Below are 138,788 nucleotides of genomic sequence, written 5' to 3' on the forward strand. Positions count from 1 at the left end.
TAATTAACGCTGGAATTCGTACAAGCACGTGTCACACACACGCCCAATCCTTCACTCGAGCGCGTGCGGCGCATGCGCCTTGCGCTGCACGCGGGCACGTGCACCACACACGCCTGCCACTGATGCGGGCGTGTGGCTGCACGCGCCTGCCCTTCGCGTGGACGTGTGGTTGCACGCGCTTGTTCACTGATTTTGTCGTCTCCGCCGTGCCTTCCGCCGTTCCGCCACCTGATTCTCCTTCCAACAGCCCACCATAGATTAAAATAAATTGTGGGTTTTCTGATACCACGCCGGCACGACCACATAGGTCCAAGAATCGGTAAAAAAACGGCCAAGAAATTGCCCCGAATCAAGCAAAATTCTGCCAAAACGCAAACTCTAACTACCACGACTTTCGCCGCGTAATTCACGTCCGGCGATAACCGTAATGCCAAATTAACTTAGGGCTTTTGTTTCCCATGACGATGCGACTTGTGACTCATTCATATAAATCAAACATTCAATAGAAAATCACCAGTTCTTAAACCATGCTCTGATACTACATGTAAATTCAAACAGTTCTATGCAGATCAAACCCTAATATTTGCACAAAACATAATTGCCCATGATCTTAGAACAAGATAATTTTCATAATATCATAAGAGACGAGAAACATACCTTGATCCATGATGATTCATTGTGAAGAAATCAATTGTAGATGAGAAATCTTTAAAGAAATAGGTTTCTCTCTCTTGACCTCTTTTCACTTTCTGACGTTCTTGATAGAAAAGAAACCGTCGTTCTGTTCTAGGATTGAGAGAGGATCAGTTTCTAATTGGGTCTTTTATAGTCACACCATCCATCAGGGTGTACAGTAATTAGAATACACCTCTCTATTGACCAATAGGAATTTAATACATAATAATTGTTAAACTTAAACCACATATGGGCCAGACCCTTAATCACGTGGGCCATAATAAAATTCAACAGTTGTTGGACGAGCAAAGCCTTTGGCCATGGGCGAGGCTAGAATTGGACGAGCAACAATGGAGCCAACCGCGAGCGATGACGGATGACTTTATTGCTCGTAGTCGTCACCATCGTCGATGGATGGACAAACTCCAATCATGGCTCATTGTCGTCAGTGGATGGACGAGCAAAGCTTCAACTAGATCTGGACGAGCAACAATGAAGTTGACCGCGAATGATGATGGAGGTGTAGCTTGGGTCGACCACAAGCAACCCCAAAAGGGGTGCAGATGGTGGCTGGAGGGTGGTATACTGTGATGGAGGAGGACCGATCGCAAGCAACGTCGGAAGGGGTGGAGATGGTGGCCGGAGAGGTGGTGCACTGTAAAAGAGGAAGATAAGAAGATAAAAATAAAAAAAAAATTATTTTTAGGGAAAATTTCAATTAAGGACCCCAAGTGGGGTCAAATTCTCAAAAAAGGGCCCAAAGTGAATATTGTGTCAAATAAGGCCCTGAAGTGCTCAATCAGTCTCAAATAAGGACCCGAAGTGCCCAAAAAGTCTCAAATAAGGACCTGGGGTCCCCGTTCGGCAAAATACCTGCCGGCCGGCTAGTTTAATTTTTTTTATTTTTTTCTGTTTTTCCTTTTCTATTTTTTTTCTTTTCCTTTTCCTTTTTTTTTTCTTTTCTTCCTCCGCCGGCCATAGCTGGAGCCGGCGGAGGTCGCCGGCGTCGGGCGAGGCCGCCCTCGCCTGGGCTGGGCAAGGTCGCCCTCGCCGGCCTCGGGCGAGGCCGCCCTCGCCGGCATCGGGCGAGGGCCCGCCTCGCTTTGGGGCCGGGCGAGGTCGGCCGGCCTCGCCCGGTTGCGGGCGAGGTCGAGCCTCGCCGGATCCGGCGAGGCTCGGCCCCGCCGGCCGCCGGGCGAGGCGGGCGAGGTTCGACCTCGCCTGATCCGGCGAGGCCGAGCCCTCTCTCTCTCCAGCCTCGAAGTTCGTCCGGTCAAAGCCGTGGGAGGAGAAGCCGTGGGAGGAGGAGCAGGGCCTCCTCCAAGGACCCAGGGCCTGCATCGCCGCCTTGAGCAGAATCGAGAGGAAGCGACTCCAGACGATCTTCGACTTTGCTTCGACCGGACGAACTTCGGTGTCGGGCAAGGCCGAGCCCTCGCGGATCCGGCGAGGCTCGACCTCGCCTCAGCCTGGCTAGGCCGGCCTCGCGCCGCAGGCACCGGCAAGGCCGCGAGGTCGAGCCTCGCCCCGGATCGGCGGGCGAGGCTCGACCTCGGCCGTAGAACCGACGAGGCTGGCCGGCCTCGCCCGGCCTAGGCGAGGGTGGGCGGCCCTCGCCCGACGCCGGCGAGGGCGGCCTCGCCTCGAGGCCGGCGACCTCTCAGGCCCCGGCTATGGCCGGCGGAGGAAGAAAAGAAAAAAAAAGGAAAAGGAAAAGAAAAAAAAACAGAAAAGGAAAAACAGAAAAAAAAAAATTTTAAAAATTAAAAAGTTATTGTTCTGGTGCCGGAACAGTAACTTTCTCGCCAGCCGGCAGGTATTTTGGCCGGACGGGGACCCCAGGTCCTTATTTGAGACTTTTTGGGCACTTCGAGTCCTTATTTGAGACTAATTGAGCATTTCAGGGCCTTATTTGACACAATGTTCACTTTGGGCCCTTTTTCGAGAATTTGACCCCACTTGGGATCCTTAATTGAAATTTTCCCTTATTTTTATTTTACCTCAGCCGACATCTATAAACCTATTATTGACAATGAGTAAAATATCCGGGCCACGTCAGCGATTGACAGGGCGTTTTGCAACTACCGCTAAATATTTCCTCCGTTCACACCATAAAGTCTTTGTCATGCCACGTGTCAAACTTTCTTTTTTTATTTGACTTCTTCTCTTTCCTCACTTTCTCCCAAGTCCCGCTTTGTCTGGACTCGCTCTTTGTCACTCTCTCTCTCTCTCTCCTATTAATCCCTTCCGTGTCACGAGCTCTCTCTCAACAAGCTTCGACACCTTATGGTCATGGAGGGAATCCAGCTCCCTAGCATTGTCATCGTTGGCAACCGGTCGTCCAACAAGTCAAGCGTCCTTCGAGTCCCTCGCTGGCATCAATCGGCCGTGGGATAGGGCATTTGCACGTGAATCCATCTATTCACGCGACTCCAAGACAACCGATACGCCGATCGCCCCGGAGCTCTACCTCGAGATCAACGGCACCGCATCTCCCAGGCCATTACTGCCACCACCAATGAGATCGCGGTGACTGGGCGTGGACTTTTCGATCCAGCTAAATACGCAGCTCTCCCATAGCGAACTGGCAATAACTCAGTGAGGCAATCTTGGCCATCACGGATTCGATGGCGGGGAGTCATCGAATCACGTGATGGTGTGAGCGAGATGTTGAAGTACTCCCTCATCGGGGTGTCCATCCCATTGACGGAGACCGTCCAAGCTTTGACCCAGAAGATGGAGCAAGTCAGGTCAAGGCTCTCGGTGAGCACGGTGAGACTAAAGGAGGTAACGGAGTTGGAAAAGAAGAGGAAGGTGTCGTCCGATATGGTAGAGGAGGCGCCGGTGAGGGAGCGCATCAAGAGCCGGGGGATGGAACCACCAGTCAAGGTTGGGGACAAGGATGCGGTGGATGGCATTGCAGACGCGGAATTGAAAGGAGGGTGCAGACCATCGTTCCTTTCACGGGCTCATGCTTCTCTAGATACTGAAGAAGAAAATGAAGATTTTCTACTGACATTTGCTTTGGGTTCAGTACAGAGAGAAGAGGGAGAGTTCTAACAATCAATGATGTGGGGGCTTGGATGAGGGTGAGAAGAGAGATAAACGTTAAAAGACAAAAAGAAAAGAAAGATGAAATCACACATAGACTTTAATGACAGTAGATTTTAATGATGAGAACCTAGCTGTGAGCGAATTTGAGAACTCCATGGAAGTAGATGATTTTTTGTGGGACAAAAAATATTCGAAATGGATTTGAATTTAAATTTAAAGTTCGAGATTTCATAAGTTAGTAGGCCCTTTTCAATGCATGACATCTATTGTCATGCACATGGCATTTGGTGAAACACCAGTCAAGTCATGTGGCTTGATTTGAACAACTTACATATTTTGATTCGAGTCTTACAGGTTTGTGACCTGAACCGAACCGAAACCGTAATTTTAACCGGATTTTTTTAAGTCACTCTCCGAACCGGACGATACCCGACTCGAAACTTTCTGTTAGGGTCGATCTTTTTCGACAGCCCTAACTAGGACTATATGAATATGTCCAGTGATCTATCCGCTATTAATCATTGCAAATCCTCTACGTTTTCATCGATCGAACTCCCTACACTACTGTCTAGCTGAGCAACTTCCATTGGTGCAGCCTAAAGGAATCATGCGAAACCTTCGAACGAGTATTACTATTACCAACTCAATTTCCAAATTAATGGGAAGACGAAAGCGATTAAGCCCAGTGGGCCATGATTATAGAGCCGTCAATTGGGCCACAACTCGACTCAGCCCACGACACCCTCAGAACTAATCAAATCCTTAAAGCAATCTGGTTCAGATTCCGCTGATTCTTCTTCATGATGCATCGAATCGAAAACACTGAGCCGAACAGATGGACAGAAATAGATGCACTACATGCATTGTTCTGATTGCACAGTAAGTATCTAAAGGGAAAATCACAGCGGATGGATGAAATCGATTCCAGGCACAATGCAAATCCATATGCATACGAGTTCACGAGTTTTTTTTTTTTTTTTTGGTCGAAACGAGTTCACGAGCTCACGAGCTAATAATACGATGTAGTAGTAATAGGTCGATTCAAAATCAGATTCTACGGTGGGAAAACACAGTCCTGAAATCATCAATTTCAGGCCACAGATCCACCGTTACCAGGAATCGAGTCCGCCATCATCCTCTTGAACTCCTCGAAGTTGACGTTCCCATCGCCGTCCTTGTCCACCGACTGGATCATCCTGGCGCAGTCCTCGCGGGAGCACCGGGCGTTGAGCCGGTTGAGCACCAGGTGGAGCTCTTCCGCGGAGATCAGGCCGTCCCTGTCCCGGTCGTACAGGTCGAAGGCGTCGCGGATCTCGGCCTCGGCGGAGGAGGAGGAGGAGCAGGACCGGCAGAAGGCGGCGAACTCGGCGGGGCTGATAAAGCCGTCCTTGTCGGAGTCGATGTCCTCCATGGCGCGGCGGATGTCGGCGGGCGAGGAGGCGGAGCCGGTGGCGGAGAGGACGCCGGAGAGCTCGGCGGGGGAGATCTTGCCGTCGCCGTCGCCGTCGAACTGGTCGAAGACCTTCTGGAGCTCGCGCTCGCCGGCGTCCTTGAGGCTGAGGTTGGGAGGCTTGGACGCCATGGTGGCCGGAGAGGAGCTTCGACTGATGCGGAAGGAGATGAAGAAGAAGAAGAAGAAGATATGGAGATGGAGGAGACGTATCGAAGACGAGGGAGAGAAATCGCTGCCATTTAAAGTAATTGGAGTGAACATCAATTCAAGTCGAAGCTTCCTCTTTTGAAAGTGACACCTGTCGACTAGTCACGTGGTACACGTGGAGTGATCCTCACGCGGATACTCACGCGGTGGATGAATATCAATTCGCACCGCTCGAACAACCGCCCCACGCGTTCCCCGAAGATCGTATACCGGATGTCTTTAAAATTCATCACGAGAGTGCAATTGAGTCATTAAACTTTTTAAAATGTGCAATCGAATTTTAAAATTTATCAAATTGATGCAATCAAGTCATACCGTTTTACTCCCAACTAATTTGGCTAAAGAGAACTGTTGAAGAGACTTATTTTTCTTATTTTCACTATCACCAGGGGCTCGCCTACGATCAACAAGGGTTGCCGGTCACTGGCCCAGGCCTAGCTACTCCCGTCAGCCATCACCCCACCATCGTTGGTCCTTTTCAGCAGACAATGGGGTGGCAGCTAGGAGTGTCCAAAAAGCCCACGCCGGCCTGGCCCGACCCAGCCCTAAAATTTGGGTTATTTTGGGGTTGGGTATTATCTATTTTGGATAGGATTTTTAGGTATGGGTATTACTAAGTTTGGATAGGGTTGGGCCCGACCCATTGACACCACAAAACCACCCATGGGCCACAGTCCACACATCTGCCTCTCTCTCCTCAACTTAGAAAAATCACACTTTCTCTCTATTCTCTTTCTCTCTGTTCTGTATCTCCTTCTTCTACGACATGATCTAGGGCTTCGGGATGCTCTTCTCCTTCGCATTCTCCTCTTGAATTCGTGGCGAGATCCGCTTCCCCCCCCCCCCCCTCCTCCTTCCTCCGGCGCATCCCGATTTGATCCGATTCGATTCGATTAGGGCTTCGATTTCCTTTCATCCGCTCCTCCCAATGGGACCGAAAAGTCAGCGCCTTTGCTCGCCCGCTCCCTCACCGTTCCTCCGATCGGGCCTCGGCTCCGGTGTCCTTGCGATCGTCGATTGAATCCTCCGGTTGTGGATTTCCCTTTTGGTGTGGGTGGTGTTGTTCTTCAGGGGAGAAAGCGGAGACCTTTTTCTATTTTGGGACATCTCTTTTCGTCGATTGGGACGGTTCTTTGCCCGATTTAGGCTCTGCCTTTTGCTTTTGCGTTTTGATTTGATTCGTCTCGGATGGTGAGTTCGGAGGGATTGAGGGAGTCGTCACCCCCCGTGCCGGCGATGGCGATGGAGGTGAGGCAATTCGGGGTTACGAAGCCGATTTCGGTGTTGGGGCCCAACGAAGCCGATGTTCAGAGAAGCATGGAGTTGGAGAAGGATGAAAAAACTGGAAATGTCGTAATTGAGTGACGAACCTGAAACCCGACCCGACATAACCCGACCTGACCCGGACCTTGGGGTATATGCTGAACAGGGTCTTGGGCCGGGTCTGGGCGGGCCGAGCGCAACCCTATTGATTTTGGGTCAGGTAGGGTATCATGAAAGCCCGATCCGACCCGACCCATTGACACCTCTAGTGGCAGCGAGGGCTTGGTTTTTCCTTTTTTAAAATTTAAATTCAGCTTATTTTTAATTAAAATTTGGTTTAAAAAAATCAGATTTGAACCAAACGACGTAGTTTTATCCTTATATTTAATGTTTTAGCCATGTTAGTGACACGAACGAGAGAAAATAAAAAAAATATATCGACATTTTTTATTGGCCAAGTTGAATGGAGTTAACAGAAGGATATGATTATTGCAATTTGACAAGTTTTAGAACTTGATTACACTTTTTGAAAGTTTTAGGATTTAATAATACTTTCGTGACAAGTTTTAGGACTTCCAATGCATTTATTCCAATATTAAAATTGCAGTTAAAATGACCTGTATAATATTTTGTAAAATTGATACAAATGATTTATGAACTTTGGTCTAACATAAATGTTATCCCTTGATTATTTAATTTTTCTGATGTGCTCTTTGATATATTAGTATACGTTCAATTTAATCCCTTAATAATATAAAAATATCCAATGTCATCCTTCCGTTAAATTAAGTTAACGAAATCTATTGATGTGGCTTTCAATCTGTTAAGGTTGAACAGTGAACAAAAAAAGTAAGTTACACGTGTATTATCCGCGTAAGATATTCATCTAAAGCTAGAATATTATAATTTACATTATCAAATAACAATGGACATATGAATGCCTTAATTTAAGTCATCATATAATGTTTAATTTGTCGTTTGAGCAAATGGTAGGATCATATTGAATATTTATCACTATTTTAGGGACCATATTGAACAAATTAAAAGTCTATAAACCACATTACATATTGGGCTAAAGTTTAAGGACCATTTGTATCATTTTCTCTAATATTTTCTCATTAGCTAGACCTAAAATCTGTGAATCATGAAACCTTTGAGACACGTCAACAATGTTTTTTGCAATGAAGAAAGTTTGGTTATCCTTTGAGTACCATAAATTCCAAAACTGAACGCGGAAATCGGGGTAAATGAATGAGGACAGATACAACTAAAATTAAGGAGAAGGTTCTCCGCTTACACCCAATGGTCAAAAACTAGAGTACAAAAGAAATGGAGGCGATATTGAAAATTTCACCAGCTTTGCTATTCTCAGTGACAGCCATCGAACACAAGGCTTGGTGCATCGGCATGATCGGCGCATGAGCATTTAGGCAAAGGCCACTGCGTGCTGTGCACTGCATGGGCAGCCTGGGACGAGCAGCTAGCTCCGAGGAGAACTGCTGGGGGACCCTACCACATGAAAAGGGTGTTGAGACTCATTTCATAGTCCACACTCCGCAGTTCCAGTAATGCCATAGTGCAACTGTGTATGCTGCGGTATTAAAACCACGCCTCAGGATCATTATATGGAAGTACTCAAGTACCTGAGATCGTCAAGCCCACCTCTTTCCAGCACTATGATGTGGCTAGATTCAACGTACACAAAATTGAGCAACTCAAATTCTTTTGATCACCATTTGAGTAGCTGAGCAAAAACGATTTGCAATGTGTCACCTGCATTGCCACACACGGAACAAAAGTCCCTTTGCTGCCTGTGTTTACTCTTGCTTCGAAATGGAGCATTTTAACATTGACTGGCTTCTTGTTCTGTTTTCCCTTCCGATGTATTGGTGGAATTTTGTGTTCCTGGAGAAAATAGTCAAATTTGTGTGAGATGATCCACAGTCAAGCATGACTTCACTGGTAACAGAAGCACGTTTACTGGTTCCTGGAAGCACCTCAAGGATCAAGCTCGGCAGAATCAGAGATATCTGATGTCGGCTCCATCACATGTGCAGCTTGATAGAGCATCAACCCCAGTAATGCTTAAGTTAGTCAACATTCTGTAATTAACTTGGGGGTGTGACTACCATAGATTTATAAGAATGAGGACAAAATGACAAATAATAGCACATACAAGTGCTAGAGAAGAACCGGATAATTGCTCGAGGAAGGTTAGCGGATCGATGACAGCAGCAGAGCCCGAACCCCAGGAAGTTGAGGAAGCAGCTGGAGTTGCATAGTGCAAAACTTCGTTCACAAGATAGGCAGCACAGAAGCCAATGGAGTCAAAGAAGTCAGGTTCCTTTGCTGAATCTTCTATTATGCCAAAAGCAAAGGTCATCAGCCGATAATATCATCATTTCTTTTTTATTTCATGTAACCACAGCGGCCTAGCAGCCACAATTCTGGTCATAGAACCGATATCTTTTTACACCATCTCTCTCGCATTAGATGCATCACGTGCTTCAGTGACACTACCACAGGTAAGTACTGGGAATAGATGAGATCCAGTAACGTGCTTACGCCAAACCAGCAAACCTTTTTTAATGCTTTCTTGATAACATCATGAGTATTTAAACCTTTCTTCCCTGATCAACTCAGGCAGACTCCCTTCAGATTGTGATGTTGAATCCTCAGAGTAAGAATGCACTTTCACACTGCTATGTAATTTGTCAAGAGTCCTCCACGTAACAGAATCAGGAGCTAGACCATTCTTCTTCATTTCACCGAGAATTTGATAAGCTTCTCTTTTCAATCCTAATTTACAGGCTTTATCAATCAGAATGTTGTAGCAAAAAATATTCGGAGAAACCCCAGAGTCTACCAGTTCATAAAGAAAATGACAAGCCCCGTCCAGATCACCTGATGCACAAATTCCTTTGAGTAGGGCTGCATACACATAGTTGTCATGCATTTTGGACGGCCAGATAACATCATCCCATAACCTCTTAGCTTTTTCTACTTGATTACAATTACATAGACCATCAATTATAATAGAATAGGTCGTGCAATTTGCAGCAACATTGTGATTTTTCATGCTAGTAAGTATATCTTCTGCTTCCTTTACTTTACTAAGTTTGAACAATCCACGAAGAACTGCATTGTATGTCACAACAGAAGGTTTAGAGTTTTCTGCAAGAAAAGCATGACGTAATAAGTCTAAAGCTTCCTGGGATTTTCCAACATCCAGCAGACCAGAAATAACTGTGGTGAATGTCACAGCATCTGGAGCACAGAATTTACCCGTAATCATATCATGCACAATTTTTAGAGCATCTTCCACTCTCCCAGTCTTGCAAAACCCATGAATGACCGTGTTGAGGCTTATAACGTCAGGCTGACAATTACTTTGAAGCATTGAAACAAGCACATTTAAGAGCTCGGTTGGGTTATTCACGAGACAAAGAGCTCTCAGATAAATGTTATAGACTCTTGTCGTTTGCACACCTTCCTTATTCAGCATAACCCGCAGGACTTCCCGTGCCTTGGGAAGGTCAGATTCCTGGCAAAGAGCTTCGATTAGAACCTTGTAAGTATACTCAGAGGGTAAGTAACCAAACTCAATCCCTTCCTTTAACAGCTGGTAAGCTCTCATGCAAGCACCCAGCTTGCTAAGCCCATGAACGATAGAATTGTATGATGCTAAATTCAGTGAGAACCCTCGCTTCATCATTATATAGATGATCCTTGAAGCTCCATGATGCCTTCCGACTTTACAAAGAGAATCTATCATCTGCCCATACGCATGCTCCTCAGCGACAGCTTTCAGGCCTTGAGGCATACTCTCCGCAATCTGAAACACTTCTTCGAAAAACCCTTCTCTGCACAAAGAATCAATAAGATCCGCAAAAGCAGCGTTGCTCACAAACAAGTCCTCTTCGCATTTCATAACCTCCCAGAGCCTGAGAATCAATTCCCTCGCCCTCTCCCCATCTCGCCGTCGAAGAAAACCACCGACCAACGCACTATATGTCAAAGAATTGGGCCTAATGCCTTCTTCAACCATTTCATCAAACAGCTTCTGTGCAGCCCTCACATCGCCCACCTTACAATACCCATTGATCAAAGTGGTGTACGAAACGCAGCTCGGACGATGCCCCCAGCTCTTCATATCCAGAAACACCCTATGCCCGTAACCGGGTCTCGAAATACAGCACCACTGATCAATCAAGCGGTTAAAATTAGTTAAGGAACACACGTACCCGGGCTTGGCATCAGCCAAACACCTTATGACCCGCGACGTGCCACGCGGGTCACGAGAATCGAGCAACCTAGCGACGATCGTGTTGCAGGTACGCTCGTCCGGGACGACGTAACCGGACGAGACGAAGGAGACGAGCCGACGGCGGGCCTCCACGAACCGGCTCGCGTCGCAGAGGGCGTGAATCACGCTGCCGAGGTTGAGAGAGTCGGGTCGGTAGCCGCGGAGGCGGAGGCGGTCGAGGAGGCGGAGGGCCTCGTCGACGTTCCGGTGGCGGGTGCAGAGGTCGTGTATCTTCTTGGTCCAGAACGGCCGGCTCGATACGCACACTCGGTCGAGCTCGTGTTCTAGGGACGTAGGTTCGTGTGGCGGCGGCGGTGGTGGTGGACGAGAGGATTGGAGGCGATGGTGTGGCGAGGGCGGTGCTAAGAAGAGCGAAGGAAGAGCGAACCTGGAGAGGGACAGTAGATTCCTGGGTGATGCGAACATCGTAGGAGTTTCAGTCGCATGATTCGCTTGAAGCGGAGACTGTGAAGAACAGGGCGCGGTGTCGGGATATTACGAAGATGATGGTCGTTACTGAAAATTTCGCGTGATGCCGCGGGAAATATTTCATCACAAATACACTTTTCAAATGATAAATTATGTTAGGCTCCATTTGTTTTGCATAAAATATTTTTCAAAAAAATATATTTTTTATTTTTCAGCATTTAATTCGTTTAAGAAAATAAGTCAATAAAAAATATTTTTCTAGTCATCAAAAACCTATACTTATATTTAGAAAAATAATTTCCTTTTCAATCGAAAACTCTACTTGGGCACAATATTGTATTTTTTATAGAGATAACTTTTAATGGTCAACTCGCAAGAAAAGCGACTGTTTATGAAATTTTCAGTGCAATATGACTCGACTTTGATTAAAATATAGAGATTTTAGCTGAGAGTGGGGAAGTTGCCTAAGTAGAGATCAACTAATAGCAAAAGGGCCGCGCTTTTCCCATTCCTCCTATGGCTTAAACACTCCATTTTTTGTTGTTTTGACCATCTTATCTCTTGTGGGGCCCATCATTTATGGTAAAATTTTATATGATCCTTTTTTGATTATTTGCTCAATTGTTTTTATTTTGTTTCTTCTTATTTTTTATATGGGTTTCACTTTTCTTCTTCTTCTTTTATTTACGCCTTCCACTCCGCTCTCTGTTCTCTCTTCACGCTTTCCACGCCTCCCCCTCCTCCTCCTTCTTCTTCCACAAACCTGTCGTCCTTTGTTTATTACCTATGATGCCAAACCCATTGTCCTATACACTTTCGCCGGCACCGGCATGGGTCTCATTGGTGATCTCCCCAACAAGTTCCTTTTCTCCGCACGCAAGCTCTTCTTGCACCATGGAAGGTAATATTGAGAAGCACCGCCTCTGTCTCTTTCCCCTTTGTTTTTTTAATATATTTTTGTCTCTTCTTGCACATGTGAGAGTGTAGAGAAAGAAAAGGTGTGTAGGCATAAAAGTCAAGGGCAATAAGTGAGTTGTGTTCTTTTAGATGATATGAAGCCAGATTCAAATTAGTGGTTTGATTTGATTGCAGTTTTCAATGTTGTGTTCAGAGTGTTGAAATAAAAATTATGCTTTCATAGATTAATATCGTGGAACATAGCGCTACAATGTTGCGTTTGTTCTTTCATTTGTGTTGCAGCTGTTGCTTTTAGCCCTAGATTATAGTTGTGTGCAGAATTGAACTTGATTTCTCAACAACCATTTCGAAATCGCGCATTTGTTGGGATTCATCGTTTATACTTGTTTAACCCATTGTTTTACTCACTCATACATTGTTGGTAATTAAATATTGTGTTATAATGAGTAGGTGTAGATAGTTTGCCATTATAATACTAAGAAAAGAGTTTCTATTTTAATTGGGCATCCACTTGATTCTCTATAGATAATATTAGAGAGGACCCAAATTGCTTGAATGCATCTATTGATGATGAAAATGCGAACGGAGAAGAGCAATCTATCATATTAACAAGTTCATTTGAAACTTTATCCGGTAATTTTCTAACTCGAGAAGATCTTTTGAGAAGTATGCGAAGCCATCTTCTTACTCAAGGTTATGTCATCTCTATTAAAAGGTCAAAGAGAGACAAATATGTTCTTCTTAGGTGTGACAGGGGAGGTAGTTATCGTGATCGACATAATATTTATGTTGCGAAACAAAGACGAAAGACTGGATACCGTTTGATTAATTGTCCTTTTGACGTCCGTGGCTATAAAAAGAAGAATGGATCATGGTCACTCAAAATAGTGAATACATCACATAATCATGATCCTTCAAGTGATATGTCAGGACATCCAACTTGTCGTCGATTCTCTAAAGTTGAAGCTCTACGTGTAAAAGATATGTCTAAGGCCGGTATACCTCCTCGCCAAATTCTTGACTTCCTCGAGACAAAGTAATCCCAATGTTCAAGCTATTGCTATAACTATTTATAACATGAAAGCGAAATTCTGCCGTGAATATCTGAATGGTCGCACTATGGTTCAAGCTTTAATGGATGAGCTTAGTACAGGTGGATTCATCTACAATTTTAAACATGATGCTGAGGGTCACTTGACGCATTTATTTTTCTCACATCCTATTTCCGTTGCACTAACGAAGAGTTTCTCAAGTGTCTTTGTAATGGACTGTACTTACAAGACTAATAGATACAAAATGCATTTGTTGGATATTATTGGAGTTTCCTGCTTTAATACATCTTTCTACTCATGCTTTGTCATTTTGAGAAAGGAGGAAGAGGAAGATTATGTTTGGGCTTTGACAATGTTTAGCAACATATTGGGTGTTGATTGTCAACCCTAAGCTATTGTCACTGATAGGGAGTTGGCATTGATGAATGCAGTTTGAATCGTTTTTCCTAGAAGTGTGAATTTGTTGTGTGTTTGGCACATTGAGAAAAATATTGTGGCAAAATGTAAACCTCAGTTCCAAGAAGGAACACATTGGGATTCTTTTATGTCTAATTGGTCCAAGGTTTTGAACTCCAAGACTGAAGCAGAATATGATGAAAATATTCGGCAATTTGAATATAGTTGTAAGGAAAAGCCATCAGTTGTTAACTACATAAAAAATACATGGCTTCCTTTCAAAGAGCTTTTTGTGACAACTTGGATAGACTTGCACAAGCATTTTGGAAACCAGGTTACTTCAAGAGCTGAAGGGGCACATTCGACTTTGAAAGCATATCTACAAGTTTCAACAGGGGATTTAGTTGAGGTGAAAAAGAAGATATGCCTTGCAGTTGAGAATCAATTTCAAGAAATCAAAAGCAAATTGTCAAGCGAAAGGTAAGAGTTCCTCATCATCTTCATATTCCTCTTTACAGGAACTTGATTGCTTGTGTGTCAGTATTTGCTTTAGACAAGCTTTTACAAGCAAAATGAGATTTCTAAAAGTAGGGTTGAACTACCTACTTGTACCTAGGGGTGAGCAACTTGGACCGCCCAAACCAGGACCGGACCGGACCGAACCGACGGGTTTGGTCCGGTTCTCGGGACTATTGGTCCGGTTCCCGATTCATAAAAGCAGAACCGCTTTTCGGGCGGTCCAGTTCGCGGTTCCAAGGGGGAACCGGACCGGACCGGACCGACTATTTAATATATATTTTTATTAATTTTTTCTTTAAAAAAATTAATAAAATATGAACTAAACTCTAAGTGAACTTCATTATCATAAATTCATTGATAAAAATTAGTAAAATGTGAATTAAACCCTAAGTGAACTTCATTGACAAAAATTAGTAAAATGTGAACCAAACCTTAAGTGTTTAACCAAAAAAAAAACTAAACTCTAAGTGACCGGTTCCATTGGATCGGATTGGCGGTCCAGTCCGGTTCCCGGTCCTAGAACCAACCGGTCCGGTACGCGGTTCCCAACATTGGGAACCGGTTCTCTAGGTCCGGTTCCCGGTTCCACCTTGGAACCGGACCGGACTGGGAACCGATCACCCCTACTTGTACCGAGCATTTTGTGCAATCCATGGGACATCCATGTGTGCATGAGATAAGATTTAGGTTTTCTGATGGTTTACCTCTTGATATAATTAATCTGCAATGGAGGCTTGATACAAGGTCCTTTTTGGACGGTGATATTACTCAAAATTATGAAGAAGATTCATTCAAGCAACTACTTCATGAGTTGGAAAGGAAGTATCAAGAATGGCCGCTTTCCAAAAAGGAAATTGTTCGAAAGCAAATTGAGCATTTTATTCGAGCAAGTGATACTATCTTATATGAGCCCCAAATTACATCTCATAAAGGTTGTTCTTCTAGTTCAAAAACTAAAGAAGAAGCAACTTTTACAAAACATGATCCTTCGGCATTTGAGATTATTGAAAAGGGGAAGAGCTGTGATACTTGCAAAGGTTATGGTCATAATAGTCGGACATATAAATCGAAAGGCGAAGATCTCGGATCAAACACACATTCGAGAACCATTGGAATTCATGGTGACGAAATATAGGCACAGTGAATTTTCTTGAGGGGAGCCAAGCAGCTGAATGGACAATATTTTTTGTTAAGTTGCTTACGCAACTTGTTACTTTTCTTTATTTGTTTTATGGAAATTTTGATGTATTTAGAATTGATATTTTGGTGTGAGATTTTGCTCTCTTTTGGTGCTTTTTCTAGTGACTTGCAGAAAGCTTTCGACTTATCTTTGCATTTGAATGTTTTGTAAGAAAAAAGTTATGACTTTGGGTTTTCATATCTAGGTTGATTACATTAAAACCTCATTGTTAACTATGACAATGAGACCGACAAAAAATACCGTTCTTCAGGTTTCGGCTACAAGCATCTTTAGATTTTCGAAGATGGAACGAACACCAAATCATGACTAGTATCTAGATAAAGGAGAAAATCAAGAAATATGAGAGACAAAAGCTCTCAAGAACATGCACTATATAGATGACAAATTGAATCAGTTTGTTGGAGCCTTCGCATATATATTAGATATGTTTGTCAACGACCATGAATTTGGCTGTTAATAGCTATAAAAGGAGCACGGGTTTTCTTTATCAGTAACGGGGAAAACTGCGTTAGAGAAAACAACAAAAAAACCCAAAAGAAACATGATTTTCAATTCTAATATGAACTAGGCGATCAATTGCAAATACATTTGATGGTAACAAGCTACAAAACTCCCTTCAAGTTTACAGAGCAAACTGTGAGGCAAAAGAGATTTGTAGGAAAAAGAAGAACAAGAAGGAATGGGAGGCGTAGAAAGCACGCAAGAGAGAATGGAGAGAGAGGTGTGGGAGGCGTAAAAAGAAAGAAAAAGAAAAGTGGGACCCCTATGGAAAAAAAAGAGAAACAAAATAAATAGAGTTGACCAAACAATAAAAAAAGGATTATGTAAAATTGTACCAAAATTAGTGGGCCCCACAAAGGATAGGATGGTCAAAACAACAAAAAAGGGAGTGTCTTAGCCATAGGGAGAGTGGAAAAAACGCGGCCCGTAGCGAAATAAGTAAAGAAGCATGTAAAAGCAACCCTCAAAGTATTGATCGTAAATGGCAAGAGAGTTTGCATGGAAATCCCAATGCTGGTTCTGGATCCTCAACATCTAGGATCAAGGATTCAGCACTCGAGCTCGGGTCCATTAGGACCAGGCCGGTGACCTTGGTGCTAGTGCCCGAACCCTCGGCGCTTGCTCCTGTGTCCATCGAGGCCAAGCTCGAGACCCAGGTGCCCATGCCCTGATCCCTAAACATCTTGATCGATGTCCATCGAACTCGGACCCAAGACTTTAGGGCCCGTACCCGGTTCTTCGGCTATCTATGCGCAAGTTACTAGCGCACGAATAGGTTATGTCTGTTTAGGAGAATCAAATCAGATTTTCTATACTAAACGACGTAAAATATATTCTAATTCATTTTCAAGTCTCAGCTAAATATCGGAAAAAATATTATTATTTTCCTGGAAAATGACTTTCTGAAAAATATTTTCCAGAAATGTCACATTTTTCGTGAAATATATGGTCAAAGTCTAATTATGATTTCTTGATATCTTTTTGTCGTAGGAATTATTTTTTCTTGATTTTTTTTTTGGTCAAATATTTTTTCTTGATTGAAAAATGCCTTTATTGATGTCTTAAGCTATTAATGCTGCCAAGCCAACGTACATCCTCTCACACCATCGTGGTGATTAGACCGATTAAAAATGGACACGTCGAAACAATGGTCAACCGTTTTTTTTTTCTTGCCTGCATACAATGTGATAAATTAATTGTGTGAGGATCAGCTAAGTAAAACTTACGGGTAGACCAAAATATGATATCGAAAGCTCTCTTATTTGTTGCTCAAAATTTATTTCCAATGCAATGACTAGATTCAAGAAGACGAAATGATACATTTGTAGATTTTATTTAGCGTCGGTGTGGCGAAGCCTATTAGATGGACAGGTGTCGCGATGTCACTGAGGGAAACACCAAGTGGGGGATTCACAACCGGGGAAGAGGCAAGATCTATGTCCGATCACATAAGAATTTTATTCTCCGAAAGCCCGAAAGGGTCTGTTGCAATGGATCATGCTGGTTTCCAAAGTTTCCACAGAGCCGAAACGTGCAGAAGCTTGGACCATTTCCAGCGCTTTACCATGCAGCAATCAGCAAGTTACTCTCTTGAAGCCGAATTGATCCAGACACCAACCGGTGAGCTCTTTCCATTTCCAAGCCCATCGCAGTCCAGTCCACGTCACATTTCGGTCTTACACTCAATCTGTTTGGTCGGGCTTTACCGACACTGCTGTTGCAAAAGAAAATCGGGAGCCCAACGTTGTTTTGGGCTCGGTTGCTTCTTCTGATGGAGTGAGCAAACAGGAGGAGAATCGACAGTGCACGAAACAAGCACGCACCCACACGCTGCAGAAACAGTCCCCGTTCGCATATGCACTTGGGACATTCATGTGGACACATCTGCTTTAACAGAGATAGAGAGAGGAAGAGAGAGAGAGAGAGAGAGAGAGAGAGGGAGAGAGAGGGAGGAGTCTATCATGTTGTCCATGCAATGGCCGACCCGACATCTGATAGTGGGGGGACACGAAGGAAAACGTCAGAGACACACACACTCTCTCTTTCTATCTCTCTCTAGAATTGGAGAGTGTGAAATGCTGGAGTTAGCATCAGTGGTGATAAAAGACGACACCGACGTGTGTCGTGGTCTTGGTCGTCTTCCCTTTTCTCCATATTGTGCCGATTTGCTTGGCGTGATGTATCCATCCTACGTACTTTCACTTTCCACCCCACGCCACCCCACCCCTCCCTTTTTCCTCTTTTTCTCTTCTTCTTTTTTTTGGAGAAAAAAATAAATATTTTGCTCCCCCCAGACAAGTGCGTGCATAGCTCATGTTAATAACATTCACATTGCATTGGACAGTATCATTATTGCTCATCAAACCGTTCGTTACGTACGATGTTCATCAAGCTGTTTTCTTTCCCCAAAATATTTTGGCTCCTCGCAATTTCGACTTGCCCGAATTTACACGTATCCTTTTGCATTTTAATTAGAGCATATGCCGTCGGTGTAAAAGAAGATTTACGCGGGCGGTACTCTGCGCCATTGATCGAATCGATTGATTAGAGAAACTGTGGCTATACTCCTTGAATCAGGGCTGATTTAGCGTTGTTTCGATGCTTTTGAAAGTCAAGTGGGGATGATGCTTTTGCTCCCTCATTTCAATACAAGCAATGCTTGTAACGTGACATGGAGAGGGTAGGCATTTGCAAAGGTAGTTGAATATTACCTAGCAAGGCAAGAAGATGTTAATTGGCTTGACCTTTTGCCGGGTTAACTTTGACAATGGCTCAACTTTATGCCCAGGAATATAATAGCAAGGGTAAGCGAAAGTCAATCGTTTGTCTCCAGAAAAATTAAGGCAATTTGGCTTTTTGATCAGGTGGGTCTCACATAAGATCCGGAAGATTTGGCCATTGCGAGTGAAAAAAATGAGTTAGGTTTATATCGTCTCCTCCAAGAGCAAAAGCGGGGAATAATTGTCTAAAAAGGCTTAAACATATTGTGTGGTGGCCAATACAGTCACAAAGTTTTCAATTATGTTAATTCAGTTCTAAACATTTTGACGATTTGTGAATTTAGTCATAAATCTTTAAAAAAATTTACCAATTCAGTTCTAAACCTATTATTGAATAACTGGCCGGACTACATTGACAAATCGCCAAATGGTTTAGGATTAAATTGGCAAATCGTAAAAAGTTTCAGGACTGAATTAACGCGATTGGAAACTTTATGACTGAATTGTTGAATCGTCAAAAAGTTTAGGACTAAATTGGCACACCTCTCCCTACAATGAAGCCCCACGTGGTTTAAGCATTCGCCTTTGCCAAGGGCGGGGCGGGGCTCGGCTCGTGTAGCGGTGATGGCACAGCTCCCATCACTGAGCGAAGGGTCGGGTCGGGTGGTACCTTGCGACCATCACACGAGAGGGTCAACTGATGCTGTGGGGAATCTTCAAAAGCCCCGAGAGGCACGGGGGCGTCGCAGCACCAGTGCTAGAGAAGCTTCAGATTCTTCCGCCACGGCAATGGAGAAGCATCTTGACCTTTATCACCTCTCTCTCTCTCTCCCAATCCCATCGCCTCACGCAACGCAATCAATCATTTTTTTTGGCTATCTCCACGCTCCCCTCCCTCCCTCGGTCAAGCCTGATCTCCGAAGCCAACGGGCAGCCGTGATTTTCTCAGCATCGATCGATCGATGGCGACATTTCCATTTCCATTTTCTGCTTTTCTTTTTTTTTCGTGTTGGTGTGTGTGTGCGTGCGTGTGTGTGTGTGCGTGTGTGTGGGCGTTGAAGAGTCGCGGTCCGAAGTTGTAACGATCCGGAGATCACATCGACGCGCGCTGTTATGCTGCCCTTCTTGTCAATTGTCCCGAATCATTCCGCAAGTTCGTTAGGGATCTATATATGAACTTTTGGGAGACATAATAATCGAACTCGGATATTTTTATCATGAATTCGGTCACCTCATATCGTATCACGTACGCCGGGCTCTGTTTCTTGACGGTCTGAGTAATTCCGCGAAATTATTTCCCATGATGGTGTCTGAACACGTGTCAACGGTTTAAGTCCGTGTGTTCCCCTATGATGTTTCACCTCGTCTTTCCCATCCGTTCGATGCGATTAGGGGTAAAATAATTCTCGGCATGGCATAATGATAATGCCCGAGATTGACGAAAATTCACTGAAGAGAATTCGAACCCGACATGACACGATTAATTCGAAAACCGACGCTTGACTTGGCCCATTTTCTCACACCTCTAATGAAGAACGTGTTGTCATGATTGTTGATAAAGGCACGGAGACGGCACAACACAGTGGTCAAGTCACAAATGAGATTGCATTTATATTATGCCTTTCAACGTACAACTTGTAGCTCATAAGTGATGGAGGAGGGCGTTTTAGAAATGCTCTCGAATTATCCGTTGTGATCCCGTGCCTTGATAAATTTACAGGAGAACGGTTTCCTAAGGAATGGAATGGCGATAATCAGTTTGATATAATCTATTATTTTTGTTTATGCAGAGTATTATAATTAGGTCTATGAGGCATTAATACTGCTCACATCCAAAGTCAAGTATGGTATGATCACTGGTGCCCCGTCAGACTGCACCCTATCGAAAGTATATGCTTTTGTAATGCGGCGGAACTCCGATCTTCATCAATTTACGTCAGGACCTAGAGATAGCTTTGATAGTTTGATGAGTGCACGTCACCGAAACGACTCAAAACTTTAAAATGCGATTGTTCACCGAAAACATCATCCGATGATAACACACGTAAGCCATTGCTAGCAGCGCACGTTACGTGGATGTCTTGTCCTGAAACAAGACAGGAACCAGTATTAGGGGCGTGCATTGGTCCAGGCCCAATCGAGGAACAGGACTGGACGAGACCGAACCAGCTGGTTCTGAGTGATTCCTGCGAGAGTCGGTCTAGTTTTCGGTTCATTGGGAGGAACCGAACCGAAGCGTACAGACTAGACCAGCTCAGGACATAATACTTTTTTATTCGGCAAGGGCAAAAAGTATAATAACATCGCCGGTTACCGGTTCTAAGGTGGATAGGGTCGGTTCCTGATTCCACAGACTGGATACCAACCATGTCCGGCTCGATTCCCAGTTCCTAAGTGCCCACCGACCCACCCTGGAAGTTGAAACCAATCACCCTATGCGGTGTTATAAAAATTGACAACATGAACTAAGGATGGATAACCAAAGCCAAGATTCACAAGGCATGACCTTTACCCTCTTCAATCTTCAAGGCAAAGTTGAGAAAAAGAAGAATAGAAATCAAGGTGTGGTGATACTTGTTGAAATATCCCGCATTGCTTTAACTATAGGGTTTCTATGCTTTTTATATACATGCGATCTCTCTTCACATATCAGTTTAAGTTTTTGGATTAAACTTTTTGATATGGTATCGGAGTTAGGTATTTTCTAATAAAGTTACTTATAATATTTGTAACAATAGCAAGCACGCTGACCTTATCTTTGCAGGTGATGATAATTAATTGAGAAATCTAATAGCATAATGCATTATCTCTTATATCGGGTGGATCCTAGTGATTCCAATCTCACTTAAGGGTCGGTCCGCCATTCAGTCCATACGGAAAAGATGAGAGACAGCGAGAGAGAAAGTTGGAGTGGAATCGAATCGAGTCGCGAAATAAACGCCCTGCGGATCATTATAAAAGAGTAAGGACAACCTAAAGAAAGAGGAGAAGCTTAGGATTGTGACTAATGCCTCCAAGATATTCGATATATGTCCACATCAAATCAAGCCCCTCCCGTCTTCCAATTGGAGGGACCCCTCTTTCTCTCTCTATCTTGCATTATCAAGAGACATTCTAAAAAGTTGCCTTTGCCCTAGCTTTCTAAAGTAGCACCTTAATGTAGACATTGGGTGACCCATATCTTCTCCAATCCCCCACAAACATGTACATGTAAGCTAATGTCTTTTTTTTTTTTTTTTAACCGCCGGGGGTTTACCCCAGTGGCCACCCTTCTCACTTGAGAAGGGGGAGGTGGGGAGTTCGAATCCCCACCTTCGCAGGGGGTAGGGGTGGGGCCGCGTAGTTTAAGATGTGGGTTTCGACGCCCACGCCCTGCAAGAGGTGGGGCGCAAGTCTGAATGTGTATCGCGAGTGAGAGATAGAGTAGGACCGACCAAAAAAAAAAAAAAAAAAGCTAATGTCTTTTTAATTGAATGCACGACTCCTTGTTCTCCAATAGTTAATGCTCGTTTCTCATCACATGAAAAGTGCTTTCCTTATTGAATGGAGAATCCACGATGCATTTCATGTCAATGCTCGCTATTGATAATTCAAATGACTATAATATCTTTCTACTTCATGGGCAAGTGGAACAAACGTATAATTTACTTTTTGTATTCGAATTCACCTCCCGTGTGGGGGTGATTGGCAAGCGTGGTGCCCGAGAGGTTTATATTCGTTTGATTTTCACTCTATTGACATCTTTTCACTTTATGAATAAAAAAATAATAGCAACCTCGTCTTACTTTCTCTTGAGTGTCTCGGGGTTATCCAACACGAGCGACGTGAAAATTTCACATAGTGGCGATCGATCCGGTCCATATTTGCCATAATTAAGGATATCTTCTAAAAGATCAATCCTTAAGCCTAGAGGGTCAATGGATTGTAATACAAAAGCAAAAGGGCCTAGAAAGAATCACTCACCCTTATCCTTCCAATTAGCCTAAATGCCACTTCAAATTTACATTCAAATTCACCTTGTACGGGGTAATTGGTGAGGGTGGAGCCCGAGATAATTACTTTCACTTGATTTTCACTCTATTGACCGTCGTCTCACTTTCCAAGCAAGAGAATAAAGTGATTTTTTGCCAAATACTTTATCCAAAGTGTCCTACGATAAATGAGTGGTGATAACCAAAACTTACAATAATCACTATTACCACAGTTCATTGCATCACAATTATGGAAATATGTTCTTGAGGTCTCCAATAGATTAAAGGGTCAAAAGGGTGTAATCCAAAAAGATTAAAAGAAAGGGCCTAGAAAAAGAATCATTCATGCTTATCCTCCTTTGGCCTTGATGGGTAACCAAATTAAGCAAAAGTGAATGAGAAAAGAGAGGGAAAAGTCTCACTACTCCTGCAGTAATTATCCAAGTGTAAAAACATGAGGAGCATCATCATCACATTGCCCACCTTTTTTAACTCAATTTTCGCCCAACTTTTTTTTTAATCTTTTCTAATTCCCCTTTTTTGTCTGCATAAATTCATACAAAATGGAAAATCAAGGAAAAATTACAGTGATCTAAGAGATCATCAACCCACCTTTTCTTTCAGCCTACCTTTGACTACCAAGATCATGATTATACAACTTCCCTCCCTTTTTTAACAACATTTCAACATTAAGCATCCTATCTTCCCCCTTCTGCCTACTAAACCCTGAGTTTGCCATATCCTCCATGAACCCAACATGGCCACAACATCGAACTTCCCCATGGACGGTCACCATCCCAACCATGTCCAGTCTGCTCCAACTTCATATGCCCAGCAAAATGTAGTAGACGAGTGTTATGGGCAAAGCAATTAACATCCCGAATATGACCCTGAAATTTTGGAGACATAAGCCAAAACAGTAGTAAATCAAAGTTAGAACTCAGAATAGATTATTAAAGAAGAAAGTTTATTGTTTAAATTAAAGAGGCTATGATGAATTGAGTACTTACGCTGTGCTGAGAATGTCTGGGTGCACGCTGTACTCCTTGGCAAAGACGAAGGGGACAATCCCTTGTGGAAGAGCCGACTGTAATAATTTTTTCAAAGCAGTAAAAAAAAATTGTTAATTATTGCCCAAGATTTTTTTAATTTTTTTTTTGGGGTTTTGCTTTTTCAGTCATAATTTTGAAAAAGCTGCTAGTGGGACTAGGAATAATTATGACAGACGTGACTTTTTTTTTTAATGCTGGCAAGGTAGACGTGACTCGTTGCTTTTATAATTTCTCGAAAAACCCTTTTTTTATTTTCTCCCAGGCAATATTTTGGGAGAGAAAAGAAAAGAAAGATACCCCTTTTGTTTGGTTTTGCTTGTCAATTTCCTATGTCCAGCGAGAACTTTGCTATTGGCAGAAAACCATTAATTTAAGCAAGCCCTCTCCAACAAGAAAACCTCAAATGCAAGCTGCGGATGATGGGGTCGAGCTCTGCTACTTGAATGAGAAAACACCAAATATGGCAGACAAGAAAAAGGCAAAAAACTATTAAAAAAGCTTATCTGCAACTAAAGCTTCAATTTTTAGGGTGGCAATGTAGTTTTTGGAGCTTTCCCATCTAGCTAGCTCAATAAGCAAGCAAAAACAATAATGAAGAACAGCTAAAAGCAGCAGTTTTGGAGCTTATACCCAGTGAAGTAGGATTGGTAGTGTCAGAAGGAAGCAGACGAGAGAGAGAGAGAGAGAGAGTACTTGGACAATGGCAACGTGCAAGAGGACTCCTTTGAGGCCAACAGCGATGGAGGCAGCAGCCATGACAGCTGGTCCTGTGAGGAATCTCACGGCCATCGCAAAAGTTGCTACAGAATTCCCACATGCTATTATCCTCGGTTGCAATGCCATGAACAGCCCTACAAATTTAAATCAAATTACCGAAAGTAAGATCAGAACTTCATGACACTACACTCACACCTTTCATCATCACCACCTCCACCATCTTATATATATTAAAAAAAAAAAAGATCACACCACCTTTCTATTCGTTACACACCCACTTTTAGTATTTGTGCATACATCATGCAACATCAAGGTGTGTATAAGCCTAGTCCCATAGTCAATCTCGATTTGAATGTTGTTTGTTCTTGATTGATCAAGAAAAAAACCATCCTTATAGCCCATTCAAGCCTCGACCCTAATTGAGCGGTCAGGTATTTTCTCATTCGGACGTACGTTTTACTTAAATAGATAATTGAGATGATCATAAATTAAGCGGTTTATCAATTGCAAAATTGACACGGATAGCTGAATATGTCAAATTGGAATTAAGTCTACCTTGTCAACTAGAGTTCAAGAATTGTATTAGATTCACTTGATTTGAGAAGGATTGTCCACCTAAGCAAGATCTAAACATGGCTAAAGTAAAGTACGATGTGTTTTGTGCTGAGTGTGTGTCTAGTGAGTAAAGATACCAACAGCATTTGGTCAATGATCTCAGTGCACGCGCTTGTTTTTACTTTATTCAAATAATTTAATAGTGAGGTAATGCTAACAAAGTGAAATAAAAAGAAAAGAAGAGAAAAGAAAGCTGTTAAGAGAGAATTTATGTGGCAAGTACAAGTACTAAGTGTGGCGTGAGATACATATATATATATATACTGACCAAGACTGAACATGGCCATGCCAAGTCCTGCATCTGACAGTATTGAGATGGACTTTGCTATAATTGCAGGCATCACCAGATTCCACCTGAAAGTAAATGAAACCCCATTTAATGCAGGTCTTAGAATTTAGAACCTCAAAAAAAAAAAAAAGGACAGCAAGCAACAAAATGACCCGAAAGGAAACAGAAAAAGAAATGTGTTATCGAAGTGAAGAAGAGAGAAAATGAAATGACCTGAATGAGACCAAGGACCAAGTGAGGCCAATCAAGCTTGAGTATGTGTTGGGGTTCCTAATGAGCTTCCTCCACACCATGATCAGGATGAGCCTGGTCATTACACTGCTTGGAGGCATTGCCTTGGGCTTCCCGTCATCCACCTTCTCAGCCTCCTGGGTCATGTTCTCTCTGTTGCCGAAGCTGAACTCGTTCCTCTCCATGTAGTCTTCTTGATTCTCTCTCTGATTCTCCACTGCATAATTCACAAAGACACAGGAACTGTTTGTCAAGATGCACCGAAGAAAGAAAAAAAGTTTCTAAACTTAGGTAATGAAACTTTCGCTTACCTTTACCAGGAGAAACAGCCAGCCTCACGTCCTTTGATTCATTAGCTGCAAACTGATCATGGTTGTTATTTCCAAAAACGTCAGAAACTGGGGAAGCACTCGAGCTCCAGACAAACATGTGCAAATCCTTCCCACCATCTTCACCCTTTTGAGCCTGGCCATTAGGCTTCTTCACATTATTAGCGCCGCCGCCACCGCCGCCGCTTTTAGGCGAGAACATTCCCGGGTTTGGGGCTGGGTAGTGAGCACCGCCACCCTGGCCATGATAGTGGAACCTCGGTTTGTTCCCACCCTCTTCCTCGTAATTTGATGGCCTTGGCGTGGGACCACGCGATGCCGAGAGCCCGTAAACGTCGGCCGAGCCAAAGTTGGAGCTCCGTTGGCCGGCCATCATGGAATAGAAGTCAGTGTGGTTGAAGCTGGACCCTCTCGGGGTGGGGTTCCTCGAGGACTGGAGCGAGTAAATCTCTGCATTGGTCAGGTTCGATGGCCTAGGGGTGGTCGAGGACAGGCCTTGTGACCTCCTGGAGAAGACGTCTGACCTTGAAGCATTGGACCTCCTCACTGTCACATGGAGCTTCCCGTCTTCCTTGACCTCGGCCTCCGTCTCCAAGGGCTGTCTTCCATCCAACGACATGATATCGGAGTCGACATGGATCGATACTATCGACCCTGCCGTGTCCGGGAACTGCTCGGAGATGAGCATCCTTGCACCTCGGTACTCGAACATGAAGAGCATCAAAGTGTACCAGATGATGCACTGAAGCACCACAATCTGGACCATGAGGCTCCCCGAGAAGTCCCCATACATGCCCTTGAGCAAAGGAATGCCCATAACCAGCGTGTTAGGCAGAGTCGACAGAGAGAACAGCGTGATAGTCCACTCCAACGAGCCTCTCTTGCTCACCTTAGCCCACACGAAGAGGACCACCAAGACGATGACTTTCTGCAGCGTGTCAGCTGCTATGAACTTGAAGTTCATGGTGTAAGGGTCGTTGGTTGAGATGAAGTGGAAGGAGAGGAGAGGGACCGCGAACAAGGCCACGAACCGGTTGATCCCGGAGCACTGGTCCGGCGTGAAGATCTTCCACCACTTGACCGAGCCATAGGCCAGGATCATGGCCACGTAGAGTGGAACCATGGAGGTCATCACGTGGTAAAAGTCGGTTGGCGTGATCATCTCTGCTGCTCCTCAGTTAGCACCCTGAGTTTGGCTGAGAGATCGATGGAGGGGTCTGCAAAATGGGTTTGGAGAAGAAGAGCTGAAGAGGGAGGAGGAGGAGGAGGAGGAGACGTTGGTGGTGGTGGTGGTGGTAGTGATGATGAGGAGTGACTTGAAAAGTGGGAGAGAGCATGTGTTTTGGTTCTTGAGCTTTGGGAGTAATAAGGCAGAGAATAGTGCAGAGTCTCTACCCCTTTTTATTTCTTTTTCTTTACCCTAATTTTTTTTTTTTTGGGTTGCACTATACTATAAAGCTTTGAGAGTTGCAAAGCAAGCTTGCACTTGCAGACCCCAAAGCATGGCTTCAGAGTTTGCTTATTTATTTATTTTTTTCCGTTTCCGTTTTTTATTTTCCTATTTGTTTTGAGCTTTGTTTGGATTCGAGGTAAAAAGGGGATTTCTATTTAAATAATGCTAGGAATATGAGATTGATTTACGAATTTAATTTGCACCAAGTAACCTGATAAGTTTTAATAGGGTGTTAAATTAATTCATCATTCTAAATGTCCACTTACAATGGGCACGCAATTTGATATATCAACTTCGTAGATCAATTTTAAAATAAATGCTAGCATAGCCAAAGTGGACTAGCTCTGCCGGTAAGGTTCGAACGGGCAATCCTTTTTTGTGAGTGATCTGTAAATTCACTATAAGACCATTTAGGCATGTGTAACAAAAACAAATAGCTAACATCAATCTTTGTATAATTTTTTTTAAAAAAAAGTTTCCATTTTTTTTTTGCTGTCAATGGACCAATTGGCAGCAAAAGGTTTAGAGAGAAAAGATTTGATTGAGAAGAGAATATTGCGGATGGATTCACTCACCATGCATAAAGTACAAAAGGGACCATTTCCTTTTCTGTTCTACGGTTTTTTTCTGAACGGTGAATGGCTCAGTTCATTACTTTTTCTCTGGCCAGTCGAAACCGTCACTCCTTGTGAGGAAATTTGCCCAATTTTTAAAGTCTAATTTTTTTTTTATTTAACCTGTGGAAGAATTAGTTGAAGAGATGAAAATAGTCAGGCAACGCATTTAACAGCTCTGGTAAATTTGTCATGACAATCTGTCAAATAATCATATAAATTGGACATAGATGCAGACATGGTATGTATGACCAAACAATAAGTTATGCCTTTTCTAAAGAAATACATCCATCTCTCTCCAATATCCTTTCTCATGAGTACTGTAATTTCATCTAAGAGTTCCTCGCCTATTCATGGTGCTTTTGGAGTGCAAGGACACATTTTGGAATTGGAGCTTGAAAAGTGCAATAAAAGCAACCTTTCAGAGTGAAAAAACTAAAACAAAAGTTGACGCGAAAGCCGAAAGAATAGGGCAAGTAAATTTATAACCCTAATATAATTAAAAGAAGTGAGGGTACGGAGGTGAAAATTATGCGTTGCCTGGGGATAATCACGGTTACTAAAAAGAACGACCATAGAAATTAAGGTATAAGCTCAAGATTTCGGGCAAACATTTGAAATGGACTACTTGACATGTCTCGTTGAACTCACGAAACTTCATTTGGTTTTGGACACTTGGTGTGTCTTCAATTGTCCGATCTGAGCATGTCTCTCGAAAAAAACAAGATGATTACAAAGCCGGTGGGAATGACATAAGGGAACAATGAATTGGCGACATCGGTCGAGCATTGCTCCATACAACTACGTAAGTCGGAGACTTAGAGTCATCGACTGCAATGGTCTAAATGGATGCGAATGCATACATCACGGTGCATGTAACAATGTCACCTACACGTCATTTTACCTTATATGATCTTATATCTCTATCAAGGTAGGCGTATAAAGCATGGTGGACATCGACCAAACGCTGAGGAGGAGCCGTGGGATATGCTTAGCGGCCTTAATAGTGGACTAATTGCCTCAATAGTGGACTAATTGCCTCAATTAGGGAACACTGCCTAAAAGGCCTATTGCCCCTCATTTGATTCAAGCCTAGGCGAATGATGTCAATGGCTGACCTCCATGCCTTCAAGAAAACCCCACCTCCTAGTTCACGGCTTTCAATTCCACGAACCCAATTCAGATTCTTTAATCAAAATTTCAATTTTTTGAACCCCACCCATCTACAACAATGGCAATACAAAACTGGACATATATTAGTCCCCAAGCGATTATTTTAGAATTAAACCCTAAAATCTGGTCTTGGGTAATCCTTAGTTTTCCCTTGTAGTGCTTAATAAAGGTTCATTATGTATCATATATATATATAGTGCAATTTGCACTAAATCTTGAGTTCAGATATAAAGTGGTGGAGGTACGGAGCACTAGCTACGTAGCTCTCTTTTTCCGTGAATAATTGAGCCTGCCCTAGCTTGTTTAGCAACCTAATTAAGGGGTCTTAATCAACACCAGACAGGGCAAATATTCTCAATCGATAATGTTTATTTGTCCCACGAAAAAAGTCTGAAACAACTTGCTTTGTTTTTTGGCTAAAGCCCTACTTTCGCTCCGCAGTACATGCTGACTCGTTTCTCTCTTCTCGCGCGCGCGCCTGCCATGGTGGGCAAAAGATAATCACCTTTGCCCAACCCTCAAACACACGAGCATCATGAGGTTTGTCAACGAAATCGGGCTAAACAATGATTTGGCTTAATTAAGCTCGGTCTCGTCATGATTATCTTCGATAATCAAATATCTTAGGATTGTCTCTTCTGCCCAAAGGATCGAGCGGAGCGAGACCGAGAAGAACTAAAGGTGTTGGAATGATGTTATTTGTGCTGATAATGTCGTTCATCATTAAAGCTCTTCATGAGGATTTACTATTCGTGCACGCAAATTGTTTTTCTTTCGATGCACACGAACACGACGCGCAAGTATTTCACGATCAAGAAAGGTGTAAATTCCGATGTTAATAAAGTCCTAAATTCCCATTTTTCATACTTCGAAAATACCATATATCTTATCCGGATTAAGTGAGAAACTCACCAACCAATTCATCGAAATCAAGCAAAAGCTATTGAGTTTTTCAGATACATAAAATATTTCTCCTTCTCTCAAATTGACCAAACCGAGGGGTGGGGGAGGGGGGACGAAACGAAAGTTCCTTCCATCTTCCCCTAGGGCGAGCCTCAAGAGTAGGGCACGCACGCTTTCTGAAATATTGAAAAGAAAAAAAGGAGCTGACATGTCGAGATATGATTGGCTCAAACCTTGGAAGAAGGGGAAACTATACAGCATGTAAGTATATATAATACATATTCCTTGAAGTCATAAAAACCACAAGAAAGCGTGCATTAAAGTTAATGATAATATAGGGTGGCGAGGAATGAAGGCGAAAGGAGACAAAGATTGGCGTGTCAGGTTCACGAACCCTCTTGGAATTCGAAACCCTAGACACCATAACCTCCCCTCCCTCTCTTCTTGTTTTACTTTGCACAGATTGCAAGAAGGGGTTTTGCGTTCTTCGAAGAGCGTGAAGGGCCGTGAACTTGGTTTCGGTTTTAATTTTTCCTGGGGTTCCTGGCTCTTTGTTTACCTTATCTCTTTTGCCAAACCCCACCAAACCCCAATCCTTATTTGTGAGTTCCATGGCTTGGGATTTCTATAAAGGTTTCTCTTTGGCATGTTGCTTCGAGGCTCTTCTGTTTATGAAAAGGGGGTGGCACATTCCCCTAATCCATTCTTGATTTTCAAATGAGATTTGAGTGTTTAGAATATACGCATTCATTCGTTAGTATAAACTGAGATATTTCCATCAAATTAGAGCAAGATCTTTTGGCCAGTTGATGTTCACACCCTAAATGACTATAACAACCCTATAATAAAGCCGAAATGCGACATATTATCACGAGTTTCGGGGTAATAATGCACACTAAAAGTAGAAAGATATTCATTAAATACAATACGGATTTGAATTTTTTTTATTCTTATTGAGAAAAATTGAACTTTTGAGGCACACGCCATGTGGGTGCATGATCACATGTGGATCAACGTATGGAGAGAAAAGATTTATTTTTTTCAAGGAATCGAGTATTTATCTAATTGAGTGGATGCGTAGTAGGTTGTTATTAAAGATGTGTGAATTGGATGGTTGCTAGATAAAGAAAGACGATAGTCTTAACATTTTGATGCATGGGTAATTTTGGAAGATGAAAAGTGAGGCAATGAGCGCTTTGGCTCGATAATATAGATATAGCCGTTCCGTCCACAAATTAGTTTCGCTACAAGCGGGTACACTAAATCACCACTACTCTACTACTTCCACTCCCACATTCCAAAAATTGCATGTCTCTCCTCCTCTAATTTTCCATCCATACAACAACAAATAATTGTGTAGATGTTTACTTTACTACTTCCACAATCCAAAGTATCAAGGGAAAATGACATAAAATGGTCCCTAAACTTTGACTCTATATGCAACGCGATCCCTAAACTTTTAAATAGTTTAATATGATTCCTGGACTTTTGGTACGTGTTCAATTTAGTCCCTGAATTGTATGAAAATGTTTAATAGTGTCTCTTGAATTAATGAAAGGATAAGATTGAACATTTTCACATAATTCATGAATTAAATTGAACATGTATCAAAAGTTCACGCATCACATTGAACAAATTAAAAGTTCAGGACATTTCATATTGAGACAAAATTCAGAGATCATCCGTGTTATTATCCCAGGTACAGAAGTAGTTCTAGTTGTAAAACTAATTTAAAGAGGGCTATTTCATACAAAAGTACATAAAGATAATCGCGCGCGTAGCGCATGCGCGAAAGCTAAAATAAACAAAGCCTAATGCGATACGAGAATTCATGTAACAAACCCTACTTCGTTAGGGGAAAAGGGTCTTTTGTTGTTGTCGAAGCACGAGGGCGATGTGATTGCGGGCTCAGAGTAGCGCTAATATTTTATTCTTCGCACGTGCTGTTGTTTTTTCATTCGGGCCATGCACAAGTGCTACTGTTGAAAGGCAGACTTTCTTGATAGTAAAAGCGAAGAAGACAAAGGCATGTAGAGAGTTCTCCCTTTTTTCCTTTGTCCAAAAGCTACGGCGATTTTCAGTGGCTTTTCCACGTAACCAGTTTAGGCTCGTAAAGCTTTAAGAGTAAACGGTCGCGTAAGCAGCGGCGACTTTAGAGGATGATTTTGGACAGCAAATCCGATGATCGGGTGGTGATGAGAGCAATGAATCGAGGGTGTGAGAGATGGAGCGTCCTTGATGAGAGATAGAAGCGAGTAATTGCGAATTTGTGACAGGAGAGAGGGAGAGAGATGAGTCATTTGATCGGCACCCGAGATTCAATGTCCAACATGTGATCACAAGACTAGATGGAATGCCGCAAGAACACAAACATTGCTGACAGGGAATCGCATGAAATATCGATCTCCTTGACGTCGGGGCTGGGATTGCGAAAAGGGCTGCAACAGTTAATAGCTTAACACCAGTACAAGGAAAGGGGTGCTAACCTGGCCATAAATGTTCAAAGCTTGACCCTTGGATAACACAGAAAAGCAGAACCTAATGGCAACTCTTTCTTGTGTGGCGAATGACAGAAAGACGGACGACGGTATATGGCCGGAGAAGAGAAAGGTGTTCAAACTCTCGTTCCTGCTATTATCCAGATACAGGTAACAAATTCAAGTACATACAAGGCTGACCTTTTTTGGCCTTTCTATGAGTTCCCGCGAAACAATCCATCATAGAGATCCAATTACAAGAGGACGCCAAGCGGTCGAATGCTTGAACCTTACCTCGAAATAGTATGTCCCTCTAAAATCTCTCTATAGGCCCTTGGCGCCGGGCAGGTCGATCCACTGCAACTGGATTTCCACCTCTCCGCATTCGACATTTTTTAGTCTGAGGCACATGTCCTGGATGATCCTCCCTTCGCTCCATACGATGCAGCTCTCCTCAGAGAGGCAGTTCTTCCTACACGGCTGTACCCTGGATATTATGGTGCCGCTCGGGAGACCTTGCAGGTCCATCCTCAGGGCATCTATGAATGCTTTAATGCCAAACTCCGCATCCCCCATTTTGTCGTCCTTGCTGAATGTGTCGTGATCGTAAACCGTCTGAAAAATCAAGCAAAAAATGAGAGATGGATTAGGCCATAACCAATATTGACTCCAATATGTCCTGCGGACCACTTTTGTGCAGCTTAACCTGTTGTTCGACTTTTGTCAACTTTCAAATCGAGGAAAAGAGTAAGGATCTTTAAGAACTGCAATAGGGGTCAGGGAGGTTACAGATTTTTTATAGCATTGCATGATTATTTGACCACAAGGTATTGTTCTTACGGCATTTCATGCGAACCTGTCTAGTAGCTACTCATCATTAAGGCATTTATAAGAAGAGCACAGCAAATGCCAAATACTCAATCATAGAAAAAGAAAGAGGCAAGGATGTATCAACAGTTATGCTGTCCGATGAGGTTCTTTTAGTGGCATCTACAAGTTTCTTGATGTCGCATGTTTCAATTTGTTGGAACATATTGGTTCTAAGTTCTACCTCTTAAGAGCGCCGTGCAGACTAAACTGATCATCTAATGAAGATTAATGTGGATTCTTTCATCATACGTCTTCACTCTTGTCAACATTATATAACAAGATGGAGAAGCATGCGTAACAAAAGATGCAGATGGCCGGGCTTCTGCGCTCGTGCCCCTGGAGTATTCAAATAAGAAAAATTGCAGATGAGTTTGTCCATAGCTGTTTGCAAGTGTCCTTATATCGTGTCAAAAACTGGACCACATCGAGTCTCATGTGAATAAGAGCAACAAATCGGAAAAGCAAAAGGCAAATTGACTACTCGATCTGTTCCCAGCCACATTTCATTTGCAATTAAAAGTTTAAACAACCACTAGTTCATATCTTTTAAACAATAAATCAACAACATATACAAGTCATCAAAACCGTTGGCATGAGTCTTTCAACTTCAGACCGCACAATTTCATTGGAAATTCTGAGAAAACCGGTCTGGTCTCGTGTAATGTAATTTGGAGCCACTAGCCATGAGTCTTACCAGTTTGACAGGAATATCAGGATCTGAAACAGAGAGAGTAAGATCTTCATTCCACTCTGGATTAATATCCTTCTTGATTACACGAGTTTTCAGTTTCTGCATGGAAACATTTTTCCTCAGACGAATATGTAAAGGGCATCGATAACAAAAGAACGAATGCATTCAGACAATATGAAGCGTACTACTCAAATCACAAGCCTTCTGCTTCACATTCGGGCCATACATTCCCATACGAATTCTCGTCTTTCTTAACCTATAACACTGAACAAAATTACTTTCTGACGTGTTAATTTACGACAAGTCAACGAGGATACTACCTCATTCACACGAACATAATTGGCATGCAATGGAATGCAATTCAAAATGCGAAATTAAGAGAAGAGAAGGGAGAAAATTAACGGTAACAGCACCTGTTTACCCATCTTGATGACAATGTAGGGGTCGCTGGTGCGAACATCTCGGACGGCGAGATTAATACCCCGCCGGACGCGGATCCTGAGAAGACCCAGCAAGGTCTCCATGAGAGATGTTCCTGAGGAAGGTGGTGTTGTTGGGGACGACGACATTCTCTCTCTCTCCCCTTCCCTTCCTTACATACTTCCCAAGGATCTCCCTACAAAAGGGCGCTGAACAAGATTGATCTTTTTTTATGTGGGAGTGAAACAGAAATCATCAAGATACATAAGACATGAACGGGAAATGTGAAAACAGACGAAAGCTTGTCTCTACCTTAATATTCCTTTTATTTTAAAGCAAGGAACTGAATACCTGTAAGGTGCGATCAATGGTGGGCTGTTTCTTGAGGGTTGGTTGGAGAAGACAAACACCACCCACCCTCGTTCTTGAGGTGGATTGAGCAGGCTTAACGATGGGGAGAAATGGCTGTAAGCTTCCTGATAAAGTTTACCAGAGAGAGAGAGAGAGAGACAGGCAGAGAGGAGGACCGAAATTCCTGGGAAAGAAGAAGAGGAACAATCGGATGACAGTTATCTTGTGTGTTTTGAGTGGATATAGAGTTTGATTGGAAGTAATGCAGCGCGAAGCGGACGATTGCTATATTTGGTTTTTTGCTAAACAGATTATCAATTCAAATTGTTCACTTTCATCTACTTTATGCGACGGAGATTATTCCACAACAAAGGAATATACAATAAAAGTGAGTTAGGGCCGTTTGGTAACGTCTTACGAAACGGTAAAATTTTGTTTCTTTTGTTCCCAGTAAATAGTTTGGGAACAAATGCGTTTAGTAAATTTTTGTTCCGGGCACATTTTGCAAAATTTATGCCAGTAAAGCTGTGATTTTGGAAGAGAAGCAAAGAAGTAAATCTCGGCACAATTTTGAGAATCGGTTTTTTTTTTTTTTTTTTTTTTTTTTTTTTTTTTTTTGTTTTTTTTTTTGGGGGGGGGGCCCGCCCCGGCCGGGGGGGATGCCCGGCCAGGCGACGAGGGCGTCACGGCCCTCGCTAGCCCGAGGAGGTGTGCAAAAGAACTATCCATGACCATCGGTCCGGTTCCTTGTCGCAATAAATTGAACTGCGATGGCCAAAGAAGAAAGGATAGAAAGAAAAAAAAAAAAGAAAAAAATATTAAATAATTTGAAATATTATTAATAAAAGAAATTTTGTGTAGTTCAAACGTATTTTCTTTTCTATCGGAATAGAAATTTTTATTCCAAATACTAATCTTAGAAATTGTTTTGGAAAAAAACATTCGAGTAGAAATAGTTAGCTGAACTTGTTGCCTAGAGTGTGCAAAGAACCATACTTGATCGAGACGCTCGACCGGACTAGCCGACGGTCTGGCGTTCATGACCATCGGTCATAAACCGTTGATTCGTTGTGTAGAATCAACCACTCAGGCCACTATATACATTTTTTATGTTTCAAAACTCATTAATAATTAGAGCTCTATTTCACGTGCCCCCAATTCACGCTCCTCGATCAAACATGTCCCTTGCATCGCCATTTCCCGAGGACTTGAGGGAGTTTTTACAGTTTTCTCTCAATTCTTGAAAACTCAAAGAGTAGAATGTTGCTTCGCACTTGCAGGTCCAGAGAGCTACGCAACGACAGCCTCCATTTTCACGTCCTCTCGCACTGTAAGTCCCACCCTCATCTGCACGCTTCGATTCCCAGCCTCCTAGAACAGTGGACATGGTCGGTTCCATAAACCCACCTAAGAACTAAACTGGACTTGCGATCCGATTCCTAGGTGAGTCCAGGACCCAACAGGCAATTTCCAATTCCATAATTGTGGAACCGGTTCTTAGTGTGTGGTTCCCGGCTCCAGGGTGGGAACATGCTCCAGGGTGGGAACGACCCACCTTAAAACCGATCACCTCTAGAAATAAGACAATACTTTATCTAATAAGTATATATAGTATTTTTTTTTAAAATATTCAGGCAAACAATTATACTTATGTATCTCTTTCTTTCTTCTTTTTCCTTAATAGATTGAAATATAATAAAATTTATAATTATGTTAATTATTCACTTCCAGCAAAAAAAACTGGCAATAGTGCTTGAAATTGATACGAAAACTTAGGGCACGCATGGAATCCATTCGGAGTAGAAATTTTGCTCGAATGCATTCAGAGCAAATGCGTTTGTTAAAAATTTCGGAATGCATTCGGCAATTTTTGTATTCGGAATAAAAATGCGTTTGTTAAAAATACTTGATTCCGAATGCGTTTTTATTTCGGAATGCGTTTTGGGCAAGAAAAAGAGAAGCTACTTTTTGTAGCTTCCTCTTCTAGAATGCATTCTCCCTATTTTCTTTCTTTTTCTCACTAATTTTTTTTTGGAAAATGCATAAAAATTGAAAAATTCTAGAAAAATTCATAAAAATTTCAGAAAATAAAAAAAGTCAGATTTCGGGAAATTAGGAAATTTGGTGAATTTTTTCAAAAAATATAAAAAATCAAAATTTTCAAAACTTCACAAATGGCTTAGAATACCTTTGGACACCCACTTTGAGTGAAATTTAATTTTTGAGGTGACCAAAAAAATCAAAAAATCAAAAATTTCAAAACTTTACAAAATGGCTTAGAATGCCTTTGGGCACCCACTTTGAGTGAAATTTATTTTTGGAGGTGCAAAAAATAAAAAAATAAAAATAGAGATTTCTGTTTATCAACATTTTCAAAATCATTTCTCAAATAGTGCCTGAAATTGATACGAAAACTTGGAGCCGGTGCATCTTTTGGACAAGTTTCCAAACTTGGGGCCAAAATGGATAAAAATACGCAAATTCAGGGACTTTTGTGAAAAATAGGCCCGAATATAAAACGCCTCTTTCCCGCGCTTTCTGCACCATCCTCCTCCGACGACGATGAGAACCACCGCATCGTCTCATCGGAGCTCGACGGGAGGCGATCGATGGAGGAGCCATGGGAGGCGCTCGACGTCGACGACTCCGACCTCTCCAGCTTCCGACGCCCTCCCAAGCGCCGCCAAACCCTAATCGATCCCCCGATTTCCTCATCGGTCCTCCGGCCCTGCTCCCACCGCTCCTCCCAACCCCCGTCGCAGCATCCCGGCCCGCAAACCCTAGTTTCCCAGGCCCCTCGATCCCCCGACCCGGACCCGGCCTCCCTCCCTCCTCTGGAGCCTCCGCCGCGAAGGGAAGGAGCGGAGGGCGAGCGGAGGATACCGGGACCGGCGGGAGCACTTCGGGCGGCGATGCGGCGGCGAGCGAGGAGGCTTGAGGAGGGTTTTCCGAGAGGTGGAGGCGAGGAGGAGGAGGACGCGACTGCGGTTCCTACGCAGGAGTATATAAGGAGGGCTCTGGAGGATGGGGATGAGGACGATGGGGATTTCACGCTCGATCCATGGGTTTGTGCGGTGGAATTCGTGCGGCGACAAGGTATTGAGGTTATGGCGTCGAGTGAACGGGGGGCTTTTTGACTGACCGTTTTGAGATTGTGACTCGACGATTTTTGTGTGTTTGGATTTGTGTTTTCCGGTTGTTGGATGGCGAGTTTGTAATGCTTTGGCTGGTTGATTCTATTGTTAGGGTTGGTGGATGGTGATGGTGTGGCCATTGGGACGCCTTTGTGCTCCATTAAGAGAGGAACTACTGCCCCTGATAAAGTGTCACAGGTCTTTAGATTCTTTATGCAACTTCAATTGCTGAGATGAATGCGGGGATCTTCGTCTAGATAAATGCGGTAATTTACCAATGATAAATGGAGGAGAACGGAGCAAGGAATAGCTATTCGACAATTTGCTTGATTTGGCTACTGGCTTGTTTTAGCAAATGGAGTAGAAGAATTTGACTATGTCAAAATCGGGGCATAACAGGATACCGGAAACACACCTACCCAATCCTAGTCCCAATGCATAGCGAATCTCAGAACTCGCAAATGGAAAGTACATTCTTTGTAAAATCTAAGAGACATTTTGGAAGTACTATGGAGACTGGTCTTTTGATTTCTGGTGAAAAGTGAAAACAGAAATTTCAAGCAGACTGCTGTCATTCCTTTCATATATTGTGGAGAGGAGATTTACAGACAGCTGCGTCAAGTATCATTTGGCTAATTCTTTAACAAGTTGGAATTGTAATCTGTCTGATTGTTGTTTGCATGTGATTAGGTCGTTGCAATTGTCAAATCTTGCACCCCAAATGGCCTTGGTGATATGATGGTGACGCTTAAGGTATACCCAGTGCGTACTACTTAAATTGATGTGCTTTTCAGTGTACTCGGGACGGCTTCTAGGCAGAATACAGAACTTATGAACGTGATGTTGAAAATTTCAGGATCCAACTGGAACAGTTGGTGCTACTATTCATCGCAAAGTTCTGAGAGAGAAGGGTTTTGCGAAGGAGATATCTGTTGGTGCAGTTTTAATTCTTCAAAAGGTTCTACCGATCTCATTAGCGAAAAATTTAAACTGGTGTTACTAATATGTTATTTGATTTTCTTGATTGCAAGACAATCACTCATTACATGCTTTAATATATGCTAGTTAGATGGAGCTTTTTGATTCTCGAGTTTCTTTAATTTTCATGTTTCTGATTCCTTTGCTAAGGAGCTCATTGAGGTGCTTTGTTTCAGGTTGCAGTGTTTTCACCTTCACGCTGCACGTGCTATCTGAACATAACTTCGAATAACATCATAAAGGTATGCTAACTCAGCATGTGTCTGGAATCTATATGGCATAATGAGCATCTTGTTAACATGATTTTCTTTTATGTCTTGAGTCACGATATCCCCTGGTTGTTGCCACTCTTAGTTCATGTGGTAGATTGTGGACCACTTGGGGAGAGTGCTTGCCGGATCTTGGCTATCTTATTACTGACAACAAACTTTCAATCTGAATTAACAAGTTCCAAAGACCTTGTGAAAATTGATGTGCAATTTTTCAAAAACTTAGACAAAAAAAATACTGCAGGTCATCGCTAAGGACAGTGGACCTCCATCAAAAGAGAATTGTTCTCCCCCAGCTAAAGAACGTTCTTCTAGTTTGGGTAGGTCTTCAGTCTCATATGCTCTATTGGTAGATACAAAACTTCCTTTTAAGTTCTTGAAGCATTTTAAAACATCTATTGTTTGACTGATGAAGACTTGGGTTGGCAGAGACTTGGGAGAAATCCAGCACGCAAGAGAAAGCATCGTCCCAGTTAAAGGGGAGAATAGAGGGAATCTTGAGTAGTTTAAAGCAAGCTACTAATACGGAAGAGAGAACAGTTGGTTATCCGCAGTATGAACAGTGTGGAGGGGTACAAGGGACTGGCTCTTGCAGTGACCAAACTAGCAGAAACCATGACGTTTCTTTGGTAAACGAACCGTCACCAGCTGCACATGATGAGATAAGCCAATTTAGGGCAGCTAGGAATGGTGAGACTATGGATTGTTCTACATCAGAAAACACCAAGTGCAACGACAGCAGGTCGGGCATTGCGGAAGTTTCTGATGATAAAGACGGCGTTACTGTAGATGGAATGAGGAAGCAGAAGCAGAAGCAGCCTAGTTCAAGAACTTCACTCCTGCAGTGGACTGATGAACAACTAGAGGAGCTCATGGACTGCGAGTGAGGACAAACATACTCAAAGATCCTTTATGCTTGGCTTACAACATGGCAATGGACAAGACGAATTGCTTCTTCGGTGAGTTGAAGATTTTTGTTTGCTCTATTCGTTTTTTCCCCTTACCCTCAATGTAGAGCATCACTTCATTTTTCCTAATCTGGATGAATCCATCCAGACATCACTCACTTTTGTATGGCCGTCCACCTGTTTTCTGGTCATTTAGGGGAAAACACAGAGTCACTTTTTCACGTCTACAGATGGAAACGATGCACGTCCTTAAGATGAAAATCTTGTGGTTATTCACACAAAAGCTTTTCAATTAGATGATTGTCTCTAGGAAGATCGTCAACATCGGAAGGTTGATGGTTCCTTGAGAATGAGAAACTTAATACTGAGACTATAGGAATGTGAAGAACATATCGTCCAGTTTCTTGAGATTCTTATTTTAGCATCAGCCCCACATGGCATAGGTATTCAGCAACTCGGAATTACACACTTGATTGTGCTGATTCATTTCGACTCCCGAATGAACTCATCCGTCTCCCTAGAGCAAATAAATTCGTGACTGGGGGTTACGAGATTAGATACTTACGGCAGAGTAAAAATTAAATCCACCTTTAAAACAAGTGAAATTTATTCTAAATACTAGACAATGCATCAATCGGAAGAAGAAGAAAAGAAGAGAAAAGGAGGAGGAAGACGAGGCTGCTTGTGAAGATTTTAAAGAGGGGTGTTTGAACGTGGAGGCATCCGTCAGGATCTTCAATCCTGCGGAGTGCAGACCGCTTGACCATGATGGTCAAAATACAATGATGAAATTACAAATGAAAGGAGAAGTTTCTTATACAGTGCCGCGGATACGCCAGCACCGAAATACGATAGGGGGCGGGTAATTAATTAAGACGCAGTGAAGACAAGACACGAAGTTAATTAGCAAAAGGAGAGAAAGCTGTTCAATGATAATTTTGAGAAGTAGGCTCGTCAAATGATTGGGTCGGATAAAAAATGGTACTATCCAAATTGATTTATTTAACCCATCGACATGCAATACAAATTTAGCGATTCATACTCAACCTAGATTTATTTTGAACAATTTTCTCTTCAAATTGTTGCTTTTGAGAATGGGCAGCTCCATGGACTGACTTGTCGAGTTAGCAAAGAAGCTCGGGGTTTAAGTTATGGATGGGGGCGTGAAGGTGCTGTTGAAAATCCGAGTCAGACCATTCATAAATCATGAAACAAGTTCGACTCTTGATTAATCGCATTCAAATTCGAGATATTAAGGGTGCGCATGACAATGTTTCTATGCCGGGGAACTATTTCTACTCGAAATGGTTCTTTTATTCTATGCCTTGGAAACAATTTCTAAGCGCATTTAAAGGCGTTTGGTAAGCGTCCAAAATTTCTATGCCCGGGATAGAAAAGAACGAAATGCGCTTTGGTAAGCTACACAAAATTTCTTTTTATTAATAATATTTTGAATTGTTTAATTTTTTTCTTTCTACCCATTCTCTTCCTTGGCTATGGCCGGTCGCCGGTGATCGGCCATAGCCCGAGGCCAGCGAGGCGTCACGACCCTCCGGCCGCCGTGAAGATCTTAGCGAGGCCGAGGCCTCGCCGTCGCGACCCACGGCGGCTCGGCCTCGCACCGATCTGAGCGAGCCGACCTCGCCATGGACCAGACGACGAGCCGCCTCGCCCGGGCCGCGAGGTCCGGCCCTCGCCCTCGGCAGCAAGGGGACCCTCGCCTCCGCCGGCGAGGTCATGGCGCCCTCGCCGGCCTTGGGGCGTGGCCGGTCGCCGAGCCCTCGGTCGCCGCGGCGGCGGCAAGCCAGAGACCAAGACCGACAAACAAAAGAAGAAAACAAAAAAAGAAAAAAAAAAAAAAACTGAGTTCTCAAAATTGTCTTAGAAACAAGAATCAACTTTTTTATTTCTTGTTTCTCTTTCAAAGCATTTACGGGCACAAATTTTTGCAAAAATGTGCTCGGGAATAAAAAGTTTACCAAAGCATTTACGTTACTATTTTTGGGAATAAAAGAACAGAAATTTTCTTGTTTGGCCGCGTTCCAAGCAGACCTAAGCCTCCCCCATCGTCTTGAAGTCGAAGCTGCTAACTTCAAGTACACGTGGGACCTGCAGAACGTAACGCCGTTTCGGCACTTGAACCTCATGAGACCCATGTGCCACTTACGTACCTGCTCGGTACCGTTGCCACCGAAGTGGCCTCGCACTCGTCGATGGCCAACAGCAAGGGAAGCTGCGAACGAAGCTATCAAGATGGTGGGCGGTGAGGGAGAAGCTCGTGAGTCAAAGAGAGAAGAGAAAAAAAAATTACCTCCTTTAATTGGTGTGTTTAACAACTGGGGTTTGCCCTTATGGCCACCCTTCCTATTTTGAAAAAGGAAGGTAGGGAGTTCAAATCCACACCTTCTTGGGAGGAGGGATTTAGAGGTGGGAATGTGTAATTTTAGACGTGGATTTCGACTCCCACGCCCCACCTCTAGGGCGAAAGTCTGAGAATGAACGAAGCCATCAAGATCGCGGGCGGCGAGGGAGAAACTCGTGAGTTAGAGAGAGAAGAGAAAAAAAATTACCTCCTTTATTTGACGCGTTTGAGAACTCATTAAATGCGTTGAAAATGAGTGCATAACATAACGCATTTATATCCATTTACTACTTTTGGCCTTTTATTTTTAGGACCCAATATGGTTAAGTCCTCAAATTTAAGGTGACCTATTTATACAAACTTGGGTTAACAAATTGGGTCCAAGACCCATTTGACAGGTATGATTGAGAAGTAAGAAATAATGAGTTGAACAAACAAAGATCATGCCTCAAAGCTCGAATTACCAACTCAAATGTAGTATATCAAACAAAACAAAATTGGACCATACATACAAATTGGCTCGACAAGGACCAAGACCTGCTGACCAAGAATTCAAGAACTTGTATCCTCTTTTGACCTCTTGACTCTACCATGAGGGTGAAAAAATGGTTCTCTTTCCTACCTAGCACGCTGAATAGAATGTCGACATTCAAGATTAACTGATGAACCGTGCATGGGGGTGGCTGTATCAGTAAATTGGATTCCTTGATGCAAAACAGAACTGGTGCAGGATGCAAGATGAGAACCTCGCACTCAAAAATCCCAGAAGCTCGGCCAGACCAGTTTATGACTACAGAAAAAACTTCCTCAATCGCTCAGCAGAAAGTGACGCTCTTTTGTTTGTTGGTTCGAGAACAAGTGCATAGTTGAAGTCTGCAGAAAACAAAGAGGAAGAAACCTTTAGTCATCAGGACCGAGATGCGCTGCAACGTCAAAAACTAGCTAGCAATATGCCACGTAGTGTACTCTTGGTACTCAAATGGTATTGAGCATTTGATTATAGTGATTCAATATTCAGTTTTTTTAATGATCCTCCAAACTTGGCATGAACCAGCTATCGTGTTAAAAAGTGGCACATTCGATTTCTTTTCTTTTCGTTTTGCTGCAAAATTAAGAAATTAATTAGTCAAGTAACAAAATTTACCAGTTCAATCACATGTTATATTCCTCTAAGATCTACAATCCAACATTCCCATGAAATAAATATTATTTTACACTAAACTTTCGCCTTTTAGATTGACCAAAATTATTTAGACGAACACGTCAGTTTAAATAGCAGCCCATGTTTCCAAGGTTTTTACTCAATCAGCAATATTACAAATTGAACCTCATAAGATTCAGTTGCTTACCTTCAATTGCTTCCTTGTAGTAGCCAAGCATCTCTCTCGCTGTGCCTCGTCGTAAGTAGGCCTTTATGTTCTGGAGATTTTAGAAATAACCCAAAACTCAGGGACAGTTCTAAGACTCTTCAAGATGCAACCAGTAAAGTAATTGTCCATCTTAGTAAGATCTACACATGCATTCACACACAGGGGAACGAAAGAAATATAGAAAAGTCTCAGGGACAAGATAATTTATTCATATCCAAATTTATACAGGAAAAGACTCCAGGATCCCCGCTTGCTAAAAACCTAACTACCCGCGAAAATGATATTTTGTGCAAAATAACAATAATAATTTCTACTTTCCATTATATACGTCACCAGAGACTAATATGCAAGTTGGTCCACATTATAACTGCTCATCCTTTTATCCTGCTGTGGCTCTTTGGAAAGATCTAGACTCCCAGCACTGGAATAAAGGGAGCATGCTCCACAAGACGACCAATTTAAAGGACAAACTTGCATCAAAACCACCGAGTAGGACCAATTTAAATAACACAATTGGCCTGATTTTGTTTCCTTTCTGATGGAATTTCCTATGCCAGGTAAAAGGAGGGGGACAAAGTTTTCTCTAAGATGCCATTTTAGGAAACTCACTAACCCCTTAGATAAAACACCTGGATCAATAGCACATCAGTGTTCCAACTGATTCATTTCATCTCACATACTCCACAACTACATCATATGGACACTGCATCTCTCATCATTCTAACAGAAACATGAAAAGCAGGGCCTAAGACGTTACCACTGAGACTGACTGTTCTCAAGAAGAAGGTTACCTTTTTATCAAGACTGATGGCTTTTGTAGAATCTGCCTCTGCTTGAAGAAAACTGAAAATCAGAGAATTAAAAGTATCACTAGAACAGCAGTATCCTAAGAAATGACATATATATATTTATATTTATATATCGAAGCTCTAACATCAACCATGATGGTACCTTCCGAGTTCTAGATATGCTGCTGCCCTGTTACTGTAATATGTAGCATTATTGCCACTTAGCTTGATAGCTTCCGTATAAAAACTAATTGCCTTCTGCCACTGTTTTTCTTTAAAAGCTTGGTTTCCCTAGAGAGGACACAAGAGATGGTCAGATTCGAAATGAGAAACAGGAGGCACAAATGTAGATTCACATCAGAGTAGTCTGTTAGTCATCTTTCTCTATCACAATCATATTAATGCAAAGTTAATATTAAGCAAACATATAAACCAATATGTTTTTATACATATTACATCGTTGCCCAAAATTTTCAGTACTCAATTGTTCCAACAATCCCAAGAGAGAAGAATTGCACAAGAAAATTCGCTTCACAGTTACTCAAGTACAAAACCAGAAGTCATATATAAAACCCTTTGGGTTGACATCTTTACTATTCCTTTTCATTTTCCTTGCCTCTATCCTTAGCAAGAAGAAGCATTGATTCAAGAGTATCTTTCACTCATGATTTGAGACGATCTCACTCTTGCATTTCTCACAATCCATTCAAAGCTTGTAATGAAGGGAAAAAAGAAAACTCGAACTGACCTTCTCTTTTGCAATTTCAGCTGAGTCTTCCTGTGTGACAGCGTTTTTTGTCAGTTTTGACTTGCTGGCTATGTCAGCCTGTTCTTGCAAGGTTGCATACATGGCATTAACTGTGTCCAATAAAAATCGATCCCCCCCGTTCCTTGCTATGAGAGACACAGAGACAGGAGACTTGTCATGAAATCCCACTGGTACTGAGACCTAAACGAGAAAAGCAATTGAGAAAAGGTTTAAGCATACTAAAATAGTCTACGATTATAACAAAGCAATCTTTCTAATAGAAGCCAATTTAATATAGAAATAACTGGCCGCATAACATTCTTTAGGGTCAGACATTGTGAGTGAAGTAGTGTGGTCCTTAGCTAAGCCACAGAGAGAGAGAGAGAGAGATAACCTGACAGCAGCCAGACACGCTGGCAATACTCAACAAACTAAAAGCGCGGCTCTGGTAGTCTTCTGATTGCAGCTCTTTCGCCCCGAGTTTTGGAGGAGGGTCAGCAACGGTAGGAATAACCAGAATTCCATCATCCTTTACAATAATGAAGAAATAACAAAAGAAAAGAATTAAAGCAAACAAATACTACAAAATTGTTATTGCTAAAAGACGAGCTCATTTATGCTCTGTGAAGTAAAATAGCCTAATAAGTTCTTCAATAGCCCAACACAAGATGGATGAAAATTAGGAATCACAAGGTACAAGACAAAGTTTCGGTATAAATTCAAGGATGCCCATTTCTTTTAATGGATAACTGGTGCATGTCAAGAAAACAGCTTTCCGTACAGCGCAAGTAAAGCTGCACGCATTATAATTTGACTCCGCACAAACACCGATGTTTGGAGACTCATGCATTTGAATGTGCATTTCAATTACTTGAGAATCGGTCCAATGAAATATCTCACACATCTATGGTGAAATAAGGATTCTTCCACCAACTCAAAGAAAAGATAAAATCCTCGGGAATTTTAGATAGCTATCAAGAAAGATGAATTAAATTGTGTCCTATTAACAAGAGGCAGATTAAAAGGTAAAAAGCTCTTCTTTACCAGAGCAAATTTCAACGTTTGATGGCCTAAATATATATCAATTCTTTAACATGCAGACCAATAACAAAAGCAACTTTTGATACTTAAACATGCAGAAATCTAAAGGCGGTATTTTCTAGAATATAAATAAGTAATGGAATGTAATTTTTACATATGGCAGCATTCAAATATGAAGGCAATCTCTAAACAATTCAGTACTTACTTCGCAACAGGCTAAACTTCTCTTATAAATCCTCTTTGCTAAACACTTACACAAGTTTGGTAGGAGGGACCATGAGGGAAGGAAAAGGATTATAAAAGCACAATCATGTTGGATGGTGGGAAAAAGGAGGTAAAAATTCATTCTTATGTCCATTTTAACTCCCCTATCATTTACACCAAATAAATCACCATACAAAATGGCCAAGAATTTATATAACAGATAACGAAAGAACTAAACTTATTTATGCTTGTATCTGAATGATAGGCCGACGAACGTGAAGTAAATGGAAGCAACATGCAGCACAAAGACAGTCACTCTATTTAATATGACAGTTCAGAGTCCAAACCGGCAGGCTGAGTCATCTACCAGAAAATAAAAGCAACGACAGCTAAGCGACTTCCATGCATTCAATTCTCCATGTTTCAAGCATGTAAGCCCCTCACCTTCAACAGTGAGTTGATAGCTGATCGCAATTCATTCCTAATTAATCTGCAATTATCAACGTCCACTTCTGCTGCCTGTGGCGTGTTATGCAACTGCTTTGAGATGACAGCATCCAGAATAGGATTTGCAGAATGGATCCATTCTTCATGATTAGTAATGAACTCATGCCTGTGTTACACAAGGGGCCTACTAAGTTTAGGTACTTAATTTAATTACATTTCCCACATTTGCATTGCGAGGACAACTTGGTCTCACATTGTGAATCTACAAGGTTCCCACAGATGCCAATAAGCAATTCAACTCAAAAACAATACGAATCCACGCCCCTTTGAACCAAACTAACCTTTGAACAAACATCGCAACTTCTGCAAGATCTCTAATAGAAGACCTTTTCAATTCACCATTAGTTTTCTTGGCAGGAAATGCTTTCAAGCTAGGAACTTTAGAATTGAAATAGGACTCCAGATTTTCATGCTTCAAAATTTGCCCTAAAAAATATAAACTTAATTAAAATTCGTGGAAAAAACAAATCAATGAATCAAGAGGAACTTAAACCATTCTTCCGGTGTACTCACTTCCGTACAGCTTCTCCGTTGCTTTAACAACCACCTGAACAACCCTGTCTACAGAAATCTTTAACAACTGAAAACAATCCTCAGCTATTATCATCTGTCTCGGATTACGTTGAACTGCAAATGGAACTTGCAGCAGCACATGGCCAACTCGGCGCAGAATAGAAGGATCCTTCGCAAACCAGCCTGCAATAGCAATTTCACAGTAGTGCCAACAATGAGCCAATGAATTTGAAGAGAGAGAGAGACAGAGAGAGACAGAGAGAGCGGCAGTTTCATGATCTCATTACTTTTACAAGAGAGAGAGAGAGAGAGAGAGAGAGAGGCAGTTTCATGATCTCATTACTTTTACAACCGAAAATAATTTATACATGAACAATGCTCCGGGGAAAGCAAACCACTCTAATATCCTTCAATTCAGGTGTATAGAAAAGGTAAATGTTATAGTTCAGCTTTCTCGCTGGTCACACATGTCTTTACAATAGAATATAATCAACATATGTTGTCTCGCTAACCGACACTCCAGCCTATCTCTTAGGTAGGGCAACTCATTGAAAAGAATAAGACATTCCCACTCCTTGGTTCCCAAGTTCATAGTCATGTATGAGTTCTCTCCATCGAAAAAGTCATATATGCTGGTACCATGGACATCAAATGTAGGTATACACGTAGGTTGCAATTATCAGCACAAGGACACACGTACCCACTGTGTCCAAACTTGTCGAGACTGGTAGAACTCCCATGTTCGAAATAGTGCCATGTGATGATCTGAAGCCTATGACACCGCAATATCCTGCTGGCACTCTCACACCACCTATAGTATCAATACCTGCAGTGACCAACAAGCATTTGATGAAACTTATCCAACAAGTTGCATTTTCCAAATATATTTTCAGCAAAACATTATTTACAGCATAAGCATAAGCATAAGCATGCATGCCCATCTTAAGCAATTCAAACTTGTAACTCCCCAATGGATTTTGCTAATCGCTCTTACATTCGTTACCGAAACCAATTGCCAGATTAAAAGTGAAATGAGTGAATGGCATCAAGCATAAAAATAGCTAATGCCCCTGCAAAAGACAAACAAATGGAAAGGCGGATGCAAGACATCAATAAGAATCACTATGTCCTTACCTAAAGAGAAGTCAACAAGATTTGCGGCAACAGCCACAGCAGCTCCACTGGAGGATCCTCCGGGTACCCGTGCAGTCGCTGCAGGATTTGTGGGTGTACCGTAATGCTTATTTTCTCCACTTATACTGGGAAACATTAGGCAAGAAGCAAGGTAATCAAGTTGGCAAAAAAAAAATAGAGTCTTTTGCTCGATGACTAGCAGAGAAAACTATATGTATGAGTCCCCTTGACCATGAGGGGATCATATCCAACTCATATTCAACAGGACATATCTAAATGGTCACAGTCGAACGATTGGAAGGGTTCATACCCAAACGCCATTTCGTCAACAACAGTTTTCCCAACACAAGTAGCACCTCCTTCGACGAGCGTGGACACGACTGTCGATGTTCGAGCGGCTGCTTCGTGCGTCTTCTCCCAGTCGGGATGGCCAAACCCCGTTACACATCCCTCAATATCAAAACTGCGGGAACAAAAACAGCCAGAGTCAATCTCGCCGTGTTGCACACAAATATTGGCAGAGAGCAAAAATGATGAAATGCCAGTAGGCATCACTTTCGATGTTTTCCCATCCCTACGGGGAAGAGGAACAGAAAATTCTACTAGACCGAGCAATCAACCGATACTCTTTCCCTCTCTCAAGCGTCCATCAGTACCAGGCAAAACAAGTCCAGTCAGCAACTCCACTCGGAACTCTCGAATGAACGCGAAGAGCGCAAATAAAAGACGCGACTTGCTTATCAAACCATTCGGATAAGCTCGCAATTCCGGCTCCGAAAATACGAAACGTCCGCAATATCGATACGCGATTCGTCCCGCTACTACCGTCAAAACTCAAAAGTACTCGGCTCGTAAGTTCGCCTCCAGCGAAAAAACGCTCACGGGAAACAAAACAGAACGATCGTCGGGCAATCGACCGAAACAGGATTTCCTCCACAAGAAGCTCGAAAACGACGACGAGAAAAGGAAAGGAAAGGAAGGAGACGGGAGTCGAGAGGGAGAAGGAAGGGGAGGAGGCGGGCGGTGGCCATACACGTCGGAGACGGCGAAGGCGAGGCCGGTGAGCGGGTGGGGAGCTTTGGGGGGAGCGGGCTGCGGCGGAGGGAGGAGGTGGAGCCGGCGGACGAAGGCGCCGAAGTCCGCCCGGACGGCGCGCTTCAGCTTCCTCGTCACCAGCACAATCCCGGCGATGCCGAGCCCCAGGAGAACCCACAGGTTGGCCGTCTGAGAAGCCATGTCCGGCGGAGCAGAGAGAGAGAAAGAGAGGGGATAAGTTTTTGAGCAGAAGAAGAAACGAAGGAGGAAGAAGGAAGGAGAGAGAGAGTATGACGAAATGTGTTTCGAGCGTGGCAAAGGAAACCTAGGCGGTGCGAGAGGAGGGGACTCGGATTTGCACCCGTGGGACTCTCGATTTGGGCACGAGGGGCGGTGCGCACGCCCGCATCGATCCCCCCCATTTTAGGGTTCATCGCTCATCGGTGGAGAGTCCTCCGAACCCCCCCTCGAGTTAGCTTCCCCTCGATGTCTCGGTAAATCTCCGCCTCCTGTGAAATCTTCGTTTTCATAAATCTAGCTGTTTGAGATTTACCGAGGTATTGAAAGGAGCACCGTGTGTGATAAAGGATCCGCTCATCTCGCTTGCGAATCGCTCGAACCATCCTTTCTCTGCTTTCTAAGAATTTGGTTCATGATATACTTAACCGAATAGTTTCGTACTTCATAGGACCGATTATGTGATGATAACCTCGATTGACATTGGGCATGTTTACCATGTCTTTTCTCGCGACACTTGCAGTCTGGAAAAGAATTCTGCGGGCCTTACAATAACTTTGGAAAACGGGTGTTGTAGCTAGTTGCCTCGCGGGTACAACTTGTAATAGTTTTTGCAAAGCCATCTCACCCGATTTTTTAAGATGCAATTGTTTTAAAACATGTATTGCCAAATATATAGATTATAACATTTGACAATATAGTTACAACGCAATCACAATCATATCAAATGGTCATCTCCGATGGTATATGATCCCAATTCTCATTGGTTGCTTTTGCCTCGCAAGATTTATGGGTAAAGCTTCTTTCTACATGCTCAAATTAAATTTCTAGGTGACACTATTCAGTGTTCTTAACATTCAAAGATTAAGGGGAAAGTGAGATATCAAATGACAGTGGATTAACTCCGAACACTAGGGTGGCGTTTGTTTTATTAAAAATTTCACGATAAAGAAATATATTTTAACATAATCATTTCAAGAAAAATGGTAATTTTTCATTTTCCTTAAATCGATTAGTTTTCCGTCATATAAATATCGAAAAGTCGAAAAAAAATTCGAAAAAATAGTTTTCCTTTTAAACAAGCGGACCCTAAACGTTAGTAATGGAAAACGTGTACTGTATATGGTGATGGTCTTGAAATCATGGCGATTGGATTCACATGGTCTTGAAAATCTCATGCACTTTGATTACATAAAACATGTTGTTCGAGAAGAGCCTCTTTGGGATACGGTTACATGTGCGTGTTCGGTTGGTCCCCCCCTTATTGTCCTAACCCACGAAAGCATCGAGCGGATAAAACTCGGTACAATGTAGAACCACAAGTTGTCTTATGCCTCGTACGCAAGGGGAAGAACTCGTCAATGTCTCTTATTGTGCTATTCCTAGTTGATTTTATTGGGTAAATTACACATTTCGATAGTTTCAAGCCATTCAAGCTCATGTAAAAATAGCATGGAGCTCTTTAGTCGTCGAAACCAACTAGACTCGACATTCATCGTCACCACTCGATTGGGCCTAGAAAATCCCAACCCCTACTATACTAGACTTTCAAAAAGTACAATTAAATTCGAAAAACTTTCGGAAACTGCAATCAACAGAAGGGTTTGATTTGATCAATTTGACAAGTTTTAAGACTTCATTGCACTTTGTGCAAGTTTTACAACTCAATTGCACTTTTGCAACAAGTTTTAGGACTTAAATGCACTTTTAGGACTCAATCATACTTTCGTGACAAGTTTTAAAACTTTAAATGCACTTATATTTTTATATGACAGAACTATATTATTGAGCGAATAGCCCACTTAAAAAAAAAAGATCATATGAAATATACGCTCCCTTCAACAAAATGATCATATCGAACTAATATTCATGAGTTAAGAGATAATATTGGGCTTAGGAGATTGAATGAGAAAATTCACAAAGTACCTATTTCGTATCAATAGAGTGCCCGTAGTTTTGTTGACTACTCTCGCTATGGTGATTCGAACCGGGCATTAAGCTTAAAAAAGCATGCACACTTGTCGTTTGAGCAATCCTGAAAAATACTTGTATGGACGTAAGTTTATATGGTTCGATTCGTGATGAACGCTACTATTAGTTTGGCTCAATGCAAGACTCATTTGCAATCTAGGTTAATTTAATGAACTACTCAGGCTCCGTTTGCTTCGCGAAATGAATTATTCAAAAAACATTTTCTCCAAAATAATTGCTCACGTCACTTACAAAAATGAAAAGAAAATTTTCATCGATTCGTTACTTTAAGCGATACAGGCGATTTTTTTTAGGAAAATATTTTTCAAATCATTCATTTTTCGGGAAACAAATGAAACGTTAAGTTGTCACTATCATTAAGAGTTATTAAATACCACGAAAAATCCTAAAGTGCTACATTAGTGACAAATTTATCCAAAAAAACCTTAAATTAATATACTAGTTTGGAATTTTTGGTGGTGATCACAACGTACTAGTTTAGAGTTTTTGTTGGTATTATCCCTATATTTTATTAGATGATAAAGCAAATTCTCCGAGTTAGTATTTGTTTTTTACCACAGGCTTTTCCATAAAAAAAATAAAAAATAAAAAATCACTTTTTCATGCCGCCATCGACTTGGCGTGTGATGCTCTCGGGAGGTAATCGCCCGGAGCTCTCGAATTCGATTCCTGGCTATGCTGCGGAGGCTTGTCTCGTCGCGCTTCCCTGTGTTTCGCGAACCCCACGGTCATCTTTCCGTCCGCTTGCCGCCGCCGCCGCCTGTGCCCCCGCGATTCCGCACCGGCGCGGAAGCGAGCGCCGACGCGGTCGTCGTTGCCGCGCTGTCGAATTCGCTTCGGCAGGGCTGGAGTAGGGATGCCCTGAATCGGAAATTCGAGCATCTCGCGCTGGATGATGCGCTCGTCGAGCGAGTGCTGCTGGAATTGAAGGAGCCGGCCGACGCGAGATCCGCCCTGGGGTTTTTCCACTGGTCGGCAAAGGAGAGGAGATTCGAGCACGGGATTCGGTCGTATTGTGTCACGATCAATATTTTGGTTCGGGGCCACCTGATCAGGGACGCGAAAGCGTTGATCGAATCGGTTCTGAAAAGAAGTGCCGGGGAGTCTTCGAAGCTCTCTGTGGCGGATTCGCTGCTCGATAGCTATAAGATTGCTTTTGGGACCCCTCTGGTGTTTGATTTGCTCGGGCAGGCTTATGCTAAGCTGAGGATGTACGAGATTGGGTTTGATGTTTGCTGCTATTTAGAGGAACACGGGTTCTCTCTAAGCCTCGCGACTTTCAATACTTTGATTAATGTGATCCAGAAATCTGATCAGAATCCTCTTGTTTGGAGGATCTATGAGCATATGATAAAGAGGAGAACTTATCCGAGTGAAGCAACAATTAGAATTATGATCGATTCGTTGTGTAAGGAAGGGAAACTGCAGATGTTTGTGGACATGTTAGACAGGATCCATGGGAAGCGATGCGCTCCTTCAGTTATTGTTAATGCCAGCTTTCTTCATAGAATTCTTGAGGAAGGTAGAATTGATGATGCAATGGTATTGCTGAAGAGGATGTTGCAAAAGAACATGGTTTTCGATACTATTGCCTATTCAATGATTATTTACTCCAAGGTGATGATTGGGGATATAGATTCTGCATGGAAAGTTCAGGAAGAAATGCTCAAGAGAGGTTTCAATGAAAACTCGTTTGTGTATACTAAATTTGTAGGAGCATACTGCAGGACTGGAAGAGTTGAAGAAGCCAAGAACCTGATGGAAGAAATGGGAAACAAAGGTCTGAAACCATATGCCGAGACTTATGATCTTCTCATTGAGGGATTGGCTAAGTCCGGGAGAGTTGATGAGAGCTTGAGCTACTGTAAGAAAATGCTGGATATGGGACTTTCTCCTAACTGTTTGGCTTTCAATGAGATGGTAGCAAAGCTGTGTGAAATGGGAAAAGTGAAGCAGGGTAATGAGATGCTCACGCTTCTGTTGGATAATGGGTTCTCACCAGATGAAGCCACGTACTCCCTGTTAATTTCTGGCTATGCGAGAGAAGGCCACGGTGATGAAGTTCTCAAGCTCTATTATGAGATGAAGCACAGAGGATTGCCCTGTGGATCAATGGTTTTTACCTCTTTGATTGGTAGCCTCTGCCGATGTGGAAAGTTAAGTGAAGCTGAGAAGTATCTAAGATATGTGGATGCTCCTTCACTACCCGAAAACGCGAACCTTTATAAGATGCTGATTACAAGCTATCTCGAGAGAGGTGACAGAGGAAGGTGTCTCCAAATCTATAGTGAAATGGAATCAAAAGGGTTGAAGCTGTCTCTTTCAGGCATCAGGGATGAACTCGCTCAATTTCTTCCAGTGCCAAAGGAATCTGTTAACACTGGCATCTGTTAACAAAAGGAATCTTTTTGAAACTTTCTGCAATGTGCAAATAGAACCATCAGGCCGTGTTTTTTCGGAAGGAACCGTACAGAAGCCTGGGTGTCTCCAATTCAGTTGCCCCCTCTACTCCATTACTATCCAATGAGAAGCTTTCAGGAATCTATGTATTTCAAGCTGCAAATTAAATCCTTGATAATCTTCTACACTGATTTAGCTGGGGCTGAAAGTGGAGTGCTGATGATCACACTCCTTTGGATGGTAAGCCGAACTGGACTTGGTTTCATTTATGCTCGTATTAACTTGTGGTCAGGCTGAGGCTATAACCAATTTTGCCTGCAACTGATTGCTTTATCCTAATTAAGTCTGGCTAGCTGCCTATTATGCAAACATTTCTTGACAATTGCTTTTCCGTAGTCTCATAGTAGGTGTTGGTAGGCGCAGTGAAATTTGCAAAATTTACTCTGGAGCACACAAGAAGCTCAGTCTTGGAATGTCTTGCTGTCACTGGGGCCCTTAGAACATGCCCTGACAAGTAATAGAGAAATATGTTGAGTCATTTTTTCAGGTTAAATAAATCTTGTATGTTAAAAGGGAGGAATTATTACTCAATACAATTTGATCATCCCGTGTCGAACAATTTTTTCTCTGTATTTTCATGTGGGTGTTGAGTTGACGTAGTTCACATTTTGTATTGGTCAGGGAGGATTCCTTGGCCCAGAAGAAACTGGTCATGTGCATTGGAATGTAGGAGTCCTACTCCTAGTAACCGGAGAAAACCTATCTGCTTTGATGGCACGAGGATAAGCTCAGCTGAGTGCAGAAGAGCAATTGTTGCTGGAAATACTCAGGAGAGAGTGGAGCTACTGCCTCTGCTGTTAAACTTCGGTAGTTACAAACCAGATGGCTGCTCTGTTATACGCACGTTAGAGAAGCAAGGTAGCCCTTGAAGTTACAGTGGCAGATTTCTCTGCTGACTACTGTTCGGACAGTGCGAAACTAGGATAATCGGTCCGTAATTGTATTGTGATCCTTGCTCAAAGGCGAGGGTGAACACTTTCGACAACGACGATGCGCTTATGTTGAAAATTGAATGGATCAGGGGCGAAAGAGTGGGAGAAAGCAGCAGTCCATCTGTTTAAGGACAAGGAAGGCAAGTGCGGCAGTTTCTTTTGTAAGAAAAGAAGAAAGGGAAACCATTGTCGGGGGGCTATGATGAAGTTAACAAGCTCGAGCATGTTTGTTGACGATTACTTGAGCCGAACAGCGCTCGCAGAGTTTCTGTCTTGTGAACATCCATGGCGTGAGGCTTTGATATACGGGACACTGCCCATTAATAAGATGCTGACTACTAATTCTACGAGCTGAAGTAAACGAATCCTTATTATAAAGGGCATGATAAGGAGGCCATACAAATTGAAGTTCACGTGCATTATGTGCTTGCGTTTTGTGCGTTTTGTGCGATGAAACCGGGTGGATTCTTGACGACGTTAAAGTTCTACTCCTACGAGGAGAGCAAGGCTATCCTTTTCTCTTGAGCTACTCGACTACCAAATCGTACTCCGTTGGACTTCGCTGAAAATCCAATTTAGATTATGCAAAGATCAAGTTTGATGCTAGTGTCGTGTCGTGGAATTTACAAAAGAACAAATTTCGCTAAATATTTCTGAACCTCTTTCATGGAGTGCGTTACTCCGATCAATTGTGGGTCCGATGAGTATCTCCATATTTGTATTAGTTATTCGAAAAGATATTTCGTCGCAAATCCGTTCTTAATGACCGTTGACAGTCTGATGTGGCGTTGTAATATTTGGGGTAAATTGTGTCGAGATTTTTAGTGGGCACAAAATGACGAGAAAGGATCGACAAAAATCGCGAGATTTTCCCTCAGCAAAAATCCAGGGATTTTGGGCGCGCATTTTCTCAATCTCGGCGACGTGTCACAAGGAGGGGCCTCAAGTCGAGCAGAGAGATCTCCGCACGTGCGGTGCGCGCGCTCCTCATCGTTCGCCGGTTGCATCGGTCGAGCGCAATCTTCATCTCGGGGAGTGCGGGGGAGACCGACTCTCTCACTCTCTCTCTCTCTCTCTCACTCTCTTCAATTCGGCTTCGCGAGCTTCCCGTTCAAATCGCGTTGCGGCGTCGACAGAGAGATCTGAAGGCGATGGCTTTTCTTCTTCCTCTGCGCGGAAGCTCGAGCGTCGGAGCTCTGTCCAGAGACGGACCGGTCTTGCCGGTGGATGCCTCGGCTCTTCTTCCGTCGTCGCGTCGTAATTCGAGAGCACCCATTGATTTATTCGGAGGTGGGTGAGTTCAGTCTTAGCGATCCGCTTATTCTCGAGTTGTTGGTGGGTTACACTCTGTGAAGCTAAGAAGGGTTCATTTTCATTTTGTATGGTTCTTGTTAGCTGTTCGTTTGCCGTTTGAGAATATTAGAGATAATTAGGATATTTTCATATATTAGAGATAATGAAATAGTGAATCTTGTTGCGTGACGTTCAGCTTCATCAGCTCTGGGTTGACGTTCAGTAGTATGCTTCTTTGGAATTGGAGGTTCCGAAGACTTGGTTTCTATGGTGGAGTATTTCGTAGTTGCTGTTGAATGCTCATGTTCACAGATATTGTTCCGCGGGCCACATGTTCGTGCTTGGATAGTGTGTATAATGGGTATTTCTCCGGCGGGTTTCGGGTAATTCGAACGCTGAGATGGAATGAAATTGTTCTTGGGCGTGAGCCTTAAGGAATTCTTCCAAGACTGATGATGGAAGCACTCTTGTCGGCATGGTTATCCTGACTAGAAGTACTGCCTCAGTACCCTGTGAACGTTAGCCTCCTGTAGAGTGCAGATGAGAGGATTTTTCAGTTGGAAAATATTCTTTACTCTACTTTTAGTTGGTTTTCAGTCATTTGCTGGTTTGTTCTTCTTGCTTATCCCTATGTGTTGTAGTTAGTGAGAAACCTTCTGAGTACATTAATACTCTGGGTCTGCCTCCATTACTCACTCTTTCGGTCATTCACGAGACTGAGCTTCTGAAAGCACTTGGCCAATCTTGTGTGCTCGAGTATGCTTCCGCCATTAAGCCCACTTTACACCTTTTGTCCTCTCTCATCTTCACTGTACTTACTGAAAGAAACAAAAGAGCAAAAGAAACTGAGGGTCTGATTATGCTTCTTCTTTGACAGGAAGGTCTTCTGTCAGAAGCTTTCATGTTGAGAGACGTTCTTTTTCCTCCAGAAGTGGATTGGACAGGATGATGCCTAAGAGGACGAAATTTACAATTCCCAGAAGTGGCGGTTCCTCGAACTCTAGCAGTACCAGTGAGGGTTCCTCTGATCAGGGCAAGGTGTGAATCATGATAAAAGTCTGTTTGTTCTTAGAATATCTCACCATCACTCGGTGGCTGCCAGATTGAATTCCTTGCTGCACTACATTGAATTCCTTGCTGCACTACATTTCCTTTACTGTCAGATGGTAATGGCAGTTGGGATTCTTTTTTTCCTTTCCCCCAGGTAGTTGGGTAGGGGTTACCTAATGGAACAACTGTCTGGCTTTAGTGATGGGTCATATATAACTCAATCTCACATTACTTAGAAATGCAGGTGATACTAAGCACTCACTACAAGCTTCGCAAGCTTATGTGACATATGCTTTAATTATTCACGACTATCTTTTGAAAATTGTTGGGATAAGGCTTGGTTTGTTGTTATTGTTGTTGTTTTCATCATTATATCTTTTAATGGCTGTGTGTTTCGATAATCCATGCACAGGCTCCTTTTGGATACAGCAGGAAGGACGTTCTATTGATTGGACTTGGAGTCACGGTTTTTGGCATTGGCCTAAAAAGTGGATTGGAGGTAGTTTGCGGCTCTCAATTTTGTTTGACCTTTAAACTTTGGCTACTCTTTGGTTGTCCAGCTTTGATGCATATGCACATAGACACTGAGACAAACAGTTTCCCCAATGGATTTTTCGATTTGATTGAAGGTTTTTCTAAGGACGACAGCTTATCTTTTTTTATTTAAGTATTATTGTTCGAGTCATTGCATGGTCTGGTGTGAGATGAATCTGACTGGTCTTACTGATCATTCTGCAATAGTATGTATAGCATTTTGTTCTTTCCCCTCAGTTGCTATAGCTTGTTATTTGGTCAGAGAACTGCACTAGGATGGGAAGTCACCATCTAGTGGTTGGTGTATGGTGTCTTATGCAGTTTGCTGGAGTTGATCCTCTACAAGCAGGGAATGTTGTCCAGCTAGTGCTGGTATTGGGATTAACTGTCGGATGGATATCCACTTATATATTCAGGGTTTCAAACAAGGAAATGACCTATGCTCAGCAACTACGTGACTATGAAAACAAGGTCATGGAGGTAAAGCATCTCATGCTATTTTGACTATGACCATTTACTTCTCGTAGAAGCAAATATTTTGGACCAAGGGAACTGTTATGCAATTGATTCTGAATTTTCGAGTACAAGGATGCTATCTAGTGGCATGGGGTTGTCGTATCATATGTGGGAGCTTCCTTGCACTGTATTGATGTTCACTTAATGGGGGGGGGGGGGGGGGGTCTTGCTTTCCTTTTCTGTGGAATTCTAAAGTTTGACGTTTTCTTCCTCGCGGACTTCATCTGTTCAGCCGAGAATTGCATGTTACAAGAGAAACAGTAGCGTTCACTCTACCTTAAGGCGGAAGAGAATTTGTTCTGCTGTTTGTAGAGTATATGATTCTTGTTTGTGGGGGAGATCATTCTTTGAATTGTTCTCTTATGGCTTCATGGAAACAGTGCTGCTCTGGGTGAATTGGAGGAAATTTCGCTTTGGAATTTTCTTGTGTTGACGGAAATTTTTTTTTTCTCTTTTCTTACAGTTTTAAGAGTATAAAATTGACAGTTATATTGTAAACAAAATTAGCAGGATCTCTTTTATAGGAATCAATTGTTGATTATATAGTTCTACGCGAAACCAGTTTATCTCGTGTGTTGGTGCATTGTGGTAATCTAACTGCAATATGGCCTTTCTGGACGAGTGGATACTTTGCCTGCATATTGAACCTTCTTTTGATTATTCTTCATGTGGTAATAATCTCTCGGGTCTGTCTGCTTCCTTCCTTACGCTCATTTGGGCTTGTTTTGGTTCTACAGAAGCGCATAGAGAGCTTGACAGAAGCTGAGCTTGAAGCTTTGCTGGAACAAGTGGAGGAAGAGAAGAGACGCTTAGCGAGCGGCGAGCAAGTCAACTAAGTACACATGCCATCTGTATATAATATGGGATCAAGTCTGCCCCCACATGTATTGTGTAGTGAAAGTCACCTAAAGATTGTTGCTTACACATGTTAATTGTCCTAGTGCTTTCTTCACGAAGAAGCCTACCTTTGGGTCGATAAATCCAATCTAGTACCACCTGCAAATTGCCAGTAACACGAAGGTTGAAACAAGAAGTACGGAAACCCCCACACACTCGAAACCAAAGGGGGAGCAAGATAGAGGGTGCTTTTCTTCAGTAGGGCAGGGCCAAATGCAAACAAAAAACAGCAACAGTTGCAGACCCTGCAAGTGCAACTTTATTGAATGCGCCTCTGCTATTTGGCAGTGTCGAGCCTGGTGATGAAGCTAAAAACGGCCCAGCGTCCAGTCTCCATAGCGCGCATAACGACAGCAAACGTCGATATTAAGTTTGAGGGGCGCAAGCAAAGGTCGTTTTCCCATTTTTTGGGTTTGGACCTGAAATGATGATAGCAATCCAAGGATGGAGCAGTGACGAGTACCCATCATCTATCTGTTCATTGCCTTATTTAATCCAATCCATCATTATTGAGGTTCTTTCCTTCTGGTAAAATCCATATGGGAGGGCAGGATCATTGAAGTTTCTTCCCCTAATGCCACCGAAATAGTCAATAATGAGACTTGTTAATAATAGACCCGTCATGGAAAAGGAGGAGTAAATATCACATTTAAGCAATTGGGAGGCCACATTATGAGGTGAAGCGTATCTCGGACACTGTTTTGCAACTATAGAGCGATCGATTGAAAAGTGATATTTTTTCGAAATTTTTTCAACCAGGTACAAGTCATCTGAACATAAACTAAGGATTCAATTTCTTTCAACACTCGCGAAGTTGACGATAGTTGGAAATTTGTGAACTGGAGTAGACTTTCATTGGGGAGTAGATGTTAGGATTCCATTGGACTCTCCATCCTATGACCCAATTAGATTTGTAATTCTTGATGAAACTCGAGATTTTAGGAAAGTATCAATTATAAACCCGCTTGTCGATTTTTCAAGCTAAAGTTTAAACATGCAATTTGAACTCATGCATTTACGATTCGTTTCAAATGATCTGAGGAACTAAAGGATCGTTCATTTTTCTTTAATTTCTAAATTCCAAAAAAAAAAAACGGGTATTTTCAATTTGCATATGCATGGGATACTTTGTACATCGCAAAATTTTGCAAAGGCTTGAAAGCTTTATCTCGGATTTACTAAGAACATTATGAAAAACATTAAGAAAAGATTTGGGACATTAATCAATCTAACAAGACACTGTGGAGGATCACGGGGCCAGTTCGGAGGGACGAATGAGAGGGGATGATGATATTACGCGACGAATGAAGAAGATTAAAGAGAGAGATAATTATACGCGAAACGATGTCGGACCAAATGATTGCCGCCGCGTCACCGAAGCGGGGAACGGCAGGTGGGGGCGTCTCGAGAAACGGGGGCGACCCCGCACTCGCGCAAACTCCATTCGACAGAGATTAAAAATCCCAAAAACCGAAAAAAAAAAGAAAAAAGGAAAGGAAATAACCAATCATTAGCCCCAATTGAACAATCGTCTCCTCCCGCACACGCACCACGTCACACCATCTCTCTCTCTCTCTCGCTCTCTCCCTCTGCTCCGCCATGGCCGTCTCCTTCATCTCCTTCCCCCCCAAGCCTCCCTTCTCCGGGTCCTCTCTCCCTCAACTCGGCTGAGTCCATTCGACGCTTGACTCGCTCCCTGTTTCCTCCTCTCTCTCTCTCTCTCTGTGTTTGCGTTTCCTTCGTTGCAGTTGCAGAGCATCGGAAGAAGCCTGATCTCCCCCCCCCCCCCCTCCCCCCCTCCGCCGTCAATCTCCGGTATCCACCGTCCCGTCGACCCTCCGCCGCTTCAATTTCCCCCCCTCCTCCCCCTCCTCCCCCTTCTCTCGCCCCGCGCCTCCGCGCACTCCCGTCGCGCCCCCGTCGCGCCCCCGCCCCGCGCCGAAGGTGTTGGCGCCGGACCTGATGCGCCCCCTCCTCCTTCCTCCCTCGAGACCGTGATCGGAGGCCGCGGCGCGAGGGGGGCTCGGCTCGGCTCGGCTCGGCTCATGAAATGGCGATCGTCACCGGGGATCGCTACCTCGAGAGGCTCGTGAGGTTCGTGGAAGCGCAGGCTGGCCCGCTGATCGACGGAACCCTAGTGCTCAAGCTCAACCCCGTGGGGCTCCACTACGTCCAGTCGAGGCTGGAGTCCCTGCACGAGCTCGAGCGCCTCCTCGCGGGGGCTCCGGTCGACTACCTCCGGGCTTATGTCTCCGACCTCGGGGATCACCGCGCCCTCGAGCAGCTGCGGAGGATTCTGCGCCTCCTCACTTCGTTGAAGGTCGTCTCGGTGCTCCCGCCGCAGTCCCGGGATCCGACGCCGCTCTCGCTGCTCCCGTTCGGGCGGCTGAGGTTCCTCGAGCTGAGAGATTGTGATTTGTCCACATCGGCCGCGAGAGGGTTGCTCGAGTTGCGGCATACTCTGGAGAAGCTTATTTGCCACAATTCTACCGTGAGTTCTGTTCCGTCTACTGCTTCTCTCGACCTTTCGGATCAGATCAAGTGCCGTGGTTTTTTCATTTTCCAGTCTATGTCTATAGCTGATTTTGGTTCTGCTCACCAGTTAATTCTGCGCTTTTTTAGATGGGGAAATTGGCTGAATTTTAGTAAGAAGTGGATGAGAAACTAAAGTTAATGCCGTATAGATTCATTCCCCCTTTCCTCCCGTTTATTCGTACAGGCCGTTCTCCTTATATCAATCACGATTACATTGTTTTTTTATTTTTTTTAAACTTCAGTTCACTCAGGTTTTGGATGTTTAGAACAGCTATGTTCAATGTTGGAGTTCGGGTTTCTTGAGAGAAAAAAGTAATGGAGCATGTGGTTAAGTAATGTTAATTATAGATTAAGAAAAAGGTCGTTTCCATTTGGGTGTTCTTTTTTTGCCCTTTCCTTTTTGCTTTAAATGCTGTTGACGGGTCATACTAAATGAAAATCAATAGAGATGGCGTCTTCATGCAAATTTGAATGAAGGGAGGTACCGGGTAAACTGGTGTCTTCATGCCGAGTTGAATGAGTAGAGGTGTCCATGGAAATATTGTGAGCCAAATGAGTAGTATTTACTATGATTGCCGTGAAGGCATATGGACTAGCTAATGCTGTTAATAACTTGGGTTTTTCAGAAGGCAGAGAAAGCAAATGCTGATGTTGTTCGGTTAGTTGGAGAAATGGTTGTTTCTATTAAATAAGTTTCTTGGTTCATGGCTGTTAAACTGTGGTTCGAAAAGTTTAAGTGAGGGATTTTTAGGTGTTGTCATTTCATGTTGGACTCTTCTCCTAAGAGAGAATGTTGATGCTCCACCTCCTTCAATCTGAATCTGCCTTTTCATCTCTCTCTCTCTCTCTCTCTCTCTCTCTCATAAACACTTTATGACTGCTTTTTATGTGGAATATTAACCTAATAACACAATTGTGTACATGACTCTTCAACAATGCCAATTTCGCAAAAATTCTTGTTAATAATCTATTGTTCTTTTGAAATATAGGATGCTCTACGGCATGTTTTTGCAAGTAGAATTGCTGAGATAAAGGACTCTCCACAGTGGAACCGCTTATCGTTTGTTTCATGTGCTTGCAATGGCTTGGTATTGATGGATGAGTCCTTGCAACTTCTTCCTGCAGTTGAAACCCTTGATCTTAGTAGAAACAAGTTCTCAAAGCTGGGTAATCTCCGGAAATGCATGAAACTGAAGCACCTGGATCTTGGATTCAATAATTTGAGAACAATTTCATCATTTACTGAGGTAGCGAAGGTTATAATTAAATTGAAATACTGGTTTATGATTATCGTTTGCGTTATATCTTTTCGCTTTCAGATACACATATTGATTTGGAAGTTTTTCTGTATTCGCGCGTGGTTTCTTTCTTCTTCTAATAGCTTGAAGATGCTCTTATAGTTTTCTTGTGCTTTCCAATTTGCTATTCTGTATTTAGAGATTACACAGTGGCGAAATTGATTATCTTGGGATACTTAAGCTTTTCAGTAGGCCTAAGAAGCAGGATGTTTTCTTCGTGGGCACATCAAAGTTATCATGGATCTCTTTGGTTTTTTCGAGGCCTTTTGACGCTTCTAACATAAAAAATCAGGACCTGGCATGTTCATTCATTTACTTTTTGGAGTCTTTTTGGGGTTGGGGGAACCATGATTTTTGTCAGTTGCAGAATGTTCTAAGTGGGACAGCTAAAAGATCGCTGTAGCAAAGATGATGATATGCCAATGCTGACTTTATCTGCGCCTTTTTGAATAGCTGAGTGAGATCAAATATATGTGGAGCTTCTATTGTTAACAATATGTGGATTTTAGGGCTGGTGCCTCTTAAGATTTTGGGGAGCCTTTAGTATTGACAAAAGAACTGCCCTAATGTCCTTAGCTTCTATTAACAGTGAACGGTGGTATTGGCAGAGATATGTGATGTGCAAGTTTTTGTGCAGATAACATGTATCTTTTTAAATTTGTCCCTTTTCCCTTAATGGCTTTGGGCATTTCAAAGCCTTAAATCAATGTTTGACAACCGATGTGGTCAATTGTACCAATGACCTCAGATTCTTCATAGCCAGTGCCTGTGTTGAAAGATTGAATTGGTCTTTCAAAAATCTCATGGCTACCAAAGCCATAGAAGTAACATTTGGTGGGAAACGATTGGTACATGAACTTTATAGTACATATAGTTGTTAGTCTGTTGAATCCTTTAAACAAATATGTGGAGTGCATGGCAGAATGTGCTTGGTATGTAAAGGTAAGTGGTGGAAGCCTCTTCTCTCGAAGCCAGCAGTCTAATGGAAGCTGATGCCAGGTTGAAAGATAATGCATTGGTGGGAACCACATTCAACATGTCAGCTAGAGATATTGCATACACAGTTCGTACATCAAAATTTCATTGCTTATATGTAAATTTCTTGTCCGCCTCTCCGCTACATAAATAATCTGACGCTTGGGAGATGGTTTGGTGTGTCGCCAATAAATAACTTTTCTCCACTGTGTCTCTACCTCTGTTTTGTGGCTTATTTACTATTGTGTTTCCTACAATTTTGATTTTTTTTCCATTTAGGAATTAGCTTTGGACTGATGCATGGATTACATGGATGTCATTGCTTTATGCAGGTCACATCCCATATTGTAAAACTTGTTTTGAGGAACAATGCTATAACTTCATTATATGGGATCGAGAATTTGAAGTCGCTCGAAGGGCTTGATGTTTCCTACAATGTTATTTCCAATTTTTTAGAGCTAGAGGTACTTGCTGCCCTGCCTTCATTGCTAAGTTTGTGGTTGGAAGGAAACCCAATATGTTCTGCCCGATGGTATCGACCACAAGTGTTCAGCCTTTTCACCTATCCAGACAAAGTAAGTCAATCCTTATAAATTCGCCAGAATGTAATTGGTTTAATTATACTTAAGTGTATATCACAGTCCAGCTAAGTTTACCCGTTCTTCTAGTTGAAGTTAGATGACAAGGGAATTAGCAAAAGAGAGTATTGGAAGCGGCAGATTCTTGTCGCCGCTCGACAGAAGAGGCCTGCAAGCTTTGGATTTTACTCGCCTGCAAAGGATGATGCGGAGGGAGAGGGTAGCATCAACAGGAAAAAGGTCGGTAATTTATGAAGTTAACTCCAATAACTCTTCGCTCTTATAAGGGAAAAAGAAAACAAATGACCCTTTATTGTGCTTGCGCATTCCCGTGAATCCAAATCCAGGGGCACGAACCTATGTTAGTTTTTCCGGTGTGCATGGGATGGGCAAGTGTTAGGCTAGTGGGGATTCATAGGATGATTGAAGAGCCTTGGAATACCCTACTGTTAGGAAAAGGATAACGGGAAGAAGCTTGTACCCCTCAATTTGAGTTTTTAGCACAGGTTAGCATTTTTGTTGCTTTGATTGTACTGAACCGTAGTGCGGACCTTCTCCAGGATAATGTCATGACTTTTTCTTGGTAGTTGGATTTATAATAGTACCTAAAGAAAAGTAAATGGAAATAAATTTATATATGTGTTTGCCTAACCTTAGAGTGTCAATTCACTAGTTCTATTAGATCACTAAATCATTTTCTTGGTTTTGGTTTGGAATGCTTGTATAGTAGTTGGTTTTTCTACAGCTTTAAAATGTAACATGAGAAATCCTGCTTCTATTTCTGCAGAAGAAGCAACCTCGTATTGCATCTATTGATAGTGAGGAAGAAAGCACCTGCATATGCTCTGACCATGATTCCATCTCATGTGATAATGAGGTATCCAGCAGAGAGGAAAATGTCAGAGGTGATGATGAGGCTGAGATTGTTGATTTGATGAATCGAGCGGAGGTTATGAAGAAAGAGCGTTCTGTTTTTTGGTTACGTGAGTTCAAGGAGTGGATAGACCAGTCTTCAGAGACTTTGTTGGAGAATGGGAAGTTCGATTCTAGAAACAAAAGGTGGCATTTTGGCGAAAACTCGAAATACACTTCAGATTCTTTTCAAGATTCAGGAGATGGTAGCAGCACAAATATTTTGGACTCGGATAGATCATTGGCTCTTTCACATGGGCATCGATTCCTTGATCAGGTCAATGGAGTGGTAAACGCTGGCGGTGTTTCTCTTCTTGACATGGGCAGGACAAATCTTACCCACGAGCATAACTACCATGGGTCTAAGCATACCAAAGGGTCACATCACAATAAACTCGCTGCTAACGGACAGCAAATGGCTGCAAATTCGATCATATCTGTGCCTTCTGGTGATGACGCGATAGAGAAACGTTCTTGGTCCTCTTACCATGGATCTCCACCTCATTATCGAGAGAACATTCTGCAGCGCCATGACAGCTTGGTAGAAGAAATTCTGCAACTTACTGCTGACTCCTATTCTGCAGCATCTTCGGATAATACTAGTTGCAGTGAAGATGACCTTACTGAATTTGGGACATCAGTGTCAGATGTGGATAAGAGATTAAATGGAGGGACCCGAAATTGGAAAGTGGATGGACATTTCTTGATCAATAGCTTTGAGGATTCAAAAAATCCATCTCCAGGGACAGGTGAAATTCGCGAATTTTTTATTGATGTACCTGCTAAACAACCATCTAGGATTCTGGATCTTGATGTGCAATATTATTCTGGTTCTCATTATCATGAAGGTGAACTTCTTGAGTCAGTCAAGGAAGGGGTTAAATTGTCTGAGAAGCGCAAAAGCAAAAGGAAGCCTAAGAAAAGAATTGTGCCTTTGTCAGAGGAGAGCAGGGGAGCTGACAAGTCAGGAGCATCGTCAGCCTCAGGTGGTCCTACGGACACTAGTAGTCTGGAAGACGGACAAACAAAACAAATCTTTAAAGGGGGTGATTTGGAGGAAGTTTATGAGAAGCAGGCATGGGACGCCGTTAGCACCCAAAAGAATGACACAACCACTGCTCGGGAAAAAAGCTCAACAGGAGGGACTGATGAATTTATCGAGACATACTTTAACATGAATGTTGCAACATCAAGAACTTATGAAACTTGTGAGCAGTACCTTCGTTGTGATTGCGTGCTGGAGCAAGAATCCATTTACAGAGAGAGGTGAGTAACTTTAATTTTTGTCCATAGATCCGCATTTCAACTTCTTTTCTTGACTTGTTTAGTAAGCTTTCTGCATTGATTTTGCTTTTCTTAGTTGCTTTTCTTAGCTTTTTTGGCAGTTCATTCATTTAATAGCTGCTCTGTCCTATCGGTTTGGTTTCTTCTGAAAATTTGTTCTCTCAACCTATTTGGCAGTACATCTATTGTATATTCAAGCAGTTTTTTTAATTAGATCTATTAATTTTTGCTTTGAAGCAAGGATCTGGCGAATAATTGGATACTATGATCAAACTGATTGTGATTACATTTAAATGGACTTTATGGTTATTAATATTCCCAGCTCATTCGAGTCTATTCTGAACGTTCTCAGCTCTCTTTAGTCTATTCTGAGGTTTGTTATCTTTACCACCCCTTGCGTATGTCCGTATCTTGATTTTATGTTGTAGACAGTGATATGGAGAAACTTATGTTATAGTTTCTGTGGTTTCATGCTTCCCTTTTTTACCCTTTCTTTTTTCCCTCTAATGCAGAGAAGTGGCTCTGTTGCGAAGCAGTGAACATCGCCTCTATGTGCTTCTGATTGCTTTTAGATTCGATGGGTCAGGTGGGGTTTTTCAAGTAACTGTAATAATGTGGTTATATCTCTCGTGATAAACTTTGATTAATCAATTCGTCATCTAGTTCTTCCAGGTTATGCTGAAGTTCAGCTTGATGGAACTTGCAGGAACTATTTTGAGTATGCTGGGCTGCCACATGGCTGAAGAAATTAGAGAAGTTTCAATTGGAATGGGCTTCCACATTGTGAGGTTAGTGAGTTTTGTTACCTAAAAGATTTGCTTTCATTGAACCAATTATTTCTCTGAGCATCTTCTCTGATTCACACAGGGTGTGCATTGATACTGGAGCGAGGTATCTGTTCATCACAAGGAGCATTGATAAATCAAGACTACTACTTGAAACATTGGAAATTATCAATGTGCTTGATACAAAGTGTTCTTTGAAGAGGTACCTAACTGTACCAATGTGCATGTTAATTTGATAGTCCTGCCTTTTTTGGTCTAAGTGCGTGGTTGTACATAATTTAGATTCATGCATACTATCCACATTCTTATGTCCATAGTTTATATGGCCTCGCAGCTTCATAGCCTTTACATGTTTTCATATATACTATGTGGTGATGGATTGTGGTATCTTGTAAAATTGAATGACAGTTTGGAGCCAGTGCAATTCGAGTTATTTAGCAAGCAAATAGGTGGAGGCGCAAAAGTGAACATATTCCAATACTCGATGATTCTTTTCTGTCACGACAAAGTCAAAGGTTTGTTCTTAGTATTGTGGTTGATTTGTGATTCCTTTCTCGATGTTGTGACCTCCAATAAATTATGGTCTCTTTTGTTAGGAAAAATAGAACTCGACTCTAGAATAGGAAATAGTGACTTGCAAAAAGACAAAAGGGAATTAAGTCTTGAACATTTATTAATTAGTAGAATTAAGTCATGATTTAGAATTAAGACATGAATATATTATTCATCAAAGGGAAATACGTTTCTTTATCCCAATCGAATTGGATTTGGATTTTGATTCCTTGTAGTCTGAGTGTCTTCTTAGCCCAAAGACATATCTTCTTTTCCTTGATTAAGGTCTGGGTGATTCCACACTTGAAACTACTAGTAGAAAGTTGGACGAGCGAGTGCCTTGGGATTCATGGATTATGTTTGCTAATTCATCCTCTGGGTTTCGCATGCTTCTGAGAGTGAATCTTTTATACCTTGCACCGAGAAGTTGAAAATAAAATGGGGGTTGTCTTGGTCATAATGCAATGTGATGTAAGCTAGCGGCTTCTGTGTATATGCAGCAACTCTTAGATGGTTTTGTTAGTTTCCGCTGTTTTTACACTTAGTTTACTTGGAACCTGACAGATCAATCATGGGCTTCAAGATCATTATTTGTTACCGGAGGTCAGTTGCTTATATGCATCGAGGATATCAAGCAGTTCGGCACTCTTTCCAGAGATTCGTCCTCGCCCCCCTATTTCTCATTAGTGTCAACTTGCAGTATTGCTGATGTGTCCGAGATGGTATTTCTTCTTTCCTGGAAGAACTCTTTAGCATTCGCAAGCATTTGTCAAGTGATATAGCCATATGTTCCATGATGATTGCCTATTGCTTCAGTCCCTTAAGCGAATCATCCCTTTAATACGATATTTTTGCATTCACGCTAGTTGTCACTCGCCACATGCATGTGCTTGTTTTGTTCCATGTTCAAAGTCTGGTTGAAACATTGCTTTCAGGTCATCGAAAGTGGGGTCAGCTACTGTGTGACCTTAGCTCTTGAGCGTGCCGCACAGGAGTTCCGGCCGTCAACGAAAGCTCACAATAAGATTGCAGCAACTCCTCATGGGAACTTATCTTCAGGCATTCTGTCATGGAAGCTCAAGTGGTCCTCTGAAACGGGTCTGTTTCAGTTTGTGGCGCTGTTGAAGGCACTCCATGCCGGGACAGGCTCTCCTCTATTCATAAGAACTGAATCGTGATTCTTCCTTTTGTTTTGCCTTAATATTCATTTCATTCTTTTGGTTAGGTTCGTTCTTCCTAGTTATGTTGATGTGCTTTTGCTTGATTTTATGTGGTGAGCCATAGTTTGTTTCCTATTATATCATTCTTTGGTTGTATTCTTTTACGAGCAAGCTGTCTCATGTACAAAGTTTGTACAGTTACGGGAAATGATAGTGAAAATGTCAGTCGTTCTCTGCATCGTGTATTCCGTGTTTTCACGAATTATGACTCTATCGGAGCTAGTCCTCTTTACCTAAAGTCGAGGATAGGCTTTTGCGTTGCATTTGTCATGGCCTTTTTGGCCTTTTGTAATCAAACGTCCTCTTTCTCTCGCCATGCAAGTCTGACAAGCGGTTGTGCTTGGGACAACCATAATTTCTTCCAAATTGGGTTTGAACTCGTACATAGAGAAAGAGCATGGTTTGTTAACCATTCTGCTTTGTGTTAATGAGTAGAAGCCTGCAGCGGCCAACTCGTCCTTGTTTACAAAGAAAAAGAAAAGGCAAGAGAGGATAGAAGCCGAGTGATGCAGCTCTTCATGGACAGATTCAGTTTGAAACTACCAGAGCTTTGACATGATCAAAGCAAAACCCAGAGTGACAACTCCTGACCCAGCAAGACGAGAAGTCGTCCCGCTCTTCGCGGGGCTCTCAGGAGCTGCAGCTGTCGAAGTAGCGTTGCTTAAGGTAGAGCCTGTTTCATACAGCAAAAGTACAAATATTAGGTAAAAAAACCATGGGTTCTGCAGTATGCGTTGTGTTTGTGTATGATACTGTTCATAGCGTACTACTCTACATTTTTCTTTCCCTTTGATGCTCTTCAAGTTGATTGTAAACGACAATATCTAGAGAGCAACCGGATGCAAAAGTTGATTTTTAATGCTGGCTCTAGACTCTAGAGATGCACAAAGATATATTCAATGAAGCTGCTTCATAGAAAGATGGTAGAGCTGACATGCAATGCAACTGCAGATGAAAGCTCTTGGTCAACAGCAGAAAGTTCCGTGAAAGAAAGTGATGCATATATCAGGGAAAGGGAAAAAGTAGGAACTACCATCGGCAGGAGTAGCTTGCGAATCGGCAGGGGTTGCCAGTGAACTAGCCGGAGAAGCCGCTGCTCCTGCTAATCAGAGGAGCGGAGAAGTAAAGTTTCAGTCACTATGTGGTTTAAATCAAGAAAGATAAGGAGCGAGCAAAATATCTATGAGCTCTGTGTTAAATTCGGAGCGACAAACGCATGAACTTAAAGACATCATTTGCAGCAAAAGCTTCAGCCGCTAAAAATTCAATGAACAACATACAGCCCGTCTCGAAATTACCATGACAAATAAATAAAGAACGACCAACTTTAGAAACAAAAAGGCAATTCTTAGGAAAGAACCTGCGATACAGGAATCCTTGTCCAGGAGGACTCTCAATTTTTTTTAATTATAATGGTTCGGCAAGGTATCAAGAATCCAAGATTATTATTATCTACAAAAGGTTGATTGTTAATTACCCTTATTGCAAACCGAAACGTCGACGTCGGCACCGCAAGTCTTTGCGAGAGCCAGAGCCCCGGCTTGGGTGATGCCCAGGCTCTTCAGTGTATCGGGCTTGTTGAAGACTTGACACAGGCACTGCGAATCGCCGGTCACCAACTCCTTCAATGGACCGCAGCATGAATCCGGTGGTGCCGATAACCCTTTGAGATACGCTTGGCATGGGATCAGCTTCTGCATGCACGACGGCGCCAAATCCGCACCGCTCACTCCGCCAAGGAACTGCGACGAAATTTGAGTGGCCCATGAAGAGAACAAGAGGAGCAATGGGAAGAGAAACTTGGAAGCCATGATCGATTACTGTCAAAGAAGAGGAAAGAGAAGAACACGCAGGAAAATATGTAGGGAACGAATTGTTTTCTTGTTCTCTATAAGGGCTTTATCTTTAATAGGAAAATGGTTATATTGGTTAGTTGCCTCTTCCTATGAATAGGATTCTTGTTCCTCGTGTTGGTGTTGTTCCTAGTATTTCTCTGTCCGGAGACGGTTTCCATCAGCTTCTCAGGTTTTTCTCACTACGTGACTAATAACCCCGTTGTGCATGCGCATGGCCTCTTTTGCCTTTGGAAGCTTCCAGCATTTTTCGTTTTATTTTCCGATTATTTCAAGTATTTATTAAGGTTTCACTTTCAAATATAAGCTCCTTAATTTTTCTCTGTCGACTTAGATAATTGACCCTTATTGATGGGCAATTTGACAGTGATGATTTAACAGCGACTCAATCTCGCTAAAATCCGCAGCCTCTAGACGAAACTTCCGCCGCATATGCACAGAAATTTTCTCTACCCCTTTTGAATCTTGAGTGCTGGGAGTTAAATGCCAGGAAGAATCAGATGAATTGGATTCCTCTCCAAATTATGAATTCTAGAGATGTACAGCGACTCGTTTGGCGATAAGTTACGCCGAGTTTTTCGCAATCTAGGCGAATAGAATGGATTATTCCGCTACTGGGGGATACAAAATATTAAAGCTGCAACAATGAGAAGCTGAATGGCTCCTGATCGACCACTCGTTGGCGAGAACGATGAGCTCCGATCAAAGGTGACTGCTTCAGCTTTCTCCATATTATAGTAAGCAAAATTTCCATCAGAAGTTTCTATTTGGCCGCTGACTGTGGACAAGGAGCAGATGAGTTGAGGATGGAAAAGCTAATTTCGCTAGACGTGCTGGTGCTACAGGCTGGCGATTTCTTGTCCACGGCATAAGGGGATGAGCTTATCACCCTGAATAAAGCACAAAGGAAGCATTTACATTAGCAACAATATGAACGTGATGAAGTCATTTGGGTCTAGTTCAAACAATGTGCAGAATTTAGGTATTAGTTTCCTAAAGCACATTCTGAGCTGACCTGTCTTTGGTGTTGTAAAAGCAATTCAAGGAAGTACAGATTCTGTCCATGTCATTTTCAAGGCAAACAGTGCAGTAAGACAAATTGTTATTTGTTGAACCAATTAAACTAGGTCTATTTGCTTCCAGTACCTGATCAGAGGACTACTACATCAGTGATTTTCATTGTTTCTTTTAAGGCAGAACAGGGGTTAGTAAAAGCTAGAAGGGGGATCTCGGGCAATTGATGTGCGGGAACCATCAATTGGTACATCCTATCCAGACATCTCCAACTATGATGGTGAATCGAAGAGAAACCAAGCAATTCAATTATCTGTATTTTCTCATCTAACAGAGAAATAAGTATGACTAAATGTAAAGAATGCAGGACTCTTTACTCACCGTTCCTTGCGCTTCTCTAGAAATCGAGCCAAAGACGCCTTACGAGCCTGAGGCAAAGCAACTGCAAAACAATGTTCCATCACATAACAAAAATAGATTACATAGGAAATGAAGAAGCACATAGACCACTGCTTTTACCAGTTGACAATAAAGATGCTGCACCATGTCCGATGGGCGTAACAACTTTGGAGGTCTCTGATATGTTAACAGGACAAGCAAAAGATCCTAGTGGTTTCATTGTCATCGTGTCATTGTCAAATGTAGATTTTCCTCCTGATGGAGATCCAGATTGAGAGGTCACAGACACGAGGTTCGGAAGTCCCAATAATGCTGAAATATTCTGAGGCTGATTTCCCCTTGAAGAGTTATCTGTACTAATTCTTGATATTGCTCCTTGATCCTGACCCTGACCCTGAGTTGTGGCAAGAGTCTTACTGTGAGTCAAAGGAGGGCCATTACCGGCCAATAACATAATAGCCTGAGCCTGGATAGACAACACAATGAACAAAAGCAAAGATCAATTAATGACACATTTGAAATCTAAGAAGTGACTAAAGCAACGGTGGAAAAGGAAGAAGTACCTTCTCTGGAGATACATCATCATAAACATTCACAGACCCGGCATAAAAGATTGTCATCTGAGCAGGCATCTCAGGGTGTTTTGAAGCTCTCCTGAGAAAGAAAACAAGAGACTCAGCCTATTTTCTCCAACAAAGCACGCCATTACAACAGCAATTCAATGTCCAGATTAAGTTCTCGGCAACTTATGAATATAAGATTTCCCCGAGTTAATAAAAGAATTACCTATAGTCAGTATAACCGACGGTCGAACTCGTGGATGGAAGCAAAGAAACAGGAGGTAGACCCAGAACTCCGCCTACAGGTTGTGAGTTCACCGGAGAACAAACCATATTCTCCCTAACCGAGGAAAAATTGGCCTGAAGAACGGGACTTTTAAAAGGAAGAGAGGCAGTCTTATTTGGTCTATTAGATCCCGAGTATATCTTTACTTCTTGGGGATAATGGACCGAAATCCCATTAAGGTGTTGCTGTGGGTAGATTGTCGGAGCACATCTTTCCTGTGCTTTCTTGTCAACGATTATGCTCGTCTGCAATGAAAGAAGCAAATCATCACAAATGACCAATAGAACGAAAAAAAATATTATACTATCCGATACAGTCTCAAGGTACTGTTAAGATCACCTTTGGGACTTGAGTACCTTACCGCTACTGCTTGTCTACGCTATTGCAATACTAACTAGAACGATTAGTAATTGTGTATTGCAAGCAGAAAGGTAGGTGATTTTCAAAGCAAGCCAGTGATTCATGGCTTGAAAATAACTCTGTGGGATTTAGAATTTGGAGAGAGAGAGAGAGAGAGAGAGAGAGAGAGAGAGAGAGAGAGAGAGAGAGGCGGACAAACGTACCTGGGGCTCTCTTGATTGCAGTTTCCACTTAGAGTTCGAAACATCTGGGACTTGTGTGTTCATAGATCCAGAAGATGCTTGCGAATCAGGGATAACTTTCTTTGGCCTCTCCTCTTCAAAGGCCTTGAAAGATAGGAGCTGAGAAGAGCCAGAAACCTTGTTTGAGAAAGCCCACTGCATCTGCGAACCTTTAGATGATCACCAAAAATCAGCGAAGACGGAAGAACACTGGCCAATCATTCACAACAAAACTGTTGATATAACCGGTCAAACATGCACACTTCAACTTTTTCTTGCTGTTGCAAGATTCCTTAATATCTCCAGGTTAAGAATCCAAGTAAGGAATAGCAGAATGATGTATGCTTAAAAACAAAAGAAATCAGAGGTGCCTAAAGACATTTGAAAGGAAATATGCCCTTGTTGATAAGGAAAAGGTTTAAAATGGGCACTGTCAAAGTGATTCTATATTACAAATGATAAAGCAAGATGAGCATGCAGAATATAATTGTTAAAAAGAGATGACCCGGAAGGAAAGCGATATAAAAATGCGCTATAAAATGCGGTCATGAACATGGAGCTGATTGCCAAATCTGCAAATAAACAATTCCGATTAACTTGCACTGAGAACGAAAGCAAAAGGAATATTGAGAATGACCTCTTGCGTGGTCCACTCGAAAAAAGCCTTTTCTCCGAATATTCATGCTTGAAGCTTGTGGGTTTTTTAATGCATGTTGATGAGCAGGTTCACTGCATGAAGCCTTGGTCTCTACAAGTTTTCTTGTTAATTTAGAACGGGAAGGATTTATCTAATGAATAGAGTTAGGTGGTGACCAGCCAGGCACAACCACTCAGGATCTCATTTTAAATGCTTATGATAGAAAACGCAATTCTGAGATGCATTGGACAACTGGAATTGCAGCATATATATCATTAAATATGATTACTTCTTCAGGCACACATTATTATTTTATTAGAGATGCCGGACACCTGTTCAGGTACAAATACTAATCTGCAACTCCCTACATTAAAAAAACACCACATGAGACATAAATGAAACACACCACCAACTCATGCACATGTTGAGAGCACAAATTTTTAACCCCACCTTCCCAAAGCCAAATATCGAAGCAAAGAAGTTTCACATGGAAAATACTTTATAGGTTGGACCACATCACCCAGATAAAATAAAGGGCTAGAAAGGAAGGGCTTCTGTGAGCTGTGAATGCAAGGTGTCAAGACAGAGATGGGAGGACAACTAAAATAAATAGTTTCCAACAACCAACCTCAAATGGGAGAACAAACTGACATTCATCTACTTGACTTGGTTGACTGACCCACGGATAAACCTAAATAGCACACGTTTGAGCCTTTATCCAATATTTTCTCACAGAAAAGCATGATAATTGTGGCCAATAATGTCATCTTCCTCATCCTCAACAAATGAGCAGAGCACCACAAAAAGTCCAAACTTTTGCTTCACCTTCAAATCCAATGCTTCTGATACTGACATCGAGTGCAGCAAATACAAGTGATAATTTCTTTAAACGTGTTCCAAGGTGTACCTACTCTGTGAAAGAATGCTTGCACCTACCCTGTGCGATGACCAACACTTGCGCACTGCGCCTGAACAAACAACCAATACTTACATTTTTTTTTTAGGCAATTTTTCCTTGAGAAATGTCTCTACGACCACACTTATGACTGAGACAAAAGGTACAATATCTAAAACTAAAAAAATTTCATCTTCAGTATCTTGAGGCGGAAGGTAATGAAAGACACTTCCGTCTGGCGTTGCTCCGCCTTTTATTGTTTCAAATGTATGTTGCGTTGTAGCTGTAACAGCAAACGACATTTGGCAAGCGATATTTCAATTTCTTGCGTTGGCTATCAGAAAGCATTGTGCGTACCTCACGCATTGCAAGAAATGCTGCTAGGTGCTGTAAGAAATGGGGCACTTCCGATTATTCCTTAAGCTAGACATAAGTCCAAAAAGTATTTTAAAAATTCTTTCTTTTAAGTAAATTTCATGTTAAGATTGTGAAATTGAAAAGAAACTCAACAAAATCTATTGGCAGTTTGGAACTCCTCGTCTTACTTCATAAACTTCAGCTTTTGACCAATTCAACTTCCATCTGATTCGCAAAAGATAAACTTAAAAATTCACTTTACAGATTTGAACTCGCAAACACATGGTCAGCAAACAAGGCGCTTTCATCTTGGTTTCGCTCAGCGGCATCTTCGCAGGAGTCAAAACTTCGAGAACGTAAAACAAATTTTTTTCTATAAGCAAAAGAAAGATCTCGCCGAAATTCATGGAACTCGAAGCGCTCCACGCGTCCCAGCATTACGGTCGTTGACCGCAGTCAGACAACAATCAAAGTCGACGCCAAAGAACAAACACCCATCGAAAGATTCTTTGCAGAGCCCAAAAGAACAAAGAGACGAAAGAGATGAAAAGCCGATAAGGAGAAGGGCGAGACGTACTTGGGTCCGTAAGATCGCCACCCTTTTCGTCTTTCGCGGAAACGCGACGATCTTTCGAAACCAAACTCAGGAAGTCCCTCTCCATCTCCGCCGCGCAAGGACAAAAGCTCGCCGAATCAACGCAAGTTCCCTTCTTGAACCGCAGAAACCTCCCGAAATGCGAAGATAAATCTTGAGCAGCGAAGACGAAAGATCCGATTCTTGCCGCCTCAGCTGTCCGAGGGAAGCAGAGGAACGCAAACGAAGTACAGAGTGAAGAAGAAGAAGAAGAAGAAGAAGAAGCAGAGCAATTTGGCTTTCGGAGTTGTCGTGAGATGTGGACGGTCGGATTTGTGCCAATTTTGGTGGGTCGGAGTTTGGTCAACCGGCTGCTCCGGTCGAGGCAACCGGCTGCTCCCGGTTGCAAACCACGTGCGGAAACGCACCGAGAAAGCTCGAGGCCCGCTTGGGGTTTCTCTTCGGAGCAAGTATCGGGTGCACTCGAATCATGCGAGCGCGGCGTATCTATCGTTACGTGGGTCCGACGCGGAACCCCGCCTCGTCGAATATTACATGTGAGTTAGGCTCGTATGCACCGAATACTGCTAAAAAATTTTATTTTCCTTTGTTTTATTTAATACTAGCTCTCACACATGGCAAGATATGATAGGACCAGATTTCGTCACGAGGAAAGACAATCAATTCGAATCCACACGATCAACTGAATTAGATGTGCTCCCCGATAGATCCGATCACACCTAGCGATATGGATCTGTGAATCGGGTGCACATAATAATAATAATGTCTCGCAAAAATGGTCCCGAGGATTTAGATGAAATACTTTTTGGTCTTTTTTTTTTCTTTTTTAAACTTATCAATTTCTAGGGAACATTTATCGGGGCGTCTTTACGGGTACAATATTTAATTAAAGGACGTCATAACGATGTGGGTTTTCTTTTGAAATAATTAATACCGAATATCGAAATAACACGATATATGAAAAGGTTTCAATGAAAATTTGTGATTGGTCTGTTGTACTTGTAATTCAACGGCTACCAGCTCTCAAAGAACAATTTTGCAGAACAATAAGATTGCCCAATTTTGCTTAACTAGCATGTCAAGCACAGAAAAAAGAACCATTGATTAGGTTGTATTTATAAGTTAGTCCTGTTTTTTTAACATAACTAGCTCACTTTTTATACAAGTTTTGAAATGGTCCGCCTCTATTAAGTCGACGCACATATGATATACGCGACGGTTGCAAATAAGACTATCCGAATTTGTTATATAAAAAATGAGATAATCACGACGTTACGTACAACTAATTTGCATTGTACCACGACATCTTCCGCATCGACAAAACAAATAGAAAACTTCAGGACATCTTCTCTCCTACATATTTATATAAACACATAAATATTCATATATTATGCATTTCGTTACATAGAAATTTCCTAATGCTCTACCGGTCCATCATCATCCTAATATACTAATGTTTTTCTCCCTCCAACTAAGAAGTCTATAAGCTAACGTGCGTAAACAACATTGCTAGTGTTAAACCAATCATAGAGAAGTCAACGTTGCCTCCATAACTTGAGAAGCAAGAGTCCTAAATCCATCACTATAATAATCACCCTCACAAGCCCCATGTGAATGTCCTTTCACTTGCACACTTTTATGTGGCAATTGCACATGCAAAATCAAAAGGCAATTTAAATAACCAAAAAAACAAACGTATGAAATCGCACTGCTTTTTAATTACTTTCGAGACCATTAAAAAGATATTCACAATCTAAACCCCCCCTCACAAGATTTCTATTTATAAATAAAATCAATTTTTCTGACCATTCTTTGTGGCATCTTGGGGTTGCCAAACAAATAGAAAACTGGCCGTCCATGCAAAGTGACAGCTCAACCTCTTGTCCTCCCACCAAATCGAGCAAAGAAAAGAAAAGAAAAAGCAAAGCACAAAACAAGAAGTAATAAATTTATCTCGAAAAAGGCATGGAATTAAATTCTTTTATTTGCCAAAAAGAAAAAAGGGGTACAAATCTCATGGGCCAAATGACACATACCTTAACTTTTTTGTGTACACAAACCGACTTTCTTTTTGTGACATATTTACCCATGTATTTAGTCCATGGGTATTTTCGTCTTTTGCTTTTTCTTTTTTTTTTTTTTTGGTTTTTGGTGTTTATAAAAAAGCAAAGTTAGGGTTTTGGTGTCGCAAAAAAAAGTTCGGGGTAAATGTGTATGAGATAGCGAAGTTTGGGGTTTTTGATGGTTTTTCCCTAAATTTATCTCGAAAAAGGCATGGAATTAAATTCTTTTATTTGCCAAAAAGAAAAAAGGGTACAAATCTCATGGGCCAAATGACACACGGACCTAAAAATGTTTTTGTTCTTTTTTGATGCGAACAACGTTTGGGGTTCCTCCCTCACGTTCTCCCTCTCGCCCCCTTTGAAGAAGTCCCCTTCGTGTGTGGTCCAAAGCTGACAACGTGACAAGATTCAAAGCGCCCTTTTGCACTTATGGTGAGTTTTTTTTTTTTTCCCAATTAATTTAATGAGCATGTGGGGTGGCACAAGAGGGGACCAAAAAAAAAAAAAAAAAAGAGGAAAGAGAAAGAAAACGATAAAAGGCTAAAATAAACGAGGTCGAAAAATTGAAAAAATAATGGTCCCCGGACCCACTTCTTCTTGCCTAGGGGAAAGCCTTCTTGTGAGTAGAGATATCAATGCCCAATTACTGCATATAAAACTGCAGTGTGGAGTTGGAAGGAACAAATGAGACAACGGAAGAAGGGCAGAATCGCGGGTCTAATTCCCTAAAAAAATCCTAAATTTTAGGCTTAATTTGATTTTGTTTCGAACTTTTTTGTTTGGAAGAAAATCTCAAATTTTAAGTTCGGTCCAAATCTACCATGAACTTTTTTTTGTCTGAAAATCTCAAATCTACTCAGAATTTTTTTTTTGTCTAAGAGAAAAATCAACAAATTTTACTTTAGTTCCACATCTGCCTCCATTAGACATCTGTCCAAAAATTGCCGTTAGTCGTCCCTAATTTTCATATCCTAGAACGATTTCATTTTTTAAATAATTTTCTATGTCACCTTACCGATATGGATTTGTTATCGGTGTGGAAATATCATGTCAAATTGGGAATGAACCATGGGAGTAAATTTGAGAATAGATCGAAATTAAGTGATTTCTTTTTTGGACAAAACAAAATTCGGGACAGATTTGAGACTCAACATAAAGTTTGGGTTTTTTTCTGATAGAAAAAAAAGTTCGAGATAAACTTGGAACTAGACCTAGAATTAAAGGTTTTTTAGGGAATTAAACCCAAGAATTGTGTAAAACATGAAAATGCATGGATTGTTGTCAAACGTGAAATGTGATGATTAAACAAATTGATTACATGATGTTTTGCCAGAATTTACGTCAACGACAAAATACCTTTCACCGCTGTCGTTCTTTGGTTTTTATTAAATGAGACAGCTTCTGTGGCGATTCCGGATAGAAACTATAATGGGTACACAAGAAAATCGGTATTACTTCAATGAAATTTAATCAACCTTAAAGTACACAAGATAAAGATCCAATGCCATAAATTTTTTTTTTGGTAAAAAACAATGCTATAATTTAATCGACGACAAAACACCCACAAAATATAGCAAAGATATACATTGGATTTTAGTCGACGACGAAGTATTTGGAACCTATAGCTAATATATACGTTGAAATTTAATATACTACGAGATATTTGGAAATTACAACTATGACTACGAAATAGGAATTGAAAGACGACAGAATTTGTTTGTTTTTGTGTGGGGGGCTCTATAGTACACAAACTAGTATTTATAGTGTTTGCAACATGATTGCATATAAGCAGTTCTTTAGTAGTTTTAGCCACACCTTCACATCTCTAAGGCTTTCGGTTCCGTATTTTTACATCGCCGTGACTTCTTATCTCTAGCTGGTTACTAAATTCAGATAAATAAATAACTTCCTAATCCTATCTACAGTTACAAGAAATTACAATAACACTCATAAAAAGCTTAAATATCCGAATATTTAAGCTACTAGGCAGTTACACGTCAATGTCGATATCGATGATTTTATCCCAAATAACTAACATTTACTGTTGATAACTCCCTTAGTTGTTGATACTCTTTAAGTTGTCGACATTTATCTAAGAGAGCGTAAATATTCAAAAATATTGCAAGTCATCAAGTTGTCTACTTTTCTTTTCATTGATGACTTCTACTATTCACCGAACTTTACTCTCATTGACTAAGTCCATTACTTACTAAAAGTTGGTCATTTTTTTGTGTTGACCATTGGCAAAACGGCTTACGATGACTCTAGTAAGATTGAGAACTCTCAAGAAATGACTATGAGAATGATAAGTGTTCTTGACAGCCGTGGGTTTGATTTTTGATATACGAATATACGTCAAGAGGTCTAATTCAAAAGTTTATATTATTAGTTGAAAAGATCTATTATAGCTTTTCTTTAATTGATGCGTGAGATTTACTTTAATAATAGGAAAAAGTGTGATATAATTAGTTTTACGCTTCAAGCGGACAGATGTTCTTCACTTTGCCATTTTCGAGTCAAGGCCATAACAAAGTCACTTTGTCCTTAGCTTGTTTTTCTTGTTTCTTTCACTTTTGTGCATAGGGAAAATGACACAAATAGTCATGAACTTTGGCCCAATATGCATTTTGGTCCCTGAACTTTTAATTTGTTCAATGTAGTCCTAAACTTTAATCTAATGTGCAATGTGGTCCCGAACTTTTAATTTGTTCAACGTCATCCCGAACTTTTGGTATTTCATTAGTCCGAACTATATGAAAATGTTAGTCCTTTCCATTAAGAATTTTATATAGTTCGGACTAAATTGAAATGTTCAATGACAAATTAAAGTTCTTTCCATTAATTCTAAAGTTCGGGACTACATTGAACAAATTAAAAGTTCAGGGATCAAATTGCACATTGGGCCAAAGTTCGGAGACTGTTTGTGTCATTATCCCTTTTGCATATTGCCTTTTGGACCCTTTGATCTGTTGCACTGACTTTTGGGCTTTCGAAGCAGAGATGGGGCCAAGCTCAGGCCTGTGAGCAACATCGATCGAACTTCTCAATCCATCATCCATCACCCCCCAACCACACATGAAGTTTCTCTTTCAACTGCCCATTTTTAAGTAGATTAGATTGATTACTTCTTCTGTGCAAGATCTTTCACGGCTAGTCTTATCCACCTTTGACTTGAGATGAGCGAGAGAGTGAGCAAATATGGCAAAAGTAGATGAACCAGCCAAGTACTGTGATGCCCCCCAATGAGGTGCTAAAACTAGGTTTTTGCCTTTTGTTTATCTGACACCAAATGAAATACTTTACCAAACGTATCTATGTGGTATATGTTGATTAAATTTACATTATACTTGTGTAAGTAAATGTTATTTTGTAGATGCTGGTTATCTAAATCCCGCTAGTTATTTGGGGCTATATAAAGAAGTTATCATTTGCTAGAGTTTTGACGAGGTTGTACACCAACGGGCAATCGAGAAGCACTAGACCGTGCCTGTTCTTCTTTACGATCAGAAATTGAATGAGCCTTTGGCATATTAAAAAAGAAATGTCGTGACTGATACGGATTTTGAATGAGCAGATTTGGATCCCTATTATGGATATTGAGTTGACCCTGATGATGTAGAAGAATGGGCGAGTGCTTCAAATGATAATGCATCTCCTGACATGGCACGTTTACGTGATCACATAGCCATGAGTTTAGGAAATAGTTGAGGAGGTTTGTAATTTTAAGGATAACGTATTTCTTTCCTCGAGACATACGTGACCATGTTAATTATAATGAAAGTATTCTCTTGTTCATTAAGAAGATCCACTTTGATGTGATTTTTTTACTTATAAATCTGTTAATACGTGTCTTTTATATTACTCTCAACACAAAATTATAAAAGTTACGGTCATTGTTATTTTTCAATTTAAAAAAAAAAATTAAAAAACTTAAATTGGTCGCACTAAAGAACTTTCTAAATATATATCTATCAAACGGCATTTCTGTTTAAAGTTGCTTCCCAAACATTTTTCAATTACAGTTTACAAAATAATTTTTACTTTTTATGAAAATCCTACAAGCTAAAGACTATTGAAATTCCCCAAAGCTTTCTCCAAAAGCCCAATCAAAGGCAGCCAAAGACTACTACAGTTTTGCTAGACTCGGCAAGGAAAGCTAATGACTGCGATGATCCATCATCGGAAACCTCGGATCAAGTCTAGTTGGGACCTAGAAAAATAAATTCTTAGGTTGTCAGAATTTACTTTTGACTTTTAGTATAGGTATTTTGGTATCCCCAAGCTTTTATTTAACATGAAATTGTGGAAATTGTGAATGTGCTGGTGCAATTATATGAAAATCAAACAAAAGTAAGAAAAAATTACCATATATAAGTGTATTTGAATAGTCAGATCTAGTTAGACCTATCGCCTTTTTTAGTGAGACCTATTGTATTTACTGATCCCAATTCATTTTATCGCATGTCGCACTCACTGAATAGTGAGTAAAGTATGCACAGAGAAGCATGTTTCAAGGAAATTTTCATGAGGATTAGGAAGGGAACAGTGTCAAGACAATTATTTGAGGACCAAAAGATGTCTGCTGACTTTACAGCAACAATCCTCAAATTCTAAAAAGCACTAGTTTGGTCCTGAAAAGGAGCTCCTTTATACATCACTTTCATGATAAGCTCACTCATCTGTTTTTGTAAGCCCTCACCAGCTGTACCATTTAAAGCAATCAATTCAAGCCAGCCAGACACAGAAAGATTGTCGCGAAGAAAACCCAGCCAGCCAGCCAGCCCCTACTAAAGAATGTCCCGAAGAGATCTTTGCCAATGATGCGGTGAAACGGATCAATCAGATTTCAACAAAGTCGTGACCATGTTGTGAAGCTCACTACAAAGATATGTGAAGAAATAGACGCGAAACCAAGCTCTTATGTAACCATTTCAGAGACAATTATGCAAGCCAAAACCGACTTTAGCCGCAAACAGAGACATGTCTGCAGTCCCTCCACAATCATGCCTTGCCAAAGATTTTTTCGTTCATGTGTTCAATCAAAACCCTGCACTCACCTTCAAGTCTGGTAAGCACGAGACAGTTCAGTAGCAGTCGAGCCCATCTCGGTCTTACTTTATCCCGGAAAGAAAATAGGTGTTTGGGGAACCAATTCCACTGAGAAAACACTAAGACCACTTGCTAAAGTGACTCTGCTGGTGAAAGAAAAAGGTTTGAAAAGGATTTGCATCAGAAGCAAAAGCGGAAGTCATAATTACAAGATCCATGATACATCCCACAAGTGAAGCACCGAAAAAACAGTAGACTATGCCTGAGGTGAATTAGGGGAGATGTAATTTTCCTTCTCAAGAAAATGCAGGCGTAAAGATCGACTTCTTCTTACAACCTAAGAAGAAACTATTGACATGCTAATCAGGGGGCATTAAGACCATACATCACGGTTTGCTGGCAGTGGTGAGACCTGAGCGATTCACTGAGAAGACACGACCTCCACATCATCGACCTGATCGGGCAAGCTACGCCGAGACAACTCGTCGATTCTCCTCCTCACGTCCGGCATGGAAGGGCGCTGATCAGGAAACTGAGCCGCACAATCCATAGCCAGCTGCAGGAGGTCGACCATCTCCTCCTCCACGTTCTGGTACCTTAGGAGCTCAAGATCAAAAACCTCCGAGCTCCATTCCTCGCGAACCACCGACTGAACCCATCTTGGAAGGTCGATGCCTTCCTCGTTTAAGACAGAATTGGCAGGGGCTTTCCCAGTTAAAAGCTCCAAGAGCAGCACACCGAAGCTATAGACATCAGCCTTCTGGGATACTCTGCGAGGGTCCGTGACTTCTGGTGCACGATAGCCAGCGACACGGGTGGGAGCCACTGAGGGGCCGACAATGTGAGCCAGGCCAAAATCTGAGAGGCGAGCATTGTAGGATTTGGTTAGGAGAATGTTAGATGATTTAATGTTTCCGTGAGATACATAAGGTCCTTGAGAATGAAGGTATTCAATGCCACAGGCAACTCCTAGGGCAATGCTGGAGCGTAATTCCCAATTCAATGGAGTTCTTCCTGCCCCTCTGTTTCCTGCAGCATTTAATTTAAAAAATTCAGTAAAAAATAAAACAATGCAAAAGATTGAGTAATGGAAGCACAAATTTGTTATTCTTCCTTGTATTACTAGACTTTACCAATCTCCTACTAAGACTCTGAAGAAAATGATTTTTTGGAGAAGGATTAGACTAGAAGTAAATCTTGGGAATCAAATGCTTGGGGTCATCAAAGAGTTTGATCACATGACATTGCTTCCAACCAATTACAAGAAATAAAAGCCGCTTAAATTTGAAAATATAAGGCCATTAGGTTAATAAGTGCATCCAGAAGGAACTAATTCAATCTGTGGAGCAGTCCAAGTAAACACTGGGGCAAACTGACAAAAACCTTGCGCCAGTTCTACCTATCGATATTTCTTCAGCATGCTTATGATCCAAATAAGAACACAATGAACCTCAAAAATATCATAAGGATCATCATGATAATAGTGTCGAAAATACTCTAAACTAAAGGGGACATTAAGAAACAGAATTGCTTACCATGTAATAGAGCAGATAGGCTTCCCATGGGCATGTAATCGTAGACCAGAAGCTTCTCGTCGTTGCTGTAATAGTAAGCCCGTAGAGGCACTAAATTCTCGTGATCCATCGCTCCCACGGCTTCAATCTTTTCCTTGAATTCGCCCACTGAAATGTTCACATCCTTAAGCCTCTTTACCGCAACCATATTTCCCATCTCCAGGACCGCCTTGTAAGCCGTCCCGAACATCCCTTTCCCCAAGACTTCGGCCGATGCCCTCAGCAAGTCCTCCAAATCAAAGGTCTTTGCCGTTTTCCCAAAGAAAACAAGTTTCTTTGCCCCGCCACCATTTGCTTCTTTCCTTCCGGTCGGTACAGTCATTGCAGCAGCAGCAGCAGCCGCCACAGAATATTCGCCATTAAACTCGCCAATATCAGCATCACCATATGCCTTTTCGCCCTGAAGCACCATCTCTTGTTGCTTGAGCACGGCCATGTCAATCGACCTTGTCCTCTTGCTACCTCTCTTGCGGCACAAGAATATCACCAATATGACAATGAATATGAAACCAAACACGCAACCGATGGCAATGCCGGCGACAGCAGAGCCAGAAAGCTTCTTCCTTTTGCCTTCTTCACCACTCTCACCCCCGCTAGGTCCAATACTAGGCAATGGGACATCTTTCGGGCATGAAACAAGTGGTTTTCCACATAATGAATTACCCAGAAAGGAAGCCGAACTAAACTTGTGTAAACCATCAGGAATTGATCCATTAAGCAAATTATTTGAAACATTGAACTGCTGGAGCTTTGGCAGGCTCAGCTCAGCAGGAATCGACCCAGAGAGCAAATTGTGCTCGAGGAACAGAGTCCTGAGCCTAGTCAAGTTGCTGAAACCCTGAGAAATTCCCCCAGAGAGATTGTTGGAGGCAAGATTGAGCCTCACGAGCTGGCGTAGACCCAACAGAGACTCGGGGATCGGGCCAGAGAACCGATTACCTTGCAAGTACAGGTTGCGCAAGCTGGTGCAAGAAGCGAGATCTGCAGGGATTTGGCCAGCGAGCGCGTTGAGCCGGAGCGAGAGAGTCCTGAGCTGAGTCAAATTGCCGAGAATGCCGACCGGGATTCGACCAGAGAGCGAAGCTCCGGGAAAGCGAAGAGACGTAACTCGGCCGGACTCGCATTGGACGCCTGCCCAAGAACAGGGGCTTTGCTGGTTCGCGTCCCAGAGGAGCGTCCGGCCACCGAGCGAGGATCTCAGGGCAAGAAGCGCATTCCTGTCCGAAGCAAGGTCTTGCTCCGTCACGGGGAGCAAGAATGAGGCGATAATGGTGAGCGCAACCAGGAGGGTTCTGTGCACTTGCATGGTTTCAAGAAAATGAACAAGAAGAAGAAGAAGAGACTCTTTCAAGAAATGGAAAGAGACCAAGTTCCTGAGGCTCTTCAGGGAGTGGGAACACTGGGAAGAGAGAGGTCGCGAGGATTAGTGAGCTGCATTTTCCTGCATTCTCTCAACTCTCCGTCCGTGTGTGCTTTTGTGGATGAGAGTGAGGAGTCCGGGCAGGTTTGAAGAAGACAGATAATAACACCATTAAAAGGCAGTTAAAAGAGGGGAGAAACCCTAGCTCGACATCGTACTTCAGCTCCACTGACGGTCAAACTCAACTATACACATTATCTCCTTTTCGCCTCTTTTCCATCTTTTTGCCTCTCCCTCTCCAACTTCACGTTCATGTGCCTTAAATGCTTTGAGGTCTTTTTCTTGGGTTTCGCCGAACAATTAGGTGTTCATCTTGTGGTCTCCGGTTTGCAGTGTAAACAAGTTTCGTTTAGTCTTCCTTTTTGCAGTCGGCTCGAATTTGAATCATTGTACTTATGCTATCGTTTCGAATTATCACTATATATAGAAATCAATATATATATATACACACATGCATAAATTAGAGTCCGCCGTATCAATTAAGATTGTCTATCCGAAACTCAAAACTCATCATAAAATCTATCATCATAAAGAATATCTATATGATGAAACTAAGCATGAGATTAACCAATCATAGCGCGAAATTAGGAAAAACTATATTTAATGTCATAAAGTTCTTGCTCAGCTATCCATTTCATCCTTTTTAAGTAGGGAGAGATGGCAAGAAAGACCCCGTATCCTACAATGAGAACAGAGCGAGGAAAAGAAGAGTCCCACGTAAGTAATCAGAGGGTGGAGCAATAACTTAAGACCTTTCTCTCTTTGTGAGAAAAGGCAATTTATAATTTTTGGTGGCGGGCGATCCATAACTATTCAATAAAATAAAAATTAGTGCCTCATTTTTTTGCGCATATCTATAATTAATATCATAAAATTCAAGATATTTCTCATCGTGTATTCCGAGGCGCTCAATAATAAAAAATTATTTTAATAAATGATTCGAAAGAATTGCTTAAAAAACAACAAGATCCTCAATCGAATGGCATCAAATATGAAATTTAATTTGGTTCATGGGAGAAAATTCCTGATCTTGCTCAATTTCGGGGAAGGATTTGTATAACGGCTACTGAGTATCGTCACCACGTCTTCCTCTGGAGGTATCTCATTTTAAAATAAAAAATGTGTAAGACAAAAACAAATATAATATCCTTTCTGTTGTTTTCTTCCTGATAACAAACGTGTCGGAGACACCGAAAGAAAGACGAGAGTTTAAATACTAACGTATGTTTTTGTCGAATCTTCATCATTTCTTTTTTCTTTTTGGTATTTCCTATGTAATTACTTCCTAAACCAAAGACTCCAAGGTGAGCATCCCAGTTGCCGTTACGGTTACCAAAGACAAAAGTTTCTTTTTTTTCTTTTTAGAGCAAAAAAAACTTTCCCACAACTCGTGCAATTACCGGAGATGCGTGGGTAATTTTTTTTTTACGCTTCAAGAGCTTTTTAGTTAATTATTGTGTCTTTTAATATATTTTTTCCTCGTTGTATTCATTGCGGGCCGCGACTTAAAAGAAAAGATCATTAGCAGTTTTGGAGGTTCCTTGTGCACAAGTATGGACTAGAACCGAAGTCTCCTTCGACATCAACGTGAGAGCTAGCTCTTTTCGACAGAGAGTGATTATAGTTGAGAGAAACTTACAGAGGAAACGCTCAAGGACTGGACCCACTTTCGAGAACTTCTTTCTGTGTGTGAAGGTAAGGACTAAAGGCTTCGTTCAGTCTTGTGTTGGATGAATTTCGTGGTTGAATGCCATATCTAGCAGCACAATGGGTTTCACAGCTCAAAGACAGGTTGGGGAGACATGCCTTAACGAAGCTAGCTCGAGAATACATCAGATTTTCATGTGTAAAATTGTCCCTCTAGACATAGCTATGGAGGTGAAAGGATCATGTCGGAGACCATCAAACTTTTGAGTTGGATGGTGGTTTGGTTGATGTATAGACTTGCTTTCGGTTTTAGTATGGGCTTAGCGGTGGTAGTGGCCCTGACCCTGACCCTTCCCCGGACTTTTGTAATGTGTTGTATACATTTGAATACCGTATCAAGTCGGTAACTAGTGATGTTAATAATAATAAGTATATGCATATTAAATGCACTCGTGCGATTATCTTGTGGGGGATGATGTGAATGTTTTATGTTGAATTTATGTCTCGAATTTGAGCCGTTTACGGAACTCGACCCGATCGGATGAATATCCAAGTTTGACAACAAAATGAAAATCAAGAGTTGGACTCACCTTTGCTTAAGGTTGGACGTGAGAGAGAAGAAAAAGAAAGAGAAAGCTCTCATGTACTACAAGACAAAAGTAATGGGTACACATATTCTATAATCTATATATAGGGTGCGTTTGGTTCAGCATCCCCAAGGGGCTTTGGGGGGTTGTAAATACCTTTAACTTAAAGCCCATTGGGGAAATGCAAACTGCGTTTGGTAAAAAATTCTTTGTGAAACTACTTTGGCCCAAGTAGTGTTTCGCAAATCTTATTTTGCAAAGGGCTTTGGGATTTTTTTTATTAAAAAAAAAACTTACGCTTCATCAAAGCTGGCGATGGCCATGGCCAGATCTGGCTCACCGGTGGTCGTAGCCCATTGCGCAACCCACCGGTTGTCACCTGGGGTCATGTGACCCTAGGTGGCCGTCGTGAGGGTCGAGCGACCTCGCCGGCCTCTTGCCGGCGTTTCGCTATCCTGATTTGGCCTCGAGCGGCTCTGGTCGACCCTCAGCCCAAAGAAGATGAATAGTCATAAGGGGCAAAATTGGAATATTGAAGAATTAGTGAGGGCAGTTTGGGAAGAAAAAAATTGATTTCAGCATTAGGCAAATGCTGAAATTTCAAAGCTGGTCCAGACCAACCTTGGGCTTTTAGCATTTCCAATGCTAGCTTTCGGTCGAAAGCTCATTGGAAATACTTGCCAAATGCCTCAGTATTTCCCTAAGGGGCTTTCGAGGCCGAAAGCCCCTTGGGAATGCTGAACCAAACGCACCCATAATAGCCCATGTGGTGAGTCCAAGTCAAAATAAGTAAAATTATTGACCCTATAAAAGAAGGGCAATTAGGGCGTCGGTTCTTAAGAAGAGAACACAGTAGCCGCCTCCTTCCTTCTTGAATAGTAGTTGCATAGTGAAGAAAATTTGTGGGTATCTTCGGTAGAGAGCATAAGCGGCCGCAAGAAGAAGAAGAAGAAAGAATGTGAAAACTTTCTTGTTTCTGGCCAGATGTGAGTTCTTGCTTGATCTTGAACTTCCGGAAATTGTGCTGTAAGTTATACATTCATTTGAGTTGTTTATTACTAAACACTTGGGGTTTTGGTTTACTCTAAGTGCGGGAAACACTCGAGTGTTGTGAGCGTTTGTTGTAAATTTGGATTTTCCGATTATAGTGGATTATTTGGTGCTGACTCTCCCCATGGATGTAGGTACCGATACGTCAGACCGAACCACATAAATATCGCATGTCCTTTATTGTTCATCATTATTTCTCTGGTTATATTCGCGTTAACATAAATTGTAAGATCCCGGGCTTGGCTTCCGCGTTGGTTAGTATCACAACAATAGGTATTAGAGCTTGAGAATTGGATTTTCTGGATTGTGATTTGGGGCTTTTGCTTGTCTCATTATTTTCTGGAAATTCTATTGTTGCAATTATGTTTGGGGCGAAAGTTGAAATTGAGAAGTTTAACGGAAGGAACAACTTTGGATTATGGGGTATTAAGATGGAGGCGTTATTAATAACTCAAGGTTTGGCCGAAGCATTGGAGTGCAAGGATAAATTGCCCAAATCAATAAAAGATGCTGAAAAGGATGTGCTAATGAGAAAGGCGATGAGTATAATCCTGTTAAATTTGTCGGATGAGGTATTAATTGAAGTGGCCGAAGAGAAGGATGTCGCAGTATTGTGGGCACAACTTAAGGCACTTTATCTGATGAAGGGTTTAAACAATCGCTTATACATGTTGAAAATGATGTTTTAGTTTCGGATGGTTGAAGGCACATCCATTAGAGCCCACTTAGATGAGTTTAACAAACTCATGATGGACTTGAAGAACGTCAATGAGGCCTTGCATGATGAGAAACAAGGAATGATGTTGTTCGCATCTCTACCGGATTCTTTTAAGCACTTTATAGATTCATTGCTACAGGGTCGTACTACGATTACCTTAGAAGAGGTAAAGTTCGCATTGTTTTCTAAGGAGTAGCAAAAGAAGTTGTGAGAAGATAACTTAGCGCAAAATACGGCGCAATGTTTAGTTATCTGGGGTAGAGATAGATGAAGAGAGTCTGGAGGTAATAGATGGAAGAATCGTTCCAAATTGAGGTCTAATGTTCGGAACTGTCGATGTTATCACTGCGACGAGGTAGGGCATTACAAGAGAGATTGTTCGAAGTACAAGGGTAAAGGAGTTAAGATAGAGTCTGCAGGCGATGGTAATATTGTTACCACAATAGATGATTGTTCTAGCGATGTTGATGACGTGTTAGCAGTCACCACGAGTTTATCAAGTGATGATTGGGTGCTTGACTCTGGATGTTTTTATCATGTGACTTCTCATAGACACTGGTTTACTACCTATTAGTGCACGGACGGTGATAAGGTGCTTATGGGAAACGGTGCTTCTTGTGAAGTGGTAGGGATCGGAACAGTTCAGATTAAGATGTATAATGGGGTGGTGCAAACGTTGATAGGTGTAAGGCATGTACCGAAGCTGAAAAAAAACCTTATCTTGTTCAATTCTCTTGACAAGTTTGGATATCGGATTTTTACTAAAGGTGGAGTTTTAAAGGTCTCTCGAGGTATGCCTACTATGATAAGAGGGAAGATACATTGCGGGTTGTGTTTACCCCAGGAAAAGACAGTGATTGGCTCATCTGCTCGATTCTCTGAGGTTTCAGGTGAGGACACATCACGGTTACGGCATATGAGACTTGGACACATGAGTGGGAGGGAGATGATTGTTATAAGTCAGAAGGGTCTACTAGGAGGTCATCGAATTGAGAAGCTGAATTTCTGTGATCACTGCGACATGGGTAGTCAGCGGAGAGTGAAGTTCAGTGCGGCAGTTTAGCGTACCTCGGAGATTGTAGATTTGTCACGCCCCGATCCCCACGAGCACGCAACATCCCGCCTAGGTCATTAAGTATGCGACATCCCATGACTTGTCGCCGACCCAATCGAATCACAACAATAACGCAAGCGGAAGCAAACTCGAACTCACCATACAACATACAATTAAACGGGATAGTAGAGAGACATTTGATACACATCAATAAAACACTTTTATAAACATAACGTCAGTAACAACATTTACACTTGCAAGCCTTCTATGAGGCAACTAACTGCAGACCACGTATAACAAAAAGGGTTGGGTGATCGGTTAGCCTAACTTCTCTAATTAAAAGAGGGCTCCTCAAAAGTCGGGATTTCTAAACCTATCAGTCACCCCTATGATACCCAGGCGGCGTCCTCGGATCGGACTCGAAGTACTCAGGCGATCCCAGATCAGCCATGTTGTCAGACGGTTGGGGTTCGGATTCAACAGGCTTCGGCTCGGGGTCAGACTCCATAGGCTTCGACTTGGGATCCGAATCTTCAGGATCGGTGTCTGGACTAGTAACAACTCTGTCTGGTGGAAGGATCTCCATGTGGTCCTACTCTCTTACTCCGTCATCAAGGGGAATATCAAATCCCCGGAGTGGACCAACTCGTCTCCGTCCCGGTAGAACCAAGCCAAAAAGGTATGTGGTTTTCAAAAGGTCTCGCCCTCGTCTACCCAAACAGTGCTAGCATGCCTAATGTAAACCCTATGTTCTCCCACCAGGTATTCCGTCAACATATGCTCCATATGCATCAGTACCCCAAAACGTTGCGGTGGGCCACTCATGTTCATGGTTAGGAGTCTGAAATGTTTGGGATACAACAATGAGAATAAATCTCAATAAATAACTACCTAAGCCTCGCTTAGGCTAACGCGTACCTCCGGATAGTTCTAAATATGCAATTTTATCAATCTACGTGCCACATCAATCACAGATGCCCTTACCTCGCCTTAACACATATACAAGGCCTGCACGTTAGAGAACCGCCACAACATGGCAAGCACTCATCGAGCATAACAACCCAAATCGAGGCATTAACATGCATAGCACACTTAATAATCTAGACATGCCCAACATTAGTATCAAACATGGCATTCCATAATGCATATTGCACTCACTAAATCCATATTATTAACAATCCCTCGGGCTCTCCCGAACCCGCGTAAAACGTATCAGGTTATCGATCTTCCGGCGTAACCGGGCATCGTCCCGCTACGTCAGTGACGGCAACATCCCGCATTAAATGCATCAAGATAGCATTCTATAAGGAGCATCAATCCGGCCTCCACCGCGATTAGGATCCGGGCCCCACCGGGCATCCGATAAATCGAGTATCGTCTCATGTAAAACGTATCAAGACGGGTTAAATCCCCGCGTAAGACGCATCATGGCATTATATGATCACACGAGCATTTAAGCACTCAAACCAATTCTCATCTTTTCGATTAGTTAAATACCACTAAATCCGTACTCATCTAATGAAAAGCCACGCCTCTCATATGCAATAATAACATCGAATAGTCCCCGAGAGAGAGAAAATCGAACTTGCACAGAACCGGGGCTATTCTGGGTGGCTGCACAGCAACCAAAATCCTTTCAAAATAAATAGTAATTCAATACCAAAAATTCTAAATTTTAGATATGTCATAGAAAACATCTTGATAAACATTTTTCATGAGAGCACGAAACCCAGTTCCGACTGTAAACACCTCTTTTTGTTACTCGAAGTCAGACAGAAATCAGTTCGTTCGGATAGGCCGCCTGGCCTTCAAAATGCATCTCAATCAGTATCCAAATCTATTTAAAAAGCTTTAAAATTTTTATATGTCATAGACACAAGTGTTCTTAACAATTTTTGTGAAGGAAGTTTGTTGAAAAGATACCTGAAAAATTTTATAAAATTTTGGTAAGACAAAAAGGTCGGATGAACAGTAATTCTGGCAGTTTTGAGACGGTCCGAAAATGGACTTCCGAATGATCCCAAATGATCTCCAAAAATTCCAGATTTAATTTATGTTATTCTTCAAGATGCTAGGAACAATTTTCATGAAGGACACCTCCTCATATTTGGCCCACACAAGTCTTCACAAAAATAAAAAAAATACGAAAGCATAGCAGCAACTAAACCGAGAATCAACCAAGCAAGAACTAACAAGCGACCAAACTCATCCAGCCACTAAACCACCTCTAAACAACCTTTAATCAGCCCTTACACATGTCATTAGTAACCTATTATCCTAACCAAGGTTTAGGAAGCACTTACTAGGGAGCCTAAGCAAAATTATCAAGCAAGGGGGCAGCAAGAGTCTTGGCACGGCAGCAGCTACTCCGGCGAACAAGCAGCAAGGGCGGACGGCGGCTCAGGTGGTCGAGGGTGGTGCTGGTGATCTCGATTGGTGGTGGTTATGACCGAGTGAGCAAGAAAGAGAGGGAAGGAGAGAATGTCACAGTGGGGGGTGCAAGAGGCGAGCGGCAACGGCGGTTAGTGGCTGGACGGCGTGGCGGCGGCGGTGACCAGCTGGGCTAATCACGGCAAGGTAGAGAGGGAGAGTCGGTCGAATGGGAGCAAGGGAGGGGAGAGTGAGGGAGTGAGGGAGTGAGAGACTTGATTACAATGAGAGGTGAGAGATAGGAGAGAGAGACAAGAGTGAGAGAGTGTCTACTAACCCCACTCACAAAACTCCAATACCAACCTACTATCTTACATCCAAAGGTCCACATTCCTTCCCCTTATCCAAGCCAAGATCCTAGGGCTCTCAAAATTCCTCTCAACTAATTACACAAAATAACAAATGGCAAGCAAAAATAAATAAGTAAGGAGAGGAGGGGCACAATGGTCCATCAAATTCGGCCATGGAGGGAAAACACTAAAGTCCAAGTTGCCCTTCAATGTCTCAAATGAATGCAAATATCCTCGGGGATAAAATGGTTTTTTCTAATACCCAGTCCAAATTACACTTTTCTGATAATTTCAAGCGATCCAATAGATGGCCACGCTTAATAAGACGACGTCCAATTAATTTACGTGGAATCTTGAAAGTTCGACATCCCATCCGAGATTATAATTCATGGCTAAAATCAATCAATCGCAACTTTAGTGTATCTCAAACTAACGGGTAGCTTTTAAGAGTTACACGTATCGACCCGTGGCCAATTCGATATCGAGCCACATTTAAGCTTGCTTAAGCCATTGTAATCTCGGTTGTCATATAATTGCAAGGGTCAATCACTAGTTTCTATGGACACGATCGTTTGGAATAGGTTTAGGATCGTTCGAAATTCATACAATGGTCAAGCGAAATCACCCGTGATCCAATTGTATAACATTTGCGAATCGTTCCATAACCAAAATATTCTCTCGTCAATTCTTATGGTCGAAGTGTCAATCCATGGTCAAGTTCTTAGGTCTACGTACTTAATTCCTAGCTAGCCATTCCCTAATGGTTAGTGTTATCAAGAGTGATCAATTCCGAGTGAGATCTAACTAAAAGTGCATCGAAGATATATTCATTTCATAAATCCTGAAAATGGGTCGAAATTCAGAATGTCACAAGATTACATGCATTCAGACTTATGGGGACCTTCTTAAGTTCCGTCCAAGGGTAGTGCCAAGTATGTGTTGTCTTTTGCTGATGACGTTTCAAGGAAAGTGTGGATTTTTTTTCTTAAGCGCAAGAGCGAGGTGCTGGGTCAATTCAAGTCGTGGAAGGCGATGATTGAAAAGCATATAGAAAGAAAGATCATGTACCTGAGAACTGATAAAGGATTGGAATTCTGTTCTGATGAGCTTGGCCAGTTTTGTATAGAGGAAGGCATAGTGAGACACTGCATTGTTGCCGATTCACCACAGATGAACGAAATTATATTGGAGAGAGCTCACTCTTTACTCTCCAATGCTGGATTAGATGAAGATTTTTGGGCTGAAACCATGAATATCGCTTGTTGGTTAGTGAATAGATCACCATCACTAACAATTGATTGCAAAATTCCTGAAGAAACATGGTCAGGTAAGTTTGCTGATTACACTGGCTGTGAGTGTTCAGTTGCCCTACTTATGCTTATATGAGTGATGGTGCGTCAGAGTCGAGGGCAAGTAAGTGCATATTCCTAAGCTATGTACATAGCGTGAAGGGATACAGACTGTGGTGCATGGAGGAAGATTCACTCGATTTTATGTTCAACAGAGAGGTCACCTTTGACGAATATGCTCTGTTTCAGAAGAGGAGTAAGGGATTAATTAGGGGGAAAGATTCGGACGGTGTTCAGAAACAGTTGGAGCTTCGGGGAGAGCCTAGAGATGTTCAGAGTACAGTAGATGTGACAGTTTGTGCAGAGTTGCTAGATTCCATAGCAGTTGATAGTTATTCCGAGTAGAGATAGCTTCGGGTATGGAGATGCAGAGAGAGATTGTTGGAATGTTGCGAGTGACTTGGAGTAGAAGTGAGCGCGGTTCCAGGGTAGAACCGGGAACTGAAGAACCGAACCGACGGGTCCAATTCGGTTCCCGGTTCTAGGGTGGGAGGTTCTGGTTCCTGTAGGAACCGAACCGGAACCCGACCCGGACCTGGAACCGGAACCGACGCTCTCTCTCCTACTAAAAACCCTAACTTTCTGAGTTTCTTCCCAAATTTCCCCTTGCTCGGCTGCTCCTCCATTGCGCTCTCTCTCCCACTCCCCACACCCATGACTCGACGAGCCCCTATCGTCTCTCCTTGCTCCGTTCAGCGTCCGCCTCGGCTCTTCCTCTGTCTTCATCAACCGCGGTTCGGCTCGTCCGCGGCGGAGGTGGGCTTCACTTCAAGGCTTCAAGCGACATGCTCTGTCTTCATCTTCGTTCGGGCTTCGCATGCGCACCCTCTTGAGCTCGCTGCCTCGGCTCTTCCTCCTCTCGTCTTTCCACAAGATCGGCGCCGCTTCTCGCCGGACGTGGTTCCTCTCTAGTCCTCGCACTGTAGAAGAGATCTTCAAGGGCTACAGCGCCCAATACACTGCCCTCGTCCGCGCCCTCACCTACGGTACCGATCGTTGGGCCGTTGCCCCCTCTTTGGATCTTCACATGCATGTGTTTTTTCTCTTTTTTTCCTGGGTCCGAGTTCGAGTGTGTGCGCCAGCGGTGTTTCTTTTTAGTTCTTTGTTTCTGGCTTGACGTCGTTGTTGGTGTTGGGGTGAATTTGTTTCAGATGTGGATGAATTCTACTCGCTCTGCGATCCATGTGAGGCTCCATGTACTTTGGGTTTCTTGTTCGTTGTTGTTTTTCCTTCGAATTAAAGGGCAAATGCAAGATTGCGCCTTTTAGAGAAAAAGGTTTTGACTTTAGCTTGTGCTGTAATTTTGGAGAAGCGGGATGAGGTACGTTGGAAATGGGTAACTGCTGTTAGGTGATTTTTCTATGAAACTGTGGTCAATTTGATTGGGGAAGTGGCTGTGGTGGGTTGATAAGAAAGGGGCTAAGTGTGCTTTAGGTTATTATTGGTTCTTTTTATTCATGATCTGAAAGGAAATTCTTTATTTTTTGCTTTGATATCTTAATGGGTATTTCAGTTGTGATTACGGACTCCAAATGTTAAAGCTCCTTTTCTAGAGATGGAATGAAACGCAAGGACTGGCTGTCTTTGGTGGCTGTGCATAATGACTGTTGGTTGCTCTTTGTGGCCTTCTACTTTGGTGCTCGACTTAACCGCAATGAGAGGTACTTTCTTTTTGCCTGCACTTGCTGAAGATTGTCATTGCATATGCGGCATACTCAAAGGATCTGTTGAGGTCAGTATTGTGATTCTGGGTACCCTATGTCCCAACTCAGCTGGGCAGCCAGTTAATCAAGCAATTAAGAGATGCCAACATAAATTTAATGGTGCTAGCTTATTCTAGTAAAAAAGCCATTCTGCAATCTTTCACCAAGTTTGGATTTTGAATTAGGTACAACAACTTGAAGCCATTGTGTTTGGGCAGAAATAAAATTGAGCAGATATGAAACAATTTGTTTGGGCTGCTTATGTGAAGTGTATTATTTAGTATTTTGCATCTAAATTCCTGTATTTATTGTCAAAAGAATGACTGGTTCCTTCAATCATCATCTCTTCGCTTTGTTAGTCTTTATTGCCGAGAGATCCACAAAGAAAAAGGTCCAGTAATGAAACTGTTTTCACTGTCCCGGAAAATGGCCTTAGTTCCCACATCTAGAAAGTTAAATAACTATTTGTGTATTGAAACATATTGAATAACAAATATCCATGTGTGGCTTGAATAGATCAACTCTAATACGACACGGTGTCATGCAGAGATTGCCACAATGTTAAGTACTACCTGGGGTGACTAGAGAAGTTGAGCTGCTTTTTAAAAAAAGATGCTTTATATCTTGTTCTTTGTGTGAACTGTCATACATGTTTCTTTGTGATGTGGAAGGTGAGGCTGTAGATGCTTCTTTTCCCCTTTGAGGACTTTGTCGTTTCATTTTCTTGTGTATAGTTATATTATAGTGATAGCCTCTTCAGGACTCTCTAAGTTATGGGCCAGATGTTGATTATTTATATTTTACACCCTTCTCTCTTGCGTTTTTGAACGTTAACTAGATGATTTTGCTTTTTCTTAGTTGACTGGTGGAAGAATTGGGGACCGGCTTATGGACTAGATGATTCTGCTTTTTCTTAGTTGATTGGTGGAAGAATTGGGGACCGGCTTATGGCTGAAGCAAAAACAAATCTTGCAATAAATGTGCTTCTGGGGTTATCAGATTCGTTTGAAGTTCAAGGAACATGAGAACTTCAATTAGGTTTGTTCCCAATTATTTTTTAATGATTTCTTTTCAACCTTCTAACTTTGGAATATTATTTTCAGATAGCCTTCAGAAATGTTTGGACATATGCAACTGTGGATTATGATTCTTGGGCAAAACTAATTTGAAAGATTCAGTTAATCTTTCTTATTTCTGTTTAGAGGAGGTATCTTGATAGAGTATATGAGGCGAGAAGGATTCGAATTATCTGTGTCACCACCAAAAAAAAAAAAAAAAGAACCTGTTGGAACTTGGAACCTACCCTGGAACCCGTGACAGGGTAGGTTCTAAGTTCCACGTTCGGACGGGTAGGTTCTAGATTCCAAAAAATGAGGAACTTGTACACAAGGGTAGGTTCTAGGTTCTAGGTGGAACTTGTGAGGAACCTTGAACCGCTCACCCCTAACTTGGAGGAGTTACATCGGAAAAGCGTTAAAGTGCTTCAACATGCAATTGAGAAATTTTATAAGTACCCTACTTGCTACACATCATAAATTGTCTAGTCTGTCACAGTGTACTTGGATAGAGGTGGAGCAATTGTTCCATGCATTATATGCTAGTACTGTTGGTTGCTTGAGTTATCTCATGGCAATACTAGGCTTAATCCATCACATGCAGTTAGGAAAATGTATATGATTAATCCAGGTATACATTGTAATGTTGTGAAGTGGATCCTTCTGATTTTGTTGAGGACGACAGACATTGAGGTATGTTTCAGAGGATGTAGTTCAGGTAGTGTGACAGTAATTGGGTTTGTGAGCCTGGGTCATGCAGGGAGCCTGAAAGATGGTCGATTACCGAGCAGTTATACCTCTGCTTCTATTAGTGGTGTTGTGTTTTGGAAGATGTGGTTGAGAGACATGGTGACTACCATAGGAGCTGAAGAGGCGATGTGGTCTAATGACTTGGTTAGTGATGTTGGCGTGGGACATCCGGTTGATGTGATGTTTGGTAGAAGTCAAAGATATCATTCAAGTATCGAGTTCATTGGTGATCGAAATTTCTGCATTAGATATAGCATGTCAGGAGAGGAAGTGACTGTGAATAAGGTTCTTATGGTGGTGATTCCTACGGATATGTGGACCGACTTCATTCCTCTAGACAAGACCAAGCTTTGCTGGGGCTTGATAAACGTTTATGATGGGTGAGCGCCAGTCGAGGCGTTGAGAGAACAGCATGGATGACGAGCAATATGACTTGGCTTCAAACGTCGAGCCAAGGTGGAGAATTATTAAATTATGTATCGAGCTTGAGCCGTTTACGAAATCCGACCTGATTTGATGAATATCCAAGTTTGACAGCAAAACGAAATCAAGAGTTGGACTCACCTTTGCTTAAGGTTGGACGTGAGAGAGAAGAAGAAGAAAGGGAAAGCTCTAATGCACTATAAGACAAAAGTAATGGATGCACATATTCTATAATATATATAATAGCCTATGTGGTGGGTTTAGGTCAAAATAAGTAAAATTGTTGACCCTATATAAGAAGGCAATTAAGGCGTCGGTTCCCAAGGAGAGAACACAATAGCCACCTCCTTCCTTCTTGAATAGTAGCCGCACAGTGAAGAAAATTTGTGGGTTTCTTTGGTAGAAAGCATGAGTGGCCGAAAGAAGAAGAAGAAGAAGAAAGAATATGAAGACTTTCTTGTTTCCAGCCGGATGTGAGCTCTTGTTTGGTCTTGAACTTTCGGAAATTGTATTATAAGTTATACATCCATTTGAGTTGTTTATTACCAAACATTTGGGGTTTGGGTTTACTCTAAGTGCGGGAAACACTCGAGTGTTGTAAGCGCTTGTTGTAAACTTGGATTTTCCGATTATAGTGGATTATTTGATACTGACTCTCCTTATGGATGTTGGTACCAATACGTCGGACCGAACCACATAAATATTGCGTGTCCTTTGACGTTCCTCGTTATTTCTCTGGCTATATTCGCGTTGACATAAATTGCAAGATCCCAGGTTTAGCTTTCGCGTTGGTTAGTATCACATTTTATTGTTTTTTCGCATGCTAATAATAATCATGAGTTATAATATAAAAATGAGTGTGTCGAGTGTGACATTCTAGGGCATCACAAGGGATGAGCATAGTTCTAGGGTAAAATTGAGAATCGAAGAACCGGACTAATTTCAGGCCCTAGTGGGATTCAATCCAGTTCCCAATTCAATATTTTTTGGAACTTGTACCGTGCGATTTGGTTCCCAATTTCTAGATAGAAAATAAACTGAACTGAACCGGACCAAGAACCGAACGACCTACGTTACCCTAAAATAAAAATTGGCATGTATATGTGACATCCTCAATTTGGACCGAAACTGTGACATCCTCAATTTGGATCGAAACGACCAACGGAAGATGGCCGTGGATTTTGTGTACGGACTATCCAAGGGTCGGTCATGGATATGCTAGTATGGTCGGAACGGGTATCTAGAGGATTGATCATGGTTTGATCGAAAGATCATCCATGGATAGGCCAAGAGGTCGAAAATGAAATGATTTTCCAGTCACGTAAAACAATTAGAGTAATTCGGCCATGGAACGACCTTTCGACCAAAAAGGTCGCTAGTGGGACCATCTAGGACGACCATGGATTGGTGTCGAATGGGCATGTACCGGTCGCGGGTGATTCCGCTCGACTATGCATCGGTCGCGGGTGACCATGGATCTATCCTATAGTACTCGATTCCATGCGACTACATGACAACCGAGGGTCAACCATAGACCGTTAATGCTTGAACATGGACCGTTGATGCTCGAATATGGACCGATCGTGAATCGATCACGGATCATTGCGTTGAATTGGGTAGACCATGGACAGGCCATGTGCCAGGCCTTGCACCCGGCCATGAACCAACTGTGTGCCTGTCAATCAGGCCATGGGCCGGCCTTGTGCCCATCTGTGTGCCAGCCATTGTACTTGACACTTGTGCCGGGCCTTGTGCCCGTTAGTTTAAGCCCAGACCTAGCTTCGTGCCTATTGGACTTGGCCACGGGCCGTGCAATATGCCCGTCCATGAGCCAAGGTGTGTATTTAGCCCGTGAATCGATCCCTCGCTCGTGTGGCCCAGCCTTGCGCTCGGCGCACCGTTTGTGCAGCCCGATACTGTGCCCATGCACTCGGCCCTGTGCTCGTGCAGCAAGCCCAACGCCCGTATGGCTCGGCCATGAGCCTGGTTTTGTGCCCGTATGGTCCGGCTGTGAGCTAGGCCTTGCGCCCGATCAACCGACTAGGCCATGTGTCAGAACAATTTTGCCTGTTCGGCCTTACGCTGTTCAGCCCGGTCTTTGGCTCGGTTGTGTCCAAGCATATTAGGACATATTTTTACACCGAACCTCGGTTCCAAATGGGAGGGTTGATCGATTATGGCCTTATAGAACCCCTAATCACCTTATTTCTTTACTAAATCAAGTTTAGTAAATATTTGGATGTTCAATAGATGATGTGCCATTAGTACTAGTAAAGACCCCTAATGATAGAGTGTTCTTGAAATTGGGCACATGATTCACGCCTAGGAGCCCTTGTACAAGAAGACAACTTGATATGACTAAGTTGCCAATAATAGGGCCTTAGCACTAATGATAAAGAACGGGATATGTGCATTAGAAGTCTTAAAACTTGTCACAAAAGTGCAATTGAGTCCTAAAACTTTCAAAAAAATGCAAACAAGTCCTAAAACTTGTCACGAAAGTCCACTTGAGTCCTCAAACTTTCAAAAAGTGCATATAAGTCCTAAAACTTGTCACAAAAGTGCAAACAAGTCCTAAAACTTTTCAAAAAGTACAATCAATGGAAGGACTTGATTGAATCAATTTGATAAGTTTTAGGACTTGTTTGCACTTTCGTGATAAGTTTTAGGACTTGTTTACACTTTTTGAAAGTTTTATGACTCAAATGCACTTTCGTGACAAGTTTTAGGACTTGTTTGCACTTTTTGAAAGTTTTAGGACTCAATTGCACTTTCGTGACAAGTTTTAGGACTTTGAATGCACTTATCCCATAAAGAACCATCCCCAATAATGGAGCCGTGGCGCCAAAAATGAAGACCAACCCCAATGATGGAACCTTGACACCAATAATTGTGTTGGCTTTACTTGGACCAATAATTTTAGGATTCTAGAAAGTGGCTCACGCCTAGAGAGAAGGAATTCATGAACAAGAGACAAATGGACAACTTTTTTAGCAAGTTGTCAATAATGGAGCAAGGCACCAATAATGAAGAGAGGAACCATAATTGAGGTGTCTAGAAGAAGATACCAACAATTTATGTCTTGGAGACCAAGACAATGAAGTACACGCCCAAATTAAGAAGAGAGGTTCACACCTAGCGAGAGAGAGATCAAGGACAATCATCATTTTGGGCAATAAATGATTCAATAGGGTATAATGACTCCAGGAGAGAGACTTGGAGATCAAGTTAGAAATAAGTTGTGACATCCCTAAATTTTGAGCCAAGACGACCAAAGGTGAATGGTAATAAGATAGGTGAGCAGTCCGATCCGAGGGTTGGTAATGGAACGGATAACATGATCGGCAATGGAACGGATAACATGGTCGGAACGAGTATACTGAGGGTTGGTCATAGTTCGATCGAAAGATTGTCCATGGATTGGCCATGGGAATCGACAATGGAATGACTCGCCAATCATACAAGTCGATTAAAGTGATACGACTATAGATTAACCATTCGACCATAAAGGTTGTTAGTAGGAAGGTCCGGGACGACCATGGATTAGTGTCGTGTCAGCATGTGTTGGTCGCAAGTGATTTCGCATGACCATGCATCGGTCGCGGATGACCATGGATTGATTCCAGGGTACTGGATTCCACGCGGTTATATGACAATCGAGAGTCGATCATGTCGTTGATACCTGAACGTGGACCGGTTGCGAATCGGCCACGGATCGTCGTGTTGAGTCGGGTAGGCCATGGATGAGTCATGTGCCAAGGTAAGAGCCTAGTGGTTGGTTGTGGACCAAGCTTTGTGCCCAACGCGTCGGCCAAGCCTTGTGCCCGGATATGACCGACCATTGTGCCCGTCAGCTAGGCCACGGACTTGCTTTGTGCCTGGCCGTGTGTCAGTCATTGTGCCTAACCCTCGTGCTAGGCATTGTGCCCATTAGATCCGGTTCCGACCTAATACCGTGCCAATCAGACTTAGCCATAGACTGTGCATTATGCCCATCCGTGAGCCAATGCAAGTGTTTGGTCCATGTGCTAGCCCCTTGCTCGTGTGACTGGGCATTGTGCTTGGCGCACCGCCTGTATGGCCCAGTACGGGGCTCGTATAGCCCGGCCATGTGCTCGGCTGTGTGATAGGCCCTGCATCCGATCAGACCTGATCGTACAGGCCATGCGCCTAGTCAGTCCGATTAGCCCAAACTTGCACAATTAAACTTGAACTTTGGCTTAGTTACATTTGGTCACACTTGGAGGTATTCCTACACTGAACCTCGATCCGAATAGGTTGGTCGATCGTTTTAAACCCAAAAATTCCCCATTTACTTAGTCATTTTTGCTAAGTATTATTATGGATTTTTGGAAGACATACACAATAGAATTTCGGAAGTTATGCATAAATGTCATGACCCGGTTGTCTTTAGTGAATAATTAGGTGTTCTTGAAGGGCAAGAACAAGCCCTACTCGACCAAGTTTGGGGGAGCAAGAAGTCGAAATTGACCAAGTCAACATCAAACCAATAATTGAGGGCTAATCATTAAGAAGGTCTTATCTTCATTAATTGAGTGTGTTCTTGAGAATTCTAGAGGGTGCCACACGCCCACAAGCTTGGAGGACAAGAATAGAGATCAAGACAAGGCCATTATTGAAGAGATCATCATGTCGCGACCTCCCCGAACCAGCCCCGCCGCCTAAGGTGGTTTGGCTAATGGATTACTAAGTTAAACCTAGCTCGAGCTCTCCCAAGCTCATACCAATTCGCGACTTAAGTTGAAGTTATTAACATGGAAATCAATTTCACCTAGGAGTCGCCACTAATCAGTTTTTGGTGGGTCGATTAGACACCCAAGTGAAACACGGGAGAAATGCTTCACTTCTACGAACCAGCGATTCAATGGGTACGGGGACTTGATTACACTAGCGATCTACTAGTGCCCTTTCGATACCTAAACTTGATTACTTGCGAATTAACGTACCAGGCAGCCTATCGAAAAAGCTAAGATTCCGTCTAACCATGCTTAAAATAGAAAATAACAACCAATAAATTAAAGGTGCGCAACCAAATAATCACAAAGAAAACAAGCAACCATCGACCTAGTATCGTCTCTAAAAAAGAAAAGGCAATCAAAAGCCCTAAAGTAAAACCCTCATGGCTTATCCGAATTTTGAGAATTTTTTAGAGGGTTTTTTTCTCATTTTTCATTTTTTTGTTTTGAGTTTTTTAACCTAAAATCTAGTGAAATTAAGCCCAAAACTGATTTCTAAACATTTCCTAATTTTCTGATTTTTTTTTGAATTTTTCCAATTTTTCCGAATTTTTTAATGTTTTTGAATTTTCTGAATTTTTTTAATATTTTTTAGATTTTTTTTAGATTTTTGGGTTTTTTAAACATTTTCGAATTTTTTTGGAATTTTTAGTATTTTTTTTTTTTTAAATATTTTTTTTTGAATTTTTGAATACTTTTATTAATAAAATAAAGATTCCGGACCGGGTCCCCTGACCCGATCCGCCCGAACTCTGACCCGGCATTTCGACCCGCCCGGGACTCCATTTTCATTTCTTTTCTGAATTTTTTTTTCTATTTCTCCTCTTTTCTTTTTTTCTTTTCTTTTTTTTGGGTTTCTTTTTCTCTTTTCCATTTTGTTATTATTCTGGTCTTCATCCCATACGTGCTTTCTGCCCATGCACGTCCTTCTACTCCTGGGCTTCTTCTTCTTCGTGGTGTTCTTCACCGAAACTCACCCCCACCGTGACTACGCCGGAGACGTCCCACCGCCGGCCGTCGACTTGAGCCGCCAGCGCGGACGGAGGATGCTGGCCTTACGCCGTCGCCACCGGCTGACGTTCCGGCGACCACACCGGCGACTTACTCCGACCACGGAAACGACATCGACGAGTAAAAACTCGATTTCCAGCCACCACACTTCCGGCCCCGAAGAAACGCACTAAATCTAAGCAAACAAACACACATACCAAGCAACAGAGATAGTGGATTAACGGGAGCGGCCTCAAACCGCGGGCGTCGTTCCGACGACGGGAATGGCATCTCCGGCGAAGGCTTCATCGACGGCTCACTCGGATATACGACAAATATGCCACAGAAAAGAACAAAATAACGCCGCATCAGTCACCAAACATCAACTTCAGAACAAACAAACGTGAATCTAAGATTTTTACGGGTCGATGCGGCGACTTCGGTTTCGGTTTTCATTCGGGCATTTCATCGAACAAGTGGGATGCGCCTAAAACTAAGGTTTCCAGGTGGATTTTAGTGGGATTCGAAGGTTTTTCTTGATGGAAATCGTTCAAGAACACATCCTGGAGGTGAAAAGAAACATTTTCCTCATCTTGTGGTGCCGAGCGACCACCGAATAGGCTCGGTGTGCCCGGCACCCGAGAGGCAGGGGAGGTGGACACGAAACAGAGGAAGATGAAGAGAAGCCCACCTGTTCGCGGCCGGCCGGAGTGAGGCGCGACGGCTGGGAGGGAGGCTCGGCGACGGTTCAGGCGGTCCTCCAGCGAGCGAACGAGGCTCGGGCCTCTCCGATTCGCCTCAACTTTCTCTCGGTCTCCCCTTTTTCTCTTGAAACTCTGTCGCTCTCCGAAACTCTCTCGAGCTCACTCTCTCCCCGATCTCTCCTTCTCGGTTCCAATGGCTTCCCCAAAAAGACCTCCCCTGGTTCACAGCGGACCGGGGTAAGGCGTGACGGCTGAAGGTTCGACAGGGGCTCCGGCGGGCCTTTGACAAGCAGATGAGGTTCTCGTCTCTCTCACTCTCCTCCTCTCACTCTCTGTTCCCTCCTCTCTTGCTCATCAAGCTTTATCCTCCCCCTTCTCTCTCCAGTCAAACTCTATCTTGACTCCCCCTTTGCATGTGCAGATTATCGTGTTTCCTTTTTCGTGTCTCCGTGGATGGAGACCAAAGAGAGAGAAAGAAAGGCTTTCATCTCCATCCTCCGGAGAGAAGTGTTTCTCTTTTGTCTTTTCTTTGGCTTTTCCTTTCTCGATCTCTCCTCTTGCTCTTCTCAAATTTTGTCTTTTCTGTGAAATGCCTCTCTCTTGAGGACCACCCCACGCTCATTTGGTGAAAGACATTCTTTTCTCTTAAAAAAAAAAAAGATTACCTCTCTCTGTACACTCTCAATTCTCTCTCCTGTAGCGTGAGATAAGTGAATCCCTTTCTTGTTGGTCCATGGGAAGAGCTCCCCTTTTGTCTTTTCTTTCTTTTTGCTTCTTTTGTGAAAGTGTGGGTGGAGTTCCGAGAGGGAGAGAGAAGAGGCCACTTCGTATCAGCCCAGGGAAGAGATCCCCTTCGTACCAGAGTTCACTTTTTTTTTTGTCTTTCTCTCTTTTCTTTTTTTTTCTCCTTTTTTATTATTATCATTTTTTTAAAATTTTTATAATGATGATTTTTTTACATAAAATAAAAATGAAATAAAATAAAAGGAAAATATGTTTCACTAAATTCTACTAATGCAAATGCGCCTAACATCTATATGCCATGTAATTTAACGAAAATATTTTTGTTTAGGGGTTAAAAATCAATCCCTAATTTTCTATGCAATTAAACCCTAAATGAATAGGCAAAATTTAGGTGTCAACACATCATTAGAGGCTTATGTGTCCCTATAGTCATTAATACATATGATGATTCACATACCCTAAACTTAGGACATGATGACTCTAATAGAACACTTGGTAGTCAATTGGGCCATCAAATTATTAGACATAAGATTGGATAAGATCTTCCCTAATTATAGATGCTTGAATGAAGATAATTGGTTCATTTGGCATAGTCATTATTGGAGTCTTGGCTATAAATAGGAGAGACCCCAAGCCATTTCATTCTTTCCCCAAGAATTGAACAAGCCCCCTCTCTCTTCTCCTTCTCTTTTGACCACACACTTTCCCTCTCGGCCATTCTCTTGGTCTCACTCCCGGTCACTCCCTCTCACCCGCCACATCATCACTGAATACCCTAGGACACCCGTGTAGTAAGTGAATTCTCTATCCTTTAGTTAGGATGTGGTGTTGAGCGTTTGGGTTCGAGTGGTGACCATGTCATAATAATTGAGGCTTGCATGTGTGCTTGTTGTTTTGCTTCATGGCCGAAAGTTATGGCACAACTGAGGTACGAAACGGGGCATCGTATGATCTCGTACTCATGTTGTGGCATCACGAGACGAGTTCAACTTGGTGCGGATTTTCATTGAGGCGTGTAAATCCAGGCCAAGTTTGGCTCCGAGCCGGCACTCGGCATGGCGGATCGAGCCACGTGCCCTAGACCGTGCCCCGCATGTTAGGCACTTCACCCTATAGAACATAAATTACACGAGCACTACACACCTTCGGGCTTGATTGTATGGGCTAATGTTATCAAGATAAGAACCGGATTGATTGTTGCTTGTTGTTTGATCACACGACAGACTAAAACTGTCACCGATGAATTTTGGGACGTTGCCGCCGCCAATAGATTTCGGGACGATGCTGTCATTGATGGATTTCCAGACGATGCCGCCATCGATAGATTTCGAGGCGATGCCCATGGGAGTCTCAGATGCCTGGTGTTTATCGGAGGAACCGATAAATTTCGGTTAAGAAATGTGGAATCCCATGTGTTGATTTTTGCATACAATATTGAAAACCATACTTGATGTTCTCTTGTTTGATGAGCATAACATGTTTAACCACTAGGCAAGGTAAAAAGCATTTGCTGTTGATCTACCATCGACAAGCCAATGGTAACGGTTATTCTCTTGTTCAATTGCGAGGCTATTTTTTAGCCGAAGCATAGTGAATTTAACTTACTGAGTTGTGTAACTCACTCCTTATATTTTTAGCATTGTAGGTATGGCATTACCACCCCCGGTTCGCTTCAGTCTTCCCATTGAAATGCATGTTCAAGTGGTAGATATAGTTTATGTCGAAACCGAAATCACCTATCGTAAGTGTAGTAACACCGTTTGGGTCCTAGAAAGTACGGACGAGCTGGTTCCCCACCGTTACGAGGCCTAGTTCGTGTAGTTTGATGGAGACCTTTTGGGACCCCTTGCTGATTTTGGTGATCCACCCAAGGCCGCTAGTGATGGCGCGCCCAATGGGAGTGCGGGCGGACCGTAGCTAGTTGAAGAAGCTTGAGAAGAAGCTAGCTTTTGTTTTTTGTGAAGGGACGGTGGTAGTGAAGCTAGGATAACCCAGCCATGCAGATAATATATATGAGCGGATAGTACATGAAGAACCAGACGAGATCCGGATGTAAATTAGTTACTAAGAAGGCCCGTAAGAATGAGGGCTTGTAACATAAATAATTATCATGTAAACTAGTGTGTGTTTGTTAAGCATGTTGCCTAGTTCACACTATTATTGTTCTTATTGTTTTTTGATAGCTTATGCTTGTGCGTAATCAAAGAAACTCATATCGGGATGTCACGATACAAATCCCCAGAACAAAGGCAAATCACGAAAAAGCCAAGAAAAAGCGCAGCGGATTTGATTGCTTGATTGATTCTAATAATAGGTTGTGACCACTGACTTTTGTCTATCTTGTAGAACAGTTTCCTCAGAATCCCAAAAATCAAAGCATGAGTGCTTAGGACCCAGCCACGACCTCGAAAGGGAAGTCAAAGCAGGACCCCCGAATAGATGGAATTCTGCAAGCTATCACGATCATTGGAGGTCTCATGAGACAACAAGTTTAGCAACGAATAACAAATGCTACTGAGAATGCGACAGCAAATGGAAATGGAAATGGAAATGGTGACCGAATGATGCATGGGCTGGTCAAATAATTCTTGAAATTACGACCCCTGAGATTTGCCGAGACAGGAGATCCCGAAGATGCAGAATCATGGATAGACGAGCTGCAAAAAATATTCGAGCTCTTGAAAAGCTTTGAGGACTAAAAGGTGACCTTGGCGGTGTACCAGCTACAGGGTAACGCCAATCATTGGTGGAAGGCGACAAAGGAAATCGTGTTTCCAGAAAATACTGCTGTAACTTGGAATGCCTTCGTTGAGGCATTTAACAGAAAATACTTTTCCGAGTGCGCTAGCGACCAGAAGATGAAGGAATTCCTGCAACTTCGGCAGAACAATATGACGGTGGACCAGTATGAGGCAAAATTTGCTCAATTGTCCAGGTATGCCCCTAAATTTATCGAGGATCCAGTGGACAGAGCAAAGCGATTCCGTGATGACTTAAAATTTGACATCCGAAGTTAATTAGTGCAGCTCAATCTCAAGGATTATAATGAGTTGTATGAATGGGCCCAATTGATAGAGAATGACTCGCTGGAGAGGGCGACTTTGGCAAGGTCTTATTATTCTACTCCTCGGACGAACCAGCGTCCGGGTAAGAGACCAATGCCGAAAGGAAGGCGCCAATTCATTCCTAACAAGAAGCAAAATTTTTCGAAGGTAACTACCATTTCTGGTGAAGCCTGTTCTGTTTGCGGGAGACGGCATGGAGATGCTCTGTGCCCAATTCGCATGGGAGCCTGTTTCGGGTGTGGCCAGTAAGGCTACATGGTCCCACGGAGGCAACAAAGAATACAATCGCAACAAGGGCCAATGACGTTATCAAATGGAGTCCAGCCTCGTGATAATAATGGCAATCGTCCCCCAGTACAAGGACGAGCATATGCACTTACCCAAGAAGATGCTGAGAACTCCGAGACAATTATCATAGGTACGGTTTTTCTCAACAATCGTGCTGCATATGCTTTGTTCGATACAGGAGCTATTCATTCGTTTTTATCCAAGCAATTTATACTATTGGTAAAATTAGATATGAAACCATTAGAAAATACAATGAGCGTTTCCACTCCAATGAAAGACGAGGTGCAGACCACCTTAGACTACTAAGGGTGTAAAATTATTATAGGTGAATTGGAGGAAACCATAGACCTAGCTGTATTGGCCATGTACGATTTTGATGTTATAATAGGTATGGATTCGCTTAGTAAATAGAGGACCAATATAAATTGCTACAGCAAGGTAATCCAGTTTAGTCCAACCAATCGTCCTAGTTATAAGTTTGTGGGAAATGGAGGAGAATCTTCTACTCCTATGATATCTGCATTGGAGGCATTCCAACTTCTGGGAAAAGGTTGCCAAGGATATTTGGCAACAATAGAAAACAAGTCAACGGAGGAAGGGCCAAAGTTAGAAGATATTTTGGTAGTACGAGAGTTTCCCGATATTTTTCCGAAGAAATTACCAGGATTACCTCCGGAAAGAGAAATCGAGTTTGCCATTGAATTAGCCCCTGGGACGGAGCCCATTTCCAAAGCCCCCTACAGGATGGCTTTGACTGAATTAAAGGAGCTGAAAGTACAACTACAAGAGCTACTTGATAAAGGATTTATCCCTCCAAGTGCATCACCATAGGGTGCACCAATATTGTTCGTAAAGAAGAAAGACGGGTCATTACGTCTTTGTATTGACTATCGGCAATTGAATAGGATTACTATTAAAAATAAGTACCCATTGCTGAGAATCGATGATCTATTCGACCAACTCCGAGCGTCCTTATTTTCTAAGATCGACCTAAGATCGAAATACCATCAGCTAAGGATAAAAAAGGAGGACATCCCGAAAACGGCATTCAGAACCCGATATGGTCACTATGAATTTACTGTTATGCCGTTCGACTTGACGAATGCTCCAGCTGCTTTTATGGACCTGACGAATCGAGTATTCAAGCCGTACTTGGATCGTTTCGTCATAGTATTTATTGACAATATTTTGGTATATTCAAAGAACTTGGCTGAGCATGAACAACACTTGAGATCGGTACTCTAGACGCTTAAGGAACATGCCCCTTATGCCAAATTCAGCAAATGTGAGTTCTGGCTTTCTCGCATGGTATTTCTTGGCCACGTAATAACGGGCGAAGGAATATCAGTAGATCCATTCAAAGTGGAAGTAGTAATCAACTGGCCAAGGCCAACGACCGTGACAAAAGTTCAAAGTTTTTTAGGCCTGGCAGGATATTACAAAAGATTTGTGGAGCGATTCTCTAGCATCGCTATTCCTTTGACGCGATTGTTGAAGAAAGAAGTAAAATCCGAGTGGATGGATAAGTGTGAAAGGGGTTTCCAAGAATTAAAATAGAGACTGACTACCGCACATGTTCTAACAATATCAGAGGGACTAGGAGGCTTTGAAATATATAGCAATGCCTCTCATAAAGGGCTACGCTGTGTATTAATGCAGTACGGCAAAGTGGTGGCCATGCCTCAAAATAACTAAGGCCATATGAGTCAAATTATCCAATTCATGATTTGGAGCTTGCTGCGATTGTTTTGCCTTGAAAATATGGAGGCACTATTTATACGGAGAAAAATTCATCATCTATACGGATCATCAAAGCTTGAAGTACCTATTCTCTCAAAAGGAGCTGAACATGAGGCAAAGACGTTGGATGGAACTTCTCAAAAACTACGACTGTGAAATATTATACCATCTTGGCAAAGCAAATAAGGTTGTCGACGCTCTTAGTCGGAAATCTGCCATTGCTCAATTAATGATTAAGGAGTGGACCTTACTCGAGAAAGCGTGAGACTTGGATTTCAAATTGGAAGTTGGATGTCATCAAAGTTTATTAGCTGCTCTCAGAATAGAACCAGAGGTGTTATCAAAAGCCAAGGCACTGTAGCAAACTGACCCAGAGATTTAGAAGATTCAGAAAGAACTCTAAAAAAAGAAGAGACCTGATTTTCATATAACCGAAGGTGGAATATTGAAGTTCGATGGACGCTTATGCGTGCCCAACGATGAACAACTTAAGGAGGAAATCCTGATAGAAACCCACCAAAGTAACTACAGTATTCATCCGGGCAGCACTAAGATGTACCAAAATTTACGACAACATTTATGGTGAAACGGCATGAAGACGGATATTGCCAGACACGTCGCTAAGTGCTTGACGTGTCAACAAATCAAGACTCAATATTGCAAGCTAGGAGGGCTATTGCAACAACTAGCAATTCCCGAGTGGAAATGCTAACATATTACCATGGACTTTGTAATGGGATTACCAAGAAGCCAGAGAGGAAATGACTCTATATGGGTGATTGGAGACAGATTAACAAAGTCAGCCCATTTTCTTACTATAAAGAAGGACTTCTCATTGGAAGAATATACGGAATTATATGTTCGCCACATTGTACGACTACATGGAGTTCCAGTAACGATTACATCCAATCGAGATCCCAAATTCACAGTTACATTTTGGTGAAGTCCTTAACTTGCTATGGGAATAAAGCTACAATATAGTACCGCCTATCATCCGCAGACGGATGGCCAAACAGAAAGGACCATCCAAACGCTCGAAGATATGCTACGAGCTTGCGTCATCGATTTCAAAGGAAGTTGGGATGAACATTTACATCTCATTGAATTTGCATATAATAACAGCTATTAACAGAGCATCGGTATGGCACCATTTGAGGCATTATACGGTCGAGCTTGTAGTACTCCAGTATGTTGAAACGAGATTGAGGAGAAAAAGGTCATGGGTCCAAAGTTAGTTCAACTCACCATGGAGGTGGTACAAGTGATTAGGGATAAGCTTAGAACTGCCCAAAGTCGACAAAAAAGTTATGCTAACAAGTGTCGAAAGCCTTTAGAGTTTAAAGTAGGCGACCACGTATTTCTTAAAGTATCACCCATGAGGAGTGTGTCGCGTTTTGGGAAGAAAGGAAAGTTAAGTCCCAAGTACGTAGAACCCTTTGAAATTCTAGAAAAAATAAGGAATTTAGTTTATCGATTGGCATTGCCATCGAAACTTGCTCAGGTATATGATGTGTTTCATGTATACGTGTTGAGAAAATATGAGTCTGATCCGGCATATGTACTAAATTTTGACGAGGTCGAATTAGACAATAAAGTGTCTTACATAGAAGAGCCGGTGCGGATCGTGGATAGAAAAGAGCAAATGTTAAGAAATAAAATCGTTCCCGTATTAAAAGTCCTATGGCGTCACCATGGAATAGAAGAAGCCACCTGGGAAAGTAAGGAGATCATGAAGCGTCAGTACCTGCATTTATTTGAGGAACCAGGTACGTATTTAAATTTCGATGACGAAATTTTATTAGAGGGGGAGAATTGTGACATCCCCGAATTTTGGGCCAAGACAACCAAAGGTGAATGGTAATAGAATGGGTGAGCAGTCTGATCCAAGGGTCAGAAATGGAACGGTTAACATGGTCGGAACGAGTGTACTGACACCATAAGGGCCGTTGGTAGGAAGGTCCTGAATGATCATGGATCAGTGCCGTGTTGGCATGTGTCGGTCACGGGTGATTTCGCACGACCATGCATCGGTTGCGGATGACCATAGATTGATTCCGGAGTACTGGATTCCACGCGATTACATGATAATCGAGGATCAATCATGGGTCGTTGATACTCGAACATGGACCGATCGCAAATTGACCACGGATTGTCGCGTTGAGTCGAGTAGGCCATGGACGAGCCATGTGCCAGGCCAAGAGCCTAGTGGCTTGCTTTGTGCCAGCCGCGTCGGCCAAGCCTTGTGCCCGGACATAACCGACCATTATACCTAATAGTGTGCCAGTCATTGTGCCTGACCTTTGTGCCAGATATTGTGCCCATCAGATCCGATTCCAACCTAATACCGTGCCAACCAGACTTGGCCACAGACCGTGCATCGTGTCCATCCGTGAGCCAATGCAAGTGTTTGGTCTGTGTGCCAGCCCCTTGCTCATGTGGCTCGGCATTGCGCTCGACGCACCACCCGTACGGCCTGGCGCGGTGCCCGTATGGCCCAGCCATGTGCCCGTGTAACCCAGCTGTGTGCCAGCCCCCGCGCCCGATCAGACCCTACTACACAGGCCACGCGCCTGGTCAGTCCAATTAGCCCAAACTTGTACAATTGAACTTGAACTTCGGCTTAGTTATATTTGGTCACACTTGGAGGTATTCCTACACCGAACCTCGATCCGAATAGTTTGGTCGATCGTTCTAAACCCGAAAATTCCCCATTTACTTAGTCATCTTTACTAATTATTATTATGGATTTTTGGAAGACATAGACAATGGAATTTCAAAAGTTATGCATAAATGTCATGACCGGGTTGTCTTTAGTGAATAATTAGGTGTTCTTGAAGGGCAAAAACAAGCTCTACTCGACCAAGTTTGGGGGAGCAAGAAGCCGAAATTGACCGAGTCAACATCAAACCAGTAATTGAGGGCTAATCATTAAGAAGATCTTATCTTATAATATTTTCATTAATTGAGTGTGTTCTTGAGAATTCTCGAGGGTGCCACACGCCCACAAGCTTGGAGGACAAGAATAGAGATCAAGACAAGGCCATTATTGAAGAGATCATCATTAGAGGTTTCTGTGTCCCTATAGTCATTAATACATAGGGTGATTCACATACCCTAAACTTAGGGCATGATGACTCTAATAGGATACTTGGTAGTCAATTGGGCCATCAAATTATTAGACATAAGATTGAATAAGATCTCCCCTAATTATAGGTGCCACTTGAATGAAGATAATTAGTCCATTTGGCATAGTCATTATTGGAGTCTTGGCTATAAATAGGAGATACCCCAAGCCATTTCATTCTTTCCCCAAAAACCGAACAAGCCCTCTCTCTCTTCTCCTTCTCTCTCGGCCACACACTTTCCCTCTTGGCCATTCTCTCGGTCTCACTCCCGATCACTTCCTCTCACCTGCCACATCATCACCGAATACCCTAGGACACCAGTGTAGTAAGTGAATTCCCTATTCTTTGGTTAGGATGTGGTGTTGCGCATTTGGGTTCGAGTGGTGACCATGTTGTAATAATTGAGACTTGCATGTGTGCTTGTTGTTTTGCTTCATGGCCGAAAGTTAAGGCACAACTGAGGCGCGAAATGGGGCATCGTATGGTCTCGTACTCATGTTGTGGCGTCACGGGACGAGCTCGGCTTGGTACGGGTTTTCATTGAGGTGTGTAAATCCGAGCCAAGTTCGGCTCCAAGCCAGCATTCGGCCTAGCGGATTGAGCCACATGCCCTAGACCGTGCCCCGCATGTTAGGCACTTCACCCTATAGAACATGAATTACACGAGCACCGCACACCTTTGAGCCTGATTGTATGGGCTGATGTTATCAAGATAAGAACCAGATTGGTTGTTGCTTGATATTTGATCACACGAGGGACTAAAGCCATCGCCGATGGATTTCGGGACGTTGTCGCCACCGATAGATTTCGGGATGATGCCATCATCGATGGATTTCGAGACAATACCGCCATCGATGGATTTCGAGGCGATGCCCGAGGGAGTTTTAGATGCCTAGTGTTTACCGGAGAAACCGATGGATTTCGTTTAAGAAATGTGAAATCCCGTGTGTTGATTTTTGCATACAACATTGAAAACCATGCTTGATGTTCTCTTGTTTGATGAGCATAACGTGTTTAACCACTAGGCAAGGTAAGAAGCATTTGCTATTGATCTACTATCGACAAGCTAATGGTAACGGTTATTCTCTTGCTCAATTGCAAGACTATTTCTTAGCCGAAGCATAGTAAATTTAACTTACTGAGCTGTGTAACTCACTCCTTATATTTTCAGCTTTATAGGTATGGCATTACCTCCCCCGGTTTGCTTTGGTCTTCCCATTGAAATGCATTTTCGAGTGGTAGATGTAGTTGATGTCAAAACCGAAACCACCTATCGTAAGTGTAGTAACACCGTTTAGGTCCAAGAAAGTGCGGACGAGCTGGTTCTCCACCGTTACGAAGCCTAGTTCTTGTGGTTTGATGGAGACCTTTTGGGACCCCTTGCTGATTTTGGTGAGCCACCCGGGGCCGCTAGTGATGGCACGCCCAATGGGAGTGTGGGCGGACCGTAGCTAATTGAAGAAGCTTGAGAAGAAGCTAGCTTTTGTTTTTTGTGAAAGGACGGTGGTAGTGAAGCTAGGATAACCCAGCCATGCGAATAATATATGCGAGCGGATAGTACGTGAAGAACCGGACGAGATCCGGATGTAAATTAGTTACCAAGAAGGCCTGTAAGAATGAGGGCTTGTAACATAAATAATTATCATGTAAACTAGTATGTCCTTGTTAAGCATGTTGCCTAGCTCACGTTGTTATTGTTCTTATTGTTCTTTGATAGCTTCCGCTTATGCGTAATCAAAGAAACTCATATCGGGACGTCACGATACAAATTCTCGGAACAAAGTCAAATCACGATCGGGCTAAGGACCGAACACCACGGCCTTGGTTTGGGGCGTGACATGAGTGGCCTTAATTGAAGGCTTGAATAAGAAGCTTAATGATGGCCCAAGACTTTCAAGACCCCTTTATTATTAACTTAGACTTTTAGGGTCATCCATTATTAAGTTTGGCTTCATCTTCATTAAGGACCTTTAGAGGACCACACTATAAATAAGCTTGGTCCCCATTTAGTTTCTTTTTTCCTCACACCACCATCATTCACGCCACTTCCCTCTCCCTTGCCTACCCCACCGTCCGGCCCCTCTTCCTTTTTGCACACGCCATACACTCTCTTCTCCCGCCACTCTCTCTCACGCTGATCACTATCTTCTCCCTCACGTCACTTTCTCATTTTGGTCCCCACTAAATCTCGGGTTTGTCGAGTAGTGTAAGTAGATTCCCTAATCTCGGGATATGATGATGAAATGCGTTGTTGGCTAGTGTTTATATCTAATCCGTGCTTGGACTTTGTGTGATGCCGGTTGGTCGTGTCTTGTTTTGCATGTTACATGTTCGAGTTAATATACGACTCGGCCGCGAAAGAAGGAATGCATGACTTGTACACACGCTATGATGCATGGACCAAAACTTGCTTGGCAAATGTCCGATATTGAGGCGTATTTGATCCGAACTAAGTCGTTTTGGTTTATCACTTGGCACGTCGGATCAAGTCGCGTGCCTTAGACCGTAGCCGACATATTAGAGTATTTAGCATCAAGGATCATGAGTCTCACGTTTGCATCCACGCCTTCGGGCAATATTGTTTGCTTGACTATAAAAGAAAGATAAAAATCGGTTTGCTTGGTGCTTGTAACGCATGGACACACGTGGGACTAAAGTCGTCTACGATGGATTTCGAGACGTTACCCGATGAATTTCAGAATAACTAATGGATTTCGGTTAAGAATTAATGAATAAATCCCGTGTGTTGTATTTAGCACGCATCATGTAAATACCATACTTGATGTTCTCTTGGCTATTGTGCGCACCATGAATAGGACATAGGCAAGCTAAGAAACACCTTTGCTATTGATCTGCTATTGACAACCGGGGCAGTAAGGTAGGACGCGTGTCAAACGACGATTGATTTCTTCTCACTTGAAATTAGAGGATTTACTTACTAAGTCGATCACTCACTCCCCGTTGTTTGTCCAGACTTGTATGATGGTAGCCCTGTCGGTGCGTTTTGGTGTACCCATAGAACTCATGGTGGACGTCTTGGATATGGTAGATGTGGAAATGGGTCGTACCTACTGGGAAGGTGATTTCGCAAGTCATGTTACATGAGTGATTTGATAATTCTGTTCCCCACAAGCATGAAGCATGGTACATGCGGATGAGCGTAGGCTTGTTCGGACCCCTCTGCGGGTTCAATGGTCCTTTCAGTGGTGCCAATAAATCAGTACCCGGGGGTGCCGCAAATGGAGCCTAGGCAGCGATTCCGGCTTGAGAAAGACCGAGCAAGTTTTAAAGGAAACTTTTGGGAGCTTGGCTAGATAATCACGGTAGAAGTGCTAGGCGTAACCCAACCGTGTTGTTATAGCGAGTACAAGTATGTGTGTGAATCGGCCCTTAAAAAGAAAGGGCTTGTAAAAAGGCTTGGCTTGTAATGTATATATAAGCTATCATGTAAAAAGGTTTGCTTATGATGCTTGTCTTGATCCCAATATTGCTCTGATTTTTATTGTTCCGATTTCATGCTTCTGCTTATTCGTAAAAGAAAGATAATAATGAACGGGACGTCGCAAAGTACACCACGTGTCATGGTCTTGGCCGGGACATGACATATACGGTATTAGTGAGGGTCGTGAGGCAAAGGCTTGAGCAAAGAAAAAAAATTCCTTCCGCTCCTAGAGTAACTCTTTGGCTTTCATTCGTGATGCTTTGGCATGGATAAGTGTTCATCTTCTAACCTCTAGAACTTTACATCAATTGCGTGTGCAATGAGCCAATGAGGCCTGTGAGGGTATTCCATGTATCATTATGTACTTTTGCATCTTGATGCAATGTAGTAACTCGTCGTCAAAATTGTCAGCTTCAACGATCCACTTCTCAAACTTGTCGTCATCGGCTTAAGGTCTAGCGTTACCACCGCAAACAATGTCCTTAGATTTTGCCCAAGTAAGCACAACCTAGGATTGGGCGGTTTTCAAGCAGACCTAAAATCGAACATGGAACATGTCGCCTGGGTCGAGGCGACGGCGAGGTCGGCCTCGCCTTTGCCGGGCGAGGCGAGACCTCGCCGTCGCGACCCAGGCGACGGCGAGGTCGGCCTCGCCAGATCTGGCGAAGCTCGCCCCGCCGGCCACCGGCGAGCTTCGCCAGATTTGGCGAGGCCGACCTCACCGTCGCGACCCAAGCGACGGCGAGGTCGGCCTCGCCTTTGCTGGGCTAGGCGACCTCGCCCAGCCAGGGGCCGATGAGGCTTGCCCTCGCCGGTGGCCGGCGGGGCGGGCTTTGCCAAAGGCCGGTGAGGTCGGCCTCGCCGGCCCTCCGCTCTGGCTAGTCGCAGGACCGGCGACTGGGAAAAAGTTAGGAAAAAAAAGATTAAAAAGATTAAAAAATTCGAAAAAAAGCCACATAATTTCTACGTGTACAAGTCAGACCAATTTTTTTTTAAATATAAATGCCACATCAGCTTTTTGGCCGGAATTTTGGCCGAAGTCACTAAAGTGATTTATTTTCCTCCGATTTGACACCAAAGTGATCCGAAAAAAAGTTATGGCACCAAAGTGATCTCCATACACAACTTATGGCACTTCTGATGTCCTTTTGCCGATTTTTTAATAGTTTTCATTGACAGAAATTTGACGAAGGTAAATGTGTTACACATGTACAAGCTTGGAATTTTTTGTTACGAAAAAAAGTTTAGAGTAAATATGTTACAGTGGGTATAATTTAGGATTTTTTTTTATTAATTGAGTATGATCGGGGGGCGGGGTAAATGCTATTTCCACCTTCTTTATTACTAGAGCGAGTGCAATAGTTAATTTTCCTTGTGCCATAAAAATGGCGAATCCTAATAGATCTGACGGTCGAAATTGAATCTAGTATGCATATGCTAGATTCACGAAATACTTGCTCCCGTTATTGAGAGAACACTTTAGGAGAGCCACAAACTATATTGAAATAAGTTCTAAAACAAATATATGCGATTAGGGCTGTAAAAAAAAAGCCCGGTTCAGATCGGCCCGACCCGAAAATTTGGGGCCTTTTCGGTTAGGGTGTACTTTGGTTCGAGTAAGAGCTCAAAAGGTCGGGTATTATCCCTATTTCGGACAGAGTCGGGCCGGGTCAGGATTTTTGACAGTCCTTCTTACACTCACATCTATACAAAACATCACAACCACCAAGTTGCTACGACACCCAAAATGCCGAACCCAATCAAAAGCACCAAAATCATATTTGGTCTTAACTGACGGAATACATAATTAGTCTTACAGGGAACAAGCTCCAACATCCTAGTCCAACATCCCCATCAGACTAAATAGGAAAAATCATATTTGTTTCAGGGTCAAGATTTACGAACAGAGAACAAGCTCCAAGAAAAATACAGTTGATAACAATTCCACCAATACAAATCACTGGGCAAAAGGACACTATAAGTGCCATAAGTTATGTACGGATTTCACTTTGGTGCCATAACTTTTTTTCGGATCACTTTGGTGCCAAGTCGGAGGAAAAGAGATCACTTTAGTGACTTCGGGCAAAATTCCGGCCAAAAAAAGAGCCACGTTAGATTTCCGGCGAGCCACGTCAGATTTCCGGTGAGCCATGTTAGCATCGAAAATTAATAAAAAAAGAGCCACGTCAGATTTCCGGCGGCCATGTCAGCATTAGCACTAAAGTGATCGTTTTTCAAAAAAGTTGGCACCAAAGTGATCCGAAAAAAAGTTATGGCATCAAAGTGATCTCCGTACACAACTTATGGCACTTATAGTGTCCTTTTTCCCAAAGCACTGTCACTATCACCCACAACAAAATCTCCAAGAAAAATCATTCTAAAATCATTTTATGCCCTAACTGACGGTACAAAAATGGTACCTCCTTACATGAGCAAAGAAAGTGGCGAGCAAGAGAGTCGAGTGACTGGTCTGAGCGACGGGTGAGCAACTGGTATTCGCTCGAGCGAACTAAGCGAAGAGGTGAGCGAGCTGGACAGGACTCTTGTGCGAACTGAGCAAAGTGAGAGGTAGATATAGGGTTTTGGGACGCAGATGATAATCATTCTGTTATTGAACCCAATTTCTGGTAATAAATAGATTTTCTTTTTTCTATTCCCTGAACGAATTGCTAAGCTGAAAGTAGCCTTTATTAACGACTCAAAATTTATGTTCCCAGTACAAAAATTTGTTTAAAAACGTTGATGTAGAATTCGTACATCGGCGGGCGATTGCCGTGGTGGAGCGGGTGGTGGCAGCGGCAGCGGCAATCGGCGGGCGCGGGCGCGGGCGGAGAGGGCGAGCTCTAAGAAGAATTGTTATTTCTATTTCTAGAAAAGTAGAAAAATTCTACTTCTCATTTTTGCTCAAGACCTATTTCCAAGCTAAAAATTTGTCTTAGAAATAGAAAAATGAAATTGTCTTGTCAAACGGAATTATGTTGCAAATTTGTTTTCGGGAACAAAAAAATAAAAATATATATAAATAAATAATGATTATCATTCGCGCCCTCGATTTCTTAAAAGGGGCAAAATTGGACATCCAGTAAGTTTTGGGGGCAAGAAATGCAACAGACAGAATTTCGTTAATTATGGAGGTCCCAACTTTAGAAAGCAAAATCAAAAGTTCATGGGCCAACACGTTAATGGTGGTTGGGACAGTTGAGCTTGAATGAAACTTTCCTTCCTCATTTCTACAACATCCTGTGGTGTTAGTCGCCTCTCATCTGAATTGCATCTAATTTCAAGAAAAGAATAAGAATCTTTTTCGAGTGGACGTGATGCATCCACATGAAAGAAACCCAAACCTGCAAGCAGAAGCTGAGAATTTATGTTCTTCCAAACGCTTGGGTTTCATTGTGGGTGATGAAACAACGTGGTTGGTGTGGTTTTAAAATCGATTGTAATTGTTCCAATGGACCAGTTCGTGAGTCCAACGTGACCAGCCCCCACGAAACTTCAGCCTTATGTTAGAAGGTCTTTTTCTAGTAAATGCAACAGTTTGTATTGACTCACCGAAAAGTTTAGCTGAGCTGTCGGAGGGATCGGTTCCGACTCGTTGCGAACCGCGGTGTTTTCTGTCCAGGGTAACCTTGAAGGGCCATGTCCGTTCTATGATTGGAGCTTTACCTGATGCACGTTGATAGAGTGAAGAACCACGGGTTCGCGGTATTGTAACAAAGCACACGCCGATTTGCTATACCTAATGCTGCGTATTAGGTAACCAAATGGAGCCGTTCATGTCTCTCCAAATACGTAAAGTTCATACAGAGTCGCCAAATCGACAACAGAACATTCAGCAGTCTGATGCAAAAGCCCCATCACAGGCGATCTCTTTCGCCTTTTTGGGCATCGACACTGAGTACTCATGCTTTGCATTGTCATACTACATGTTATACTGAAGCATCCTAGATCGCAATCCCCTACCATTTCCACTAGCAGAGACCGACTTCTCATGCGTGACAATTTCACAGAAAGGAAGTACCCACCGCTATCATTAATGAATCTGCAGTGAGCATAAACATTTACCTACATCTGGGCATTGTATCTTCAGCATTTTCAGTGACCTCAAGCCTTTCCCGCTGACCTTTCTACGGCTCTAGCCGAAGGATCATTTGTTCAAAGGGCCACTTCACTAGGTAAGCAGTATGCATCCTGAAATGCAATATTCAGAATCTGCGTTTAGATGCTACTGCAAAAATTGACCGACTTTCATTCCAAAGTGTTCGTTTGATGTAGAAGTCGATTCTCTCTAGTCTCTCCCTTGTAACCATCTTACGTTTTGAAGGATATCACCAATTTTGAAGGAGAGAGAATACCGTGAGCAAGACAATTCGACTAGAAAGAGATGATGGTCATAACTCGTGTCAAGCAGCTTGTCATATAAAAAGCAACCGTTCAACGGGAGATGTGCAAAGCATAGATTCACCAGAGACGGATATCTGTTAAACTTGGTAAACCAAGCAAGTCTCTACGAACTACATGAATTGGACGCACAGACACTAAAAGCTGAAGAGATTAATAAGCCCGGGGTTGAAAGAAGCACATGTCTATAAATTGAAAGAAGGATTCAACTATTCAACTGCTCCCTTTTTGCCCGCGAGTGATACCAGAGTTCAATCGTTGGAGAGCAAAAACAGAAATTAGAATACCATCACTCTGAAGCTCTCTGTGTTACTCTCAAGAATTCATTTTCACAAAATCCTACATGCAGTTTATATGGGGAAGTAGGCCTTAAACAGACACTACTCCCAATAGTTTGACGCCTATTGATCACAAAATCCCTAAGAACATCCATTTGGATCGCTCGTCATACTATCCCTTTTCCTCTTCAGTCCCTAGAAATCATTCATTACATCCCGGCACAAACTTGGGTGCATCTGTCAATTAACTACGCATCTTTTCCTCGCTAATCACTGTGTTCAAGATCCATCAATCATCTATACAAAACCGCTGATTTATCTAAATCCATTCACGATATGATTCACCAAAGTAACAGAGAAATAGAGCTGTCAAGAACCAGTCGCTCAGTAATTTGCTTTAAACAATCCACGCCAATACCCGGAGAAAATTCTTCCACCAGTCATTTGGTAACGAAGTGTCTTCTGGTGGGTCTAGTTATTTCACTCGACGAAACCATAGAAACCACCTCCATTGGCCACAATGACAGCTCGCAAACAAGAACCGCGACGCTCGTTCTCGTGCTAAACCCTTGGACGGTTACCAAATGAGACAATTCCTTTAAGACTTTGCAGCTCTTCGGGGAAATATGAGACGCACCTCCTTGAAAAACTTCCTCTTCCAAAAGACGAAGCATGCATGAATCCCATTTCATCAAAGTCGCCGTTGAACTTTGCCTCTCGAATTGGAATTATGTTAATAAAAGTCAAATACTCTGCTTCTTCCATATTTATAACCCATCTTCCGAATTTGACTTAATAGACAGCTCTTAGGCTCTAATCGAAGTAGCTGAATGTGAACGCCACATGAATCACAAGCGCTCATAAAAAATCAAACCTTGAGATATCAAATGCTGATTGCTCACCACAAATAAATCCGTGTAAGGAATGTCAATCATCTCATACTTGCTCCTTTGTCAAATCTACATTTACAGAGGAAAGTCAGCGGAGTTCACCGTCATTTTTCTTTCAGCTTCAAATCCCACTATCAGGAGTCCAAAGCAATTAGCAACTAGTCTCAAACCGATGACTTTTCAGAAAGATCACCGGCATGTACATACAGAAGTTGTTGCGCTCTCGGTCGATCTCTTGGCTTTTCCTCGCGTTCAATCATGTTAATATGAATCATTTGTTTCAAGTCAACCAGCAAGCAACGTGGATGGAATCACAGAATCTCCAAGAAAGACAACAGAATGTGCAAATGGAATAACGAATCAGGAGATTAAATGATATAATGAATTAAAGAATGGGGCAAGTTCTATACATGTACAAAAGATTCTCCCTAAAAAGGATCCACATTTCATGGGATCTCCCACCAATTTCATTGGTTTCGCTGCTCTGAACCTACCACTAGAAGTTGAACATGCTAAAAGAATCAAGGAATAATTAAAATGAAAAAAAAGGGGGACACCATCCACCCTAATTCACGTTCCTCATATCTGATGATCATAGACCTTGCCTTCATGGCTCTTGAGCAAAACCTTCTCATCTACAGTTTTGCTATTTCTAATCTTCAAAGCACTTTGAAGGCCACGAGACACGTTCTATGCACGTTGTCTTTCAGCTGCATACCCATTTTGTTGTTGCCACAGTCTTTGAACCAATAATTCAAGAGCTTCCTTCATCCACAGCTGTTGACACATTTCTTTCGCTTCGTCGGCCGACACCTGCAATCATTGCCAATTTAATTCACATCCAGACCAAAAAACAATTCAAACAGACTGCACCACCGTGCAAATACGTACCCATCGTCTTTGCCTGATATGCTCCTCCGGCCAAGAATCGAGTTGCTTCTTAACGAGTAGAGGGAACATATGGCCATCATGACAGCTGCCATTGCTTTTGCTCTTATATTGCCATTTACCCAATTTACACTGCAATTTTCAAACCGCGAATCAGCACTCAGAAAGCAAAATCAAACCGAATTCCATCGCTATCTGTATATAAAATTACGAAGACGAACCTCGAGAGTGCCCGTAACCCCGGCTTCTTCTGTTGTTTCGCGCAAAGCGGCCTGCTCTATAGTCTCATCCATTTCCCATCCTCCCTGTAGTCACATTGCAACGCGAAAACGTTCAATTCCCTTACAAAGATTCGATCACACAACTACTAAGAAATGGGTAAGGCCGTCATTTTAACAGTGGTAAATTTCGAGACTTTTTTTATAGTACCTTGGGAAACATCATTCCCTTGCCCTTCTGTGAGCTAACGACAAGAAACTCCAATTCTTCACCCCCACCGCCAGATGATTGGTCGGTCTTCTTGTATCTGTAGGGTATGCATCTGCAGGAGTCAACGGTAGAAGAAACGCGTCAAAAATTCGAGCTTCATCCCGAAAACATCAGCAACAAGTTACGGAGGCACACAAGAGACCAAAAAAAAATAATTGGAAAAGAAAAAACCCATTACAAAACAAATTGGGCAAATACCCAGATTTCCATTTTCCCTCGGCTGATGAAATCGCCGCTAAAGATCAAAACTTCACACGCAACCACAAACTCCAGGAAACTGCAGGGAGATTTTGCGTACAGAGGAGGGAAGGAGGAAGAGAAACAACGCACCCGACGACTTGGCGACAGCCTTTGTCGTAGCGCTGCAAATGCCTGCCCGTGCGGGAGACCAGGGAGACCACGTCCTCAATCTGGACGGGGAAGATTTTGACGGGCATCTTCTTGGCCGAGAAGGAGAGGAGGAAGTTCACGAGGTTCCTGGAAAGGAACAGACCCATAGCGACCCGGTTTCTTTCTTTTCTTTCTTTCTTTCTTTCTTTCCCCGAGAACGATCGACGAACCTGTGTGTGGCCGAAAAACACTCGCGGATTCTGATGGGGGGAGAGAGGAGGAGGAGGAGGGAGAGGAGACACGAAACGACAGGACAGGACAGGACAGGACAGGACGTGACGGTATTTTGCTATCTTGGGACAAACCCAGAACGAAACCACAGCGAAGCTCGAGCTAACAAATATCCGGAGAACGGGTGTGGACATCAATGGAAGTTGGATGTGCGTGTCCCTCGACTCTCCCCCCCATTTTATAGAATTTTCGATTTCGATAGGGGAGGAGTGGGGGAGGACGACGAAACAGAGAGAGAGAGAGAGAGAGATAGAGACACGGAGGAGGGAGAGCCCACACGCGCGTATCGTGGCGAGTGAATGGGGGACGGTTGATAACAATATTTCGGGGGACGAAAAAGTTGAACCCTTTTGCCAAAAGGTTCCCCCCGTCCCAGACGGTTGCTCCTTTTTGGAATTGTTTGGTCTAGATTATCAAAGTTGTAATTTCCTTTGCTCTTTTTTTTTATGCCTTTGCCTCCAATTAATTTACCAAAAAGATTGTGAATGACTTGTTTTAGATCTTGGGCTTAATATCACGAAAAATTCCAGACTGATACATTTATGACAAATTTATCACAGATTGATACACTTATGATAAATTTATCACAAATTAATTTTTCAATCACCAAAAACCTCAAATTGGTATACGTTTGACAAATTTACCCTCCATTAGTTTCCGTTAAATTTTACCATCAAATTGCTGAGTTGGATGACACGTAACAGTTGATGATGTTTTTGGCGGTCAAAAAATCAATTCAGGGTAAATTTGTCACAAGTATATCAGTTTGAGGTTTATAATGGCATTAACCCTAGATCTCATGAGCAAAGAGAGCTTCGGCAAAAACCCAAAAAACCCATAAGCAAATAGATTTGTCATAACTCTCTCTCTCTATATACTAATCTTTGGACTGAGCCTAATTGGGGAGGCAAATAGGATTTGAAAAGATTTGAAGTTAGGACCTCATGCTCTGATACCGTATGAGATTTTATGAGACAATTGCCAACTATTCTAAAAGTTTAAACTGATAGATGAAGGCGTGATTTATTATTTTTATATTCTAACAATAACCCATTTCCTTACTTAATCGAGATAAGTAAATGCCTAAAGTATTTATTCTTCAAAGTTGATCGCCTGAGGTCGGACTAACCTCATAAAAAATCTCCACAAATTTCTATCAGCCCGCCGGTCTCCGGCCCCGACCCCGAACGTTTTCGCACCAATCCCTCTTTACACTTTCTCGAGCCGTGAACGAGGCTTTGGATGGTGGTGGGATCCAAACCGAAGCGAGTCAACTTATCATAAACGAAGAAAGAAGACTGGGAGGGACACGCGCGACGAGGGGGGAGAGTGGGGAAACGGCGAAGGACGGACAGGGGACGTGGACGCGTTGGGCACGTCGCTGTCGAAGACAGGAGTGAGAAAAGCAGTGTGTGCGAGGGACGGGAGGGGCCAGCACTCGGTTTCTTTCCTTTCGTTTCAATCGTTTAAGCGTTAAAGAATCAAGCGTCGTCGTGCGCGTGTGCGTCCACCCCTAATGCTCCAACTCGGTGTCCCCGCGATGCATCAAACGCGCTTTCAGCGTTTTACCTCTGAACGAACGAACGAACGACCGACCGCGATGACGACTACGGTGACGATGACGACCGCGACCACTGCCTGGGCTGATCCGTCTCTCTCTCTCTTCGCTTCACTGCCTTTTGTACCGTAAAAGGGCACGCTCCCCTTTTCGTTCTTAGCTGCGCATGCATGCCCGACCCATCTCGCCTGAGCGAGGCGAGTGCTGTCATGAGCGCCCGGTCGCTTTCTCCAGGCCACCGGCATGGCGAGAGCTCTGCAGGTAGTCGTCGCGCTTTAGTGGAATCCGATGGATACAACGTGCTTTGCTCGCGATGTCGTCTGTCATATTCGATGTTTGAGTTGACATTTCGGATTTCGAGCATCCTTTGCTAAGGTGTCGACTGCTTGGACTCGCTCGCAAGTCAAAGTACGTTCCGCCCTCGATGTTATCCGCTCACGCAATGCTCTCGCCTAAAACAAGCATTACATCGGCATCTCAATGTTCATCAAGCGGGTCGTATCATCCGGGGCTCATCCAGCTCATGCTCCACATTTCGATCGCGACTCGATTCACCCTTTCCCCATCTGCCCATCTCAGAAACTCGATAGGAGTCGCAACTTATTCGAACTCTCCTGCCCTTATCAGATCGGGCGATCACCGAGCGCTACGACCCAATTCGCATAGGGTACCGAATCGTGGGGTGATGGAGAGTTCTCGTCCCGCTCGAGATCATAATCACGGACACAATCGGCGCGCATCGAGTCAATGCTAGATCATAATTGTCGCCTATGATGTTTGCATGTGGGTTGAAGCCGTTGGCGTGTCACGTCATTCCACCTTGTCCTCGTCTTTCTCCTGCCATCTCCCTCCCCCCATTAATAGGACAAAAAGGCCATGTTCTGCTGAACAACTGGCCTTCACATGGCCGCGGATTGCTTCGGGTTCCCTTCTTTGCCCAAAAAATCTCCATCGCTTTCGCCCCCCGCCCACCCAAAAAACAAAAAGGACTTGGTCAATAGCCGGAGAGGCCCCATTGAATTGAAGCGGTTGAACCGAAAAGGGCCTTCCCTATCCATCGAGTAGGGCTAGGAATCCGATAATAATGACGGAGGAAATGACGGAATGTGACGTTTTTAATCTATGAAACTTATAATTGTCGTTCCCTCGCAACTCGCGGGGCTCGGATTTCGGCGGCAACCGAAGTTGATTAGAATGGAAATTGACGGGACTTATATTATGTTAGTTATCATAGCCGTGCATGTTGCGACGGCTCCATCCATTCGTATCAAGCCTAGAAAGTCATTTCTCTTTTCAATTAGGGATTGCGCAACAGGAAGAAAAAGCCAATAGCGAACTTCGTAACATTAGTCTCCGGGTGTAGAACACCAAAAGATTTGATTGCGAGGCTCGAAGTGTATCGAGGTGGAATGCGCTCGTGTCACGAAGTAAAAGAGATTCTCCACTACCCGAGGACCGGATAATGACGAATATTGTTAGCGATATTAGAATATGTACCCTTAATTTTTCACATCTCTCAAGTTTATGCATATATCTCATTTGATTGTGCATATCCCTGATTGATTATAATCGGTATTATGTCTATTTTATGACCTTAAATAGTCATCTAATAAAGCTTATTAATAAGCTCTTGTACTCTTCATCATGACACATATCGAAATATACGGAAATTCCACGTATCGTCTATCGGAGCTAGACGATCTTGAGGTGCACATCGCAATCTCGTCTCATCGTTCTCTTTCAATAACTACTGGTATCGCTATCAATTACCCAATTTGTGCTTCCACTTTATATATTCTCTTCTTTCTTTCCTATACCCGAAAGATAGGCAAGGGACTCCTGGCCTCATATTTCGGTCAATGTTGATTCGTACACAGCGCGCCCAACTCTGTATATGCTTTGACCTCTATTATCTCTTTCTTTCATGTAACGTTTTACTCGAAAAGGCGGAAAAAGGCAGCGTGGGAGCTAGTTTGATTCCCTTAAACCTCTTGAATTAGCAATCTAGGGTTGGCGTGCACGATTCTTGATCAGTACATATTTAGGTCATCGGTGACCGCATGAATTGCTAGAACATGTAACCACTTCTTATAGGGTCAATTACGACGGGTCCGGGGCGTACGACCGAGTTCGAGCAAGACAAATTCGGTACATAATCAAGCGCTCACGCGTCGAAGTGAGCTAATTACGTGCTTTCGTGCTTTCTTAAACGACAGCAGCCATGGAGCAAAACGTGAAATTTTACGCGATCACGGCCAATCATTACAAAAGTCTAATCGGTCCGATGGAAAGCACGATACGGTGGCGGAGAAATTCTAATATTACAACACGGAAAATGAGCAAATTGTCGAATTTTAATTTTATTTCGGCAAGTATGCTTATTTGGTTCACTTTATTCCGATATCCTATATGCTTGTCGATGAATATCAAACGATACCATATCTTTCTTTTCCTTTTTCATTTTTTGTGTTTCATGTCAATGTTCATAAGTGAAACATACAGACACAACTAGCAACCACTTAACAAGTTGCCCATGAAACCAAGCAATTGGCATTTGTCCTCACTTGTGTGGTCGTGCATTATTATGTCCAAAAAAAGTAGGACGCAAAAATAAAATAGTGGAAACATTTTTTTTGTATCATTAAAGAGACAAGGCAATGAGGGAAGAGAACAAAACCAAAAAAAAAAAAAGCATGACCTTAGAAAAAGTTTGATGGACGTGCACTAACCTTTTCCTTTATCCTCTTGTTCTTCATCCTCATCATCATGCAAATTGCAATTGGGAACAAATGCAAATTGGAGCTCTTTTGACTCCTTCTACGCGGACCCAATAATTGCAAATATTCCTACCTCGATTGACCCATTATGTCCTTTTCTTAACAATTCTAATTCGATTATTTTTTTGTGGGCGAGGAGTGCCAAAAGAATCTAGTGATAAGCATAAAGCATCTAAGCATCGTATGCCCCCATTAATCATAGGAATCCAACTAGGGTTTTCTTTGTGGGCGACTTTAGACAGAAATCATATATTCTGTCCATCGTTTAGATTATCGATTGAAATCCTCCGATAGATTCGTTGCGTGGTTAGACAAGAAAAGAACGAGCTACATTGCACCCCGCGTTCTTATCGCCACGTGAATCGGGGAGTGAAGAATGAGCATACCCTCCTCCATAAGCTCGATCGTTTATGAAAACCTTTCATTGAAGTTAGGCGAACATCCCCATAACTATACGTGTGAAGTAGGGTGAGAAAAAGGAACTGCCCGGATCGGACCTAACCAGCCGATTCCGAGTGGTTCCTGAAAGCATCGGTCCAATTCCTGGTTTCATGAGTAAAACCGCCCACCCAAATCACTTGGGACTGGATTTTTTTTTTTTAATTTCTTACAAATATGTAAAAACTTAAAAGGCATAATCTTTCACAACAAGGCTCGGTCACTCTCTGGCATGCACGACTCACTCTCTCCCTCTTTCACAAATCTAAACAAAAACCCTAATCTCAGTCACTCGCACGCTTAATTTGCTCGCCTCGCACTTACTCGACTCTTGCCACCCTCTCACGATCTCACTCTCTTGCTTGACTCTTGCCTCCCTCTAGCAGTCTCACTCTCTCACCTGACTCTAGCCTCCCTCTCTTGCTCTTTTTTTGGCTGACTGCAATCGCAATCGCAATTCATCAAGGTAAATATCCAATGCTCTGTTTTTCAGAGAACTTGTTCTGGCTAATGGGGCTTCCGGTGGAATTGCATACTCAAAGTCTCTTTGTGGTTTGAAATTGAAACTTTCTTGTGCTGCTAAAATATGAACAACCTTGGCTAGACTTAAGGCAAGAACTTGTACGGCGTTACTGTCATGCTTTACTTAACATCGTACATTGCTTTTCGTAGAAATCTTTCTATTCAAATACTTCCTTGCTGTGGTTCAGGACACCTGATCTGACTTCGTTTATGACTAAGAATGCCTGAAATATCTGAAGAAATTGAAGAAACAAATGGAAGTGTTAAAAACGAACGTGCAACCGGTTCCATTAACCCATCCATGAATAGGAAAACGGTCTCTTTGGTCCGGTTCTCGATTCTTGGGTGGGAACCAAATCATGTAGGAATCGACCACCCCTAATGTGTAGACTTATTTATGCAGTTGCTTCGTTCCATATAAAGTGATAAACTTCTGTTCCAGCCACGTTATCATAAGCGTCAAATTTGGAACATCTCAAGTAAAGTCTCAAGCTTCCCTTCTTTGACCCAAATATGGTCTGCATTGGGCTTCCCTCAAGAATCATCATCCAAAAACTGATTTAGGATTCAGCCACAGGAACCTATCTAGTCGAAAATCTGTACTTTAAGTTCACAAGCTTGTTTGGGTTTTGTTCCCTTTGTCATTACATTTGAACCATATAGATTTCAAGTATGGCGTTTCATCTATAGTGAAAGAATTTCACTCGTGACGATTCAAATTCGACAATCTCAAGTGCATATAAATTTGACTCGGTCACCAGAAGCAAATGCATCGATAATCGCAATACAATGCCTTTCAGCATTTCAGCATGATTAATCGGAAGCGCGATCAAGTTTTGGTGCATCAAAATCCAAGTTTCAAACTCCATTTTTTGGGGCGGAACGAAACCGCTTATTAGCTGAAAAGCGGGTCGAATCAAAGGGCCAACGTGTCCTTGGGTTTAGGGTTTGTGATTCTTCAAGGGATTATTAACTCTATATGGTCAATTCAAGTCGTTAAAGGCCCAACTTTGATCGAGGCCTGCCTTAGGATAAGGTCTAAACATGACAACTGAAATGTCTATAATCGCTCGTGGGCCTCATACATTCATGGCCTTGGTTACGATCCCCACATATCGATAAGCAAAGTAGACAAAAAAAAATCAAGAACAGTGACGTCCCCTAGACAGTGCGAACCCCACGAGACCCTTCTGGGAACTTGTAGATCAGCTTCGTCGTTCGTGACGTTGTCTCGGGCTGACCAATTCGCTTAGGTTTTTCAGTGTCTCTTAGGAGTTTGCGTGCTTTGATTTGGTCGCTCAGCTTGACTTCCTTTCCCTATGTTCCTTTCTTGTCGTTCCCCAAGTCTTCCTTCGAAGAATCCGCGGCCTTTCGCAGATTTCCTAATTCATTTCTTGCATTTCGTTTTCAAATATTTTCATACAGGAGGAGACCGGGCATGCGCCGTTCTTGAAGTCAACGCGCTCTCTCGGTGGTGGATAAGTGTTCGAATTCACTCCGACCACGTAAATAAGATTTCGTTTGGCAATTCACGTGCTTCATCCACAGAGAAGGGCTGACCGAGTAAAAAACGACAGTTTGGCTTGTACTTCTTCTATGATTGTGCTCTTTTTGTGCGTGTATTTGCGTCGCATTTTACCTTATCATAAGTCTGGTTAGGTACTTGTGCGTCGCATTTTACCTGATCATAAGTTTGGTTAGGTACTTGCGCGCTTGTGATTTATGTATGGTTCTCCTCGTTACAAAAAGACAAAATTTGCATAGTAGTGTGTTTCTTTAATTCACAAACAAAAACATCCAATCTCTTCTTTGCTTCAAGTGAGCGACCAAAAGTTTGTAATTATATGTATCACGTCGTATATTAATTTGGGCCTCTTAATCGTGGGCTGGTACCGTATGAAAAAGGTTTTTCTTTTTATGGGCTTTAATACAATTCACAGCATGTGTAAGTCGTTTATTACACAATTCAGTTTCCTCACGATTGATATGAGGAGTTAAAGATGATTATGGGTTGCGTAACAAACAGGTTACACAGTTTTTGTACCTGAATTAACCATTTCGAGGAGACCGAGTCCATCTTCTCCATTCTATTAACAAGGCTGTCAAAAATGGAAAAAGTTAAAACTTGGGACATTATGGTGGTTACTAGTTAGTTTCCTATTATCCAAGAAAAGCAACCCCCGCATCCCAGAGATGTTTGTCTTCCCCATTGATCGAACCTTGACGGGCAATTAGCACACTTCTATTTTGCTAAACAGCTCATCGCACGCACATCCGAATGGAAACAACTCTAGCTACCTGTAGACCCGTTAAATGATTGGGTCGGATGAGGTCGGATCGAGAATGATCCAATCCAAATTGACCTATTAAACCCGTTTTGATCAATTTTCATGCAATAAAAGTCTAATAACCCATATTCAACCCATACCGAGCCGACCCTACCCATATTATTAAAATATTTACATATTTAATTCGATTTAGAAAAACTCGTACCCAAATTAAGGTGAAAGCACGAACTGAGCGAGTTCGAAATTGAGTAAAGGCAAAAGAGAGTCGTAGAGACGAGTTGGATCTGAGTAAGATGTGAATTCATTTAACACTCATATTAAACTTATTTATGACCTATAGAGTTGAGTTTAAATTTATTAATTGAATATAACGTACTCATATAATAACCCAATCTATTAAATATGGGTTAAAAAATAGGTCCGTAACCCATTTTAACCGGTCTAGCTACGTGCAACGGTTGTGATCTACCTTAGTGAGGAGGGATGAAGGGTGAGAACTCGATAGAGTTTTGGCAAACGGAAAGAAAGAAAAAAAGAAAGAGAAAGAAAACACTCGATAAGAATTAGTTCCTTTCGATAATTTACAAATGAATTCGGCATTTTCCTCGACGATATCAAATTCCAAAAAACAAAGTAAATCGTGAAGGCCCGCTAGGAGAACCATCATGACGTAATCCCAAAACGGCGAAAGCCAATCTGCATCCCACGAACCATCCGATTCGTCACTCCCCACGAATCGCGAAAAAAAAAAAGCAACGACGGACCAATCGCTTCAGCGATTTCTTCCCGTCGACATCGGCGACTCCCTGATTGGTAGTTGGCGACCAAGCCACACCCACTCCGCCACGTAGCATGGTACTAACCCCGCCACGTGGCTGGCATGTGCGAGGAAGGAAGAGGTTTCGAGATCGGGCCATGATTGGTCGGACGGCCACGTGGCCGTGCTTATCGTAGCTTCACGCAAGACAAAGTGGGACCGCTTGCCCACCCCCCACTAACTAACTTAACCGTCCCTCCCTCGCCACGACATGCCATCCCGAAGTGCCACGTCACCGCGATGGCGGCCCATCTTTCTCGACTCTCTGCCCCACGCGCCCGCTAAAAGTCAGACGAAATTTCAGGATTGCCCCTCCGCCGTGGAACGGAAGGCAACGTGAAACTCGATATCCATGCTTAAGAATATTTAGGGCCGTTTGGTTCAATTTTCCAAATGCTATTTGAGGAAATACAAATATCTTTAAGGCTGTGTTCGTTTACGGAAAAATATTTTTCCGGAAAATATTTTCCTTCCCCACCCCCAAATCTTCATTGATTTGAGGAAAATGATTTCCTCTTTTCACAAAGAGGAAATCATTTTCTCTCAAATTGAAGGTAAAATTGCCCATGGGAGGGAAAATATTTTCCGTGGGAAGAGGAAGTTGATCGCCGGTCACCACCGTTGGCCGCCGGTCGCCGGCCGCCCCGCCGCAGCCATGGCCCGCCGCCGCCTGACGCCGTGGGTTTGCCGGTCGCCGGCCGTAGGTCGCCACCCGCCGCCGCCGCCGGTCGCCGGTGAAAAATATTTTCCGAAACTTTTTCATATTGTTCGCCGAACACCGGAAAATTATGTTCCGGGAAAACATTTTCCAGGAAAATGACTTTCGGGAAAATATTTTCCAAAAGGAGAATATTTTCCGCCAAACGAACGGAGCCTAAGTTAAAGTCTCTTAGGAAAATGCAAATGGCGTTTGGTAAAAAATTATTTGTAAAGTTACTTTGGCCCAAATAGTGTTTGGTAAAATTTTTTTTGCAAAAGGATTTTGGAAATTATCTTTTTTATTAAAAAAAAAACCTATCCTACCCTTCGCCGGAGCCGGCGAAGGCCTACGGCTGCCGGTGAAGGCCTACGGCTACCGGCGAGCTAGATTGCTACCGGCGGTCGTCGCGCCGAGGCCAGGTGACCCTCGGTGAGGGTCGCGCGACCCAGGCAGCGGCCGCCTGAGTCGCACAACCCATGCGACGGCCGCCTGAGGTCGAGCGACCCAGGCACCGGCCGGCTGAGTCGAGCGACCTAGGCGACGGCTGCCTGTGGTCGCGTGACCCAGGCGACAGATGGCCCCGCACGACCCAGGTCGACGACGCCTGGGCAGTCGCGCGACCTCAAGCGGCCGTCGCCTGGGTCGTGCGACCTCGCCGGCCCTATCCGATGTCGGCCACCCTCGCCGGCCTCCCTCGCTGACCACCTCACGAAGAAGATGAACAGTACCAAGAGGGGCAAAATCAGAACAAGCCAAAATAAGTGAGGGTAATTTGGGAATAAAAAATTTGGGTTCAGCATTTGTGGAATGCTGAAAGCCCAAAAATGATTCGAACCAGCTTTGGGCTTTCGGCATTCGAAATGCTAGCATTTGGCCAATGCTAGGCCGAAAGTTGAACCAAATGGTTCAGCATTTTGGGAAGGGGCTTTCGAGGCCGAAAGCCCCTTCCCAAAGTTGAACCAAATGGAGCCTATAGTGTACTAAACTAAATTTACAAAACCGATCATTGAATGATAGTGGTGATCTCTATTTTTTTTTTTTGTTGAAGTGGTGATCTCTATTGGACAAGGGAAAATTTTCCAAAAATTTATAAATCCATTATACTTTTATCAATTCAGTTTTGAACTTTTTAATTTTGCCAATTACGTCATGTGGGCAATTTTAACTGAAAATTGCTACCGTAGACGCTTGCTGTCAATGTATCGATTTCTAACATCACTCTTTTATTTTTTGGATAGATTTTGGAATCAAGTGTTAAATAGAGTCGAAAAGGCTTGAAAAGAGTTATTTAGTATTGAAAATTGTGAGATTTTTCTTTCGTTTTTTTTGCTGTCAAATCCGTATTTGTTTTGATTTGGTTTATGTCTAGTAAAGTCGATGTGGTGGGTGGGTGGGTGTGGCTGAGCAGGTGGGCATGGGTGAGTGAGAAGGATCCGGCGGGAGAGCGTTTCAGTAAATTTGAAACACACAGAAAAGAAAATGACCAAGTTAAATTAATCGAGTGGGAAACCAAAAAACGATTCAAAGTCTGAACATAGATGGGGGGCCTTTGACAATAACAAGATCCTGTGACCCAGAATTCCTCCCTGCATTAATTTTTCAGAAAGTTCTCTTTGCCCCCTACAAATCTAGTAATCATGGATCAAACTTGGCCTTGGTCCTTTCTTAGTTTTCTTTTCCAGTCCTCCGATGCCAAGATTAAGAAAAACCATATAATTCCAATGGGTGTGTCAGATAATCATCGAAATATAGAAGCCGGGTCCTGGTCAACCCGGCCGAATCACTGTTTGGCGCGTCGGTATTACTTTGGCCGTAACTTATTCTCCTTCATTGAATTCCCCAAGTTTGACCCCAGAATGTGCACCTATCCATACCTGTTCACACCTCGTCCCTCTCTTCAATGTTCTCCCAGAGACACTAATATCGTGCACGCTATTCCAACATCGTATCGTGTGGACTTTCTTGCTCTTGACTTTTCTTGTGCAGGAGAGAAGAGAGAGAGAGAGAGAGAGACCAGGTTTAACTTGGGTGGGGCGAGGGCACAGAGGAAGGTGGCTCTCGTGTGTCAATATGGTCCAAAAGAGTCGTCTCTCAAGCTCATCCGAAGAGTTGCGGTATTCCTCACCCAATCTCTCTCTCTCTCTGGCCCCCACGTCTCCTCGTGTATAAATCCCCCCTCGATCCTCTCTCTCCTTCCCGACTCCAGCTTTGTACGCAACCTCCTTTCATCACAAGCTTCGAACTTCTAGAGAGAGGGAGAGAGAGAGAGAGAGAGAGAGAGAGAGAGAATCTCTTTCTTGTCGAAGCCTTTTCAGAGAGACCGAGAAGATGGAACAGAGGAATAACAACAGCTGCAGATGCAACGGAAACAGGGATGGCAAAACGGAGGAGAAGGACCAGATGGTTTACGACGGGGGCTTCCCAGTTCACAGCCAAGTGAGGAAGATCAAGCAGGAATCGGAGGCGACAGCCGTGGACTGGTCGACGGTCCAGCCAGAGATGAGGCCTGTTCTCAGGGCCAGAGAGATCATCAAGCGGCAGCGCTCACGGTCGCCGCTGGGTCTGGCGGCCGGGCGACCCATCTCCGTCGGGGACCCTTGATCCGGATTGAAACCTCGGACTAATCAGAGATATGATATTATACAGTAGATGACGGCGACGACGGAGCTTTTCTTTGTTGGTGGCAATTTTTTTTGTTATTGCCTAGGAGATATGCAGAGTTCCTCTGTTTTCTGGCTCCCCTGTTTTTTGACCTCTCTGTAAATACTACTTCGGATATATATAAAATAGCGGGCTCTTCTTATCCTCCTTTTCTTTTCCTAATCTCCAACTGGGTGAATCAGGATATGTCCAATATTCGATCTACTATTCCGTGAAATCATATCAAGTTTTAAGTAAACGTGAAACCATGGAAACAGGGTTACTCTGTCCCTGAGCAGCAAATTGGAATTAACGATTTGAGAAGCTGATTTTGGCTCTTAAGATGGAAGATGGAATTCGAGTACAAACACAGGGTCAGGTCTGATCTCTGTCCCT

At 42.6% G+C, this 138,788-nt stretch overlaps 14 protein-coding genes across 21 annotated transcripts; 5 read left to right on the top strand and 9 right to left on the bottom strand.

The window, feature by feature from the left end:
* Nucleotides 1–4,346: 4,346 nt before the first annotated feature.
* On the bottom strand, nucleotides 4,347–5,389 carry LOC115680372 (probable calcium-binding protein CML27). The gene has a single exon (XM_056314676.1). It carries the CDS (start codon nucleotides 5,309–5,311, stop codon nucleotides 4,820–4,822), a length of 492 nt encoding a protein of 163 aa, XP_056170651.1. The 5' UTR covers nucleotides 5,312–5,389; the 3' UTR covers nucleotides 4,347–4,819.
* Nucleotides 5,390–9,081: 3,692 nt separating this feature from the next.
* On the bottom strand, nucleotides 9,082–11,486 carry LOC115680370 (pentatricopeptide repeat-containing protein At3g18020). Its single transcript, XM_056314331.1, has one exon. The coding sequence runs from the start codon at nucleotides 11,382–11,384 to the stop codon at nucleotides 9,258–9,260; it is 2,127 nt and encodes a 708-aa protein (XP_056170306.1). The 5' UTR covers nucleotides 11,385–11,486; the 3' UTR covers nucleotides 9,082–9,257.
* Nucleotides 11,487–23,069: 11,583 nt separating this feature from the next.
* Nucleotides 23,070–27,308, bottom strand: LOC115680371 (auxin efflux carrier component 1-like). Of its 2 annotated transcripts, none has more exons than XM_056314972.1 (6): nucleotides 25,881–27,308; nucleotides 25,552–25,786; nucleotides 25,318–25,403; nucleotides 24,348–24,568; nucleotides 23,676–23,752; nucleotides 23,070–23,555 (listed from the first exon to the last, which is right to left on the bottom strand). In XM_056314972.1, exons 1-6 carry the CDS (start codon nucleotides 27,058–27,060, stop codon nucleotides 23,489–23,491), a joined length of 1,866 nt encoding a protein of 621 aa, XP_056170947.1. In that variant the 5' UTR covers nucleotides 27,061–27,308; the 3' UTR covers nucleotides 23,070–23,488. The 2 variants fall into 2 exon arrangements, with proteins under 2 accessions (XP_056170947.1, XP_030460033.1); XM_030604173.2 differs by having other exon boundaries at nucleotides 24,411–24,568; nucleotides 25,881–27,304.
* Nucleotides 27,309–32,652: 5,344 nt separating this feature from the next.
* On the bottom strand, nucleotides 32,653–35,051 carry LOC115680417 (protein C2-DOMAIN ABA-RELATED 4-like). 2 transcript variants are annotated; one of them, XM_030604224.2, is made up of 4 exons: nucleotides 34,851–35,051; nucleotides 34,493–34,708; nucleotides 34,083–34,178; nucleotides 32,653–33,133 (listed from the first exon to the last, which is right to left on the bottom strand). In XM_030604224.2, the coding sequence occupies exons 2-4, from the start codon at nucleotides 34,646–34,648 to the stop codon at nucleotides 32,843–32,845; spliced, it is 543 nt and encodes a 180-aa protein (XP_030460084.1). In that variant the 5' UTR covers nucleotides 34,649–34,708; nucleotides 34,851–35,051; the 3' UTR covers nucleotides 32,653–32,842. The 2 variants fall into 2 exon arrangements, with proteins under 2 accessions (XP_030460084.1, XP_056170852.1); XM_056314877.1 differs by having other exon boundaries at nucleotides 34,493–34,695; nucleotides 34,851–35,048.
* A 2,354-nt stretch (nucleotides 35,052–37,405) lies between these two features.
* Nucleotides 37,406–40,461, top strand: LOC115680345 (uncharacterized). Its single transcript, XM_030604146.2, has 7 exons — nucleotides 37,406–37,946; nucleotides 38,097–38,182; nucleotides 38,675–38,737; nucleotides 38,841–38,942; nucleotides 39,139–39,204; nucleotides 39,476–39,551; nucleotides 39,661–40,461. Exons 1-7 carry the CDS (start codon nucleotides 37,460–37,462, stop codon nucleotides 40,116–40,118), a joined length of 1,338 nt encoding a protein of 445 aa, XP_030460006.1. The 5' UTR covers nucleotides 37,406–37,459; the 3' UTR covers nucleotides 40,119–40,461.
* Nucleotides 40,462–42,927: 2,466 nt separating this feature from the next.
* On the bottom strand, nucleotides 42,928–50,096 carry LOC115680403 (outer envelope protein 64, chloroplastic). The gene is made up of 13 exons (XM_030604208.2): nucleotides 49,840–50,096; nucleotides 49,117–49,269; nucleotides 48,807–48,931; nucleotides 48,373–48,498; nucleotides 47,673–47,855; nucleotides 47,441–47,585; nucleotides 47,097–47,265; nucleotides 45,802–45,936; nucleotides 45,408–45,608; nucleotides 44,823–44,950; nucleotides 44,663–44,714; nucleotides 43,851–43,920; nucleotides 42,928–43,374 (listed from the first exon to the last, which is right to left on the bottom strand). The coding sequence occupies exons 1-13, from the start codon at nucleotides 50,040–50,042 to the stop codon at nucleotides 43,292–43,294; spliced, it is 1,773 nt and encodes a 590-aa protein (XP_030460068.2). The 5' UTR covers nucleotides 50,043–50,096; the 3' UTR covers nucleotides 42,928–43,291.
* Nucleotides 50,097–52,675: 2,579 nt separating this feature from the next.
* On the top strand, nucleotides 52,676–55,886 carry LOC115680388 (pentatricopeptide repeat-containing protein At1g66345, mitochondrial). The gene is made up of 2 exons (XM_030604188.2): nucleotides 52,676–54,710; nucleotides 55,152–55,886. Exon 1 carries the CDS (start codon nucleotides 52,746–52,748, stop codon nucleotides 54,462–54,464), a length of 1,719 nt encoding a protein of 572 aa, XP_030460048.2. The 5' UTR covers nucleotides 52,676–52,745; the 3' UTR covers nucleotides 54,465–54,710; nucleotides 55,152–55,886.
* A 573-nt stretch (nucleotides 55,887–56,459) lies between these two features.
* On the top strand, nucleotides 56,460–59,835 carry LOC115680341 (uncharacterized). Its single transcript, XM_030604143.2, has 5 exons — nucleotides 56,460–56,752; nucleotides 57,633–57,793; nucleotides 58,218–58,304; nucleotides 58,661–58,819; nucleotides 59,593–59,835. Exons 1-5 carry the CDS (start codon nucleotides 56,614–56,616, stop codon nucleotides 59,689–59,691), a joined length of 645 nt encoding a protein of 214 aa, XP_030460003.2. The 5' UTR covers nucleotides 56,460–56,613; the 3' UTR covers nucleotides 59,692–59,835.
* A 1,815-nt stretch (nucleotides 59,836–61,650) lies between these two features.
* On the top strand, nucleotides 61,651–70,069 carry LOC115680340 (uncharacterized). 5 transcript variants are annotated; one of them, XM_030604138.2, is made up of 11 exons: nucleotides 61,652–62,243; nucleotides 63,277–63,534; nucleotides 64,893–65,135; nucleotides 65,229–65,378; nucleotides 65,926–67,316; nucleotides 67,847–67,920; nucleotides 68,041–68,122; nucleotides 68,202–68,321; nucleotides 68,528–68,634; nucleotides 69,236–69,393; nucleotides 69,607–70,069. In XM_030604138.2, exons 1-11 carry the CDS (start codon nucleotides 61,803–61,805, stop codon nucleotides 69,847–69,849), a joined length of 3,267 nt encoding a protein of 1,088 aa, XP_030459998.2. In that variant the 5' UTR covers nucleotides 61,652–61,802; the 3' UTR covers nucleotides 69,850–70,069. The 5 variants fall into 5 exon arrangements, with proteins under 5 accessions (XP_030460001.2, XP_030459998.2, XP_056170286.1 ...); XM_056314313.1 differs by having other exon boundaries at nucleotides 62,102–62,243; nucleotides 63,413–63,534; XM_056314312.1 differs by lacking the exon at nucleotides 61,652–62,243 and adding an exon at nucleotides 64,508–64,678 and having other exon boundaries at nucleotides 63,429–63,534.
* A 162-nt stretch (nucleotides 70,070–70,231) lies between these two features.
* Nucleotides 70,232–71,822, bottom strand: LOC115680422 (non-specific lipid transfer protein GPI-anchored 9-like). Its single transcript, XM_030604230.2, has 3 exons — nucleotides 71,369–71,822; nucleotides 70,925–70,990; nucleotides 70,232–70,564 (listed from the first exon to the last, which is right to left on the bottom strand). Exons 1-3 carry the CDS (start codon nucleotides 71,700–71,702, stop codon nucleotides 70,431–70,433), a joined length of 534 nt encoding a protein of 177 aa, XP_030460090.2. The 5' UTR covers nucleotides 71,703–71,822; the 3' UTR covers nucleotides 70,232–70,430.
* Nucleotides 71,823–72,233: 411 nt separating this feature from the next.
* Nucleotides 72,234–77,291, bottom strand: LOC115680412 (protein TIFY 6B-like). Of its 2 annotated transcripts, none has more exons than XM_030604216.2 (7): nucleotides 77,051–77,291; nucleotides 74,567–74,754; nucleotides 73,944–74,248; nucleotides 73,721–73,811; nucleotides 73,278–73,623; nucleotides 73,140–73,200; nucleotides 72,234–72,634 (listed from the first exon to the last, which is right to left on the bottom strand). In XM_030604216.2, exons 1-7 carry the CDS (start codon nucleotides 77,133–77,135, stop codon nucleotides 72,508–72,510), a joined length of 1,203 nt encoding a protein of 400 aa, XP_030460076.2. In that variant the 5' UTR covers nucleotides 77,136–77,291; the 3' UTR covers nucleotides 72,234–72,507. The 2 variants fall into 2 exon arrangements, with proteins under 2 accessions (XP_030460076.2, XP_030460078.2); XM_030604218.2 differs by lacking the exon at nucleotides 77,051–77,291 and adding an exon at nucleotides 75,222–75,592.
* Nucleotides 77,292–84,330: 7,039 nt separating this feature from the next.
* On the bottom strand, nucleotides 84,331–87,407 carry LOC115680396 (probable inactive receptor kinase At1g48480). Its single transcript, XM_030604196.2, has 2 exons — nucleotides 85,716–87,407; nucleotides 84,331–85,209 (listed from the first exon to the last, which is right to left on the bottom strand). Exons 1-2 carry the CDS (start codon nucleotides 87,058–87,060, stop codon nucleotides 84,602–84,604), a joined length of 1,953 nt encoding a protein of 650 aa, XP_030460056.1. The 5' UTR covers nucleotides 87,061–87,407; the 3' UTR covers nucleotides 84,331–84,601.
* A 37,610-nt stretch (nucleotides 87,408–125,017) lies between these two features.
* Nucleotides 125,018–126,813, bottom strand: LOC115690259 (nudix hydrolase 18, mitochondrial-like). The gene is made up of 5 exons (XM_030616552.2): nucleotides 126,362–126,813; nucleotides 125,972–126,083; nucleotides 125,764–125,847; nucleotides 125,546–125,674; nucleotides 125,018–125,467 (listed from the first exon to the last, which is right to left on the bottom strand). The coding sequence occupies exons 1-5, from the start codon at nucleotides 126,784–126,786 to the stop codon at nucleotides 125,345–125,347; spliced, it is 873 nt and encodes a 290-aa protein (XP_030472412.2). The 5' UTR covers nucleotides 126,787–126,813; the 3' UTR covers nucleotides 125,018–125,344.
* An 11,122-nt stretch (nucleotides 126,814–137,935) lies between these two features.
* LOC115690237 (uncharacterized) lies at nucleotides 137,936–138,557 on the top strand. The gene has a single exon (XM_030616517.2). It carries the CDS (start codon nucleotides 138,081–138,083, stop codon nucleotides 138,351–138,353), a length of 273 nt encoding a protein of 90 aa, XP_030472377.1. The 5' UTR covers nucleotides 137,936–138,080; the 3' UTR covers nucleotides 138,354–138,557.
* Nucleotides 138,558–138,788: the final 231 nt, after the last annotated feature.

This window comes from Syzygium oleosum, unplaced genomic scaffold, assembly GCF_021117445.2.
Source record: "Syzygium oleosum isolate NSW1041296 unplaced genomic scaffold, Sole_v2.1 Sole_v2.09, whole genome shotgun sequence".
NCBI classification, from domain to species: Eukaryota; Viridiplantae; Streptophyta; class Magnoliopsida; order Myrtales; family Myrtaceae; genus Syzygium; species Syzygium oleosum.

What these genes read in the sequence shown, in the direction of transcription:
- LOC115680372 (XM_056314676.1), bottom strand. Translation starts at nt 5,311, where the DNA reads ATGGCGTCCAAGCCTCCCAACCTCAGCCTCAAGGACGCCGGCGAGCGC.
- LOC115680370 (XM_056314331.1), bottom strand. Translation starts at nt 11,384, where the DNA reads ATGTTCGCATCACCCAGGAATCTACTGTCCCTCTCCAGGTTCGCTCTT.
- LOC115680371 (XM_056314972.1), bottom strand. Translation starts at nt 27,060, where the DNA reads ATGATCACGCCAACCGACTTTTACCACGTGATGACCTCCATGGTTCCA. An exon ending in TGGTCCTTGGTCTCATTCAG is followed by an intron (nt 25,404 to 25,551) that starts GTCATTTCATTT and finishes ATTTACTTTCAG; the next exon opens with GTGGAATCTGGTGATGCCTG. An exon ending in CCAGACATTCTCAGCACAGC is followed by an intron (nt 23,556 to 23,675) that starts GTAAGTACTCAA and finishes CCAAAATTTCAG; the next exon opens with GGTCATATTCGGGATGTTAA.
- LOC115680417 (XM_030604224.2), bottom strand. Translation starts at nt 34,648, where the DNA reads ATGTCGTCGTCCCCAACAACACCACCTTCCTCAGGAACATCTCTCATG. An exon ending in TCATCAAGATGGGTAAACAG is followed by an intron (nt 34,179 to 34,492) that starts GTGCTGTTACCG and finishes GTTTCCATGCAG; the next exon opens with AAACTGAAAACTCGTGTAAT. An exon ending in CTGATATTCCTGTCAAACTG is followed by an intron (nt 33,134 to 34,082) that starts GTAAGACTCATG and finishes TTGATTTTTCAG; the next exon opens with ACGGTTTACGATCACGACAC.
- LOC115680345 (XM_030604146.2), top strand. Translation starts at nt 37,460, where the DNA reads ATGGAGGAGCCATGGGAGGCGCTCGACGTCGACGACTCCGACCTCTCC. An exon ending in CAGTTTTAATTCTTCAAAAG is followed by an intron (nt 38,943 to 39,138) that starts GTTCTACCGATC and finishes GCTTTGTTTCAG; the next exon opens with GTTGCAGTGTTTTCACCTTC. An exon ending in CTTCGAATAACATCATAAAG is followed by an intron (nt 39,205 to 39,475) that starts GTATGCTAACTC and finishes AAAATACTGCAG; the next exon opens with GTCATCGCTAAGGACAGTGG.
- LOC115680403 (XM_030604208.2), bottom strand. Translation starts at nt 50,042, where the DNA reads ATGGCTTCTCAGACGGCCAACCTGTGGGTTCTCCTGGGGCTCGGCATC. An exon ending in CTGAAATTGCAAAAGAGAAG is followed by an intron (nt 44,951 to 45,407) that starts GTCAGTTCGAGT and finishes TGTCCTCTCTAG; the next exon opens with GGAAACCAAGCTTTTAAAGA. An exon ending in GCATATCTAGAACTCGGAAG is followed by an intron (nt 44,715 to 44,822) that starts GTACCATCATGG and finishes TCTGATTTTCAG; the next exon opens with TTTTCTTCAAGCAGAGGCAG.
- LOC115680388 (XM_030604188.2), top strand. Translation starts at nt 52,746, where the DNA reads ATGCTGCGGAGGCTTGTCTCGTCGCGCTTCCCTGTGTTTCGCGAACCC.
- LOC115680341 (XM_030604143.2), top strand. Translation starts at nt 56,614, where the DNA reads ATGGCTTTTCTTCTTCCTCTGCGCGGAAGCTCGAGCGTCGGAGCTCTG. An exon ending in ACCCATTGATTTATTCGGAG is followed by an intron (nt 56,753 to 57,632) that starts GTGGGTGAGTTC and finishes CTTCTTTGACAG; the next exon opens with GAAGGTCTTCTGTCAGAAGC. An exon ending in ATGAAAACAAGGTCATGGAG is followed by an intron (nt 58,820 to 59,592) that starts GTAAAGCATCTC and finishes TTGGTTCTACAG; the next exon opens with AAGCGCATAGAGAGCTTGAC.
- LOC115680340 (XM_030604138.2), top strand. Translation starts at nt 61,803, where the DNA reads ATGGCGATCGTCACCGGGGATCGCTACCTCGAGAGGCTCGTGAGGTTC. An exon ending in TTTTCACCTATCCAGACAAA is followed by an intron (nt 65,136 to 65,228) that starts GTAAGTCAATCC and finishes CCGTTCTTCTAG; the next exon opens with TTGAAGTTAGATGACAAGGG. An exon ending in TTTTAGATTCGATGGGTCAG is followed by an intron (nt 67,921 to 68,040) that starts GTGGGGTTTTTC and finishes TGGAACTTGCAG; the next exon opens with GAACTATTTTGAGTATGCTG.
- LOC115680422 (XM_030604230.2), bottom strand. Translation starts at nt 71,702, where the DNA reads ATGGCTTCCAAGTTTCTCTTCCCATTGCTCCTCTTGTTCTCTTCATGG. An exon ending in CGTTTCGGTTTGCAATAAGG is followed by an intron (nt 70,991 to 71,368) that starts GTAATTAACAAT and finishes TCTGATTAGCAG; the next exon opens with GAGCAGCGGCTTCTCCGGCT. An exon ending in GCAAGCTACTCCTGCCGATG is followed by an intron (nt 70,565 to 70,924) that starts GTAGTTCCTACT and finishes TGTATGAAACAG; the next exon opens with GCTCTACCTTAAGCAACGCT.
- LOC115680412 (XM_030604216.2), bottom strand. Translation starts at nt 77,135, where the DNA reads ATGGAGAGGGACTTCCTGAGTTTGGTTTCGAAAGATCGTCGCGTTTCC. An exon ending in TGGCGATCTTACGGACCCAA is followed by an intron (nt 74,755 to 77,050) that starts GTACGTCTCGCC and finishes GATCATCTAAAG; the next exon opens with GTTCGCAGATGCAGTGGGCT. An exon ending in CTAGAGAAGCGCAAGGAACG is followed by an intron (nt 72,635 to 73,139) that starts GTGAGTAAAGAG and finishes TGCTTTATTCAG; the next exon opens with GGTGATAAGCTCATCCCCTT.
- LOC115680396 (XM_030604196.2), bottom strand. Translation starts at nt 87,060, where the DNA reads ATGCAAGTGCACAGAACCCTCCTGGTTGCGCTCACCATTATCGCCTCA. An exon ending in CCTATCTGCTCTATTACATG is followed by an intron (nt 85,210 to 85,715) that starts GTAAGCAATTCT and finishes TAAATGCTGCAG; the next exon opens with GAAACAGAGGGGCAGGAAGA.
- LOC115690259 (XM_030616552.2), bottom strand. Translation starts at nt 126,786, where the DNA reads ATGTCCACACCCGTTCTCCGGATATTTGTTAGCTCGAGCTTCGCTGTG. An exon ending in GGCTGTCGCCAAGTCGTCGG is followed by an intron (nt 126,084 to 126,361) that starts GTGCGTTGTTTC and finishes TGACTCCTGCAG; the next exon opens with ATGCATACCCTACAGATACA. An exon ending in ATATCAGGCAAAGACGATGG is followed by an intron (nt 125,468 to 125,545) that starts GTACGTATTTGC and finishes CAATGATTGCAG; the next exon opens with GTGTCGGCCGACGAAGCGAA.
- LOC115690237 (XM_030616517.2), top strand. Translation starts at nt 138,081, where the DNA reads ATGGAACAGAGGAATAACAACAGCTGCAGATGCAACGGAAACAGGGAT.